This window comes from Canis aureus, chromosome 1 (genome assembly GCF_053574225.1).
Source record: "Canis aureus isolate CA01 chromosome 1, VMU_Caureus_v.1.0, whole genome shotgun sequence".
NCBI classification, from domain to species: domain Eukaryota; kingdom Metazoa; phylum Chordata; class Mammalia; order Carnivora; family Canidae; genus Canis; species Canis aureus.
The window spans coordinates 85,562,806-85,706,984 of NC_135611.1; the positions used below are offsets into that span (position 1 = coordinate 85,562,806).

At 37.4% G+C, this 144,179-nt stretch overlaps 1 protein-coding gene and 2 long non-coding RNA genes across 14 annotated transcripts; 2 read left to right on the top strand and 1 right to left on the bottom strand.

Moving 5' to 3' along the window:
• Positions 1–1,085: 1,085 nt before the first annotated feature.
• LOC144319119 (uncharacterized) lies at positions 1,086–62,317 on the bottom strand. Of its 12 annotated transcripts, none has more exons than XR_013385028.1 (7): positions 62,106–62,317; positions 61,018–61,143; positions 55,208–55,381; positions 40,952–40,997; positions 4,158–5,826; positions 3,443–3,617; positions 1,086–1,509 (listed from the first exon to the last, which is right to left on the bottom strand). It is a non-coding gene; the product is annotated as an uncharacterized LOC144319119 (long non-coding RNA). The 12 variants fall into 12 exon arrangements; XR_013385025.1 differs by having other exon boundaries at positions 40,952–41,004; XR_013385040.1 differs by lacking the exons at positions 40,952–40,997; positions 55,208–55,381 and adding an exon at positions 18,593–18,729.
• On the top strand, positions 57,118–112,482 carry ALDH1A1 (aldehyde dehydrogenase 1 family member A1). Its single transcript, XM_077906907.1, has 13 exons — positions 57,118–57,275; positions 70,495–70,599; positions 78,446–78,586; positions 80,693–80,822; positions 82,348–82,409; positions 83,782–83,910; positions 85,515–85,628; positions 89,902–90,004; positions 91,775–91,959; positions 96,788–96,952; positions 104,443–104,600; positions 107,116–107,190; positions 111,876–112,482. The coding sequence occupies exons 1-13, from the start codon at positions 57,210–57,212 to the stop codon at positions 111,946–111,948; spliced, it is 1,506 nt and encodes a 501-aa protein (XP_077763033.1). The 5' UTR covers positions 57,118–57,209; the 3' UTR covers positions 111,949–112,482.
• A 9,222-nt stretch (positions 112,483–121,704) lies between these two features.
• On the top strand, positions 121,705–129,559 carry LOC144289071 (uncharacterized). Its single transcript, XR_013357143.1, has 4 exons — positions 121,705–122,019; positions 122,537–122,760; positions 128,870–128,979; positions 129,087–129,559. It is a non-coding gene; the product is annotated as an uncharacterized LOC144289071 (long non-coding RNA).
• The last annotated feature ends 14,620 nt before the right edge of the window (positions 129,560–144,179 follow it).

The window sequence follows — 144,179 nt, forward strand, 5'->3', positions numbered from 1 at the left end:
TAGGGAGGTTTCTGGAAGTCTCTGTTCAGTACGTATTTTTGAGAAGAGAGTTGATCTTATCTTTGCTATGCAAAGTCAGTGTCTAGTCACCAGGACAATACTGAATGGAAGCAAAATTTTAGGTCATTGATTAAACTTCACCCCTGGCTAGAGGACCTGTTGTTGAATTTGAAAAAAAAAACTTTGTAAATTTCAAGTACCGCAAGCATATAAAGAATGCATATTAACATCATTATTATTTATCCTTTAATTGCATAAAATAACCCACAGATATATAGATATTAGCATGTGTGTGATTATCTGGAAGACAGGAACATTGGAAGTAAGGGTTCTGAGAGAAAAATACTTAGAAATAAAAGGATTTAAAATGAGACCTTTGGTATATATGGGATCCTAGCTTTTACACTACTTTTCATTGTTATCTGTCCCTAACAAGGTCCTTATCTCATCCCCCGCAATATTCACCATCTTTCTTGAGTTATAATGTTTTCTTTCTCTCTCTCTCTCTTTTTAGTAAATATGCTGACCCTGGATTTCACAGAAAAAAATAGAATCATCAGGGAGGATTATGCACCTCACCTACAGCATACAGGCTTGCAGCCAGAGATGTGTGCCTTCACTTGGTGAGGAGTATCTTCCAGCCATGATTAATGCCTCGATTGTGTTATGAATTCTCCATCTCCCACCCCTGTGGGGACCTTTACTTAATTTCTTTCTCTTATAGACACACACACGTGGATGTGAGCGCACACACATGCTTCAGTATTCCCTCCTGTCTATAAGTTCTTTTATTTCAACACACAACATGAGTCTTTCTTATTAAAAAGAAATGCCTCCCATGAGCCATATTTTTATTGGTTATTCTTTATTTAGGAAATAAGAAGTAAAGATATCTCATATCCCTAACAAAAAAAATTTTTTGCAAGAGTTACCTAAATGCATTACTTCTGCTTAAATGCCCATTTACTCCTCAATTCCCTAGAAATTTTAGTCTTTTCCAATTATTCCTGAAAAACTGTTTTCATCCAGATCCCTATTTATGTCTGTGTTACAAGTTGCATATAAAATTACTACAAGACTCAGCATTTTAAAACAAGAATAATTTATTATCTCATTTGGTTTCTGTTTGTCAGGAAGTTGGTTGGGGCACAATGGACACAGCGCATCTCTGCTCCATAAGTGTTCAGAATACTCAACCCTGGGGGTGAGAATCATCTGAAGCCTTGTTCATGCACATGTCTGGAGGTTTGTCATGCCTGTGAGCTGAGACTTTAGTTGGGACTCTTCACTGGAACTCTTACATGTGGCCTTTCCATGTGATCTGGGCTTCTTCACAACATGGTGGCTGGGTTCCAAAGTCAAGCACACTGAGGGAAAGCCAAGTGGAAGCTTTTATGACCTGGCTTTGGAAGTCACATAGCATCCCCGGTGCCATGGTCTATTGGTCAGACAGCCATAGATCTACTCTCAGACTCACCCACATCACATGTTTCCTGTATGTATCTCTGCCTTAAACAACATAACATGGCAATAAGAACTTCCATTAAATTCAGTCAAAGGGGAATTACAGATTTGCAACTTCAGTAAAAACAATGAAAATAAGCTTTTCAAATGAAAACAAGACTTAAATAAAAAAAAACAATAATCAAGACATTCTATATCAGAATCTATGAGATGCATCTAAGACAGCACTTAGATGAAAATTTCACTAGCCTTTAAGAAAAGATAATACCAAAGGTATTGGAGCTGTCTTGGACCATAGGAAAGGAATGAAAATTTTCAAGTTTCTTTTATGAAACAAGAATAATAATGATTTTCAAAATTTTACCTTTAATGAATAAAAGAGGCCCACTTGTATATTATTATAATTAATACATTTAGTCTGAGTTCTACCACTCTATATTATATTGCCTGTATATCTATATGCAATCTGTATTCTTTGTCCATTTTGACAGTTCTTCAGATATTTTGGAAATTTTCTATTTTTCAAATTAGTCTTCTAGTCTCAATTCAAACGCCACCTTCTCAGAAAGGACTTGTGTAATCTGACTGAGACCTTCTATGCCACTACTCTGTTTTCTACTCCTTTTTCAGTCTTTTCATATCATGATCAGTACTTGAAGTTATGTTATTGGTTTATTACTTTAGTACTTTATTATCCTTTTTGCTAGGACCTAATCTCCTTTCTGATAAGATCTCTCTCTCTCTCTCTCTCTCTCTCTCATTCTTGTTCTCTCTCCTTTTCTCTTTCTCAATAATATAATCAGAGCTCATAGAAGTATACATTGAGTAATATTATGTCAGCCAGGTACTTAAAAATTTTATGCCTGAATGCTATTAGAAGCTGTGTTTTTTTTTTTTTTCATTTTCACTTATACTCTTCCTAATAATGTCTCATTCATTTTAAGCACTCAGGAAGTTTGTTATCACTAGATTGAAACTGTAAAGTCTATAACTTTATATAAAATATAAAATATAGATGATGAAGATAATGATAGCTAGTATTCATGAAACATTTACTTTAACGTCAAGCACTATTCTAAGACCTACACATTTAACTCACTTATTTCTTACAGTAATCCTATGATAGGTACCATTGATATTTTTCCACTTTACAGATGAGAAAACTGAATCAGAGTAAATAACTTTCCCAAGGTCACAAAGTTAGCATCGACTTGTTGAAGGTTAAATTAGAATTTATAAAGTCTATAACTATATTTAAGATGGGAAATATGTGCAAAATAATGTTATCCTAAAAGTAGAAGGATTATCCTAATATTATTTTTTCACTATTATGTCTTTGTGTGATTCTTATCCCTTTATTGCATTTTAAGCTGTTTTGTAAGCAGGCATTTTAAAAGTCCCCAAAGCTCATAGAAGGATGATAAATTAATAGAGCAAAAATAGTAGCTTGTATTTAGATAGCATTTACTATATGCCAAGCACTGTTCTTACTGCTCTAAATATATTATTTCATTGAATTCTTATGACAGTAGCTGATACTGTTATTTCCATTTTATACTTGAAAAATTAAAGCACAAAGAAATTTAATAACTTTCTTAAAGCCCCTGGGTTTGCAAATGGCAAAGTCAGAGTTCGAACACAGCCAATCTGATCCACAGTCAGTGCTTATGAGCATTATGTTCTACTAATCACAAAATGCTTATGAGTGATTAAAGAATCTAATGAGATATATATTTCATTATAGGATAATATAATTTGGGGCATGATTTATCCATATGCTTATCTATCCATGTTCCAGATTTATGCTCTTAAATAAACTAAATAAGAACACATTATAGGTATTAGTGAATCATACTGGGTGAATTAAGATTTACATTTGCAGAAATACAGAATCCCCTTCTCCTGGGAAAACACTGGTCATTAACTAAGGTCAAATTATCAGTGATTTTTGAGAATCACAGCCATGTTTTGCACTTACCCAAAATGTTCTTTAAATATTGTCTTCTCTGGGGCACCTGAGTGGCTCAGTGGTTGAGTGTCTGCCTTCAGATCAGGGCGTGATCCCAGGGTCCTGGGATCGAGTCCCACATCGGGCTCCCTGAATGGAGCCTGCTTCTCCCTCTGCCTGTGTCTTTGCCTCTCTCTCTCTGTGTCTCTCATGAATAAATAAATAATATTTAAAAATAAATAAATAAATAAATATTGTCCTCTGGATACATTGTATACTGCATATTAGCAAAACAAGCCCATGATATATAGAAGCATTAAGACATTTTTGAATATTCAGATATTTAAAGTATAGTTGCCAAAATAAACTTTCTAAACAAGGAATGACTATTTTATAAAAAAAAATATGATTCCTTTTCAGACATAATCTTCTTGTAACAAATATAATTTATTTTATTTTCTGCAGAATATTAATTCCACATTTCAAAAGAGAAGAAAACAAGAGATGATTAAGTGTGGATTTCAAGGCAAAACTTGGAATTATTCTCACATTCTTGGCTACAGCTTATCATGAAACAGAGTAATATTTTCCAAAAGAAAATAAACAAATGTTAACAATAACCACAATTATAAGCCACTGTTGAACTGAGCATGTGCATAAAGCCCTAGGAACTATCCTTAGATCCCTCTTTTTAGAAGAATCCATTCACAATGAGACAAAATATAATAGTCACCAGAATACATACCACATTGTTTATGATTTCCGGAATCATCAAGCAGCCTATTAATGAGGTATTGGGATAACATGAGGACCTGAATCATTACTTCTTTAAATTAAAAAAAAAAAAAAAAAAGACTAGTTTCTTACCCAAAGAAATAAAGTTATACAGAATCTTAAATACATTTCTAGCATATAAATATGCAATAATCACACAGTATAAAAGAAAGGAGATATCAAAACTGTTACTACAGGAAAAAAAGGGCATTGTAGTATAATAGAGTTAGAAAGAGCTAAAAACTGGAAGGAAATTAACCATTGAATGATAAGGATGAAAAGATGTTTTCCTCTTAAGTGTTATGTGTCTGTATTTTCTAGAAACAACTGATACTACTTTTAAGTCTTTAAAGTGTTACAAACTTCTGCCACAAAAAAAAAATAAGGGAATAATAATTTATTTGATAGGATTAGCAATTGAAAATAGTAAACATGTTTCCTGTATGATCTGAAAACCATAACTTTTATAATCTCGAGGTTAGAAGTTAGTTTAGCAATCAATAGCAGCTGTCAGCTCAGGACCTCAGTAACATAAATAATAAATGTATGGTGCCTCCATTGAAATGTTTCTATAAAATTAAAAAATATATATCAAATTATATCTCCGATGGCACACTAAAGAATCACTAGAGGGTGATGTCATCTATAATTTGACATATCAATAACAACAAACAGTAACAGGTTATTAAAAATGCACCTAATCTATGTAAGCAGTATACACACCCCTATCTAGCATAATCCAAATAATACAACTTTTTTGCATAAACAATAACACGTATTGTAACAAAAGAAAAATCATTAAAATCAGAGGGACCAACCTTCTCAAAGACTAAAACCCAAAAGTAATTTTCACTTTAACTAAACTTACCTAAAATTTTTTGGTAGGTAACAGAGCTTCCCTAACTGGGTCCAAATTCAATCACAAATTTCCAGGAGGTCTGTCATCCTCACTCAAGAACAACTAGGAAATGTACATGCGTTCCAGAAAAAAAAAAATACTATAAATCAATGCATATATGTAAATATCATTACCCATGTCAGGCTTCTCATTCTTGCTAGAGCTTTATATCAGACAAGAGGACTTCCTTCTGGGTCATTTATCTCCATCAATCTTCCTTCTGTCAATCTCACAGGAAATCAAGGCTTACTTTTCTTTGTTTTTTTAAGTAAACATAGGTCTTCACAGGTGAGGAAAACCCCAACTAAAAACTTTGAGTCACTTCCTTAAAATTATCAGAAGTTTCACTTGACCAGACTCATATAGCAAATGACAAATGCTTATCTTCAACAAACTCCATTTCAAGACGGTTTAAAGGAAAGGAAAAGGGGAGACAGACAAAAAAAAAAAAAAAAAACAAAAAACAAAAAACAAAAAAAAAAAAAACCACACACACAAGTAGAACCAATGTTTGGGCAGGCAGGAGAGGAGATAATCTGAATTTAAATGGAACATTTCCAGGAACAAGAACACAGGCACGCTTTTTCATCTTCTTCTTGTTCTTCAGTCTGATATGGAGATCCAGCTGGAACTCCCATTTCCCAGCGAGTCGGCTCTAGCCATGGGCTTCTGTCCTTTGAATACAGATAGGGGTTCCTAGCCTCTGCATATGGAGGTGATCCTCTCACTCCATCGTGAGTACCTTCATAGGATGCAAGAGGACACGTGTTAGATCCTTGACTGTATGTGGTTTGGGGACCAGTGAGTTGAGGCATAAGGGTTTGCATTGCAAAAGAAGACAAAACTGCCTGAAGACAATTTCATTCTAATTGGGGACTTTTCTGGGCTCCCTACTAACTCCTCCAGAAATAGCTGAAGCTGATTCACTTGCTTTGGGGACACATTTATTGTGGCCAAATTTTTTATGGCACTTGATTGTGAGATCTTAGATTAGCGATGTTGCTTGGTGACACACCAGCCCCCCCACCTACACGTTTTCATTTTGACTTACCTAAATTCAAATTTTAAACTTTCAGAAAGAGCACAGATGGTTTTAAGATTTAGCATTTAATATTTGCAAGGAAAAAGATGTTCAATTCTAATTTATTCTCCTAGCACAAGAAATTCTAAGTTTTTGTGCTAAGCAATTCCATTTATATCCCTGTGAAATGTCCTTGCCATTTCCCTCAGTCTCCACCCCAACTGTTCTTATCACTACCCACACTCAAAAAATCTCTCTCTATATGTATTTGTGGTCTTGATTTCTTCTCTAGAGTGGAAGGTGCAGTAATCCAAGCAATGCCTCAGCCTAATATCATATCATGATTGGTAAAAGAGAGAGAGAGAGAGAAAGAGCCAAGGAAGGCAGGCAGGCAGGCAGGCAGGAAGGAAGTTTGCATCTGAACTGCCATTCACAAAATTGCTTTACTCTTTGTGACAAACACTACTTCCAAAGGGACTATACAGAGTAAATATTGTTAAGACTCCAGCAAAATGTAACAAGAATGAATGAACATTTCTCCAAAATTTAACATATGCACAAATATTTGTAAAGAATTTAAAAGAAAGATACTTATCAGAGTATAGCTTATTAATACAAGTTACTTAACACATTCAAAGATGAGTGAATGATTTATAATAGTATATGCAATAGAGAAATATACTCAATATCTTTGTGGACAATAACATTGATGTGGATTATTTAATGACAAAGATGTCAAGAGCACATTAGATTATTAAGTTTCAAATTTGGTTTCAAAACTAGCATGTAGAATACAACCCTATTTTTGCTAATATAAAGATGTGTATGTGTTTGTGTGTATGTATGTATGTAATAAGTGGAGGAGAGGTGCCCCATTTTTTAAATGGTATGATTATGGGTGATTTTTCTGTTTTTTTTTAAGGTTTTATTTATTATTCATGAGAGACACTGGGAGAGAGGCAGAAACATAGACAGAGGCAGAAGCAGGCTCCCTGCAGGGAGCCCCATGAGGGACTCAATCCCAGAACCCCAGTATCACACCCTGAGCCAAAGGCAGATGTTTAACCACTGAGCCACTCAGGTGTCCCTGATTTTTATTTTTCTTAATTTTTCCTCCATAAATGCATGGTTCTTTTATAAGGAAAAAAAAATTCAAGTTGTGTATACATGTTGCGCAGTGGACAAAGTTGATTATCAGTTTCATCCTGTGTTATTACCAGTGCAGACTAGTAAGCTAGGGGACATCCTCTCCAAACATGCTCTTCTCTACACAGCTTTGTGATACTGATGTTGTGAGTCTGCAAATAATCCTTCTCTTTTCTAGCTGGTTTCCTGTTGGATTTGGCCATCAGGGACACGTGACTAAAAGGCAAGAATAGGAGGAAGGGATGTGCTTTGCATTTGCTTGTTTCTGGGGATGTCATCCCAGGACCGGCCTGTCATATGATCAGCGGCAGCGATTTATTTTACTCCTCAGTTTCTTCCAGTGCTCCCAGAACACCCCCTTGGTAGTACCAGGGTAAGGTGGGCAGTGTCTTCTCAGTTACTACTGTCATTTACCAAGTCACCTCTAAACCCGTCAAGTTGGAGGGGGGACCAGGGAAAAGAAGGCTCGGCAGCAAGTGCAGGCTGGGGGTAGGCTGCTTCTCCACTTGCAGATCCCCAGCCACAGATTCTCAGATTCTAAGTGTCTGTGGTGGACAGGGCTGCCCCAGGAGTCTCAGGCAAGCCTCAGGAGGAGGATCACAGTGCAGATCCCCTCCACATATTATTTTCTTCTTTTGAAAAACAGCTCCTGGAGTGCTTTTGATTCTTGTGGAGACTGAACTACTAAGCCTGGGACATCAAAATAACCGCATGACCTGAACTGTCCCTCATTAACTGGCTATGATAAGGCCCACCAAGTCAGAAGTTTGGGCAAGTAACTAATCATCAAGTGGATATGCTTTGAAGGGATGTGCATGAGCAGGTGTTTTGACACCTTCATTTGTTCTTCAATGTTCTTCTTTGACACCAACTCCTGCTTCATTTTTCTTGACTTACCCCTGGTCACAAGAGAAATAACTATCAGAATCTGGATGTGAGCAGACATCGGACTGACCCAAATGTCCATTAACTGGATAAAACAGAATGTGATATATCCATACCATGAAATATTAGTCACCAATGAAAACAAATGAAGTATTCATACATGCTACAACATCTGAAATCATTATGTGAAAGAAGACGGACAAAAAAGACAGCCATGGTGTATAATTCCGTTTATCTGAAATGTCCCCAATAGACACATCTGTAGAGACAGAGAACAGATTAGTGGTTGCCAAGGGCTTGATGGGGCAGGGAATGGGAGTGACTACTAATGAGTATGAGGTTTCTTTTTGGAGTGTTGGAAATCTTCCAGTATCAGATGGTAGTGATGGTGGGCACGAGTGCAAATATATCCAAAACCCACTGAATCATACACTTTAAAAGAATGGGTTTTATAGTATGTAAATTTTTTCTTAAGAGAACTGTTCTTTTTATTTATTTTTTATTTTTTATTTTTTATTTTTTTAAGAGAACTGTTCTAAAAATTGCAATTAAAGCCAAAAAATGAAATATGGAGATGAATAGTATCATTAGTTTTTACTCCAGGAAAACGGTTATTTTATCTTTGTTAATCAGCCTGAAATAAATTCAGAAAATAGTTTTCTGTATTTGGGGAGTAAACCATTATTCTGTGTATGCATGTGTGTATTTTTATCCAAAATCTTTCACATGGAGAGCACTTTAATTTTCCCTGGTATTGTTGATTGATCTCTGAGATCTTGCAAAGTATTTGTGATTCTGCACTAAACAAGAGAGCAAGAGGGCATTTCACAGAACAGGAAGTATGAATATCTGATATAAACCAGATGACCAGCTTCACTAAGAACAAAGTTCATTCATAATGTAAATGTATTGAAAAATAGGCCATCACCTCTCACCCTCAGACTGACTGACCCTGGAGTGGTAACGAGTGAGGAAGAGAAGGCTCATGCATTATTGATGAGACATAAATAGTTACAGCCTTTTAGAGGAATGTTCTGGCACTATATATTAAAATTAATAATCTGCATATCCTTTCGTGCAGTAATCCCACTCTTTATATTCTAGCCCATAGAAATGAAAGTATCAGTGCATAAGCAAATAATGACAAAGATGTATCTGACCCCTTTGGAAGCAAAGTGAATGTCTACCATTTGAGGAATTTGATATATTGTGATACTTTCATATAATATTTCTCAGCCATCAAAAGGAAAGCATAGATCTCTATATGTTTCCCTGAAAATATATTCATGATACATGACCAGGGGACAAAAGCAAGATGTAGAGAAAAGTGGATAACATTTCATTTACGTAAAACAAAGTAGCAAAATGTGTTTCATATGGGTCTTTGTATGTTTGTGTATATGATTTTGTATGCATGGCAAAGGGTATATAGAAAGACATACTTCAGATAGATAATTTTTGGCTACTCAGCTAGTGAGTAGGGGATGGGGGGGGGAGAGTGGGGCAGAAGGAGATTGAATGTCAGTTCACAAAATCAAGTGACCCAGCAAGAACGATATCCCATTTATGCTGTCTTATATATAAATATACATGATTGAATAAAGATGCATAATGAATTTGGCCAAGTGCTACAAATGGACATGTAGAGGTTAGTAGGATTTCAGAGAATATTTTCACCCTTTCCCATAATTTGGTGTATTGTTTAAAGTTTTACAAAGATTATTCATCATTTATATAACCTGAAAACTTGAAAACCTATTTTCAGTGGGGAAAATAGATAATAATATAAGCAATATTTTACTATTGTTATTTTTAACTTGAAATACCTTTGTTAATTTGTGAGCTCAGAAATTATAATACTTTGGAGAATGTCTAGGATTGAAGATACCTTTGTTAGGCTGGAAATAAAAGTGACCATCTAACGAATAGTGCAAATCCCACATGAGGAAGGGCTATGTGTCACTCATATAATGGACAATGGTTTCAAAAATCTTTAAGCCCTCACCCCCTGAAAATGAAGCTGTAGAATATGAAAATGAGAAGCAGTATGTAGTCCTTGTTCTAGTATCAACGTTTTATGTTGTCTCAGTCCCTTTCTTTTTGCTGGGCCTGGAGTTTTTGATCTGTAAAGTGGCCTGGATTAGGTTAGCTATTCTCTCATGGAGATCAGTTAAAATCACCTAGGAGGAGGTCCCTACGAAACATAACAGATCAGAATTTCTGGAGCTAGAGCTTAGAAAACTATATTAAAAAAATCATTCAGGGATGCCTGGGTGGCTCAATGGCTAAGCTTCTGCCTCAGGCTCGGGTTGTGATCCCGAGGTCCTGGGATCGAATATCCCATCAGGCTCCCCTCAAGGACCCTGCTTCTCCCTCTGCCTATATCTCTGCCTCTCTCTCTCTGGCTCTCATTAATAAATAAATAAATAAATAAATAAATAAATAAATAAATAAATATCTTTTAAAAAATCCTTCAAGTCTAGAAGGCTTAAGAATCACATGGCTCTATGTCACATCTAACCATAACTATTTTAAATGCCCTTTTCTGTTGTGGCCACCACACCCTCTTAGGCTGGGAAACGAGTTTTCTCCAAAGATCTGTTGCTGCTTTGGTGACTGATGCTCATGACGGATGTACTAGTCTTGCAGTGGTTTCTCAGGATCTGGTGGGGGGAGGAGAGACAGCTTTTTTTCAGAGTTCTGTGCAGCTAAGGGTGTTGGGGCTTAGCAGGTACTGCCTGGATAGAAGAGAAACTTTTCCATTCTGTCATTGCTTTACCCTAGTGATGAATCCTGGTCTGTCTTGGAGAAGTAATGAATTGGATTTTCTGGGTATGTATTGTTTTATTAGTTGATCTGCCCTATTAATAAGAATTTTCTATGTACAAATAAAATGGAGGTAACAAAAGGAGTGAAAATTTCTACTTTGTTATATAAATTACATTCCAAAAGTTATCATAAGTCAAATTAAATCACTTTTATTAAAGATCTTCTATCACAGTGTGTGTCTCAAAAGAGAAAAATGTGTCCTCATTGCTCCATATCTTCCAAGTACTATAAAGAGATAAAAGTTCATTATATATTTCATATAGAGTGCTTTTTACTCTCCAATTTATTGTAGGATGTTCACATAAGTACCCTGCTTTGTTACTTGATAATTCTCATAAAGCTGAAAATATAATGTGATCAATTAAATATTCATTGCCAGTGATGAACCCATTAGAAAAATCTATCTTTTCCATATATTTTATGCATCCATAAGTAGTTTAAATATGTGAAAAAGAAGAGCTGTGTTATGTGTTAAAAAAAATTTAATTGCAACCATTCTGAAACCATATTGTTAAGACAAATAGTGTGGTATGTATGAAGTTTTTTTTTCCTATTAATTTTTCATCCATTAAATGTTTTAAATTAAAAACTTATTTTTCCCTAAGCATTTTGCTAGCCACTGAAAATTCAAGGATGAACAAAATATATTTCCCATTTCCCTGGATCTTGGATTCAGTTGGGGTACTGCTCATAGAAACAAAGAACTGTGGTAAAACATGATGAAGTAGCCACAATAAAAGCATATAAAAATGTTCACCTCATTTATAACTTCCCTTTTTCTACTTCTTCTTCATATGACAAAGTATAATGATCTATCAAAATGCTTTGATATGCTGATTGACTTTAGCCACCAAATAAAACATATTTTAATATTACTGTTGATCCTGTCTTTCATTTTAAGGGAGTTTATAAAAATGGTGTAAATGAAATGAATTGCCTACTAATTCCTAAATATTAGTGTTTTAAAATGGAGAATAACACATGTAGAATCACATGTATCTATTCAATTTAATAAAATGATTAAAACCAGATGTATTTCGTAATATATTTAAGAATATGATGATGATGAATGTTAAATCACATATTTTTTGGATTAGCAAAGCTGTTTTAAAACGTTCTGTGGGGTTTTTCTCTTCTTTCCCCACTTTTCCTTTATTTCTTGATTTTCCTCCATGTCAGATGCGTGCGAGGCATTCAAAGAAAAAAATTTTAAAGTAGCAATAATAACAACAATAACAAAGAGAGAAAGAAAAGAAAGTGAGGAATCCAATATTAACAAAATGCATGTTTAACCAAGTCCAGGAGATCAAGCCAGACTGTGCTTGGTAAATACTCTTTGGAGACACTAATACTCAAAGGTTGTGTTTGCTGTTGTGCTTGAAGTTTGCTTTGCGTGGGATCTAAGACACCAGATGACCAGTAATCTCACTTGCCCTTTCTTTTCTCTGCTCTCTGTGGGCCCTGCATGCACCTCGCTCCCCCCCTCACCGCCCCCTGCAGCCTTGCCTGCCCCTGGCCATCTCCCAGCCCACTTGCTCCCCTCCAGATGTCTGCGGTGGTTAGGATTCAGCAGGTCACACCTTAGCCTGTCAGGACCTGGCGCCTCCGATGCCCAGCATTTGTTCCTCGCTTCATTTCCCCTCCAAATGGCCCTGGGTGACAAGTCTGCCTTGTTAGGCACAGATCTCAGGGAGCCCAAGGCAGCCAGCAGTGTCCCGTTTGGCTACCTGTCATATTGCCTTATGTTGTGGCAGTCTGAGACACCCCCAGTTCTCAGCCTCAGGGAGGGCTGTGCCAGGGAGGGCCTACCAACTGGAGGCTGGACGAATTCATGCAAGGGCTCTTGGATGTAACCTGCAAAGCTCAGCAATGACAACTGCATGTGGGTAGGCACAACATCAGGATCGATTTCTCTTCAGTTTTTGTTTAGCTGAATTCAACTCCCCAAGCATTTATTAGAGCTATGCAGGCTAAGGGAAACCATGCAGTGCTTAAGCTCAAGAAGTTCAACGCACATGACCGGTTTTCATCTTCACAACAACCTTGAGAGTCAAATGGGTAAATGTTTGTTTCTTCCATTCCATGGCATTCCATTCATTCAACCACTTATTCATTCAACAAACTTCTTTTTAATGAATCTACTCTGTACACTACGCACTGCTCTTGGAGGAGAGCTACTCAGAGTCATAAAAATTTGTCATTTTCCATGGGCCACCTGTTTTATGGGAGAGCTGTCAAATTAGGCCGACATGACACAGAGTCAATGTGATAGACCAGCAAAGGAGAGCAAAGCCAATAAGGTGAGATAAGAGGCTAGCCACACGGCTGGGTGCTCAAAGAAGAGGATTCTCCTGTGAGACATGAAGTAAGAGTTTGCCAGGAAAACAAAACTCCCTGACATATTTTCCTCCTGTTCTAAACTCCCCTAAGGCCCTTTGAGGTTATCATTAATATTATTGCTTCTGCGGGAGTTTGTATCCAGTATTAATGCAGTTAGGAATGAGGCCATGTCGATTAGCAAATAAATGGTAAACATGGGGCAAAGCAATCTCATTCTGTCTGACTCATATTTAATGCTTTTTCTCATGAAACAATATTATTTCCTTAGGAGGAGCTAATTCTGTTTTGAAGAAAGCATTGATAGTAGAGAAGAAGTGAGTTATAAAATTGAGAAATTTAATATAATTATAAGCCAGAGAATAACAATAAGTTTGAAGATTTTGTCTGAAATGCTCAATATTCTAACTCTGACATACAAAATAAGTGGACAAAGCTGTCTATTTATATTTTCAATTAGGCTTATAATGCGGTAAATATTTTGTAATTTTTGTGAAGTATCAGTTCCATTCAAGCTTCACTAAACAAGAAGAGAGTAATTTACAGTTGAATTTCATATTGAAGAACTTTTCTTTCCTTTTCTTTGTTTTCTTTCAGGAATGATCAGGGACCTTAAAAGCATCCTCCTACCCAGCCAAAGAGGATGCTTCAAAATCATTTTATTCGATAATTAGAGGACGTAAAACCAGCAAGAGAATATCAATGCATTCCTCTTGTAGGCTTTCCTGGAAAAATAGCAGGAACTACATCACAAAAGATCACTAAGCAAAATTACTGAATGGAAAACCATTAGACTAGAAATGTCAGCTCTGCCAAAGTTTGCTGTGTGGCCCTGAATACATCACTTCATCAAGGTGAGGCCTTCTACTTCCTTTATATGACAGAGAAAGTAGTCACGATGGTGTTCCAATTTACAAGGTTTGGGTAGACAAATTAAATAATATATGCAAAATAATTTGAAATATAAAATATTATGCATAAGGTACTAAAAAGGAAGGGAACTTTCATTTATTATTTCAAATGGAATACTTTGTATATATTAATAAAAAATAATGTTTGTGTTGCCAAATATCCAAGAGAATGAGCTGAGACAGACAGATGTGTGGGAAGCCATGCATCTTCTCATGGGTGGGTTATAACAATTCTTGTTATGTTGCCTGTTTCTTTTAAATACTTCAATATAGATAGTATGATATATGAGTAGGATAAATTAACTATAATCTACATGCTAGAATGGATTATTAACTTTTGAACATTTGAATTGGGATAATTAGATAGTATTTCAAAGTGGCTAATCAGTGTTATGTTGCTTCCAGTAACAATAATGTCTTCTACTATCACCAGCTCTATTGGCAACAGAATGGTAGAGATGTCTGAAATAATTTTCCCATTGTAAAGATGATATGAGAACTTCATGAGCCAGCCCCCTAATGTTCTTCAAAACAGTGCCCTAGTCCTAGGACTCCTGTTATTTTCCATGCTCAAGGGCAATATAGAAAACTCATCTCATCCCAGCTAGATGACTAACTGATTCTCAAGATTTGTCAAATGGGCCTCCTTATAGAGAACCATTCATGCAAGGTATTAGTGAATGACTGTAGGATAGAGCTGGAGTTTCATTTAGTTTAAAGAATAGGTTATTGGAATATTTCTTACCTTGTTGGTAATAAATCTGTGTGTGCAGACTTGTATCTGACACTTGCTTTTGTTGGAATATCCCACTGGTATGTTGGAGGGGGTCTATAGCTCATCACTACTTCATTCCCTACCCCTGGAGAAGTGGGGGAAGGGGGTTGAAACCAACCAAAAAGGCCTAATAATTGAGAACGGACAAACTGTCTTAAGTGACTTTACCAAAATTATCTTTTTAGTATTTGGAATATCAATCCACATTTTTCTCATAAATGTACCGAATATCTACTATAAATATCAGACTTATGGAAGAGATTATTACTTTGTATGCCACGATATTCTTTGAAAAACTTCCAAGAATATATTTCTTGAAACTACTGTTTTTTTCTGAGGAATTAGTGTGAGTCCATAATTTTTACATAATGAGAGTCATGTAGCCTATTTTATCTCCTTTTTTTCTTTAGTTCACAGAAAACTCTAAGTTTTATATTTGATTTTATGTCCTCTGGGTTTCATTTTAGTTTTCTTCCTTGATGTGGTTTTGATTTTTTTTTAATTTTAGTCAAATTCTACTTCTTTTGTTATTACAGTGGGGTTTTATTTATTTATTTTTCAACTTTTAAAAAAGATTTTAGTGCAGCCCAGGTGGCTCAGCGGTTTAGCACTGCCTTCAGCCTAGGGTGTGATCCTGGAGACCCGGGATCAAGTCCCACGTCAGGCTCCCTGCCTGGAGCCTGCTTCTCTCTCTGCCTGTGTCTCTGCCTCTCTCTCTCTCTGTGTCTCCCATGAATAAATAAATAAAATCTTAAAAAAAAAGAAAAAATTTTATTTATTTATTCATGGGAGACACAGAGAGAGTGGCAGAGACATAGGCAGAAGGAGAAGCAGGCTCCCTGTGGGGAGCCTGATGCAGGACTCAGTACCAGGACCCTGGGATCACACTCTGAGCCGAAGGCAACACTCAACCACTGAGCCACCTAGGCGTCCCTATTTTTTTTTTCAAAAATTTTAAATGATTTATTTATTAGATAGAGAGAGAAGAAGAAGAAGAAGGAGGAGGAGGAGGAGGAGGAGGAGGAGGAGGAGGAGGAGGGAGACAGAGGGAGAGGGAGCAATAATCTTCAGCAGATTCTGCCAGAGTCAGACACCAGGCTCAGTCTCACAATTCTGAGATCAGGACCCAAGCTGAAATCAAGAGCTGGTTTAGCCACCTAACCCATTCATGTACCCCTATTTTATTTTTTACCTTAAATTTGTTACATTGATTAGAATTACAAACATACTTACAAATGAACTTATCATATAACTATCTAGCTGTGTTCCAGAGATGAGACAAACTCAAAGGCCTCCTACTCCTCTGACATCTTAACTCCTCTTCTATCATGTAATAAAGATTTCAAACATGACTGATGTAGGAGAACTTTGCAACATGAAAAGATGGCCTTTCTCTGCAAGCCTACTTTCTTTCTTTTTTTTTTTTTTTTTAAATTTCAGTTAATTAAAATACAGTGTTATATTAGTTGTACAATACAGTGATTCAAAACTTCCGTATAACATCCATATAACTTCCATATAACACCCAGTGTTCATCACAGTAAGTGCACTCTTGGGGCACCTGGGTGGCTCAGTGGTTGAGCATCTGCCTTTGGCTCAGGTTGTGATTTCAGGGTCCTGGGATCAAGTCCTGCATCAGGCTCCCCACAGAGAGCCTGCTTCTCCCCTTGCCTGTGTCTCTGCCTCTCTTTCTGTGTCTCTCATGAATAAAGAAAATCTTTAAGAAACAAAAACAAAAACAAAACAAGTGCACTCTTAATCCCCATCACCTATTTCACCCATCCGTCATTCACCTCCCCTCTGATAACCATCATTTTGTTCTCTATAGTGAAGAGTCTATTTCTTGGTTTGTCTGCCTCTCTCTCTTTTTTTCCTCTTTGCTTGTTTTTGTTTCCTAAATTCCTCATATGAGTGAAATCAGATGGTATTTGTCTTTCTCTGACTTATTTCACTTAGCATTGTACTCTTAAGCTCCATTCATGTAATTTATAAATGGTAAGAGGTCGTTCTTTTTGATGACTCAGTAATACTTAAAACTTGATTATTATAAATGTTGCTATAGACATGGGGTGCATGTAGCCCTCTGAATTAGTGTTTTTGTATTCTTTGGGGAAATACCCAGGAGTGTGACTGCTGGATCGTAGGGTAGTTCTACTTTTTAACTTTTTGAGGAAACTCCATACTGTTTTCCACAGTGGCTGTACCAGTTTGCCTTCCCATCAATAGTACAAGAGTGTTCCTTTCCCCCCTACATCCTTCCCAACACTGTTGTTTCTTGTGATTTTAGCTGTTCTGACAGGTGTGAGGTGGTATCTTATTGATGCTTTGATTTGCATTTCCCTGATAGTGAGTGATGATGAATATCTTTTAATGTGTCTGTTGGCCAACCGAATGTCTTCTGAGCTTATTTCCAGGGTAAACAATTGAGAATTCAGGGAAATTAGTGGACATTAGAAACAACAGCATGAAAGTAACATTTTTAATAAGCTGTAAACTGTCAGAAACAGAAAGTGTGCACATTTTCAATCAGGAATTTCATTAATGAACATGTATAATTAATAAATGGTTTCCTCAAACAATATTAGAATAAAAGTGCTCATTATGTGTCTTTTACAAATGTCTGTAATGTATGTTATAATACCTAGTCTTTCTAAATTTTCTATATTTTAAAAAAACTGCTGAACAAGTTTTTAAATCAATGAATTATTTTTAAATCATTAGTTTTCTATCCCCATTACTTCCATCCTTCCCATCCTTGAGCTAATGATAAATACAGAATCAAGCTCAAGAAGTGCAAGAAAAGGCTTGATGCCATTTTGAAACTCAGGTTATTCTCCTTTAGGCACTGAAATCCTTCCTAGTAGAAAGTCAGGAACTTGCATTCAAATGGGTTAAAGCCACTGCTTAGTTAGCACTAACTTCCAACATCTTTGAAGTAGTTAGTGGCCTAATTTTCCCCCTTAGCATTTATTTCCTTTGTACCCAATGTCTTTGAGGTTTAAAGTTAGGATTAATTTCCTAATCTTCACGTTGTAGTACTTATCATCTCTCTCATCAGTCTAATATGAGTTAATTAGAATCTGTAGTTAGTTCTCAATCTGTGTTATAGTAGAACAATTGAAAAGAAAGGCACAGACACAATTATGTTGTTTTATGTCTGGAGGAGACAGAAAGCCAGTGGGGCTTCCCTTATTAGGTTAATATCTACCTGACTTCAAATGTTCCAGTGATACAAATAGCAATGGAGTCAATGCTCATTCCACCCACCATCTCTCCTTGCCTTGCCCTGCTCCTTACAATCCAATTAATTCAAAGGTGATGGAAGAAGAGACATGTTTCACATGTCAAAATGACAATGTTCATTACATGATTCACAGAATGACAAATGTTGATGGCTTTGGGTAAATCCATGCTTTTACTTTTAAAATAAATTCTCTTTTTGTCATGTTTTACAAAAAATCCTCCTTCAAATCAAAAAAAGTATTTGCCCAAAGAAAGCAAGTGCCTGAATAATTTCTTTTGATGACCACAATGGCTTGATAAACATGAGAATTAAATAAATATACAACGTTGTGTATATTGTTAAATAAATATACAATGTTACCTCTAACTGATAATCCAGGAGTTGGTGGTGTGGTATTCCAAAAGGAAACTTTGCTTTTGAGTATACTTTGCAAGGCCAACTTTTGCTATAAAGGTTATACATTACACTCTTCAAAATCTATGTGGTTTAGTCCTGGTCTGAAATTTAATGAACAAATAAGCTATTCATAAAAACATCAAAAGAGAGGTACAATATTTGGTATAATTGTGTATACACAGTATTTCTTGTATTCATGTAAACTCGAAGCCTCTAATTCAATGGTTAAAAACAGTAAGAATATAATCAATCTGAATGGGTCATTAATGTTTAACAAATTGAAGTTTTTAAAACACATAGGTTTCAACAATATTCACTGTATATGTAGAAAGATCTAAAACCCACTCCTTAAGAAAATTCTAGTTGCAAATCACAAGGAGCCATTAGGACATGAATAAATGTAAAACAAATGAAAAACAGGTTTTAAGGTACCAAGATCAGGTGGTAAGGAAACAAAATAAATGTCAGCTACTTAAGAAATCTACATTGAATAAGAAACTACTAATACTCTTTCAAAAGGGATATTAAGGAATTATCTTAAAGATATTCTCCTCAGAGTCCTGTAGATTCATAAAAGTATTAGCTAAGTTGTTTTTTTCTTATCTTTATATAAAATACAGAGTATGAAAACTGTTTCTGATTAGCTAAAAGTAGATTTTAATTGACTCTGATGTCAACTTGTTTCTCAAAGGTAGTTATTTTTGTCAGAATATTTTCAAGGGAGAACTTTTTGTCATAGGCTCCTCCGTTATATAACTTGCACAAAACTGAAATTATAATAAATTAGATTGGGGGAGATACCACATTGCCATTTATTTTTGGCTTTTTAAAAACCTATAAATTAACTAACAAATATGATGAAGTATTTTTATTAGAAATCAAAGTTCTGAATGAAATTTACAACCGGGCAGCCCTGGTGGTCCAGCGGTGTAGTGTGATCCTGGGCGTGATCCTGGAGACCTGGGATCGAGTCCCAGGTCGGGCTCCCTGCATGGAGCCTGCTTCTTCCTCTACCTGTGTCTCTGCCTCTCTCTCTGTATCTCTCATGAATAAATAAATAAAATCTTTAAAAAAAAGAAATTTACAAACCAATATTATGGTTGAATTATTTCCTTTTATTACAATTTGTTCCTAGCCTATAAATGTGACATTCATTTTTAGTTCTAGTGTTTATTTCTATGGAGCTGCCTCATGAGCTACAGGAGTTTTAATTTTATTGTCAAGGGGAAAATACGGAAATTCAATTCCATTTTATTGGCTGTGAAAAGAGAACAATACATACTTTTAATCTTTACACATCTCCTTTGAGAATACTGATAAAATATATGTGAAAGTTGGGAAAATAATAAAACCTATGGCAAATATAAGATGATACCAGAATTCTTACTGCATCTCACCTGGAAATATCAGTGCATTCTTCCTGGATGATTTGAGCAGAAAACAGTGTTCTGAGAATGTATTTTACAATATTGTATGTTGCAATATTGCATCTTGATGCAAATCCACAGAGTTAGCTCATCTAGATACTGTCTTGGTGCCATTTAGAAGGGAAATCCATTTTCTAAACAAATGCAGGCACTTGCCGGGGCCATTGCTTGGTGGGTGAGTGTAGGCTGGATTTTTTACTTAAAAGACCTGGTGTTGTGAACAACATTTATAACTGTATGTGTGATCCAGCAAATGTGCTTTAATTTAAAAATTCACATTTTCACTAAAAAAGCTTAACCTTAGGAATACCCAGCTGGCTCAGTCGGTAGAGCATACAACACTTGATCTTGAGAGTAGTGAGTTCAAGTCCCATGTTAGCATAGAGTGTACTGAAAAAACAAAATAACCTTATATAGGCTTTGAACACTTACTAACAATGAAATGGTCTCACATGGAGAAACTTATTCCCCATGTGGTTAGATTAGTTGTGGCTATATGAAAGGGATATACTAAAAAAATAGATGTGTAATACTTAGTGACATATTTATTGGATATGCTCAAAATTACATGTAGTAATAATTGGCCACATATTTTATAAACTGCAAAGACTATTAAGTTTCAATTGTTATTTATAATGTAGGTCAGCACTATTCCATCAAAAACAGAATGCAAGGCATGTTTGTAATTTAAAAATTTCTAGCAGCTACATAAAAATATTAAAACTGATATTAAATAAAGTTCAGTAGTATGTTTTATTTAACATACTATATCCTAAATATTATTAACCCAACATGTAAGCAAAATAAAAATATTATTTTCCCCTTTTTTTTTCATACTGTAGTTGAAACCCAGTGTATTTTTGACACTTAAATCACAGGTCAAAGGATTTAATTTTTACCAGAAATACTTTATCTGTATCGAGATTTCATAAAATTTACAGTTGACAAAGCTGTCCCAAGCATATTTAACATTTTAAAAAAGATTTTATTTATTTATTTAATCATGAGAGACACACACAGAGAGGCAGAGACATCTGCCCCCACCCCGGTGGGGAGTCTGATACAGGACCGCATGCAAGGACCCCAGGATCACGACCTGAGCCAAAGGCAGATGCTCAACCAACTGAGTCACCCGGGTGCCCTGCATATTTAACATTTTTTTTAAAGTAAAATGAAAACACTGATTCTTCAGTCACACTAGCCATGATTCAAGTGCTCAGTAGCCATCTGTAGCCTGTAGCTACTGTTGTGGATAGGATGGTTGAATTACATAACTACAATAACAATTTTCAAGTGTATGTTTCCTAAGCATCAGATAGGCTTTTGGATATCTTAAAATCCTAAATATATAACAAACTTTTAAGAGTGAATATTGAAATAAAGATGTAAACCATCAAATTTTAAAAAGTCATATTTTAATAAAATATATAGATTTATATGAAAAATTTAGTAGAGTAATAGATGTATACTTTGCTGAAATAGTAGTTGCCAATACAATTTACTCCATGGCCATCATTTTTCCATAGAATGACTTCTGTCTGTAAGAGCCACATTCACATTTTTCGTATTTGAAAAATGAATAATGGAAATGTTTCCTCCATTTTAAGAAAAAAAAAAAGGGTACTTTTCCTACACATCTTCTAACTTAGGACTTCTTAACTTTCAAGGAAGAAAGGAGCTAATGCAGTTCTTTTTTTTTTTTTTTTCTTTTTTTTTTTGTTAGTGAAAGTAGCCTTTCCATCTAGATGAAGGATTTGGAGAAGACAGGTTTGATTCCTTATACTACTTTTATTTTTCAGTTGCAACTTGGAAAATGAAATTTTGAACAAAATTCTGAATAGCCACCCTCAACTATTCTCTTTCCTAGTCCCTGGAACAATGTAAGGATTGCAAAGATTTACCAAGTATTTAAAGAAAAATCAACGTTTACTGCGAGTTTTGGTGCACTATTTTTCTCCACTTTTATATCTATCCCATACATCTGAAGAACTTTTTAGAGATAAGATTTATTATTTTGATGGGGAAAAATTATTGAGAACGTGTTCCATTCTGTTGTTTTATACTACCTTAGTCACCATTAAGTAACAGGATGAAAATCTTGGCTATATGTTCTCTATAAGAAAACAAAATGCAAAATAATAATCTTCTCTTCTCCAAACAACTGGATAAATATCATTCAGATTCCTGATTTTTTTTTTTTTTTGCTTAATTGGTCTTAAAAATTTGCATGAATGTCATATGTAAAAGCATGTGTTAAATGTGTACACCTCATAAATATTTCAGAAATTGAATATTTTCATTTTTCATGATTTTATTCATTGAAAATATCTATACTTCAGTTTTCTTTTAAAAAAATCTCGAAATAGGGATGCCTGGGTGGCTCAGTGGTTGAGTGTCTGCCTTGGGCTCAAGTCTTGACCCTGGAGTCCTGGGACTGAGTCCCACATTGGGCTCCCTGCAGGGAGCCTACTTCTGCCTCTGCCTATGTCTCTGCCTCTCTCCCTGTGTCTCTCATGAATAAATGAATAAAATCTTAAAATAAACATCTTGAAGTAACTTTTTTAAAACACTTCAATGAGATGAAAGAGATCAAAATGTTTAAATAAAAATCATAAAAATTATTTTCCTTATAAATTGTTAGGCTGGGCAGCCCGGGTGGCTCAGTGGTTTAGTGCCACCTTCAGCCCAGGGCCTGATCCTGGAGATCTGGGATTGAGTTACATGTCAGGTTCCTTCACGGAGCCTGCTTCTCCCTCTGCCTGTGTTTCTGCCTCTCCCTCTCTCTCTCCCTCTCCCCCCACCCCCTCTCTCTCATGAATAAATAAATAAAATCTTAAAAAAAAAATGTTCGGCTGTTTTAAAAGTATATGCTTAAAATGAATAATACTATGAGCTTTTATCGTCTGGACAATATTCATTGTCTGAATTTTTATATGAATTTTGCAACCCCTGAACAGTCAGTGAGTGTCCAAAATACAGAGTCCATTAATCATTAAAGTTTCAAGTCTTTATTTTACTGAATCTTTTTTGTTTGCAAAATATATTTAGCTATACGGATAGCTTTGAGTCTGAACTTGACTTGGTGTGAATTTGAATGACTTTTATGGTAAATGACATGGACTGGCTCTAAGTTCACACATTGTTCTTTCTCCCATTGAAAATTAGTGTTCCTGTAACTCCTTTCAGAGAAAGCAGATGTCTCGTTATTTTCCTGTTCATGATGTCCTATGATTACAAGAGCATTGTAATACTTATTCCAGCAATGTAATTCATGCCACTATAAATATGCTGAACTGTCTAGTAACCCCATGAAGAGGCAATGAATTGCAGCAACAAAGGCATGTTCAATGCAGAGAATGATGTGCAAATAAGAAAAGCATGCAGCCTCATCTCTTTAAAAGAAAACAGCTTTTACAAGACAAATCTTATCGCAGGAAGTTTGTTAATACACCTGGCAATTTTGATACTAGCATTTTATCGTGTGTAGTGCTGCTTGTAATAAGTAATATATCAGTTACAGTGTTGAAAAACATTATTTTCACATATTTTTATTTTATGGCCATGGTTACAATGGGATTTGAGCTCCAGAAAATACAAAGGAAGCCCTATTTCGCTATTTGTTGCAAGTTTATGTGCTAAATAAATCTTTTTTCATATGTTGGTGTTCCTACTGGAAAATGTTTTTCATCAATGCATAATGCCGCATATAGCCATATACATGTATTTATCCATATGTATCACAAAGAGTATCTACTCCTGTTTAAATTTTTTAAAAATTATAGATAATGTATAATTTTTCATACCTACTCTTTACTTAAAAAAATTACATCCAGTCTTCCTATTCTTTTCTAACAGAAAGTTTTTGAGAGTTGTCACTTTTTAGGTAGAGAAAGATCATATCCCTACCAGCAGGATAACTTCAGGCCAGCTTTGCCTTCTTGTGTTTCTGTATAATTTCACATTTTTTCCCCTCCAGGATGCATAAGCCAGGGCAAAGATGGAGAGCTAGAGAATATACTTGGAGTTTTCTGGTACTTTCTTTACTCTTCCCCTAAACTACTCTGAGTTCTTTGCTTCCAAGGGCTAGGCCCATCTTGTTAATGAAATCTTTAAAAATGTTGGGAACTTGATCCCAAGTGTGTTTCTGCTTCCATTCTTTCCTGCCTCCATGCCCATAAAAGCACACCTCTCCCACAGTGTCATCTAAAGACCATAACACATTTTGCCACACTGCCTTCCGTTGTCATCCTTCTGCTTCCCTCCTCAGGAAAGGGGAACAGATTGAGAAATATGTGCATTGTTGTGGTCCTCAAAACCTGCCTCACAGCAGAAGCATTAGAAATACCTGGGAACTTGGTAGGAGATGCAAATTCTTGGGGGCATATTCAGCCTACTAAATTAGAACCTCTGGGGGTAGGGAGCACCAATTTGTGTTTTAACAAATTCTCCTGTTGATTCTAAATTTGAAAAACATTGGTGTAGAGAAAGGCAATGCCAAACTCCCCCCAAATCACATAGTCAGAGGTCAAAACCAGTCTGAAAATCATGTGCCCTGACTCCTAGATCAGAACAACATGCCCAAGACTCTGTGTACGTGTGAATCTCCTCCTGTTCTTCTTGCACTCCTGTTTCAGGCTTATTTGGATAATTTTGGAAACAGAACTTCTCTAGGACTTCACTTAACTTGAAGAAATTAATCAATTAGCATATTTTAATAATGTGAAAAACAAATGAGAGTATAATGCATAATGAATACTTTCCATTAAATATTTCTTGACTTTGAAGACCATATTGGAAATAATGGCTCTTTGATTAGTCTCAATCATTTGTTTCTAGGATCACAGTTCTACAAATGGGAAAGTCTGAATGTTTTAAAGCACTCAACAAAATCTTTGTGAAGTCTGCTTCAATACATCTGTTCAAGAAGTGAAAAGACTCTTGTGGGATCACACCAAGTACTCAAATACCATTCTTACCTTTCTTCAGTGTGGTATCAGAAAATTCACCTAAAATACGTCAGGGAAATGGTACTCAGTTCTTCTGGCACTTGCAGACATTCCAGTGCTTTAGTACCATGTTGTTTTATTGGTCTTAAACTTATAAATGAACTATGGGCACCCTCCTATTTTATTGTTTGCAGATAAGATTTACTCTGTACCTTTCTACTCATAAAATTAGTTCTTTCTCAATTTCCTTCCGGTAGTATCTATGAATTTTCATTTTGTATATTTTAAAACGTTAATATGGTGGCCTAGCTCACCCTTCAAAGTACTTAGGGATCTAACAAAGACCATAATTTGAGAGGAAAAATGAACCATCTAAAAAAAAAGAAAAGAAAAAAAAAGAAAAATGAACCATCTTTCCTCTCAAGGTTAATATTTCAAAAATGATCACGGTAGAAAAAAAATGATCATGGTAGGATAGTTGACACAAGTCTGAGATTTCCAAAGGGGTTTGGCACTGGAACTATATTTTTTGCAATACAGGTTTAAATACCTTGCATGGTAAAACATTTCTAGAGTCCAAGAACTGGAAAGAAGACAAGTTATCAAGGGTGATTAGGTTTAGCAGGTACAATTTCCCTATACCTCAGGTATCTCCCCACCACCCCCGGCGCTGTCTCTAGGAGCACTTTGTGATAAATAAAATGAAATTATCCTCACCTGGGGGTTTGCACTGACAGGCATAAATCCAGGTAAAACGCATTTGTACGATGCAGCCAAGTATATGACTTAGTGTGCCTACAATGGGATTCCTTTGGGCCTGTAAATTGACAGGCACAGCCAGGAGGATTATGTAAATAACCAAGGGAATGAAATGTGATATAGAGGATGTCAGTCAATCCAGTCAGGCTGTAGAGCAAGAGGCAGCATGTACCTGGCAGCACACTGGACTGAAGGGAGAGGCTAAAAATGGAAGCAGTTACTTTTTATAGTCGTGTTTCTCAAGGGGGCATATGCTACGTACTTGTGGTAGACAATACACTGTGCTACTGTGCGAGATTCTAAATCATTCCATAGTTTGCTGCTTACAGCTCTCTTGAGCAAACTTTAGGCTTCTGAATTTAGTGTGCTCTGCTTTCATAACAAATTTTTTAAATCTCTGTTAAATGTGGGACACCTGGGTGGCTCAGTGGTTGAGTGTCTGCCTTCTGCTCAGGGTATGATTGCCAGTCCTGGGATCAAGGCCCACAATTGGCTCCCCGCAGGGAGCATGCTTCTCCCTCTGTCTATGTCTCTGCCTCTCTCTCTGTCTCTCATGGATAAATAAATAAAAATCTTTCAAAAGATAAAAAATAAAACTCTGTTAAATGTGTTCATGCTTAGAGGAATGCTTTCTTGCATCATTCCCTAGCACCATGATAAGTGTTCACTGGTGTAATTAATAATTATTGATTGGTTCACCCATTGAAGCCATCCATGTACTATTCTAGTTTCTGGAGACATAATGCTAGCAAAGCTCAGTCCCATAGTGCCCCAGTGGATGTGACTGATTCACAGATACTCTAGTGTGCTAAAAGCCCCAACAATCTTAAGAGGTCTTGGAAGGTTTCCTGGAATAAAGTCCTAGTAATGCTAGGACCTGAAGTAGCAATTGACCAAATAAAGGAAAGAGGGAAGGTGGGGAGGAAAAGAAAAAAAATAAAGAAAAGAAAAAAACAGAGATAGAGAGCTTTACAAATAGAGAAAAATAGTCTAATAGTATATTCTAATATGCAAAAGGAAGAGAGCAAGTTCTGTTCAGGGAAATAATGTCATGTGATGAAGATCAGCATTTATGGGCAGTGGAGTGAGCAGTGAGCAAGGAGGTAAGACCTATACCATGAAGCAAATTTAACACTCCATGATAAGAAGCTTCAATTTAAGCACCCAAGGTACAATTGGAGAGCCACTCACCAGGTTTTAGCAGCAAGTTGACAGCCAGATTTGTGTTTCAAAAGGATTTGTCTGGCTCTGTGGAATAAGGATTAGAAGGACCAAGGTATAGGGAAGATACATCAGAGGGACCAATCTTGAGTCCGTCTTGTCTGTCTGCATTTCTTGTTCCTTTCCAGTAAGGAAATATTTTAAGTGCTCATTCAACCATTGTGAACTGCAATGGGGACTTTTTTCCCCCCCAAATAATTACCATAGAAACACAACTATCATAGAAACCACAACTTGGAAAAAAATCTCATAATTATATGGAAACAAATTGCTAAGGTCATTAGGTCTAACCCCTGCCTTCCATACAAACCAATGTCTTAAAAGTCAAGAACATTTACCCAACCATTATTTCTCTGGTATGTTGCAATTGCCCTAAATGAGCTATTCTAGCATTTTCTGGCCCTTATAAATAACTCCACAGCACAGTGCCTGCAAAATTATAGAAGTTCAATAAATATCTGATGAAGTATTATTTAAAATAATCTCTTAAGGGTGCCTGGGTGTCTCAGTCAGTTAAGCATCTGCCTTCCACTCAGGTCATGATTCTACGGTATGGGATGGAGCGCTGCATTGGGCTCTCTGCTCAGCAAGGAGTCTGCTCCTCCTTTTTCCTCTGCTGCTCCCCTTGCTTGTGCTCTTCCCACCCCCACCACTCTCAAATAAATAAAATCTTTAAAACATTAAAAATTAAATAATATCTTCTGATATTGTATAGCGTAGTACAGATGGAATCCTTTTGCTAGCCAGCTTCTGCACCTATCTCTTCCTTAAGAAAAGCTTTCCTGAAAATATTCCATTGTTGTGCCCAAGATTGCGAATCCAAGAAACCACCAAGGAGCCGACACCGATGCAAACACACGAGGGTTTATTTACAAGCTCGAGCTTGGGTCCAAGTATACCCGACACAGCGGAGCAGGGACTTGGACCCCAAGGTGGGTTACAGCTGGTTTTTTATAGGCTGGTCTAGGGGATTTTCAGAAGGGGTGGAGGAATTTCTCAAGTTCTGTTTACATTCTGTTGTGGGGCTTTCAAGGGCATTGAGCTCTGTTCTCATTCTAATATGGGACTTTCTACCAGGGGCGTGGGCTCTGTTATCTTTCTGATATGGGATCCCCTGCCGAGGACATTGAGGACATTCTGCAGTTTTTCCTGTAAAGTTAATTTTTCTCAGCCTCCACACCATCAGCTTGATAATACCCTTTCTCTAAGCACTCAGTGTAGGTGGGAATGTGTGTGATGGAGGGAGTCTTTTATTTTTATTTATTTACTTATTTAAATAAATTTATTTTTTATTGGTGTTCAATTTGCCAAAATATAAAATAACACCCAGTGCTCATCCCGTCAAGTGCCCACCTCAGTGCCGGTCACCCAGTCACCCCCACCCCCTGCCCACCTCCCCTTCCACCACCCCTAGTTCGTTTCCCAGAGTTAGGAGTCTTTCATGTTCTGTCTTCCTTTCTGATATTTCCCACTTACTTTTTCTCCTTTCCCCTTTATTCCCTTTCACTATTTTTTATATTCCCCAAATGAATGAGAGCATATAATGTTTGTCCTTCTCCAATTGACTTATTTCACTCAGCATAATGCCCTCCAGTTCCATCCATGTCGAAGCAAATGGTGGGTATTTGTTGTTTCTAACAGCTGAGTAATATTCCGTTGTATACATAGACCACAGCTTCTTTATCCATTCATCTTTCGATGGACACCGAGGCTCCTTCCACAGTTTGGCTATTGTGGACATTGCTGCTAGAAACATCGGGGTGCAGGTGTTCCGGTGTTTCACTGCATCTGTATCTTTGGGGTAAATCCCCAGCAGTGTAATTGCTAGGTCATAGGGCACATCTATTTTTAAATCTTTGAGGAACCTCCACACAGTTTTCCAGAGTGGCTGCACCAGTTCACATTCCCACCAACAGTGCAGGAGGGTTCGGAGGGAGTCTTTTAAAGAGTAACTTTTAACTGTGAACTTCGGCATCAAGCTAATTTAACTCCAATCATTCTATAATGGCAAAGCACTTTGGACGTGACCTTTCCCAGCGTCATGGAGGAGAAGGCGTTTCACCCCTAAGCAATTATTCCTGTTGTCCTCTCTCACTACATTTATGGAATCAGCCCTCCATTCTACCTGCCTCAAAATGCAGTGTCATTCATGTGTTGCCTAATTGGAAAAATCTTTATCATATTTCCTGCCCACATAATAAACATGTAAATGTCAAAGGCTGCCTGAATAGTGGCTTTGAAACCAAGATTGCTTCAGGGGAAGTTTAAAGCTGCTTAAACCCAATTGCCTTCAGCAGGACAAGCTGATTGATTGGTTAAGGACTATCTGCAAGCTGGGGAGGGGTGGAGATCTATTAGTCTACTCACATTATATTTAATGCAGAGAACTTTATCAGTTGCATAAAAATAATTTCATTTTTTAAAGTAGGGAAAGCTCATGTTAATGTTTAATTTTTCCTTGTTGCATGTCATTTGAGTCAGATTATTATCATCCATGGCAAATAAGTACCTAATGAGCAGTTTGGGAATATAAAGTTCATATGGAATCATGCATGACAAAGATTGAAAGGCAGGCCCATCTAGTCCAAAGCATTTTTTTCTCAGTTGGGGACACAGAGGTCTTGAAAGCCCAGGTGGCTCCACCTGCCCAGGCTCACATCGCTGATTTTCAGAGGGATGGAACTGGGACCCTAGACTCCTAACTGGGATCAGGGCTCTCTTCACTCCATCCTGCATTTTGATTGTTATATTGGGATTTTCTAAATTGGATTGTGAACTACTAAAGAATTAAAAAAAAAAGAAAAAAAGAACAGTCAACAGTCATTTGCAAGGAATGACTTTACATTTTGACCAATTATAACCATTGACTTCTGTGAAGGATATTTTATTTGCCTGCTTTTGACTTCCTACTGCCAATAATTAGCTAAAATTTCACAAATGCGTGTGAACTTTTGTGTATAATTTTGTCTTCCCTAGTAGCTATGTACACCCAAATTAACCCTTCTGGCTTTGAGGATAATTCTTAATATAATCATTGACTAACTTTCACAGATTGTTTGTCTAATAGGTAACTTCTATGATATATTAACCCACATGGTCTATTCACTTGATTCCCTAATTCAGAGAAGGCTATCTAACTAAGGAATGAATTCTTTTTGCTCTCAAAGCTCTTAATCCTCTCATCCTTTTAATAACAGAGCAAAAGACACCGCAATGGATCTTCTAAAGTCATATAGGATCCTGAGGAAGGGTGTTAACATAGATCCTCTATTATATCACTATGAAATGCCTAGAAGAGTTGCAAGGGCTTGTGATTTTAAACCTAGATCTTTCTAAGAAATTATAATTTTAGTGAGAATTCTCTTCATTAAACACTCTTCCCATCAGATTGTTGGATGTAATGAATCATTATCCAACCATGGCTGTTTGGAGAGACAACTGAAAAGAACAGTCTGCTGATAACAGAGCCCTGCCATTTCTCTTCAAAAGTTTGTTCTTTGGGCAACCTGGGTGGCTCAGCAGTTTAGCATTGCCTTCAGCCCAGGGCTTGACCCTGGAGACCCCGGATCCAGTCCCACTTCAGGCTCCCTGTATGAAGACTGCTTCTCCCTCTGCCTGTGTCTCTGCCTTTCTCTCTCTCTCTCTGTGTCTCTTATGAATAAATAAATAAAATCTTTTTTTTAAAAAAAGTTTGTTCTTTGAGTCATGGCTGCTTCTCTTTCACGAATCTGCTATCAGGGTACCTATCTCCACAACAGTGGCTTCTTAAAGATTATTACTTCCAGTAGCTTTATTTTTTTTCCCAGGAATTATTTATCAAGCTAACATATGATGCAATATATTATCTTTTGTATGTCATATTTAATATTGTAAATAGTATAATCTCATATGCAAGCATAAAAAATTCTTGAAATAATACTACATGCAATTCATTTGAATATATTAGTCTACTGCCTTTTTAAAATGCTGATCTCAACCCACTAAATTCATATCTTTACATTTTTAGTTTGACAATGAATTTGATTATTTGATTTGTCACTTAAAAATACTGTTTTGAGCCAAATTATTTTTTTTAAAGGCCTGGTAAAAATAATTTGTGGATCTTGTTAGTAATTTTTGGTTTTACTTTGTAAGTCACAAGAGGCTGTTGAAGAATTTTAAGAAAAAAAAAAAAGGGATGATCTTTTGGTATTTTATTTTGTACCCAATTAACATTTTAATTGAGGATAACAAACAATCATTAAGCAGCTGACATTTTAATTAATTTTCCCAACTAAAAAGAGCCTGATGGAAATAATTGTTAAGTTTGATTTAAATATTTCTCCTTAAAAATAAATAAATAAATACATAATAAATATTTCTCCTTGCACAGTGACCTCAAACTACCCGTGAACAGAAACATTCCCCACTTTTTTCCAGCTTTATTGTATTGCCATACAATTTTTCTTAAGATGTACAATGTATTGGTTTTTTGCACATATATATTGCAAAACAGTTACCACCATTAGTGTCAGCTAACAACTTCATCACATCACATAATATTATTTCTCTTCTGTGGTGAGAACATTTAAGATCTACTCTCTTAGCAACTTTCAAGTATATGGTACAGTACTGTAAACTATCGTCACTATACTATATATTAAATCCCCAAACTTATTCATCTTATGACTGGAAGTCTGTACTCTTTGACCAACATTTTCCCCATTCCCCCAACCCTTAGGCCCTGAAACCACCATTCTAGTCCTGTTTCCCTTTTGGTATTTTATTTATTTATTTATTTTTTATTTTTTATTTTTTTTCCCTTTTGGTATTTTAAAAGACAATTCTGGCTGTGCCATGGAGCATGGCTTGGAGGAGATGGAGACATCCCAGGTGTCCACCATCTGTACAAGAGTTTGGAGCCTCACTGAACATCGGGGGCGGGGGGGGAGGGGGAATCTGCTTCTTCTTATCATGACTTAGCTCCAGGTGCCCAGGAATCAATTAGAAGGCCAGGGTTTTAGGATGGTGATTTTCATGTGAGCGAAGGTCAGATCAAGGAAACAAGGAAGTATGGCAAGGAGGTTATGAATTAGTCTAGTCTTTTTGAGCTGGAGCTCCAAAATATATATACAATCTAATGTTATCTTAGCCCTGTGTATTTTATTATCCAAATTACTTTGGTATTTTACTCACTCAAGTATTTGTTCATTTAAGTGTATCAAACAATTAATATGTGTTAAGATTGTGCTAAGAGTCAGGGTTTAAGAGAAATGAGGCAAATTTCTGGTCCTGAAAAAATTCACATATCTTATATTTCAGTATTTATTTCCTTTTCTGTGCTTCTTATGTACTTAGTAAAACTAAAAAAAATCTAGCCTGGCTTTGTTTTAGTGACAGGAACCTCTACCATTAAAAAAAAAGGAAAGAAAGAAGAAAGAAAAAGAAGAGAGAGAGAAAGAAAGAAAGAAAGAAAGAAAGAAAGAAAGAAAGAAAGAGAAAAAACACTCAGCACCTTGGAAACGAGGGAACAAATCTGGAGCCACTTGGTTCCAAGTGTACCTCCCTATGGAGACAGTGCCTCTAGTAATAAAAATCTTTTGAGGTTCTGTATTTTGTTTAAGAGAGTTGGCATTCCCTTAATCCTACATCATAATCTTAACAAATATCTTTTCAAAACATGTTGGGTTAACTACTAAGAAAATCATTTGTTTGTCATCAAGAACCAAAAGATGAATGAAAGACACTTTCCATTATTCATAAACGCATCTCTCTAAATGTATTTAAGCCACCAGCGAGTAATGCTGGCAACAGCTGAAACAGGTTTACAAAATACTAAAGGACATGTGATAAAGATCTGAGCAGTAACATAGAACAGAAATAAGGGTTATTCAAAGCACACTTTCCCCCAAACTCCAGCACACACAATAACTCCCTCTGTGGAAGGCTCCGGTGGAAGATCAAAGAACTAACACTTGAGACTCTATCAAGAAATCTGGTCGTTAAAGAGCCAAAAATGTAGATCAGAATCTTCTTTCAGATTAACTCAGCATATGAAGCAGAAGAAAAATGGGCAAAATAACTTTCCAGTGAAGTAAAGAAGAAAACAAGTTAAAATAAAAGAAAGCCATACTCTATAGTTAGTTCAAAGTGAACCTTTAAAATATGAGTGCTTCAATATTTCATCTGTTAACCTGCAGACTGTCTTGTCTCCTACTAAATTGTTGATTATTTGACCCACATTCTTGAAAATTATAAAACTACTATATAAGTTTAAAGTGCTAAATGAGAAACAAGGAAGTTCTGGAAAGTCTTCAATAATCCTGGTAATATCACTGCAGGGGAACTGGATTAAATAAATGGCAAACCATTCTTGGGTATTCAGTATTTCTATATGTGCTTTGTCATGCCTAACAAATACTTCTTTCTTCTTAAACTTGCAAAATAAAATAATAAAATGAAATTATCTCTAAGGCACCTTTCAACCTTAAGATCTTGTATATTCAAGCCTTTTGAAGGAATTGCCACTTGGTTAGAATATATATTATTTTTCTATAATATATATTATTATATTGTTATAATATAATAATACACATAATAGCATAAGAAATATATATATATATATATATTATATGCATAAGAGAAAAAATTTGTCACTAAAGAATATGCCTAAACTGTTAACATTTCTAATAGAGGCATCATGAGATGGGTCTCGAAGAGCTCTGAATGCTACCATCTTGATGGATAATTTGGATAATTAAAACGTTACATAAAAGCCCCAAATGGGCATTTGACTTCACACAGCATCTGTTGACAAAGACCATGTCTTTAACCTGAGGAAAATGCAGTCTTCCCTGGAATTTAATCTGTGTGTTAGGGCCTGACCTTTCATTTCTTGCACAGTGAGTCAGCATTATTTGGTAAAGCTTTACCAGCATTATTTGCTGGTAAAGAACATAAACGAATTCTCACACTAGTTGTTATGTAACCCATAAAAATAAAATCTATACCCCTCTTTTTTCCCCATGGCATTCTCGCAATGCTGCACCTCATTCCAAACCCAAAGACAATTATGTATGCTCTTTCAAAATAGTGCATACACCTTGTGTATACAAACACCTGGAGTCATGTTTCTATTTGGTTGCTGTGGTGGTACCCACAATAGCATTTTTGTGGTAGGTGTGCTGTTTGCACCAAAACTCAAATTCAAGCTTGACTTATAGATATGAGAACCTACGAAACACAAACAAACTCCATGTGACTACATTGTTTTGTATGTGAATAGTACTTCCTAGAAATCTGTGGAGATAATTAGCTCTTTGGTAGAAACCTGAGAGGTCCAGTGGGGGGCCTTGCTCTGAGAAAGAGACTACATAATAAAAAAATTTTTTTTAAATTGGACGTTCTCTATCATAACAGTTCCAGTCTTGCTAAAATGGTTGCTTTTTAACAATCATTTTGTGGCTCTTCATGAGAGGGAGCCATTGTGGAAGAGATTAGAACATTATATCAAGCATATTAGCTCCTTTTTTTTTTTTGCATATTAGTTTCTGAACATACAATACCTTAGTTTAAAAAAAATAAAATAAAATAAAATAAAATGTGTGAGTCTTGAAGCAACCATTAGGTATTAGTAGGTAGAAATAGGGCAGCTCCGGTGGCGCAGCGGTTTAGTGCCGCCTGCAGCCCAGGGCCTGATCCTGGAGACCCAGGATCAAGTCCCACCTTAGGCTCCCTGCATGGAGCCTGCTTCTCCCTCTGCCTCTTTCTTTCTCTCTCTCTCTCTTTCGCTCTCGCTCTCGCTCTGTATCTCTCATGAGTAAATAAAATAAAGTCTTTAAAAAATAATAATAAAAAAATAATAATAGGTAGAAATATAGATTATTGGATGGTGGCCAGTAGATCCAAGTCCCAGAAGGAGATACTTTTAATGTACTGCATTATTCAGGTCTATAATCTCTTGGATTGTTATATAACATTTCACTTCACTATTTGAAAATGCTTCCAAACCACAGAATGTCTTCTGCATTGCAAATAAGTTACTGTGCCAACATACTTCTGCCACCCTGTTGAGCCACATTAGTGGATGAGTTCTCTCAGCACAAAGTATTTTTTGAGGGACTAGATTCACTTGGTTCACAAAAATCTGGGGTTTTATTATTCATGCATTCATTCAGTCGATCGACATGTGTCTGCTCTGGCTTTTGCTAAGAGCTATAGGGCAGAGGGTAGTGAGGAAAGTAAAGACAATTAAGAAACAGTTCCCATCTTCAAGCTGCTCAGAGTCAAGGATAGAAAACAGACACATAATCATAATTATAACACAATGTGATTAAGATTATAAGCCAGACCAGTGCAAAGTGTTGTAACAATAGAGGGGTTAGAAATTAACAGGTGGAGCCTAAAAAAACTTTAAAAGGTAGAACTGAACCTAGGGACTGAAAGTTACATTTAAGCTGTTCAGAGAGGAGGGATTAAGGCTTGCATGATAGAGAGTGCAATACTGTAAGTTATAGAATCTTAAAAGATTAAAGTATATTAGGAACGTTAAGGCAATAGTGATTTCTTTGGGTGATGATGCTTTACAACCTAAAATGTGTTAGGGAGTCTATGGGAGATGACAGGGAAGATAGAATGAGTTCTCAACCTGTGTACCTATGAGCCAGGCAAGAGGACTGTGCTCATCCATAAAAAACTGGAAGGCTTTGAAGGTTTTTTTGAGCTGGAAAATTAGAGACATGATTATCATTTTATTTGATAGTGATAACTTTGGAAGTCATATTTAGTAAATATCTATTCATTTTTAGCCTGACCTACCAGCTTTTGTTTTGAATATTGCCCCTTCTTCCCTGCTCCTTGTGATTCTGGTAGGGCTGGTAAACTCAACAAGTCTTCACCTCTTTCCACGATGAGGTCAGGCATGTGGCACAAACTTGCTATTCAAAGTGGCCCAGGAGAGAGCCTGACCCAAGAGAGCTTGATGTAGGCCTTTGGGGCAAGGAGGGTGGATGGCATTCATGCTTTGGGACATTATGCTGCTGTCTCTGGAATTTCTAGCTAAGAGACTCATGTAAGCCCCTGCTCCTGGACCATCTTTATTATTCTGTGGCCGCAACTTCTTCTTAGGAGGCCAATGTTGAAGAAAATTGAGTTGAAGGATAGAGAGAGAGAATTCTGATGGCATCATTTGAACCCCTGTATTAGCTAAGTTTCAAATCAACTCTATTCTTCAATTTTTTTATTCAATACATTATTTTTGTTGTTACTGTTGATTTCACAAACATAGTTTGATTTTGATTCCTGTGTTTATAATTGAAAATGTTCTCACTAAGGCAGAGAGTAAAAGTCAGGTAAGATTGGAAGCAGAGAGATGTACTGAGCGGAATTAAAGTAATCTAGAAGAGTGAAGATAAAAGCCTGTACTGAGACAATGGAGCTAAAGAGGAGAGGATATATCCAAATGTCTGAATCCCGAATGAACAAGATTCAGTGAGTTATTAGATGTGAGAGAAAATGAAGAGTGACAGATGTTATCTATAAAACACGCTCTGCCATAACATCGAGGCAAGTGAAAGGGTGCATTCTTAACTAAAATGAATGAATGAAAAAGCAGGATATGCTTTCGTTCTCCTTGGGGCTCAGTCCAAGGAAATCCATATGGTATATTGAACCCTGGTAAATAGCCAATATGAAGAAACAGAGGCCGTGTGTTCAATGTTTTCCCTGGTACTATGGGAGTCAAGTTCCAAGCCCAGTGTAATTATTTGACATAGCACTTGATGTTCCTTCATCTGAAAGCTGGGCACTGTCAGATGTGACATGCCAGCTAAGCTGAGTGCCCACAAAAGGATGAGGATGACTCACTGCGCTCTGCTTCTATGTTTGCCACTGCTCTGAATGGGATAGAAACTTAAACCCTCATCTTTGAAGCCGATCTTTGTGGGTAACTCCAAGCAGAGCAGTAATTCAATCTCCAGTTCCCAGAGGTATAAGTGATAGTGATTTCAGAGAGATGATGCCACATCTGTGCCAAGATACAACTGGAGAAGAACTCCTTTGCCTTGATTCGAGAGCTCTAGATTAATCTTGTGTGATTAGTCCAATATGATGGAATGAAAAAAGGCAGACTAAGCAGGGGCTTAAAATAGAGGTTAGCTCTTAGAAAAAAAAAAAGAAGAAGTCAAGTTATACAGTATGTGTTACAAGTCTGTAAACTGTAAAGAGCCCATTCAAATTTTCATGTAAAGCACCAAACTTCAGTGCAAAGAGAATGAGCAGGAGGCCCACTTGTGAAGGGACATGCACAATAATGACTCAAAGTACTTTGTTTAGCCTCATGGGCAATCAAATAAATATTTATTAAAACTAAGACAAAAAGTACCATTTAATTAATAACTTGAAGGCAGGAAATTAAAATGTTTAAGTGAAATCATCACTTTGGAATTAAGTGTGACAATATTTAATTAATGATATTTAAAACCATGTAATAGCATTACCCTTAGTTGATATGCCTATTCCTGTGATTATGTCTTCAGGATATGATTCAGCATAAGAAAAAGGTATATGCATAAAATGTCTACTATAGTACTCTCTATAATATCAAAAAATATTAGAAAAAGTTTGACAAACAAAAAATAGGGAATTAATACGTAAAAATATCCCAAAAATGTGAATAGGCACAAATATTATAATTGTAAAGCAGTTGGAAATATGGAAAGTAAGATAACCTGTGAAAAAGAGAAACAGTATACAAAGTCATGTATGTACCACACAGACAAAAAGTATACATTTAGAAAGACTAAGTTGACTCAAATAAACTAAACAGAAACAAATATACACGTATTGAAACAATATATGACTGAAATTAAAAGAAGGACAAAGAGGAACAACTACTCAATAAATAGTGCTGGATAACACAAAGGCAAAATCAATTCCAGATCAGTAAAAAAAAAAAAAAAAACCTTTAACATGAAATGCAAAATTCAACATTTTTCTGGCTTCAGGGCAAGGAAAAATTTCTTAAATCAGATCGTAAAAACTTTTACCATAGAAGAAAATTAACACTTAATTAACCTCATGAAAATCAAAACCTTCTGTTCATCCAAAGACACCCTGAAAGGGGTAAAAATACATGCCACAAATTGAGAGGAGATATTTGTAATGTATAGCTAACAAGGACTAGTATACAGAATACAGCAAGAATTGAAAACTGGGTAGAAGCCATGAATGCATGCTTCATAAATAAGGAAATATAAGTAGCCATTAAACAAGTGAAAAGATTCTTGAACTCATTAATAATAAAATAGTTATAAATTAAAAACACACTGAGCTATTTCATACCAAGTTTGCTATATACAGTTGCATGGATCTTGCACTGCTCAACTCTGGGGAGCATCATTCCCATGCACTCAAATGTGAATGTCACCCCTCTCAAACTGTGAAATGCATTGGCCCTGTTTCACAACCACAAAACTGGCAGATATTCAAAAGTCTGCAATATTGGCAAGGATGTGAAACAATAAGAATCTCAGTCACTGCTTACTGAAGTGTAAATTGGTTCAACCACTTTGAAGAACAGTTTGTCATTATCCAGGATGATTAATGGCAAGTTTAGAAGAGGAATGGGAAAGAATACTGAGTAATGATGAACACACAATTGAGCAGATATTCAAAATAAAAATGTGAAATAGTACCAATCAGCATAAAATTTTCCAGATGTACTTAGAAGCCTGGCAACAAAAGTGAGGAAAGCAGATCGAGATAGGAATAAACAAAACAAAACAAAACAAAAACCTGTCATATGTTACACTGTGTGTTAACTAATTGGAATTTGGATTAAAACTTTAAAAAAAAGATTTAAAAAGAAATGGGATCCCTGAGTGGCTCAGTGGTTGAGCATCTGCCTTCAGCTCAGATCGTGATCCCAGGGTCCTGGGATCGAGTCCCACATTGGGCTCCCTGCAGGGAGTCTGCTTCTACCTCTGCCTATGCTTCTGCTTCTCTCTCTGTGTCTCTAGTGCATAAATAAATAATATCTTTAAAATAAAATAAAATGTTACTGGAATAGAGTCACATCCGTTCATTTATGTAGACTCTGTGGCCACTTTAGCTCTACAATAGTGAAGATGAGTCCTTGTAATAGCGATGGTATGGCCTGCTAAGGCCTGAAATATTTACTATCTCACACATAGCAACAGTTTGCTAACCCCTAGACAAAACATTAGGCAAACTAAAAAAGAAAAAAACAAATAGAATGCTTGATGAAATTAAAAAATATGTATTTTAGTGAAACAACGAGAAGATTCTTATTATCATGGAGAGGAATTTCAGGATTCATTTTTTTTTAATTTTTATTTATTTATGATAGTCACACAGAGAGAGAGAGAGAGAGAGAGAGAGAGGCAGAGACACAGGCAGAGGGAGAAGCAGGCTCCATGCACCGGGAGCCCGACGTGGGATTCGATCCCGGGTCTCCAGGATAGCACCCTGGGCCAAAGGCAGGCGCTAAACCGCTGCACCACCCAGGGATCCTCCAGGATTCAATTCATGTATGCTAAGTTGGAGTTAAACTGGAAGATAACAGGGTCCAGAGTGTATTCCTGCCAAACTTTTATCAGTTTGTGACTAAATGTAGCAGATTTTGTGATATCTAGTAAGCACAGTGGAAAATCTGGAACAGAAGGCCAAATATTTCTCAGGAATTGAAAAAGTCTTACCTCAGTGTTCTCATCTGTTAAATGGGAAAAAAATAGTTATATTTTTTATCTGGATTTATAAAAACAATTAGCAGAATTGGGTTCATAATGATACATAACTCTCAGTTGTCATCATTTTTGTCTTTGTTTTAGCTAATATAATTCTTTGAGATTTTTATTTTGAATAATGAACAAAATTCCAGTAGCTACAATTTTTGAAGTGTATAAGTTCAGGCCAATGGAATGGGATCATCAGCTACTGGATACTTCATTGGTATGAATCCAGGATGCAACAGGGTTTAGTATGGATTTACTAAGTGAGATGCCTTTCTAAGCCACATGCCTAAAAGGAGCTCCTTTTTTTGTGTCCTTGGTTCTATATTTACAAAGAGTGATTTTACTTACTCAGTTTTTATGAATTCCCTGTTTTACACTTTTTAGGGAGAAGTCCACCAGCCTCTTTCTATATGTTGACTGAGGTAAAAGAATTTGTCCCTGCGCACATCAACGACAGCCCTGATAGGGAGGCATGTAAAAAAGTTCCCCTATAGGGTCAGTCCCCACTCAAATGGTAGTTGAAAGAAAAATAGTTATGCAAGGCCAATTTCAATATCCTGGAATGGTATACTTGGGTAAGGAATGAATAGCTTACAATTCTATGCAACAGAGTGGAACCTCTGTACCCAGGTGCTTCTTAAGATCCAAAGAAACAATTATTTTTTTGGCATTAGTTGTGTATTTCTTGAAATTTTGCAGTTTGAAAAACCTAAATTAATGTTTGGGGGAAATTTTTTTCATGGAAAATCAACTAGTTAATGCACATTGAACTTCCCAGAGCTCTTCTAGGACCTCATACTGTTGAAGTTTATTTTCTTGGAGGAACAGTTTGGATTACCTACAGATACTATTAGGAGATTATATGTGTCTATGATGTTCATGATGCACTTATTTAAGAAAGTCATTCTTTATATAGGAGCATAAGGCAGAGAAATGTGCCATTGCTTTTATGTCTAGGAAAGTTGTATCCTAGAGAACCACCTCCCAGTGGTATAGAAGGAGGCTTTGAAATCTGGGTGCAGGACAAATCATGATGCTATCACCTGAAGAAAGTCATTTCCTATGTTTACACATCATTTGTTTTTAAAATGCTTAAACTCCACATTCTAAATTGCCGTTTTGTGCTTTAATGCTATACGAGTCTGACTTCAGAGAGAAAGACATTCCCGATTCTCAGGACATTGTACACTTTCCAAAACTAATCACGATGACTTACAAAGGTTTTGGATTAATACCTACCTTTGTTTCCTTCTTTGAGGGAGGGAGAAATGTGAGAGAAATCGTCCTTTATCCTCCAAAAAATGATCAGAAACAACAAGAAAAATATACAAAAGTTACCCTTTTAGAATATTCTTGAAGTGTTATCCAATATATGCTAATCATTATTTATGTTGTCACAATATCTAAGAATTGAGACTGAAACAATAGGACATGGAAGCAAAATATTTTAAGTGGCATGAAACCCAAATTTCCCCAGGGCAACCATTCCTGGATCAGTTTGAAAGTAGTTAAAACTCTGTTTCTCAGGGTTTTTATATCCATGTTGTTGTAAGGTCCAGAGCCCCATCAAAAAACTTCCATTATTTGGAGTCGTTCTTGGGTTGTCACCTATGGTCAAGAATAAGCTTCTATCTTCTTCCCCTTTATATTTTTTTAAAAAGGTGAAATTTTCATAACATAAAATTAACCATTTGAAAGTGAACAGTTCAGTGGCATTTAATCCTCACAATACGGTTCACTCACAATTCTTATCTAGTTCCAAAATATTTCTATCACTCTAAAGTAAAACTCCTTACCCATTAATCAGTTTCTCCCCAGACCCTGGCAACCACCAATCATCATTATCGCTCATTTGCTTCTTCTTTTGTGATCCATTCTTTTTAGTAATGCCTCTTACAAGCTTTTTGCTGCCCATAGAATCATCTGAGAGTATCTTGTTGCTGCCTTTTACAGCTGAAGAAAGCTGATTCTAGAGCCAAAGGCACATTCCCTCTCTTAGTGGTCACTAAGCTGCCAATTCCAAGTCTCTGCTGCCTGAACACTACCCTGTCTCCCTGGCTATTCTATCTCCTGGGCACTGCTCTGAGCTCTGTAACTTTGCTGCCACAGCTGATATAGTGGTATCTTCAAAAATGGCAGGTGATCGTTTATTTTCTGGGTTCATTAATGCCGCTAAGCTAATGTCTAAAGCTGTCTCTTTGTCATGTGGGTAACAGAAATAGATTGAGGACCTCTGGAATTTCTTCATGTATCTGGAAGCTTGACTTTGCATTAACCAGTAACTTTTTCATTAATTAATTTTAGCCTATTCTGTCCTTATCATTATGATGAGAGACCATGTTTGGGAAAAGGGTGCTGGGGTAGCCCGGGGGCGGGGCTCAAGGGTTTAGCGCCGCCTTCGGCCCAGGGTGTGATCCTGGAGACCCAGGATCGAGTCCCACATCAGGTTCCAGCATGGGGCCTGCTTCTCCCTCTGCCTGTGTCTCTGCGCCTCTGTGTGTGTGTGTGTGTGTGTGTGTGTGTGTCTCATGAATAAATAAATAATATCTTTAAAAAAAAAGAGAGAGAGAAAGGGGTGCTGGGTAAAGAGAAATCTCAATAGGAAATAGCAAGTTTCAGATTCAACACTCATCTCTAACAACCAAAGCATTGTACAGACCCAGATTTATTTGTCTGATACTACCTTCACTTAGAGAATTACTCCCAGGAAGATCTTAGTTCCTGCTTTTAAAAATCTTCTTAATGAATTAATATGATCAGTTCTCCAGACAATTCCAAAAATATTTGAATACTAGTGGACTTTGAGTTTAAACTCATTCTGGAACTCTACAAACTTAACAATGTTGGAGCAATAATAAACTGATACGACTTTGTAACTTCAGCATAAATTGACCAAGAATTGCTATAAAAGTAAAAAACCTGAAATCTGCGTTACAGCCCCAAATTAAAAAAGATGTTTCTCTACAGATAAGCCTTTATGCATATAAGTAATAATTAAGCAACAAAAACTATAAGAGAAAAAAAAACATTTTCTGTTATTGACTGACATCTATGAGAAATAGCTTCCCCAAAATATGTACAAACTAAAAGTAAATAAGACATAAACCCAGCAGTTTAATGAAATAACTAGTTTTGCTTTTTTCTTTTTTTAAATGACTGTCTTCTTTTGGAAAAAATAATTTCCATGTCACTCATTATAGCAGACTATATCATGTGGAAATTCTCCTTAAAAAACACAGTTAAGAATGCAAGATAAAAATATAACAAATAGCTATCAAAAGCATACTTGGCTCAAAAAGAAAGCAAGAAACATCCCCAGAAGCCAAAAATCAGAGGAAACTAAGAATCAAGAGGTAAACAAACTGTTCTTGCCCTTGAGAATTTGTTGTCTTGATAGCCAAAGGGTTTGATAGCCAAGTAAAGAGAGTAGTCAAGGTTGTATGAAGAGGAGCTAGAAACTGAGACTCCATTTCCTGGAATGATTTACACTCACTAAATAAAGGAATAGAAAAATATGCCCTCTGAATCACTAGATGAATAGGCAGCAACATGGCCAGAGCTCCTTAGCCTAGGCTGTGGTGTAAAAGATTCATTTTTTCTTTGAGATTTTATAAACACAGGCTTATACTCTTTGTCTGTGTTCTATCACTTAAACATGAAGCTACCCTCCCAAATGCTAATAAGAGAAATATCGGAAAGATAACAATAAAATGTCCCTTCTGGGCAGCCCAGGTGGCTCAGCGGTTTAGCGCTGCCTTCGGCTCAGGGCCTGATCCTGGAGGCCTGGGATCGAGTCCTATGTCAGGATCCTTGCATGGAGCCTGCTTCTCCCTCTACCGGTGTCTCTTCCTCTCTCTCTCTCTCTCTCTCTCTCTCTCTCGAATAAATAAATAAAATCTTTTAAAAATAATAAATAAAATAAAATGTCCCTTCTTCCTCTTACAGTACAGAGGAGCAGATATAATTTCATGTCTTAAATTTAGTTCTGATTAAGTGGTGAATTAAGAACGCTCACAAAAACATCTCAGTATGATTCTCCTTTACAGTATGAAGATTTGTATAAAAATGAACAATCCTGCTCTATTTCATAACACAGTCTTGGAAGTGTCATTTATACAAATGAGCCTTTAATGACATTGAGACTTTGGAGATTGTTGCATGTTTCATGAACTATAACCTTGATGAGCTTTTATGTGTTTTGCCCAAATAAAACTATTTGAGTTGACAAAATATTCTGAGGTTTCACTATTAGTCCAGAAGTACTTTAGACTTTCATTTTTTTTTTTTTTTTACCATTTAGATGTGAAAATATAACACATATGTGATTCTGTTGAATTCTTTGGTTAAATGATGATTTAAGATTATTCATCTTACTTAAATCAACACAATATAACACCAAAAAGAACATGATGATTTTTAAAAGAATCAAATAAAGCTCTAGAAAGAACAAAAACATAGTCACTGAAAATAAAAGCTTAATGGATACTCTAATCAGCAGACTAAAAATAGCTAAATAGAGATTAAACTAGAGTACAGATTCGAGGAAATTATTTAGTATGCAACATGGAGAAATTAAGATGTGGGAAATAGGAACAGAAACTCAAGAATACAGAGATAAAATCAGGAGATCCAGCATATGTTTAATAGAAATGAAGGCTGAGACATCTACAAAACTAACGAAATATATAAACGAAAGTTATAAAACTCAGATTTAGGTATCAGAATACATCCCAAAAGGATAAAAAATGAAATATACATTTAGACATATCATAGTAAAAATGAGATTACCGTGAAAAAAGCAGATAGGAGAGTACATATAAATGGCTGACAGAAAGAAAAAGAGCTGCTGATGTAGAATTATCACTTAACATAAATTTTCAGTCAAGAACTTTTCATTGAAAAATTGAGAAAGTTTTCTCAAGAACTGATTCTGATAATGGCAGAACAAATAATGTAGACTGGATCTTCTACTGAAGAACAACAAGAATATCTGGACAAATATTTATTTAAACAAATCTCTTACAGATAAAAATTGCTAACCAGATGGTGAAAGTCTCAGGCCCGATTCTCAGGCAGGATGGAAGTCCTCGGAAGGAAGCCCACTGTTTGGGCTTTACATTGGGGAGCATTTCCTGGTTGCAGATAGCTAAGTATCTGAGAGGGTGTACTGCCCATTTGACAATCTGGTGGTTCTTAGCTCAGAGCATGTGGAGACAGGAAGGGTAGCCTTGATGAAACCCTTCTACTTTGATCCTAGAATACCAGGGCCGAGATCTGTTTGGGGAAACCTAGGGATACTAGGAATCTAGCAGTAGCAAATGCACATATTCTTTGGAAGAAGATAATGTCACTGCTGTCATTTCTACAAGCACATTTTTCAATCCAATGCCTAGCGCCAAATAGCTAGCAAAGCCAGAAGAGGGCAAGACAACATGAACAAAAGCCAGAAAGAACAAAAGAAAAAATGTATTTCTCAGTGTAGAGATTTAGGCTTTGCACATCATCAGACATAGACTTTAAAAGATCTATATTTAAAATACAAAATTGGAAAGTTCACAAGACCTGGAAACTAACAAAAGGGTAATAAAGAAATAAATCTTGAACTAAAAATGGCCATTTTCAAAAGCTAACTGGGTGAATTATCTATTAAGAATTGGACGCAGATAAAGGAAGAATTAGTAAATTCATTAGGATAGGAGTTTTCTGTAATGAAGCCCAGACAGACAAAACAATGAAAAATGGAGGAGAGGGTACTAAAGGATACAGTGACGCGATCTATAAACATGGCTGGAGTCCCAGGAGAAGAGAGAAGATTCAATGCAATCCCAATTGAAATCCCAGAAGGCTTTTTGTGGAAATTGACAAACTGATTCTAAAATTTATGTAGCAACAAACAGGATCTAGCCAAAACAACTTTGAAAAAGAACAATGTTTAAGGGACAGCACTGTCTGACTTTAAAGACTCATTATAAAACAACAGTTGGTACAACAGTGTGGTGCTGGTCTAATGACTGACAAAGAGATTAACAGACCAGAATAGAGCCCAGGAATACGCCTACATATAGGCAGGCAGTTGATTTTCTATAGAGCTACAAAGGTAATTCCACAGAAAAGAAAAGGAATAGTCTCTTCAACAATGCCTTGCACCATTGGATAAATTCATGTGTAGTTGTTGGTAATGTTTTCTTCTTTAAAAAAAAAAAATGCATTACTGCAAGCATGTCCTGTTTTAATCAAAATATCTTTGTACCTTTTTTTTCTCTTTTCTTGCTCAGTATTACAAAGGACCTCACCTTCTTATTTTGTCAAAAAAGTCAACCTTGGGCTTTGTTGACTTTCTCCATTTTTTCTCCATATAATTCATGCCTCTTTGCTTCTATTATTACCTCCTCCTTCCACTTCCTTTAGATCCATACTGCTCTGGATTTCTTAGCCACTTAAAGTGAACAACTCATTCCATTTTAAAAATTTTCTTTGACATAATTTTCAGGAACAAAAACTTCCTTTTGAAGTATGTTTTTTCTCTTTCTTTCTTTTTCTTTTTTTTTTTTTTTTTTTTTGGATGGGCCTCACAGATTTCAATACATGGTACTTTTATTATTGTACCTTTCTAGATATACTGATATTTTCGTTCCTAATGTAAGTCATCAAATGGAAATCCAATTTAGCTTTATCTTCTGCATCTAAGGATTTTTTAATATTAGAAAAACCCATAAATGTAACTGACAATATACAGAGTTAAGAAGAAAAATTATATAAAAAGCTAACGTGATACAAAAGAAAATAATTTTACAGCATTCAATGTACTCATAATAAAATAAAAGCTCTAAGAATGAATCAGAAGAGCCTTCTTTAATAATGAGTTTCTAAATGTAAACAAACTAAACCCATTATAAAGACCAATCTAAATGAGAAAACACCAGCACATACTGGAGAATATGGATCCATAGGGTTCTTTTCCACTGAAGGTAGAAGTATAAATTGATAGAACCAATTTGGCATTGTATCCCGAGGCTTAACATTCATATTCCTTAAGAACTTGCTAATTTGATTTCAGATATATAATCAAGAGAAATATACACAGGAATGTTTATAGAAGCACTATTCACAATGACAAATACCCAAAACCCATTATCAAAAGACTGGTTGAATAAACTACGATCAGAAAGGTATAATACACAACAGTCAAAATAAAGAAACCACAGTGACATGCAGTGATATTGTTGATTCCTATCAATGTAGTATTTCAGAAAAAAAGAAGTTCATTTTTATCAAGTTAGAAATAAATTTATACACACATGTACATACATGTCACTCTTGGAATACATAGAGACACAAAGGAAGTCCATCAAGAGAATAATGAACACAGGTTGCATAATTTCCTCATTTGGGTGGAAAAAGGGGGACAGAATAATCAGATAAAGGACCACAAGTATACATGTAGGTTATTTCCCAAGTATTTTGTTTTGTGTAATGACTTGCTAATGCTTATTGTTATTTTACTGAACTAACTATGGAACTTCCTCTTCCCCCCAAAAAAGATGCACCTAAAGTTCTAAAGGAATCACTTCAGGGTCACAACAAGAAACCATAGGCACGCCTGGCTAGAGTTTTGAGGGATGATTGAAGGAAAAAATTCTTCACAGAAGTGTGAACAGTCTACAAGTCTACAAGGGGTACTGAAGACTCCAGAGCTGGACCTAACCACTCCTGAAAGCCTAAAGATGCAAAAGGTGAGAATGGTGTTATGAGAGCCCAGGGAATAATGGAGCTGTAGAAGCTGATACTCCATAGTGACAGACACTCAGCAGAGCCTGTCATTGCAGGAGGAAGACACAGCCCTGTCAGATCCTGCCCGAGTGCCACTCAGGCATAAAAGAAGCAAAGGAGGAAGGGGGGAAGCATCCTGGCTTTCTCTACACCTACACGTCAGCATTCCCTGCCCCCCACACACACCACACACACTCCTTTCCTATTGGTTGAACTAAATCAGAAACCAGAGGACAGGAGAGCTAGGTCTTGAGGCAAAGAGATGAAATGGATCTGGGGTGGAAAACAGAATATCCAGTAACAGCAACATGCACACAAACATTTAAATAAACATCTTGCGAAGATTGCATGGACATTGGGAGGGATATAAATGAGTTTAAAGTGTCCCAAGTATTTGGATTAGCCAAGAAAAAAAGTAAAAGCACCAATTGATTATACTTTGATAAGTAACAAAAGAAAAACCTTACTATTCCTCAAATAACCATTCAAATAACAGTAAAGACAATACATAATTCCCAACCTGATTGAATAAAGAATTAATTTTTAAATGAATTAAAATGAATGTACTTTAAGTGTAAAGTTAAAATTTAGTTTGGTTTAGTTTGAATACTAACATCTTAAGTGACTTTAAAATAACTTTTTTTTTTTAAAAAAAAAGGTCAAAAAGGAGAGAAAAAGAACACAGAGTAGGTAAGAACGAAGTATTTAGTTAGATGGTAGAATTTTTATTGGTTTTTCAGTGTTTGTTTCTAGTAAGATGGTAGGATTTTTGAACATAAATTCATCAGTACATTATGTTACATGTCAATAAAGGAAATGATCCAATTTAAAGAGAATGTTTGTAAGACTGCATAAGTACATAACTACGGGCCATTTAAAGAACTGTCTGCATGATGGGTGCCTGGGTGGCTCAGTCTGTGAAGCATCTGCCTTTGGCTCAGGTCATGATCTCAGGGTCTTAGGATCAAGCAGAGTGGGGCTCCCTGTTCAGGGGAGAATCTACTCCCCCCGCTCTCTCTGTCCTTCCTGACCCCCTGCTCATGATCATATAAATAAATAAAATCTTTAAAATAAAGAACTGTGTGCAATAAAATGCAGATTATAAGTAAGAAGATAGAGGGGGATATATTTTGCAAACCCCACCCAGAGGAATAAAGCTACTGTAGGGCTAATTTATCAAAAGAAATTCCAAGGCAAAAAGCATCAAGGGGACCAAGGAGAGCTTATAATGATAAAAAGTCTGATTCTCTAGGAAGACATAGCAATGCTAAGTTTATAAGCAAATAAAAATATAGCTATACTAACACATGCTACAATGATTTGGGAGTTATCTATTGCCAGCCAAGAGAGGAACTAAGAAATGCACTTCAAAATAAATCATAAATCAGGAAAGAAATCACAATGGAAATCTGGAAGTATCTTTCATTGAACATAAATGAAAATACTATATCCAAACTTGTAGGTGTTGCTAAAGACATGCAGAGAGCTTTGAAGGGACAAAGGCTGGAAACCAAATGATCTAAGGATCTGGAGGTTAGCAAAGGGACAATAAAACAAACCTCAAGGAGAGAGAATGAAAGGAACAGTGTAGGTTATGAACAGAAATTAGGAAATGAATAAACAAACATACAATAGAGAAGATCAACAGAGCCAAAAGTTCTTTGAAACACTAACGACATTGACAGTCTTCTGATGAGATAAAAATGTGAGCCTCTAACAGACCCTCAAAGAAAATTATCACAGAAGAAAAGGTTGAGGTAAAAGAACAAATAGACTGGCCATGAAATTTTAATTTTTAAATGTTTTTTTTTAAGATTTTATTTATTTATTCATGAGAGACAGAGAGATAGAGAGAGAGAGAGGCAGAGACACAGGCAGAGGGAGAAGCAGGTTCCACTCAGGGATCCCGACGCAGGACTCGATCCAGGGTCCCCAGGATCACACCCTGGGCTGAAGGCAGGTGCCAAACTGCCGAGCCACCAGGGCTGCCCTTTAAATGTTTTTTAAAGATTTAATAATTTATGTTTAGAGAGAGAAACGAGCACAGAGGAAAGGACAGAGGGGAGGGAGAGAGTCTCAAGCAGACTCCGTGCTGAGCATGGAGACCTGCAAGGCTCGATCTCACAACCCTGATATCATGACCTGAGGTGAACACAAGACTTTAACGCTTAACTGGCTGAGCCACCCAGGTGCCCTGGAAGCCTTGGCCAAAGAAATTTTTAGATAAATAGGTAAACTAAAATAGCAATTGATTTATTACAGTAATAATTGTGTGATTACGATTCTTTTGGGACGGCAGAACAAAAATTTATAACAGATAAAGCATGTAGAACAGGAATAGAAAATCAAGAGATAAAATGTTCAGAGTCCATAAATTCTGTGTGAGATGGGGATTAAATTTACAGATACTTACAGGTATGTGAAAAGGTTAACCAATACAAAAAAAGTATTTCTTCTGAACAAGGAAAAAGGTAAAAATAGGGAAACAGAAACTGTAATCAATGAAAGAGAAGATTGGTAAGAAGAAAAAGAGTATGCAGTACGTCTACAATAGTCCCCCCCTCCTTAATAACACAATTACTTGTTTTGATCATGAGACTGGCTGCCCAGAAAAAGCTTACAATCTTTAGTTCTCCTTATATCAAATTGTGGACTCATGACTAAGCTCTGGTAACAGAACTCTAAACTTCAGGGAAACTTTCTGAAAGTGCAGTTGACCCTAGTTTTTGGTCACTTTTCTTCCCGTTTCTCCATGCTAATTACCGGAATGTGAATGCAATGGTTAGCATTCCAGCAGCCTTCTCTTATCAGGAGGTCGTCATACTTCTGGGATGCAGGAACAGTGTGAGCCAAAACGACTCTTTGTGTCTTTTGATTCTGCCACTGGGCCTGCCCTGGCTAACAATTTACAATCTCATTTATGTGTAAGAGAAATCCATTTTCATATTGAGTATTTATTTTGGGTTTTTCACGATAAAGCAACCAAACCTGATCCTAACTGATATAAGCATGAGCAGAAAGCACAAAATACATCAGTAATCAGAATAGGTAGAAATATACAGAAATGGGCCAAACATACATATTAAAGGCAGAAATTCTCAGATTGGGTTAAAAATATTCCTTCTATGTGCTCTTTAAAACCCAGACCTAAAATGTCTTGATGCTGGAAAGTCCAAAGTCGTAATTATTTCAATAAATAAAATTAACACTTTCCTAGAAGAAAAGCAAGGAATCACAGATGTGTGAAGTTTGGTGGTATTGTTTTTGCATAATTAGAGACAGGACATTCAAGAAAGAGATTACATTTTGGGAAGTGATAATGGGTTCAAGCAGGGGTCTTAAAAGGTAAACTTAAAGGACAAGGTAGTTAGCTCAAATTGAGTGTAAAGAGCCTCTTTATAATAGGGATAGTTTGGGCCCATGTCATAGTGCAGAGACTCTCAAGCTGGAGCTTGACTCAGAATAACCTGGAAAGATCATGAAAATACAGACTGCTGGGTCCTACCTCCAAAGATTCTGATTCAAGAGGTCTGAGATGAGGTCTGAGGATTTGCACTTGTAAAGGTTTTCCATGCATTGTGGATGTTGCTCCAACCTTGAGCACCAGGAGAAAATGGAGCCAGAGCTACTTCAGTGGTTCTGAGAGCTGGACCACACATTAGAACAACCTGAGGGGCTTTACCTGGCATACTAATAACTGGGCTCAAATCCTTTCTATTGAATCAGAATCTCTTTTGTTTTGTTTTGAATTCCCTAGGTGATTTCAATGGGCCAGCAGGCTAATACCTCTCTTTGGCTCTTCTGATGTTTAAGAAGTTAAAATCTGGATTTTAATGTAAATGTTTCTAGTTTTTTTTGTTATTCACTGCGAGGGTCCACAGGAAACAAATATGTAGGCTCTTGAGTTTGGAAACCTAGTAATATAACTATATGACATATAGCGCAAGTACCCAACAGGCAGCTGACATGTCAAGCCAGGGCTTGCAAAATGAGTTTGGATTGTGGTTATAGGTCTGGGTACATATGTGCAGCTTTAAAATGTGGGAACACATCCAAGCAAGGAAATGCAAGGGAAGTTTGCCATTGCCCAAAGAAAATGATTATTTTAAAAAAAGTAATAGTTTTCACTCGTCGTTATCTATAGCGTTTTACTTTTGCAATGGAATAAATACCCACCTACACTACAACTGAAATGAAGATGTCCATCACCTGAGAAGTCTCTACTCCAAGGTACAGATGGGAGGCTTTCCTTTATTTGAACAGGAATAGTCAGACATTAACAATAAACCAGAACAATGTGCAGAGTCATGATTAATAAATGTATGTACTTTTTTGGCAGCTCTGCACTTGAGCTCTCATTGATTTGTGTATTTGATTGCCAAGGTTGCTCTAACAAGTTACCACAAATTTGGTTTAAAGCAGCACATATGCATTCTCTCTGATTGTAGAGTTCAGAAGTCTGAAATCTGTTTCACTGGCTGGTATCAAAGGGCCTGTTTCTCCCAGAAGCTCTAAAGGAAGGACCCTCTTTGCATTTTTCAGCTTCTAGAGATGTGTTTCTTGTGTTCCTTGGCTTCTGGCCCCTTCCTCCATCATCAAAGCTGGCGGTTTCAGTGATCACATTGCCTTCTGCTTGTATGGTCAAGTTTCCTTTGTCCTCTGCTTCACGGACTACATTTAGCACCTGCCCTAATAATTCAGGATAATTTCTCATCTCAAAATCCTTAACTCAATCACATCTGGAAACTTTCCTTGGTCATACAAAGTAAAATTCACAGATTCCAAGGATACTTTTCCAAGCCACTATTCAGCCTGGGAAAACTATATAAACTATAACCAAGGGAATCATATGATCATGCATAATTTCAGGATACCAGGAATGACGCTGAAATTGAAATTCAGTTATCTAGCTTTCCAAGCCCTGAGACCAAGATCAAAGGGAAATTGCAGATTTTGGCCAAATCCTGAGGGTAAAGTACAATTTCTTAGCACCTCTACACATCACACAGGTTTATAACCTACTTTTTAAAAATTAAATTACAATATATTTCAAAAGTTCAGCAGGTCCTTCCTTAATTATTTATTTCCTTATTTATATATGTGTTTTGCTAAACCATAGACTACCTAACCATTTGGTATTTTTCTATTTTATAAATAATATACTAAAGATACTTGCTCATACATATAACTTATGTATATTTAATTGTTTCCTTAAAAATGGATTTCTAGAAGTAGAATAACTAGATCAAGGGTTTGAACATTTTCAGTATTTTAATATAAGTTGTAATTGCTACTGAGTTACTGAGCTCTGACAAAACTGTGTGAAAAGGGCCATTTCTCTGCACTTTTACAGGTACTGATTGGGATGAAAAAAAAGCCCCTCTTTTCATAAAAATGCCAACCTATTGCAGTATAGATCACATATGAATTATGTTTATTGAGGTATATTTGGGCGGGAGTAACTCTCTGAGAAACTTGCTTTACCTACAACCACAGTTTAACTTACCTGCCAGATTCATTTGCACCTCCAGATTTCCTTTAAAATTATTCTGACTGTATGGTTTGCTTGCATCAAGTTCAAAATCGGGGGGAAAAAACAAGGTATGGCATTAGAAGCCAGGATACTAGTGATATCCTAATTTAGGGTGAGGAAAAAGGAGATCAAGGTGGAGAGGAGGCACAAAGTGGGCTTCGGGGTACAGATATTTTTCATTCCCTGACCTAGTAGTGGTGATTTTGTTTTGTTCCTTTTATGACTGTTTATTGAGATGTAGACTTGTGATTTTTGCAGTTTCTTTTACTTGGCACATTTGACTTGAAAATGTTTTTTAAAAATGTTTAAAAAGTAAAAAGTGTGAACACAGCACTGACACTCCTGCCTGCAATCACTCAGTTTAGGACACAGCTTCCTCTGCTTACCGATCGTCAAATCTCTGCTCCAAAACCTGATCACCCTCATGAACCTAGTATTTCAATTATATGATGGGATTAAATGTTATCTAAATTGTATATTTAACAGGAGGAGGAGTTTATTTATTTATTTATTTTGAGGAAATGTTTAGGATCTGTGAAATCTATGTATAAAACTGAGCGCTGGGCAAACTCCCTACCTTGTCAAGTGGTTAAACCCATTCCTGTATAATCTGTGCCTAAAACAATTGTGAAACAATATCGGAAGTGTTATAAAAATCTCAAAGTCATCTACATTCAGATTCCTTCAAAAGTGCCATTTGTATCCTTAATTTCTCTGTCCACTTGGAAGAAACAAGTACACTGTGAATGCTGTGGAAGGTTATTTCAAACTCTGACAGCCGACCCGGTGCTAAAAATTGTCTTTGGCCCATAAAGTTTAACAAAGGCCTATTTAAACTAAAATAATTACCTTAGAGTGGTTTAGTGTACTGTGTCTTTTAGTGACTTTGCTAACTGACCGGGTGTCCTGACTGTATCGGATCAGAGGGGCACCTGCTATAACATTAGTAAGGCAAAACAAAGAGAAAACAGTGATAGGGTATGTGAAGAGCAGGAGAACTCAGAGGTGAGGAAATATTGCTTACTGGAGAAGGATGGTAGATGAATAGAAATTAGCCCATATACACATCCATTCGTGTATTCAAATGCCACCTTTCACCTCTACTATTAACACCAGCATACCAACTAAGGACAAATCCCATCACCACAGCCAAGACCCAGTCTTTCTAAATTATTAAGGCCCAAATAGGCCTAAGAACAATGTGGTGTCTGCAAAAATTGCAGTGATCAAAAGCCAAGGGATATATCCATTTCTGGATTAACCAACCGGCAGACTCACCCAACCATGCTTAAGGCAACACTGAAGAGACAACACTGAGCATAAGAAATTTCACTCCAACAAATGGATCCTGGATTTTTGAGATCAGGAAATGTAAAAAAAAAAAGCTATTTTTATTTCACTGTATGGTTACGTTTGCCTAACACATTTGACTGGTTTCTATTTCAATTACTCATGTGGGTGGGAGAAGGTTAAGTTAGGCTCCATTATCTTTTCAGTCACCAAGGCATGCAGGGAGCTCTGGAGAGATTCCTTATAAAATGAGAGTAGTTTCAGCAACGGCTGAAATCATGGTTTGTGTGTTCCTTGGTATAATGTACCTTTCACAAAGGGGTGGAAGAAGTTCAATTGGAGAGAAGAGACGAATAAACTCTGCTTCTCTACCTCTCCCACCTCTCAGCTCCAATTGTGTGTGTGTGTGTGTGTGTGTGTGTGTGTGTGCATGTGTAATTTAGCTTGGCCATAAGGAGGACAGGATGATTAAACATCTTTGGTCTATGATTCCCAAAATCAAGTCCCATACATATAAAAATACAATAAAAATATGGAACCCTAGGGTGTGTCTTGAAGTGAGCTTCTTTTGTTCTGTGCTTTCACCTAAGCCCCATGCGGTGTGTGAGCAAGAGAAGTGATCTGATAAAGCCTTCTTTCCATCCATGCCACCATTCCTGGGAACACCCTATTCCATAGGGAGGGGATGACGCTGACTTCAGAAATAAAGATCTCAGGCTCTGTGGTTTCTGGGCAGAAATTAAAAAAAAAAAAAAATCTGCCCTTCAAGTAAGATTAATGCTGGAGAATTCCTGATATTCTAATCATAGTGCTTTACCCATTAAAAGATACTTGGTAAATATTTGTTGAAATGAAATGGACAGGTATGGTAACATGTTTCCAAAGCCATACCTTTTACCTACCTTCAGTAATGTCTGTGATAAAGGGAGGTCTCCTTAGGTAATTATTCAATGAAATAAAATCAAGGGCCAGCATCCAAGTAGTGAGGCGGCACACCAAGTATGTCATGGGGCTCTGTGCTTTCACTATCTGGACACCAAAAAAACCGATGTTTGGATCTCTGCACAACTGTGAGGCTGAAAGAGGCAGACAGCAGCAAAACACAGATGTCCAGGCAGGGCCAGAGCCCTGCTCTGCAAGTTATATAACAGCTGTTGTATAATTGTGCATTTAACTCAAAACACATTTTTAAAAGACAAAACAATTAGATTTTTCCAAAAAGAAAGAAATTGAGAGCAAGAGCAAGAGAGGAGGGACAGAGAAAGAGAGGAATGTTGACATAACCCAGAAGTTTCTATCTGGCCTTCAAGCAGGAGATGCAGGGGAGGCATGGTCCTTGGAGCTGGTTGTCTTGGAAATCAAGGGACCGACCCATGAGCCTGATCTGGCCAGCCTCCTGTTTTTGTAAATAACATTTTTTTTTTTTTTTTTTGGAAAACACCTATACCCATTCACGCATCCACTGTCTATGGTTTCTTTCATGTAGATTTGAATAAGTTATGACAGAAACCATCTGGCCTAGAAAGCGGAAAAGATTTTCTGTTTCTCTAACAGAAAAACGTTTCTGGCCCTCGTCTTAGATGAATAAAAGACCTAATAACCGTTAAGTGTCCATGAGGGTGACCCTTCACTTAAGAAACCCAATGGGAAATGAAACTCTGGTTTTGCACTTGTTAGGTCTGTGATCTTAAGCAACTGGCTTGTTCTCACTATACCCGTAAAACGGGGTAATCAAGAATGGAAAGAGAGAGGAAGGCTCCCCTGCCAGATTTGGAGCAACTAATCAATAAACCTGCATTCTCCTACCTAGATCCCACATTTGAGGGAGTTGGCAATTTTCCCTGGGGGAAAAATTTTATTCTAACTCTCCATAATCAGTATTAAGAGTATCCACAGTTTTCTATCGTGTTCCTATTGTAATTTTTGCGAGAGCTTCAATACAATAAAGTTTTGTGCTTAAAATGGGAGTTCAGTTAAAAATTCTTTTTAAATGTTCCCAGCTTGAAACACTCATTTTTGACATTGAATTACGTAGGGTCCTGTTTAAATCTACTTTTTGTATAACTGTCTGTATCAATCATTGATAAATAGAGCCAACTTCCAAAACCAGAGGTTAGTTTCAGTTTAGATGGTTGTAACAGAAGAGATTGCCATTCGCTGTTGTGGTGACTGTGTGTGACAGTGTGGTCTGAGATCCGTGAAAATCCTGCTGACTCTTCTATTCCCATATGTAACATAATGATAAGTTAGAGCTTGAGAAATCACAGTAGGGCTGCTTACCCAGCACTGAAAATACACTCAATTGGTAGGATCTTGTAAAGCTGATTTGGGGTTGGGTCTATCTAGAGGGACACTCTTCCCACTCTGCTTTTCGGGGACCTGGGCTGATTCAGTGACAGCACTGTCCTGAAGACACCTGGCCAGGGACCTCTCCTCACCAGCTTCTACTAAAAACAAGTGCCCTTTGAGACTCTTTCAATCCTCAAATTCTCTGATTCCAAGGCTGTCAGAGGAGGAAAAGTTTCACAGTAGCATAAAAAGCATGAAAAGCCAAAAAATAATAACTGGCCTTAGTGGCCAGAGCAGCTGCACTGCATATCCTTATCACAGGTTTCGGCTTTGTAAATTAATTCGTCTGCAAATAGTGCTCTGTCTCCAGATGCAGTTTCAACGCTGGAGCGCTGGTTTCTTAAGGATTTAAGTTTAAAGTCAAGGGCTTCCGGCCCTAGGTGTTACAAATAAGTAGTGTCGTTTTCTTTTTGCTCCGAGTTTGTTCATCCAATCATATTCCAGTATGCAAATAAACCTTAGCCCGTGCAGATAAAAAGGAACAAATAAAGCCAAGTGCTCTATCAGAACCAAATCGCTGAGCCTGTCACCTGTGTTCCAGAAGCCGAACCAGAAATGTCGTCCTCAGCCATGCCAGACTTACCTGTCCCACTCACCAATTTGACATATAAATATACTAAGGTTAGTACAATTTATATTTGCTGCTTTGCCTCTGGTTTATAAAAACTACATGTGTGGAAAGCATAAAAGGTCAATGTAAGTAAACTTGTGCAAAGAGCCCTTTGCAAATACAAAGATAAAAAAGGCTTGCAAAATGCAGGTTTGGGTTTAGTGTCTTGATCCAATTGATGATTTCTAGATCGGAGCGGGCAACTTTTCATAAATTTAGTTCTTAAACTATTTCTAAGTGAAAAGAATTCTCTTCTGTGTGAAAGGTTCTTGCAACCAGGGTTCAGTAGACTTTACTAAGCAGTTCTATTACTTCAGCATAGCTCAACCTGTATGATAAGAGAGGCAAATACTTACTAGAGAAATTTACTGGAAAGAGCCAAACAAATAGGAAATGATTTTTTTTTTAAGGAAAAACTGTATGCTGAAGTAACTTTTTTTTTTTAATGTTTCATGAGTGTCAGACCTAGTTTTGATAATTTGATGAAAGCTGCTGTTTCAAAAACTCCAAATGGGCTTTGGATTATTTGGCATATTTGAGGGGAAAGAAGGCATTTTTCTTTCTTTCTTCAGCCAAGTTTGTTGCCATTGGAGCAGATGCGTAATTGTTAACTGATAAATATGTAGAGAAACAAGATCAGGAGCCAGATCCAGACTTAAAATCCCACAAGCTAGGGAGAACGAGGAAATGGATCCTGTCTGATGCACAAAAGTACCTCTGAACTTTGCCTGTTTCACACTATTATATGCCTGCTTTCCTGACAGAGTCTAGAACTCCCAAAACAAGCAAAAACCAAACAAAAAACCCAAATCTGAACAAAATCACTTAAAATTGGCTTTAGGGTACACTGAACAAACAAGGTAAGAAAGGAACCATTCCAATTCAGTGAGAGCCATTTTGCTTTCCAAATTAGTCAATGAAAAATCAAGGGCAATATAATTTCATGATAAAGTAAAGCCCCACTAGTATTTATTTATTCCCTTGCTTGTAACCATGGATACTTTTGAAATCCTAAGGTCTGTTATATTTTCATTCTTGTAAGTGCAACAAATGAGGAAGTTGCTCAGCTGACTGGTCTTTTTCCTTAGGAAAGTATTTGCAGAGATCAGATTGTGCCTTTAACATGGTTGATCAGCAGCTATAAAGTGTATTAAGGTATTATTTTTTTTATGTGGTTTTATTAAAAGGGAAAACATTTCTTTTTCATGTAATCTTATTCCAAATGAGAATATGGAAAATGTGGTGAGTTCATACCCTCCAACCATTTGCACTTGGCAAAGGTGTGCCCAAAAGATGACAAGACTCCAGTCTTCCCAACTTTTCTTACTCCAAACTGGTCATTCACAATAAATTTCAATCCGAAGCAGGCACATTGAAGAATGCATTTCATAAACATCAAAATCCTTGGCAATGACTGAGAATTATCTCATTACTGTTACTACAGAGTCTTTTTTTTTTTTTTTTCCTATGATCCTACTTGGGAAGATATTTTGGTAGTCTGAATGTCACATTTTTAAAAATTTGGCTTTGCAGAAGTTGGTGGTCTTCTTTGTATGTGTATCTTGAGGAAGCTCTCAAGTGAAATATTCTTTCTATTGAATTATGCTTCATTTGGTAGCTATTAATTGAGCATGTCAGAAATCGTAATGGACAAATGAGATGGTCCTTAAAATCTAGCATACAAATGCAGATCTGGTGATCCTTCAACATGGAAAGATGTTTTTAAGATTGGAATCTCCTGTTCACTTCAAAGCCATTAGATGAGAACACCCCTCTAAAGAAAATGACCGACCACAGTGTTCAAAATAGGCACAATTCAGAGAGTAGCCATTTGCTTTTGCGTTTAAGAACTTTTCTGGGTAGAAACACACAATGCAAGTGAATGAATTTTGATAGCTCACACATCTTCTCTATAAATCTGTTCTGCTCAGATAGCATTTTATTGTCTGATTTATTGGTTACAGCATTTTCACACTTGGGAGGACACCAGTTATGTATGTAATTAAATCTAAATGGGTGAGCTTTTTCAAATGCCTTTGCATTTGCTTTTTACTGTGCCCCACTGAAGAATTATATTGGATTTGCACTTGCAAGGGGGGTGCATAGAAAAATGACGGTTATTCACTAAGTTTCCTGGTTGCAAACCAAGTAAGCAGGGATTTTATAGTGTCTGTGGAATTACCTTCTATGGCCAGCCCCTAAACTCTGTATTATTTTTTTACTATGTTAATGCCCTTTTTTATTATCACTAGAAATATAGCAGCCGCTGGGGCCAGGTGGAGGGAAGAGACAAGCAGGGTTGAGCAACACAAAATTATTACAGCCAAGGTAGCCCTCAAATTTGAGTCTGCTTTCACCCAAACAAAAGAAGTCATTGTTGCATATCTTTTGGGAGTTATTCTCTAGTTCAGTCTGGTTATGTTTTTATTGTTGGTGGGGTGGATAAAACAGAGATCGGAGTTAAGAAATAATTCCTAAAATGATACAAACATTTTTAGGATTTAAAACCTCAAGAACATCATTATAAATCCGCATAAACTTGGATTCCATTTCTAGCCTCATTTTTCCCCTTTCTAGTTCTAAGTGAGTCGCACATCTGCCAGTCCAACCGTTTTATTGAGCCTTTAAATGAAGAGCTTCTTCAAAACTTATGCGATCATTGGGCAAACTATATTACCTTTCTCTGCCTCGATTTCCTTATGTGTAAAATGGGAATAATAAAGGTCCCAATTTCCTAAGGTGGATGAAACCATTAAATGAGTTTAATTTGTATAAAGCATTTGAAATAGTGGCTGGCACATGGGAAGTGACTGATTAATGTTGACTACCTCAGTCCTATTTATTTTTCTGAATTCTTTCCAATTTTCCAGAATCTTCTTTTATTCAGCCTTCCCAAGACCTATTTCCTCTCATGAGTGCTCCTCTCATCTCATTCTTTTCTCTTAGTTTTCCTGCCACTCTTGCATAGTCACACCCCATCTGACAAGGATCTCATTGGTGCAAAGTTCTAAGTGTTTAGCCAGGACTTCAAGGATCAAAAATCTTCTCTTACAGAATTCAGTAACTTCATTTTCCATGCTGCCTTCACAACATCTTTTTTTTTTTTTTACCTTAAATTTTTTTTAAAAGACAAATACAAAATTCAAGAAGACAAGCTTTCTCAGGATTCAAACCCCAAAATGTTTAACTTAATGCTACACTTAACTCATTGAACAATAAGGTGTTCCTACCAGAAAAGATTTTCATCTGCTAATGACATTTCTTTAAAAAAGAAAAAAAAATATTTTATTTATTTAGAGAGAGAGCCTGCACAAGCAAGGGGAAGAGGCAGAGAGAAAGGGAGAAGCAAACTCCCTCCTGAGCAGGGAGCCAGATCTGGGGCTCCACCCCAGGACCCCAGGATCATGACCTGACCCAATGGCAGGCATTTAACTGACTGAGCCACTTAGGTGTCTTGCTAATGACATTTCAAACACTGACAGACACAGGCACACACACACAGAAAATGACAATAGGTAAAATTGTGTTTACTCTTGTACCAATGACTAAGTTATTTGCAATGATTCTATTTACTTCTAGCGGTAACCCTGAGAGGAGGCTCCTCCTCCTGTTTTGTAGATGAGGAGACTGAGGACCAGAGTGGCTAAGTAACTTACCTTAAATCATACAGCTAAAAAGTGACAAAACTAGACTTCCAATGGGGGCAGTCTGGGCTCTCACACCCAGTGACTTGTCTAAGATCAATACTGTTACCTGGGGATGTGGACTTGATGGAATCTTATTTGGTCCTCCTTTATTCTCTCATTCGTCCATTCCTGATTCCTGGAGGGGACATGACCGTGTGGCTTTCCAGCAGCTCCTCAGCTGTTCCCAGGCCAACTTTAGGGGAAAAAAAAAAAAAAAAAAAAAAAAAGGAGAACAATAAGGAAGACCGGAAGCAAATAGGCATTCTGCTTTGATTGAAAAGGTGGGGTTTGGGGGTGGGAGAGGCTGCGACCTAGAGGATTTGGAAATAGGTGTGCCATTTCTATGGGAACTTCATTTCTTCAACTCCGCAGAGTAACTTTTGGTCGGAGTAAGAGTTGTTTTCTCTTGTAATGGTTGCTGAACCCATTGTGGTCAAAGATATCTTTTTGATAAGGAAGAGTTATGAGTCATTGCATACTATGTGCTATGCGTCATTACCACTTTTTTTTTTTTTAAGATTTTATTTATTAATTCGTGAGACACACACACACACACACACACACACACGGGGGGGGTGGGGGGGGAGCAGAGACCCAGGCAGAGGGAGAAGCAGGCTCCATGCAGGGAGCCCCACATGGGACTCGATCTCGGGTCTCCAGAACCAGGCCCTGGGCTGAGCCACCCGGGCTGCCCTCATCAGCACGTGTTAAAATTCTCACGGCAGGGACGCCTGGGTGGCTCCGTGGTTGAGCGTCTGCCTCCATCCAGCTCAGGTCGTGATCCTGGAGTCCTGGGATCGAGTCCCGCATCCAGCCTGCTTCTCTCTCTCTCTCTCATGAATAAACAGATAAAATATTTTTAAAAATCCTTATGGCAAACAAATTCAGGCCACGTGCATTCCCCACTCACTACCCGGTTCTCTTGGCTCCCAGCTCTCTTGTTTCTCCTTCCACGTGGTTAACCAGTCACTACACAATAGCTCTGTGCTCGGTCTTACAGTAAGTAGAAGGAGGCTAATAGGGTTTAAGGAGCTTATGTTCCTGGAGGGTGTGGGGATGAAAACAAGCATCTATGTGAATACTTTATGATCACACATCAGGAGAAATGCTAAAGAGAGGACAGCTGGAAAGCTGAGAAACAAGGGGAGTGCTTACTTTCCATGAACTTCTAGGGAAGGTCTCTTTAAGAAAGGGGCATTTTAGGTGAAGCCTGAGGGATGCAGAGCACAAAGTGGCCTCGGAGACGGGGAAAGAACAAGGAGGCAACGGCTCTCGGCTCGGCTCGTTCAAAGACGTGCACGTGGGCAAGAGCCTGCTGCGTTCGCACAACTCTTGGAGGGGCTAATGCGGCTGTGGCTGTCGCGGCTGTGGCTGTCGCAAAGGCAGCATGGCCGCCGTAAAGCGACAGGGTGTCGTAAAGCGAGGGAGGCCGAGAACAAACCGTGTGGGATGGAGAGAGCGGCTGTGGCCACGCTGCCTGGCGGATCCGGCCGGAGGGGAACCACCCACGGGGCGCTTCCAACAGGACAGGACTTGCACTCAAGACCAAGCTGATCGTGCTGAGGCGCTGCTTTCATTTGGGAAATGTTTTTAACCGTCTTCTGACTGAAGCAATATTTTGTTTGCTTTTGGCTTGGAAGCCGTTGAGCAAATAGCTGGATGGTTGCGAGGGACGGTGACTTGACAGGATAAACCCGGCTTCGAGCTCCCGCTCTTCTGCCCGTTGAGTGCTGTGACCTTCGCCAAGCTTCTAATCCCCTTGAGTTTCGGTTCCCCTGTCTGTAAATTGGGAATGATAGTGACAACCTTGGGAAAGTGGCCCTGAGAATTAAGTGAAGTCATTTTTGTGGAAAATGGTCCAGGCTCCTCTTTTAACCCTCTCCTGCCCACGCTGACTCCCACAGTTCTCAAATTACTCCCCTCCCAATGTATGTGGAATGAATACTTGCAATGCTTGCCATAGCTTAAAACTGCTTTCATCTCTTGATCTCCTCTGAGGCTCATAATCAGCCACGGGAAGAGAGTTAGAACATGTCGCCCGTGTCCCATTTTCCAGCTGAGGAACCTGAGTTCAGAGATCTTCGGTGATTTTGCTCCGGGTCTCACAGCCCTTAGGATGCGCAAACAGAATGAACTGGATTTTGAATCTTCTCATTTCAGGTCTAATACTTTTCCACATGATACCATTTCCCCCTCCACACTAAACATGGTGGTACCTGAATCCTATTGGATTGTTGGTCACAAGTGATTTCATACCTATGGCTTCATTTGTAGCATTCGTCCTTTACTCTGATTGAGAGAGTGGAAATCTGGATGATGAGGAGAGGTATGATTTGGGCACTAGATCCCCAGACAGATGGTCCAACGAGAGAGTACTCTAGAGTAGCATTTCTCCAATTAAATAGGCACATGAATCAGGGAGGGTTCTTGTTGAAATGCAATTTCCGATTCTTTCAGCCTGAGGTGAGGTAGGAGATCCTACATTTCTAACAGGCTTCCAGGTTTTGCTGTCGTTCCAAGTGTGGTCTGTTGGCCAGCGGCAATGGTCTAGTGGTTTGGGATCAACCTCATATTTTTACTTGCAATGGCCACCATCTAGTTACTTAGAGACCTGACTTCCTCTTTCTCTCAGAAACCCACTCACAGCCAGCCAGGTCAGAATCACTTACCTTCCCCTTCAGAAAGTGCCTGAGTCCAACAGGAACCCAATGGTAGCCACAAATAAATGGTGGAACCGACCATTAATTTTGTTCCGGGCTGGTAACCATTCACTACCAACTGCAATGTTTTACCTCATCTCCGAGGACTGATGTTTTGGCAAATCATTTTGTTCTTTGGCACCTGCTTCAAGAAACCTAATCAATAGCAATCCTAAAGTAAATAATACATGCTCTAAGAGACAGTATTAGTTCAATTTTGTAAGGAGTCTAACTACTGCAAGTGTTCACATGATTTCTTTAAATTGAACTTCACCTACTGAATCAGTCATTAACTGCTTGCCAGAATGAAAGGGCTGGGTGAGAAAACGCTTAAGGATTATGGGAAACCTCTCCTTTGAAGAGGAACCCAAAGTTCAGGTAATGCCTCTGAAATGGCATCGATAATCTGTGGGATGGTGTAGTAGAGATCCGCATTAGAGAAATCTCATGGGAATACAGGCATTGATAAAATGGTGATATGCTTGTCTCAAAGTAGCAGTTACCTGGCTTGGGGTGGTGGTGGTGGGTCCCAGTGATTTGAGTTTCCCTGATGCTAGCATAATTGTGGCCAAATGCCTTATAACATTTACCAGGTTTAAGTAACAACATAGAGCCGTGTTCAAAAGAACAGGAGCAATAGTTCATTAATAGTTAAAACCATTACTAAAAAACAAAGCAGAGAAGTAGAAATTTGTGTGAACCCAGATTCCAGAACACTGATATATTTTGAGTACCTGTGTGTATCAAAATCTTGCACAAACATTGTTCGCAAGGGATGTAAAGTCTTAATATTTGATCTTCTGATTATATATCATTATATCTCTACCTGATGACTTTATGGTAATGTTGAAATTGTTAATGGGAATTTGTTTCCTAGGAATCTGGACAAACATCACAGATCGCAAAACTTTACCTGAACACCTACCTCCTCTTGCCCCCCAGGTTCATCATGTGTCTATTTCCAGTGCTCTCCTGATGCTTAATAAGAAACCAAAAGAATACAAAAAATAAATAACTGAATTACGCTATTTGGCACTTTCTTTAGAAGGAAAAAGGCTTAATATGCAAGCCATTGTACTGTTGAACCTTGATATGGTGAAATTTAAAGAACATACAGAACTTTCTGGTGCTTCCACATCTTACCTCTTTGATACAGGGTATGCATGACAAAGACCACTGACAAGTATTTTTGTCATCTATGGGACATAGTAAAGATGTCACTCAAAACAGACATGCTTTAGCATCTTTTCTTTGCCCAAGTTGAAAAAGTTGAGGGGTTTTTCAAACAACAACAGAGAGTATATATTCATGTCACTAAAGCCAGACTATAATATAAAACAGAAATGAAAGGAAAATTTTATTTCTCCCACTTTTGTTTTGGTCACTCTCCTTTTGTTTTCATTCCTTTGACTGGAGTTAAACAGTTTCCTCCTGTCTATTTCCTCCTTAATTTCCTTTTAGAATTTTATTTTTTTATTTTTTTAAAATTTTTATTATTATTATTATTTTTTTACTTTCGGTCTCAACATTTTATGTTGCTGCCTCGGGGTTTGGAATGAAAATAGTTGCCAGAGGTCTAGCTCTGATTCTTTTAAATGTTTAACACCTCTACCTGATTTTTGTTCAGTGTCTCTTAGTCATCCCCCATCTTGTTATTTATCTCCCCTCCCTCCAAGTCTTTGGTTTTCTTTAAGTACCCAATGCTGAGAAAAGGTTTACGCATTTACAGCATGCACTCCTTCTTGTACATTTGCAACAACACCCATCACTCCACATGCTGTGGCCCAGGCTCTCAGATTTGAAAATTCACACAGGAGACATAATATGGGGAATTTCATCACCTTCCTAGCCTTTGGCAGATCTTAAAAGAAATCCTCTGTGCACTGAAAATGTGATCTGTTAAAAATCTCTCTTCCATCAAGAAATCACTGGCTTCCCTTATAAAGGATCTAAAGCCACTGGCCCTGTTGCAGCCCCGAATTGATGATGTGAATTTAAGGCACCCTGAAGATCTATTGGAGGGAGTCAGGGGCTCTCTCTCCCTTGTAAGCCAACAGGTTCCAAAATCCTCTATCAACAAGCATAACTAGTAAGTTTTATTTTGCTTGTTAATTAAAATCAGCTTGATCCAGGTCAGAACTATTTTGAGGAAAGGGCTTATTTATTTAGAATCATAGCTTTATATCAATCACATAAAAACATATTCATTTGTACTCTGGAAAGGCCTCCGTCCCCAATTTATGACTTATTCTTAAACATTAAACTGCATTCCGGAAACGGCAAGTTTTTTATTATTTTTTTTTTTAAATCAGAGGTCATGATACATCCTTAAAGGCTGGCATATCTAAAATTTAAAGAGTAAAAATCAATTTTTAAGTGTTCTCAACATTCTCATTGATTGTTTCCCCAAATAAGCATGTGATATCTAAGAGCATGCATAGGAATCTATAATTCCCAATCAATATTATGAACTTTAAGCTAAGGTCTAGTGTACATATATTATTCAAAAGTATCCTGAGTCCAAAACTCTTAAGTAGAATATAGTTCCTGTAGTAATTAAATGGGACCCAAGATTTTTTTTTACTTTTATAGGATGATCCCTTTCCCCCTAAACTTGCTAAAGGCAAGCAGCAAATGGAAAATGAGGTTGTCACCACGAAAGATAATTTCAACAGGCCTAAAATAGATTTCATAATGATTATAACAAATATCCGTTAGCCTCCACTTCCCCACGTAACCATTTTATATAACAGGAAGGATAATTATTCACAAACATTTGGTCACACAGTTAGCTGGAAGGCAAATGTCAAATGTAAAGCCCACAAAATTAAAACAGAAGAAAAGATCATTATGGTAGTTCTTACCAAAAAACTTCTCCATAGCTAAGGGGAAGAAAAATAAGGTGCAATAGTTGGCTTTCACAGCTACCTTGGTCATCTCACTATCTATGCTGGGTTCTGTTTTTTTTTTTTTTTAATTTTTTTTTTTTATTTATTTATGATAGGCACGCTGTGAGAGAGAGAGAGAGGCAGAGACACAGGCAGAGAGAGAGAGGCAGGCTCCATGCACCTGGAGCCCGACGTGGGACTCGATCCCGGGTCTCCAGGATCGCGCCCTGGGCCAAAGGCAGGCGCCAAACCGCTGTGCCACCCAGGGATCCCCTGGGTTCTGTTTTTATGCTGAAAGGCTACTGTTTAGGGGAGAATGCATATATTTCGTAATTTGCATTTGCTCTCTCACAGTAATTTGTACTGCTCTCTCATTCCATCTACTCTCAAGCCTTATGAACACATGCCTGGAATGTGAAAATTGTCTCCCAGCTAATCTAGGACTCTGGTTGCTCTACTTCAAATCCATTTTGGGTACATTAACATCAACATTCCTAAACCATCTGTTTGATCCTGCCATGCCCTTGTTGCATCCAGAATAAAGTCCCACTGTCTCACTATGCAGATCAAGATTCACCACAAACTGACTTCTTTTTCTTTATTGAAACTTATCTATGACTTGTTTCTACAAACTACTTGGGGCTCATCTCTTCTCTGTGTTATATGTATCCCATCTCTTCTCTGTGTTATATGTATCCCAAGAGTGTTTCCTTCCTTTGCTCGTTTGCTCTTTCCATCAATACAATCCCATCCTTCAAGGATGCAGTCTTCTGGCCCATTGGTTAGCCTTTCCTGGGTTCCATTCTGCAATTTACTAACTAAAGCACTGTGTTGGTCTTTACCCTACATACAACCTTCAGTTCTTTATTCCCTGATCTTGATGAGAATACACTCTCTTCTTCAGTTACAAGCCCCTTGAGGGCAGGGGCTCACTCTCTCACACTTCCCCACAATATCTGCCAGATATGTCAGGTATTTATCACTATTTGGCAGAACATAATAAGTAATTTAATAGCAGGATATGAAAGGCTACGTCAGAATAGAGGGGAAAAAAGAGGTAAAATTCAATTGGTCCAACAATGAAATCTTCATGAGGAGGTAACACTTGAAGTAAGACTTGAAGTATGAATAGAAAAAAATAGTGAAACTCTAGTCTGAGGAACAGCATGAATAAAAGTGTGGAGCAGAAAGGTATGATGTTGGAGACAGTAGAATGAGGCCAAAGTAGAGGGTTGGAAAATAAAACAAAAGGTTGGAAAAGCATAATGAGGTCACATATGCTTAGGAGAAACACCTAAGTGTTTTAAGGAGCTGCCACAGTATGAATTGGGTTGGTTTAGGAAGATTATGATAATGGGGGTGGAGGGGTGGAGGACCAAGTTTCAATTAAGCAGAAGCAGGAGGCAGGGAGGACCGGGAGTTTTGTTTTTTGTTTTTTTTTTTATGATAATATAGAACAACATGATACCAAAGGATGACTAGGGATTATGTGTGTCATTAACTGGAAAGGAAAAGTGTGTGTGTGTGTGTGTGTGATTGTGTGTGTGTGAGAGAGAAAGAAAGGAGGAGAGAATATACAAACTGTAAAGTTTAGTCTGAGGTAAAAAGTAGCATAAAGCTAGGGATGACAGTGAGCTGCATTTGGGACATGTTGATTGAGATGATTCCCAGCCAATCCTTGGGAAAAAAAGCACAAAAAAAGGAAAGGCTAGAGATGTATAAAGGAAAATATCCTTTAAAGATAATTACAATATTCTGCAAAATGTGTTCCTGAGAGCTGGGATGCTGATTCAGTCTAAGAGATAGTGGCCAAATCAGTATTTTAATCTGAATTTATCTTTCTTCAAGTTGACTCAGATGCCAACACATTTTTCTTGAAGACAATAAGAATGTATGGCTTTCATCTGCATCCCATTATCCTTGCCCACACCCCCATGTATGTGTCCTTGGACATCTAGTCTCTTCATCTGAGCTGCTATGCACTCACTCCCCTTTATTTACTCATGCTCACATCTTTTTCCTGTCAATTCCAGGGTAGCACTACATTTTTTAATTCCTTTAAATACCTGGTTGATGCTGTTTTGACACACAAATAACTGCATCGGGGTGAATAGACAAAATAAGAAGGCTTATCCTTCCCTTTGTTTTTTTCAGCAAATCACAAATACCAGTCTGCCCATATGCAGAATATTATAGGTCTTACTCAGGTATAGTTCTTTGATTCAATTTTAAGTTATTTATGCAAGAATTCTTGACAGAGCTTAAAATCTCTTGAGGCCTGAGATTATACTGGACACTGAGGGTAAACAAGAAAATGAGACAAACAGAGTCCTTGACCTTATTTTACCAAGCTTACAGCCCAGGAGAGAGGGCAGGTGTTTAAAAATGACTTTTTAAAAAAGTGGCAAGTGTTATGATGGAGACCAGGGAAATATTTTGAGAATAGGCTGTCTGTGTAAATAATGTTGTAAGTCACAGGATATAGAATTAATTATACTTAAGCATTTAGGGATATATGGTAATATACATCTTATTAATGTGATTGAATATTAAACTATGTTATGGATACTACTTGATGGAATAGCTAAGTTAGTATAAACTTACAGGCTAATTTAAAGACTGCTGTTGTTTCAGATATACATAATATAAGTAATTAAACTAAAAATGCATAATCGTGATAGCCGCCACTGGGGAATTTTTAATAGCTAACTGATTTGTATTTAATATACAACAAATTTAAACCTTGGTGAGGAGAGAGGGCAGTGTTTCAATACTTTCTCCCTCAAGATTGCACTATGAATAACTTATCTTTAAATATCAAGTAAGGGGGGTATCTGGATTTAGGTATATGTTAAAAATCCAGTGCATATGTCGCCCTTCATTTAAAACTGAGCGCATCAACTACATGTGATTCGCAGTTAAGTAAACTAATTCACGTTGTAATAATAAATCTAACAGAAAGTTGTAATACATAGTGTACTTAAGATGATTTTTATATTTCAAAAATAAATAAGAAAAAGGAGAACAGACAAGAAATAATGAAATGAGAGGAAGGATAATAAATTCTAGTTTTTGCCAGAAACAAAACAGTGCTTCTTAATTGGGCTTTGTAAAACATTTTTATTCTAATAAAAGGTGAATGACATATTAAAGCCCTAGTAGGCTCTGAAATGAAGCAGAAGTTCAGGGCAGCAAAAGTTGAAATTCAGACTTTTTAAGCAGCATATGAACACTTTTAAGTATTTCTATTCTTTTATTCACAGAACAAAATTCCATGTGTCTGGACTGGACCTTTCTGTCTCTTTAGATGCATGTCTCTTAGATATCACTAAGAAATCTAGTGGCTAATTTTATCTGAGGACAAATAAATGATTAGATAACCTCTTTAAAAGAATAACACACTTATACCTTGAAAAAAGTCAGTAAAAACATATCACTGGCCAATTTTTTTTCTAAGCAAACTTCTTTTAAAACCGTCCTCCAAGCTGCCTTTAATATGGTAACAAAAAGGATCAGAAAACAGTCATTTATGATACCAAATCACCAGCAGCCCAACAGGAGGACGTTCAGAATCTGAGAAAAATCAAGATTAAGAAAGATGAAAGCCACCAAAACCTCTACTCTTGCCTCAAACTCAGATAAAAGCACTTTTTCTAGATTGTTTTCTCTAGTCTGTATTTTCCAGGGTTGAAATGACCTCATACTTCAGTGTAATTTCAAAGTATTACTTTATTTTAATATGTGTGTGTCTCATGCACTCATGTGTGTATGTGTGCATAAAACGTCTTAAACAGCCAAAAATATACCTTCTGGGGTGGGAGGAGGAGTGTGAATGAGATGAAGTTTTAACATTGGCCTCACTCAGGCATTTTGTAATGCTTTAACTTTATAAAAGAATTTCTCAAACTTGCTGCATATTTAAATGTTTGATTACCTCCTTTGTCTCCCTTTCTATAGATTTTCATAAACAATGAATGGCATAACTCAGTGAGTGGCAAGAAATTTCCTGTCTTTAATCCTGCAACGGAGGAGAAGATCTGTGAAGTAGAAGAAGGAGATAAGGTGGGTTTCCCAGGACTTACGCCAGCTTTCTTTGTTCCCACCATGCTGAGCTCCCAAACCCACCACAACTTCAATTAAACAGATCATGAAAATACCATTTCTGGGGCCATCTGGGAAAATTTCCTTGTACATAAAGGGCACCCAGTAGCCATTTGATGCCGATGAGCTTATGCTTCTGGATGTTGTGGTGATTTTTTTTTGTGTGTGTGTGTTATTTCTCCTTACTTGTTCTTCAATTTAAATAATATTTGCATTTATTGTATAAACAGACTACATATGATTAGTCATAGATTTACAAAGCAGAGAAATCGTTTATTCATATAAATTTGTTCTTTGTTAGGTTGCAGAATGAAACTAAAGGAAACAATATAGGATGTTTGAAACAGTATATTGCCAGATTATTTCCTTAAAAATCATTGAACGAACATTAACTGGTACCTTGAAAAATTGAATTTTAAAATCACAAAAATTGAACCGTGAATTAAAGATAGTGTTGCTTTCTAGTTAATCATACCATCACCAACAAAAATCAATTTATATCATTACTTTTTAAAAATTCTAAATGTTAATTTAATCATCAAGCATCCTGGTGCATAAGCTACTCTGTAACTGTCTTCACAAATGATAATGAAATAGCAGAATTTACTTTAGGGGATATTGCTGATCAATAATTAATTTTTTTAAAAAATTTTAAACTAATAATAATAATAATAATAGTGAAATTGGTATTCAAATGCTGCCCTTCTGACCCCAGAGTCTGACTGGCAGGGCTGTCTTACCTTGTAATTATTATGGGCACATAATATCTGAGCACATACCTTAAACCGTGAATGTGTTTCTCAGTCTTTAAATGTCCACATGTTATCAAGCTTGAAATCTCCATCCTGTAAGGTATTAAAAGGTAAATTATCTTGCTATGTAAAAAGACAATTGAAAGATGAAATCCATGGGCCCCCTGGGTGGCTTACTAGGTTGAGTGTCTGCGTTTGACTCAGGTCGTGATCCCAGGATCCTGGGATTGAGTCCCACATTGGGCTCCCTGCTTGGTGGGAACCTGTTTCTCTCTCTACATGCTTGTTCTCTTCCCTCCCTCTCTCTTTATCTGTCAAATAAATAAGTAAAATATATATATTTTAAGATTTTACTTATTTATTCATGAGAGACACACACAGAGAGGCAGAGGCATAGGCAGAGGGAGAAGCAAGCTCCCTTCAGGGAGCCTGATGTGGGACTCAATCCCTGAGCCACCCAAGTGCCCCATAAATAAAATCTTAAAAAAGAAAGAAAAAAAGATGAAGTCCGGATAGCGCCCCAAGGATAATACCATTGGTGACATGATGTTCAGTTCTCCAGGGCAGTTCCACGTTCCTATTCTTTCATTACCTTCTTCTCACTTGATGAGATCACTAATTGAATGTGTTAAGCCTTGCAGATCGATTCGAAGGTAGCCATAGATCTGAGTGGCTCATTTGCATTGGTAGAAGCCCCTGGATTCAAGGCAGTAGTATCAGTAGACATATGATCTATGCCTTGAGGGACGAGAGTGCAGAGTTTAGCCAGAGGGGTCGACAGCTTGAGAAGTAGATGCAGGATAGAATGGAGACCCATGTCACCTGCTTTCAGATTTCACTTTCTATATGGATCAGGGTTCATCCGTACATAAATTCTTCATGGGCTTCTCTCTAGTGTCCAGGAAAAACCAAAACCCAGAAAAAATCCTCTTGTGTTTGGCCCTTTCTCAGGCTGCCCCATCAACGTAGAAGTTCCATCTTCACTATGCCAGGAATCACGGGCCAAATACTGCATGCTGCTCACTGCCATGACTGCCAGGGTCAAGTTCAAATCATTAGCTATAGAAAGAACACAGATGTTCCACATTTTATTTACCTTCTTTGAGCTTTGGTTCCTTTTTTGTGTGTAAAATGGGGAGACAGGAAAAACTTGGGGGAGGTTAAATAAAAAAAGATGTAAATTATTTCAACAGTGCCAAGCACCCAACAAAGCCTCAATCATTAGAGGATTCTATACATCTTTAAAGGCCCCCAAACTTCCCAGGTAGAATTGCTCTCTTCTGTGTCATTATAGAACATCATGTTTACCTATATTATACCCCTTGTGTTCTATAGGTATTGGTTAATTTGTTTGAGACAGCATGCTTTATAAAAGCTCAACACTACATCTCACCTTTATACTCGCAGTGCCTCACACACTAATAGATAAATGAGATTATACAATTAGTATGTAAACCGCCTCCGTCATGTTCTGAGTTTCCATATACCTCACCTGCCTCATCTTAGGAATCTAATGCTAAATTAACAATTGACCAAGGAAGTCTTGCTCACAATTTGCATGCAACTGAATTCCCTGGAAGGCTTGTTGAAACATAGATCACTGGGCCCGCCCACCCCTAACATTTGTTTCAATAGTTCTGGAATGGGGCCTGAGAATTTGCATTTCTGCCAAATTCTCGGGTGATGCTATGTTTCTGGTTGGAGTATAGATGGGGGAATATACTTTCAGAACCACTGAGTTAAGGTATTAAATCATAAGTTGTATCTCCTCTCTTAGCATTGTATAGGTGGTGTGGACTTTTATAAGTAAGCAAGTTGGAGTTGGAATCCACACTGTGATAATATCCTGCACCCCTGTGAAATGTTACAAGGCCATACTTGAGCAGAGAAACACTGGTGATCTCTGGCAACATGTTTTAGGAGACCCAGAAGCTTGTGTCCTTTGGGCCATTCCTAGAAATAAGAGAAAAATGTATTCTTCATGTTCAACAGAGAAATTACTTTTTATCAGAGACTTCTGGAGATCTACCCAACACTACATTACAGGACCACATTACATCAAATGTCCTTCTAGTTGCTTGAGTAGTTCTGGTATCCCTGGGGAGGTGGGGAAAACAGTAAAGGGCAAAATAAGGTATGTTTGAGCCCCTGACTCTTTCTCCCCAGAGTAAAACTGGTTGCAGTTGTCAGTTAACAAAAGAACAAGTATTCTTGATGCTTTGGCTCTGGTGCTTTGGATCTCTCTCTCTGCTACTGGCTTTCAATTTTAGCTGTATCAGTAAAACACATTTGTGCCTGGAGTTTCAGTTGAAATCTTGTCAGGCTGTCTGAGAACTTTTCTTGGCATCGTTGGTGGGATTTACCTTCTTCCTAAAGTGTAGTGAGGGGGAGGTGATGATCATACCTGAAGCTTTAGAAATATCTGTCATTTATTTGCTGTGTTTATTGGCAGTTACTCCTGCTCATAGCAGAGCAGCATTGTCTGTGCAAATGTAGATCAGAAACACACTCATTAACCTCCAGCAAAGCTTCAAATCAGGTCACAATGCTAATCGAGTTGCTGGATACTTGATCACTTGAGTTCATATGTTTAGATATAAACTCTTCAGCGTAAGCAACTGTTTGCTTCACAATTCAGTGTTCTTGTCATCCTATTCTCTTTTGGAGTAATCTACTGATGTTTGTTTTTAAATAATTATTTCTGTTCTCACAATTTGGCCAACAAATGTGCATGAACTAACACTACTCAGTGAAAGGTACAAATCTAGTAATTACATTGTCACCGTAAACCTAATATTCTGGAACTGACTCTTTAGATAATGAGCCAAGAGGTTTTAGGGATTTAATTGATGAGTAGAATGGAGCTAACAATGGCTATATACTGCCTTTCAATAGTGTTATAAAGAAAGAAGGAGGAGCGAGAATGAATGGAGGTTACAAAGCAAAGCACAAATGTGGGTGGGAACTGTTTTCTTTTCACTTCAATGGTTCTTTTAGTCTATATTGACTAATCCTGAAAGCTGCTTTTAATACTAAGCATGACCTAACAAATAATTGGTGGGGATAAAAATAAATGTCCATTAAAGTAAGTGCTTGTGACGGGTGTAAAAGTAAAACTGGTCTGATAACTATTTTCTCCAAATTGGAATGGATATCATATGGAAATGCACAGCCTGGGAGTGATAGAAAAGTTTGTCCTTCCTTAGCTATGTTTAAGAGGTCTTTGGTATTTCATCATCTGGTCTTCAAAAAAGGAATATTTAAATACTCTAAGGCAAAAGTGTTATTGATGGTAGCAACTCTGAGTTAATATAGCAAATTGTTTGCTAGTGGGTTAAAAAAATTATGTCCTTGGTGATGCTAGTCCTGGTGTAAAAATCCAAGAAATACTAGTTATAGAATTTAAACAACAACAAACTTTATGCCTAATCTGGTTAATGTAAAAACTTTGCTATATGTACAAATGGAATCAATTAAAATATGACTTATGATGCAAATGTCAATATAAGCAAATTATTTATATCAGGAGTTCTCTTCTATAAAATCAATGTAACATGATGAGTTTAAAAGATAGGTAATTAAATTATTAAATATTTATTAACTGCCTATTGCAGGCCCAGAATAGTAAGGAGTATAATTGGTTTTAATATAGATAGAAATAAATATTCATTGCAAATATTCATTACAAAGGATAGTCTTGCAGAGATATAAAACCAGATTTGGGAGCCAGATGTGGGATCAAATTTTGGTTCATAGATATTATGCTGGATTTCATGTCCTGTAGGACAAGGTCCATGGTGCTTAACTGTTGTAATAACTGTGGCGTTATATAGAAGGTTTCACTTAGTGTCTGGAGCTTAGTAAACTCTTCACTAGTAGCTAAAATTAAGCTGGATTAGGCTGGCAAGAATTTGGGTAGGTTGTGCTATTTGGTCTTAAAGAATATGTAGGATTTTGAAAGTTGAGGGCTGTGCTGGTAGAAAATTCTAGGCAAGGAGAATTACAGGAGCAAAGGTGAGAAGGAATTGGCCGGACAGTCGAAAAAATGTAAACAAGTTTGGCTAGGTGAGGTGGAGCCCAAAAATGTTGGGTCTTGAAAATCAGAAAGAAGTCTGGCCTTAGGGACTGTAGGCAAGGGAGTTGCAAACATTTGAAAGGGAAAATTATCACATAAAATTGTTTGAGGAAGATTAGCCGGATAGTAATAGGCAAGACAGTTTATGGAGAGAAGAGAATGGCTTGAGAGGGCTAGCGCCAATGAGATGATAGCAGCCTAAAATAAAACAGCATGGTGAAAATGGAAAGGAAAGATTAAAATATACTAGGACTGCTTAAAGTTATTTCAAGGTGGCTTTACCTGTTTTGCAGCAACCACGATAGCTCTAGCTATCACTTCATGAACACTCAAAGTCACGTCTGTCACATAGGAAATGCGTTTCCAGTGTCACCTTATTTAATTTTCAAAAGGACAGTCTTCTGTCTTCACAATTTGATCATTAGCAGCTTGATGCCAAGACTGTTTCAGTATAGTGTTTAGCAAATTTTTGAACGGATGGATGGGTGGGTGGACGGATGGATATCTCAAAACACAGAGCTCATAAATGAGGAACCAGAATTCAAATCTGGGTAGTTTTGTTCCAAATCTATGTATTAACTACCATTACTCTATTTCTGTGCCTGGAAGATAAAATATAGGATTATAAGAAAAGGAGGACTATGGCCCAAAGAACACAACCACAAGAAGGTCTTTATCTCAAGGATATAGTTTCCATATGGCAGAGTTAGATGTCTTGAAACAATTTTTTTTTTCCATAACCTTTGAGAGGCCAGGATGCCAATGATAAACCATATTTGGCTAAGGCCAATGGCAGGACACTGAGCAGAAGGATCCAAATGAAACCTGTGTCACCCAGATCTGTTTAAACACAGAGCAGCGTATATTTTATAAGCTGTGATATCCATACATCATGCTGGAAATTTCAAATTCTTGTGGGTTTTTTTTCCAAATAGTACTGTTGTAATATAACTTGGAAAAATTTGGAACCTATGGCATAAAACAATATCCAAATAGAAATAATCAATGTGATTAACTGAATATCCCAAATACGACTATATACATATTTCTCAGGAAGGGCAAGTAAAAATGCACATATATTATTGCATATATTCATCGTTCTCTCAAAAATTAGTGAAATAAACAAGTGTATGATGTATTGTAGTGAAAGAATATTTGCTTGTGCTCTGTGAATGTTATCACTTAATCAGAGCACTTAATCACTTCTAAAATATCTCCCTGGCCCCAGATCCTCTTAGTGTGGCAATATCTACTGTAAAAATAGTTTATTGGTCTGTGTTTTAATTTGCAGACTTCTAAGTTTGGGCTTTCTAATGGAATATACTATAAGGTGGGAGATATTAACTTGAGGTTCATGATTCTCACTGGGGGAGAGGTCATTCATGAATGGGGTTCAGCTAAACCATAGGCAACTTTAAGAAAATTTTATGACAATTTTCTCCTCAGATGCTCAAAAGAAATTACGTATTCTGCACGAAGTTCCAACCTACTGGCCTAGGATGTGTCCATGACTTATAGAATTTATGTAGCTCTGGATTGTGGCCAGTCCCACATACCAAAGAATGTTGGAGCAATCTATGCCTTTAAGGTGCTTGCAACTGGGGAGCTTGGGGTGCTCAGTCAGCTAAGCGTCCAGCTCTTGATGTTGACTCAGCTCATTGACAATTTCAGGGTTGTGAGATCAAGCCTCTTCTGGGGCTCTATGCTAGGCATGGGAACCCGCTGATGATTCTCTCCCTCTCCCTCAGCCAGGTGCTTCCCTGCCCCAGCTACAAATGTGTATTCATGCTCTCTCCCTCTTTCTCAAAAGAATAAATATTTGCAAAAGATTTGAAGGAGGGAAAAAACATATAAAGCGGTAATGGAAGAGGTGGTGGTTTTCGTAGTAGATACATTCTGTATTAGCTCCAAAAAGATCTGAACAGGGATCTGAGGAATGGAGTAGCCAGGCAAAAGAATGCAACTAAGGTTGGCTAGGAAAGAACAGGAGGAGTCGACTTGGCTTAGAGGAAATGGTATGAGTAAAGGTAACATGAGTTAAGGCAAGAAGGCTAGACTGAGTGTGGAGATACTTGATTATTTGGCTCTGCTTGATTATTTGAATTAATGTAATTTTAAATAGCATGTTAGTAATAGGAAATTAACTTCTTTACTTAGTTAGGAACTGAAAAGATCTCTTTCCAGTTGGAAATGGGTAGTAATAAAGAGGTTGTAATATCCAGACAGATCCTTCTATATATCAGTTCCACTACTCTATGCCTTTTTCTCTCTGCATAAGAGCGATGAACACACACTTACCCATCAACAGCAAAACCCAGTTCTTATTCAACTGCAGGAGGTTCTAGACGAGAGTGCACAGGCTGTAGAGGCACCAGCCATCCAGAAGATATTCTGGATATGACTCAAATGGTGAATATCCAGAAGATATTCACCATTTGAGTACATACTGAGTTTTCCCTGGAACTCTTGGTCAGTCACCAAAAGCTATATGTAGTGGTGAACAGCCAAGGCTCTATGGTCAGAGGTGCTCCATTTAAAAACATTGTGCCACTTTTGGCTATTGACCTTAGGCAAAATGACCTCTGTCTCTTTGCTTCAGTTTCTTCATCTGTAAAATGGGGAACATATTTGTGTCATAAGATTATGAAGATTTAAATGAGTTAAAGTGTGTAAAGTAATTTGAACATGACTTGATATATGTATGGTAAGCACTCCAATGATAGCAGTATTCAAACATCACAGTATTTCTATTCTAGGAAATCAAGCCTGAGCTGTGTGTGTGGAATTGATCATTCTAAAGATGAGGCATCAGGTTTATAACTCCAATATCTGATAGTTGAATTTGTACAATGTGCTAGACTTTGGGCTGATGAAGATACAGCATCTGCTTATGAAGACCTTTAGTCTGTTTTATAGGGTAACTGTTATTGGATTTGCTAACATGTTTAGGCTGCTGAAATGAATTATCTTTGACTTGCAGGAGGACATTGACAAAGCAGTGAAGGCCGCAAGACAGGCTTTTCAGATTGGCTCTCCATGGCGCACTATGAATGCTTCAGAGAGGGGGCGGCTAATATACAAGTTGGCTGACTTAATTGAAAGAGATCGTCTTCTCCTGGCGGTGAGTATGAACCAAACTGGGCAGATAGCGAGATCTCTAGAAAGCATTCATTGTTTGGATTGGCAAGTTGCTTTGGTTTTAGTGATCACTTCATGCTCTCTACAAACAAAACTAAAAGATTTATACCAGTTCCCATATAGAAATTTTACCATTGATTTTATTCTCAAGTAGTAATTTGCATGCTGGTCTGGATAATGTTGATTTCTATTCCTATATTAGATTCTTCTACAGGCTAATAAACCTTGGCAAACCTCAAGTTAAACCAACTTAGATGAATTTCTTTTCTTTATTCTAGAATTCCTTAGAGTCTTTAACAAGGTCACATGCAGTGAATATCCTAGAATAATATACTGGGTTTCTCCAACTTAACTGCCCACCGAACTCTTTTTTTTTTTTTTTTGTAGAAAATCACATAGAATTTGTCAAAGGTGCCTAAAATATTTCTAAAAAATAAACTTATTTCTCTTCAATCTAGCCCACTAAGAAACTTAATGAATGGCTGCTTTCCCCTCCTGAAATGTATGTGCTCATAGTGGTCTGGATTAATTTTTTTTTAGATTATTTATTTATTTATTCATGAGAGACACAGAGAGAGAGAGAGGCAGAGACACAGGCTGAGGGAGAAGCAGGTTCCATGCAAGGAGCCCAATATGGGACTCGATCCCAGAGTCCAGGATCACGCCCTGGGCCGAAGGCAGGTGCTAAACCCCTGAGCCACCCAGGGATCCCTAGTGGTCTGGATTAAATGAGGTTTTTTTTTTACAGGTGAAAAAGGTGAAAAATAAAGAAAAAAATCCAATTATTTGTGTGTTCATAAAAACTGTATTTTTATGCATATTGCTTTAAAAAAAAAACATTTTGGCAGTTAGATGAGTCAGCAAGTAAAGTGAGTGGGGTGTTTCCTTGTTTTCTTTTCCATTAAGTATTATAGTGAAGCCAATTGAAAACAAACCAATACCAAGATCAAGTTTCAGAGCAAATTTTTATTACCTTTAGAATCTTATACTGGCAGTAACAAAGAAGCCTATATAAATATTTTTAATTCAATATTAGCAATTATAGTTAATCAAAAAACTATTTATTATCCAAAAGTTCAGCATGATTCAAAGTATGCAAAAATATGGAGTTAGAAGTTATACACAATAAAATTACATTAACCAAAATGTCCTGTAGGAAGAAAGCAGAATTTGCTAAAACTTGGCTTCTCTTATTTAGCTACTCTGTGGATTATAGAGTGCTCACTGCCTCTGTCAGCGTAAGGTCCTAAGATGGAAAAAAGAACAGGCACACAAAAATCATGTTCGATTAAATTTTGAGATGGCATGCAGTGTAATGCAGAGACAGAAAATTGTATAACAAAGGAGGAATAGTTTTAGCAGGACAGGAGGTCCCAAAGGGCTCTTAGAGTTCCTGCTGAAGGAAAGGAGGAAAATAAACAAGATCATCTGATAGATGGTTAGAACACTAGACCAGAAAATGTTGCACTTTACAACCTGATCATTCGAACAACAATTATGGGAAGAGTGGCAAAACTGTGAGTTGCACAGTGACAAGCTCTACTGAAGAAAACTCATGAACAAAAGATGCAGAGGTCACTGAAGTTTGTGTAAGTTGATGGTTGTATCCAGGTGGAATGTAAAAATTAAAAATGATCATTGAGGCACCATTAATAGCAAACACTAAATTTATACAATAAGTGAAATTTTGTTGGAGCTCTGATCTGACTAAGGAAACTGGGTGCCACTTACCCGCACCAACCATGTATCTATCAAATTGGGACCAGTTCCTAGAAAGCTGTCCAGCTGGGGGACATTCAGAATGAGATATAAGGAATGCTATGGTTTAGAAACCAGAATCTTATGGCCTTTTATGTCCGGATCTTGTTATGTGACCTTAAGCAAGCCTAAGCGAGTCATTTTAACTCCTTTTTTAATTTTTATTTTTTTACCTCCTTTGTAGAAAGAAAAGATTAGACAAGATGGCTTACAGGATTTCTTCTATTTCCAAAGTTCTCTAGCACATGATTATTCAAAATATTAAAACTCCCTATGTTTTAATCTAAAATGTTTATGAAAGTTTACATTGGAGGTTTGATTTCCTTTTCAGACAATGGAGTCAATAAATGGTGGAAAACTCTTCTCCAATTCGTATACATTGGATCTGGGAGGCTGCGTAGCAACATTACGCTACTGTGCGGGGTGGGCTGACAAGATACATGGCCGCACAATACCCGTTGGTGAGCAGCTTTGAGAAACCACAAGGGGGGAGGGTAGGCATCAAGAAGATCACTGTAGAGCTGAATTATTCCAAACTCTCCCGTTTAAAGAAGTCACCCAAAAAGGCAGACTGATTCTTCTCCTTGACTTTGAGACAATGCAGCTCCGAACCTGGAAGTTCTGCTATGATTTATCAAATGGTTTCTTAAAAATTGTTTCGGCACAATCATGCTGAAGATACCTAGAAAATATAAAAGGAAGAATATTCTTCTGCCCACAGTTACTGAATCAGGGCAATCGTCTCTCTGACCGCCCACACTTTTCAAAGTGGGCCACAAACTATTTCCTTTGTATTCCAGTAGTGAAATTTATACCCTTTCTATAATGTAATTATTTAAATGTCTTTGTGTGTTCCAGTGTGAGTTAGATATGGTTGTCTGTGCCTGGTCTAACTCAGTAGAGTTACAGTAGATGAATTAAACAAACCAAATTCACACTAATTTATTTCAAATAGCTTCAAAGCAAGAGGAGACTGTGTTTACAGCCCAATTTAAGAATTTGTCTGACGAAATTGTGTGTGTGTGTGTCTTAGTAGAGGATGCATATGACGGGAGAGGAATATAAAAAATTCATCAATTTAGAAAACATTATGGGTAGAATTTAATTCATATAAACTTCCTGGCTAAGGGACTGTAACACCCTCCAGTACTGGCCTTGATGGGCATTTTCAATCTACTGAGAATATCCAGCAGGTTAGCAATAGCCAGGAATTAAAAGGGGGGAGTGAGGACATGGTAATAAGAAACATGGCTATTTTAGAAATTCTTGCTTTACCCTTTAACAGAATGGAAGAAACTATTTTAAGTACAAATAGACCTGATAAAAAGCTTTATTGCTATCATAGCCAAGAAGCTTTTGTGGGAAATAGAACAGAATAAAAAGCACAGTGTAACCTCAGGATGACCACATCAAACTTTGAGGCGTATGAATCAATCAAACCCAGATTGCAAAGCAATGTCTTTTACTTCTGGCATTTTGTTGCTGTTGTTGTTAAGGTATTTGCTTTTATTGGTCAGTAGGCTTGTAGGGAGATATTTTTTAATTCTATTCTTTTCTAATTTTGTTATATTTTTACTTCAATAAAAATTCTACAATTACTAATAGAACTTAGAACTGTCAGAAATAGGACTCTAACAGTTATTGCCTTAGGCACACACTTTGTACCTTTTTCCTTAAGAAAGTAAACTTTGAGAATGAAGATGATTTAGAAAGTGGCTCTTATACATTAAGAATTAAATATCTTGTAGATACATTCTGGTGTTGCATCTTTGCCTTGATCTACATCAATTTTATGGTTCCTCTCATTTCAAATTACTATTTTAGGACTCAATTTTTCATTTTGTAAGTGGCTGGAGATATTTTTTTAATTTCTTTATTTTTTGTTTTTAGTTATTGTCTACACCTTCCTCTAACATCAACCCAAATGACCATTCCATGAACATCAAGCATATTTGTCCACAAATGATTGTGTGTTTTATTTTCCAGATGGAAACTTTTTTGGTTATACAAGACATGAGCCTATTGGAGTATGTGGCCAAATCATTCCTGTAAGTTGGTCTTCTATATCATTTTTGGTCTTAAGAAAGAAAGAAAGAATGAATTACAATTCTATTTCATTTGCTAAAGAAGTTTTCTCTGACACAATTGGATTCTTAGATATTGGCTAAATGTACAGAAAATGTAGTAACTGATGAGCTGAGGTCTTGTGACTGAACTTTTTGAATATATATACATATATATATATATATATATATATATATATATATATATGACTACCTCATATCTATATTGTGGCATATCACTTGAGTGTGTTTTGATATTATAGCATTGACCTATCTTAACCTTTTTTTTCTATGGTTTGTTTTTTAAAAAGCTGTGTTTTATATTCCTTTTAAGACCCATGCTTCACATGTATATAGCATAACAGTCATCACTGGCTCCTCTGCTTCAGGACACTATTTGAGTGAAGCAGTATGTCCTACTATTCCCCAACCCTTTTCATCTCCTCATTGAGAAGAAGAGTATCAACCAGAGTGTTCAAATCCTAAATGCATTTTTAAAACTAAAATGGAAGAAAATGTTGGAGCACTGTATGGAATATATCCTACATTTAGTAGTATTTTTAAGCAGAATCATGAAGGTTTTCTTTTAAACCCAACAAGTAGGAGACAAAATGATTCACCAACATATTCAAAGACACCAAATAAAAAGACGGGAAAGTGTTCTGAAGCTTTTGGATAAGAAAGTGGCAATGACTTATCTTTTGCTCCAGGGCGATTGGAATGCATCCCTATCCACATTGTGAATGAAACTCTTCATTAGTTTAAAAAAATCTCAATAAAATTAATAAAAACTACACAATCCTGAGGACTAATAGTAGTTAATATTTATTGCATGCCTATGGTAAACCCGTCACTCTGTTAAGCCTTTGGCCCACTTTCTTGAAGAATCCTCAAGATAACCTTTTGAAGTAGAGAGGATTTTTATCAGCACTTACAGATGATGAAATCATGCACAGAAAGCACGTTACTTATCTGACCTCACTGGGCCGGTCAGTGATTGAGCTGAGATTTGAACCAAGTTCTTAGCCACCAGACCCTAGACTTTTTGTGTTTTAATAAGGCTTGATTTTTTAAAGCATGTGGTGATTTTTTTTCCTCCAGTAGATGAAGAACTCAAAATAACACCTGATAAAATTCTGTGGCTCCTCCACTCCTGTCCTATATCTAATTTATTTGGAGCTTTTTAGCATTTATGAGTTGCTTTTAGCAATGAACTTAATTTGAATGTACCAGTTGATTACACAAAACTACCACAATTATTATTTCACATCTCCAGGTAGTGTAAAATGTAGAAGTTAGATTAGCAAATGTGGCTTTCAGCAACACAAAGAATCTATTGTTTTATATTGCTTTCTAGTGGAATTTCCCGTTGTTCATGTTCATTTGGAAGATAGGGCCTGCCCTTTGCTGTGGAAATACGGTGGTGGTCAAACCTGCAGAGCAAACTCCTCTCACTGCTCTTCATGTGGCATCTTTAATACAAGAGGTAAGTTTCCCAAATCAAAATATGCACAAGAACCCAGGAGTCCTCCTTTACAATATGAAGACCTCACTTGGTGCTACTGTGAACGACCTGCCAATGGCTCCTGTCCAGATGAGGACACATTTAATATGGGTGCCGGCTGAGATTTCTGGCAGTCAGCCCAAATGAACCTCTGCCCAACCGGAGACAGGAAGCCAGACTCAAAGGCTTCATGGCAAACAGTCACCTTGTGATCACTTTTATTTTGTTTCTTTAGTTTAACTCATGAATGCAAATGCATGTTGAAATTGATGCATCTTTCTTTCAAATGTGGAAATGAAAGTTGGTTTATAACTGGCACTAATGAAACAATTTTTTTAAATGACTCCATCCAAAGATTGGAATCTTCTGTGCCAACATGCTTATGCGTCACATGGGGCCACATAGTTTTTAAACATATATATATCCACAAGGGGACATGTTTATATTCTGTTTTCTATTAATTTCTATTATGGTTGCCTCTGCATTTACCTTCTTACTAAAAAAAAAAAAAAAAAAAGCGCATGAAATTTATTTTCATCAACTATCCAGATACTGTTAATACCTTTTTCTCACAATTTATCACCCTTTGTCCTTTATATCTTTCCAGCACTTAAAAACCAAGCTTTAGTTACTAGAAACTTAAATTAAAGAAATCTGAACCTAACTCTTAAAACTATTCTTCACTTCAAATTTTATTTTTTTATTTTATTTTATTTTATTTTATTTTATTTTATTTTATTTTATTTTAAGATTTTATTTATTTGTTCATGAGAGACCCAGAGAGAGAGAGGCAGAGACACAGGCCAAGGGAGAAGCAGGCTCCATGCAGGGAGCCTGACATGGGACTCGATCCCGGGTCTCCAGGATCACACCCTGGGCTGAAGGCAGCTGCTAAACTGCCGAGCCACCCGGGGTGCCCTTAACTTCAAATTTTAAAAAAAGTCCAAAGAGATGTTAAAATGGGGGCATTTTGATGCCAATAACCTGAAATGTGAATGTACCCATCTCAAGTACACACTGTTTTCTTCCTAATCATTCCTAATCATTCTTTAACCAGGAATGAAATCAATCAGTGAAGATTAATCACACAGAAGAGGACAGTTCTTATCTGATGTTTTACTGATTAAATATTGCCAGTAGGAATTTGCAACCTAGTTGGTATGCCCAAAGAAGCAATAGGTAGAAACTAAAAATGCAAGATCCTTTTAGCTTCCTGGTTTTGCTGGTAGGGTACTAAATGCATTGCTTTCCTTCTATGTGAGTAACTGACCTAGCTTTTCTACCTACACTATATTTTTGAGTCACTATTATGAAATTTGAGGCAGCCATCACTGGAGCAACAATCCGTAAAAGTCAAACATGGACTTACCCCGAGGAGAGACTCTTCCCCAGTAATGTAACTCTGGAGGTTATTTTAAGTGGCCTAAGAAATGAAATAAGAATAATAATAGCACTTACATGAATCTTTCTTGGTAGAGAAACTCATAAGCTTAGCATAGAGAGGCGGCTTTGAATTTAGACTCTCCTCTTTTTATCATAGAATTAATCCTCAGTTCTGTCCTAATGATTTTACTTTTTATCCTTAGGCAGGTTTCCCTCCCGGAGTAGTGAACATCGTCCCTGGGTATGGGCCTACTGCTGGGGCTGCCATTTCTTCCCACATGGATATAGACAAAGTGGCCTTCACCGGATCTACAGAGGTAACATCAGTTATTCAGGCTTGGCGTGAAGAATGTTTGCATCTCCAGGTGTCAGAAGCATGTTCTATGTCACTGTTTTTAGGCCAACATTTCTTTAAAACAAAAATTCTTTTTAATGATTTATTCCTTAATCAAGTCTTTGTGCATGTTTACAGAACAGAAGCAGACACAGTGGAGATGAAGCGGAGTACCTGTCACAAACTTGGCCTGCACAAAACTGTTTTTAGTGTGTTCATTGCTTTACCTGACAAGAAATATAGCCGACTAGACCCTGTCGTCTGATTAGTACAGTTTATGATAGAAAATCTACATCAGGCCCCAGTGATTTGTATGAATGAATGTAATTTTAGACTGTAGATTATAGAAATTAAATAGCAGAGCATCACCTTTAGTTCCTTATTTGGGATTCTGTCTTTCCTGATTATTCTGAAAGAGAGCCAACAACTCAGCTAGCTTCCTGAGTGTTATTGCTGGCTTAACCTAACTTTTATGCCTCTCTGGCTCCAGCTTGACTTTCCAGAGGGTTAAAGAACAGGGTCTCAGCCATGAGCACTGCAAGAAGAGGCAAGAGGGGGAGATAGAGTAAGCTGCCTGGAAAGTGGAGTTTGGGAGAATGGGTTCCCATCTGTTGAGATGATTTTCAACTGCAAGCAAAAGAAAGTGGTAAAATCATACTATATTAAGGAAAAAACAATTCAAGTCATTCTATTGGATTATGTGACATTGTGAGATATGCAGTGAAACCTCTTACTGGTATACAGTGTAAAGGATGAAGAATGAGAAGAGCCCCTTCTTATAAAGCTGCTGTTACAAATAAGACAAGATAGGAAGTGATAAGATACTAAGATCTGTACAAACTGCTGTAAGGGCCTTCACAGGAAGGGATGATTATGTCTACATGAGTGCTAGAACTTGCTCTGAATTTTGAAGAGTGGTTACTTTTTTAACTCCTCAGAGATTGAGAAGAACATTCTAGATAATGAGAAGATGCTAATTTGATTATTCCATACTCCTGATTAGCCACTCCAATATAAAGAAACATTTATATAGAGAACTAAAATGGTAGAAAATCAAATTTTAGTTTTCTTAATCTTTTTAAAACTAGATAAATACAAAAAATGCTTTTTTATGTTTCATAAACACAGAAGAGAAAAAGTTTACATTATATAAACCCTTAATTGAAGTAGGAGAAAGTGAATCCTGCATTCAGGATCCTGTGGACAAAACAACTGGAAATGAGACATGGCAATAATTTAAAAAATGGTGAAGTCATAGATCAGAATCATTGCAGAGGAGGTAAAGACACAAATTCCACAGCCTAGCATTCTAGACCTTCTCCAGTAGGGACTCCGTGCACATTTCCTAATCTAGATCCCATACCCACTCATTCTCCAGCTCATATGGGCCAGGAGCTACCGTCCCCGATCCCGTCTCTAGAATCACTGGCTATTTGTCATGGCCCATCCCTGGGTCCCTACAGTGCTTTGGGGTACTTTACCTGCTAAAAATAGGAAAACTCTGAGATTAAAAGATTAGGAAACATCTGGGTTCAAATTTTGACTCTACCCTTTTAAGCAATGTGTCTTCTAAAAGTTAAGTATCATTGCTACATTTGCATTTCTCACTTATAAATGGGAATAATAATATCTGCCTTATTGTACAGAATAAAATTGAGTAAGCTAAAAAAAAAAATGAGTGAGCTAATGAATAGTAAAATATTGAGCACCCAATAGGATACTCAAATGTATCTTTTCATTCCTCCAGGCTTTTGCTTACTCATGGCCACACCTACTATAATATGGCTTCCACCACGTGTTACCTCTATGGCTTTCTCTGCAGTTCCAGGATCATCCTGAATTTTAAAACCCTCTCTGAGTCCCCAGTTATCCATGATATAGAATTATGATAGCACATGCCCATTGCTTTGTCATGTATCTCATCTTTGCTGACTATCCTCAAAGACTATCTTATTCATTGTTATCTGCAGAAACCAGTACAGTAACTACTACAGTAACTACTTCTGAATAGGTATTAAACAATTACATCTTTCTGGACTCTCTTTTAGCTTCAGGTTTGTTGGTTGGCAGGTAGTAGGAAACTTGCCAGATGCCATGAAAGAGGCAAACAATAGATTATATCTTTTGTGGTCATAATAGAAATGACCCTCTTCCTAAAAATACTTCTGGCAAGGTAAGAACTTTTTTTAAGGTAAGAATTTTAATGTCCCATTAGATTCATTTAAAATAGAAGAAAACAAAACAAAAACCAGAATCTAGTTCACGTTGTGCACGAGGTGATTAGGTTAGACCATTTTCATGAGGACTTTCTACTTCTGCCCCACATGGCAATGCCACAACATCATGGAACATATTGCTTACCATAGTCTTGAATGTTCTTCTCTTTCTTCATTGCAGACTTCTTTAAGAAAAATTATGAACCTTTATTTTTTTCCAAGTAAGGGAACAAAATCATGGGACAAAATCGATGTTTCCTTGTTTTGACTTCAACTAGACCTTTGGGAAAACTCAGATCAACCTTTTATTTGCCATGGAAACTTGTGCTAAGCAAAAGTGTAACCTTCCTCCCTTACTCATACTTCTGGCCATTCTTCATTCAAGTTCTTTTGATATCTGTAGCATTTAGAAAAATATCTCTGATCTTATTCCCTTCCCTGAGACAAAAATTATCTACTTTAATAAAGTTTTTCCAGTAAGTATTTCTAAGTTAAGAAAAAAAATCTGCTGAAAGAACTTGGAGAATTCAAAGGGGGAAAATAAAAGAATATTATGTAGGAAATAAAAAAATTCTTAATCATCTTAAGTGAAAATTTAATAAGAAGTGGAAGGAAAATGATATGTGAGAAAAATTTCAGACAGGATATCCCCACAGCAAGTCTACTTTTAGTTTCTTTTTATTAACCTATATTACAGGATTTTATTTAGCATGTGACATCTTAAAGATAAAAAGATTGGCAGATTAATTATTACACTGCCCTATAAGGCACAGCAATAGTCAATTCAATAAACCACATACAATTCAAACAGATGCGCAGCAAGCATCTACTTTTCTTTTGTTCAGTTGGGATAGAAGGTTTTTTATTAAAATCTGATGTGTCAAGTAGGGGAAAAAAACAGAAGCAAGATAAAATGAATCCTCTTTCAAAAAGAAAAGCACAGATCATTTAATACATTAGGACTTCAATAAAAATAGTAAAGAGGAAATAGTTATAAAGCAGGCCAGATTTTAGAGATGGAAAAATAAAACAACTACAGAAGATAATCTTGATGGGACGTGAGCCACAAAGAAAAAAATGAAAACAATGTCTTTCTCTGAAGAGAGGCAAGTAGCATTAAAGGAGAAACCAGAACCGTAGGATTCCAGCTAACTGAAGTAGCAGCACAGAGCACAGATCCAATTTCTTTTTTCTAGTTCCATGGTTCAAAGTTGTGGAGGGAGAGAGGAAGGGAGGAAGGGAGGAGGGAGGTAGGGAGAAAGAGAGAGAAAGAGAGAGAGACCTGTCAGTCAATCTGTTGTTAACAAACCCTACTGTGACAGGCAATGCTAACTTTGCAATGATAGGACTTTATGACCACCACCAAGGAGGTGATATCTGTTTGGGAAATTGATGTGTATACACATAATACAATCTGAGGGAGACTCTGAAACAATCTCCTTGAGTGTTCTTGGGAGATCATAAAAGGGAAAAAGGCCCATGTCTGCCTAGAGTCAACAGAGTGGGCTTTAAAGAAGAGTTCACATATGAGCTGGACCCCAAGGATGGGTGGGACCTGGTCACCCAGCCAGGTCAGGGTGAGCATATAATGAGAAAGAGAGTTGAGATTTAAGGAGTGAAAATGCCAGTTTGGATAGAGTTCTCTGGATTTCAGTAGAGGGATGAAAAGTCAAGTAGACAAGTTATGTGGTTGGATCATGATATGTCCAGTTTATCAGCAGAAGGATGAAGTTCTTTTTTTTTTTGAAAGATGAAGTTCCGATTAAAATGAAAAATACCTCCTGTCCAGTCATGTACATCAAGATCAGCTGTCATCTTCTATGTATCTGTTCTCATGAATGTTTTTCTGATTCATCATGTTTGTGCTCGGATGAAGGAGTCTTTGATATTTGAAGGCACCAAATCTTGAAAAATGCTATTTAATGTTTCTCCCTAATGAAACTTAATTATGGCACAAACCTCATATAAATTTAAAATGCTAAATAAACCCGCCTTCATGAGAACAGATTAAGCCTCTTCCTTTGTAATGCTCCATTACAGGTTGGCAAAATGATCAAAGAAGCTGCCGGGAAAAGCAATCTGAAGAGGGTGACCCTGGAGCTTGGTGGAAAGAGCCCCTTCATTGTGTTTGCTGACTCCGACTGTGAGTGAAAGCCACTCTTAACTTTTCACCCCTCATCTTAGTGTCTGGTAATGCCTGATGGACGGTAACCTTGAAGTTTATAAAAGGGTTTGCTTCTAACATCAAATCAGAACCTAGAATTACTCTTGAAAATCTCTCGAACTGTCCTAAAGTGTAACACCTAGATAAGTCTAACACTAGACACTCTTTCTTCCTGGTTTGGAATACATTACTATTTTCACAGCTGAACTTTAAGCAGCTGTTTTGTACTTAGGAGCCATGATGTATTTTTTTTAATTCCATGCCTTTACATGTTAACATTGGATTAGGCATGGTGACATACCCTCAGTTATGTTGGACCAGGACCAACTAGAGAGATGGCTAATTTCACATTTTGTCATTTCCCTTCGTTCTGGGTCATGCACACATTAAATGAAATGACCAGAAGAGAGTGACACTTAGCATTTAAGGAATTTCTCTCTCTTCTTTTTTTTTTCCTAGCAAGTGTGGTCAAATTTACATATATTCCATCTATAGTTATCATGTGACTCCACTATACGATATCCCAGGTTCATTCTGATTATATTATTGAATAGAATCCCACAATTATTTTCTAAATGGGAGTCAGTGAGCAGAAATAGATTGTCAAGCATTCATCTAGCTCTTTGACAGCTGCAGTATGAGGCAATAAACAGAAATGGCTGAATGTGATCTTAGCTGAAGCTTTTCAGAACACACTGGCTTATTATATAGTCTACAAATATGATAAGAGTCCTGATTTTTTACCAAATCTTTCTAGAAACTGTTTCCACTACAACTTAAGTAGATGTAGTTAATTCACAAAGTAAATATAACAATACTCGAGTGCTATGATGTTGAATTAATTCTTCAACATTTAAAAAATTAAAATGCAGAGAAACCTTTCTTTAGGTTGTTTAGGATTTAGTAATGACACAACCTGTTTCTTCCTTTCAAGCCCCATTCTACCATCTCAAATGCACAGATAAGAAGAGTTTATAGGCATCTATGAAATAATATGGTATATTTTAAATAAAGTTGGAAAATGTTTTTCCTGGAACAGGGCTGTTAAGGTGGGTGAGTGATTTTAAATATTAATTTTTTTCAGAAATACCACATTTCCTGTTAATTAGGGTGTCTGAAATTGTTTTTAAATTATTCAATGCACTAGATAGTTCATATTTTCTTTGTCGTTTTGTTAAAATCTAAGGCCTGACATATTCATAGTCATCTAATTATGAACAGAGATATTTATATCTCTCAGAGATATTTATAAAAATCATTTGCAGGGATATCTGGGTGGCTCAGTCAGTTAAGCATCTGACTCTTGGTTTCACCTGAGGGCATGATCTCAGGGTCCTGGGATCGAGCTCCACATTGGGCTCCATGCTCGGAAGGAGCCTGCTTGAGATTCTCTCTCTCTGCCCCTCGCCCCCATGTTTGCATGTTGTCTCTCTCTCTCTCTCTTTTGCTCAAATAAGTAAATAAATCTAAAAAAAATAATTTGCAGTAGGCTAGGATCTTATGACACTCTCTATATTCTTGGTTGTGTATATTAATTTTTTCAGAGTCCATATTCGTGGTTATCATTTCCATATCAAAGGATAAGAATGGTTAATCACCTGACTGATAAGAAGTGGGATGTATTGAATCTATGTCTGACTATGCAGCTCATAATTTTCTTATGCCATCATATTGCCTCTGAGAGATACGTATAAAAATATATAATCTTTAGAAAATATCTCTTCCTCAATGTGAATACCTTCTTTGCAGTGGACAGTGCTGTTGAAGTTGCACACCAGGCGTTATTCTATCACCAAGGCCAGTGCTGTATAGCTGCATCCAGGCTTTTTGTGGAAGAATCAATTTACGATGAGTTTGTTCGGAGGAGTGTTGAACGGGCTAAAAAGTATGTTCTTGGAAACCCTCTGACCCCAGGAGTCAGTCAAGGCCCTCAAGTGAGTATATAATAGAAGGAATAGCATTCACAGGGCACAAGAATAAGGTTCCTCTCTAAGTTTACTTTTTTATTGAATAAGTTTATTTCCTTACCACAGATCTTCCTTGGTGACAATACTGTGTCAGTTTGGTACTTAAAAAAAAAAAAATGTATCTAACTCCCAGTGTTAAAGAAAGCATCCTGATTTTGTGTTGCCCGCTCTTTATGTCCTGAAACAGTTTCAGAGAGGTACCTGGTGGCTCAGTGGTTGAGCGTCTGCCTTTGGCTCAGGTCTTGATCCCGGGGACCTGGGATTGAGCTGTCTCTGCCTCTCTTTCTGTGTCTCTCATGAATAAATAAACAAAATCTTAAATAAAGAAACAGTTTAAGAAGCATGTTGGCAATTAAAGATGTGATGAGAAACAACAAACACTGTAAATTTCTTGTTTCCTTAAGCTATATACCTCTTAATTCCTGTATGTGGTTTCTATCCACTTGGAAGTTCAGATAGAATCCTATCATTTATTTTTCCCTCAAGATCAGTCCTTTGTCTTAGCTTCCAGCCACAGATGGGAGCAGCTAGCATAGCTCTACATTCTCTCTGGTCTTCAGGCACTCTGATGGGCTTTCTAATGGTGGCCCGAGTGTCCTAGAAGGTCATGAGTTCCTGCCTTTGTGGCAAACTTCTCATTTTAGGTGGGAAAGGCCAGTTATTCCCTAAGGTTTTCATTTTCTTCTGTCCTCTTAGAACCAGTATCAATAAGAGTGTCCTTCTCTTGTCCAAAGTCTACCTTTGCATCTTCCTTCCTTCATTGTCTGTTATGCAAGCTCCTCAATCTTTGGTTCTGAGATTACTCCAGGCCTCCGGGATCCTGATCTAGAGCAGTGGTTCTCAACTGGAACAGTTTCGCCCCTCACCAAGGAAACATTTGACATTTTTAGTTGTCTCAACTAGGGTAGTTGAGAGGGGGTGGTTTTACTGGCATCTAATGGAGGGCAGAGGCCAGAGATGCTATTAAACATCTTACAATGCATAGCAGAGCTCCACAACTAAGAGTTATTGGCCACAAAATGCCAATAAGGCCGCTGTTGGGAAATCCTTTCCTAGAGTGTAGACGTTAAGCTTAGAGACTTTATTCTTTCACACTAAAATTTATACACTGTTCCATGCTGTTGATTTGAAGCAAACCCTATTCTTAACATAGTCACTAAGCCAAAAATACATTTTATCAACCAAAATGTATTCAACACTACTATGAGCTAAACCCTGGGATAAGAACCTGGCAATGCCAAAAGGAACAAGGAGGATATGCTACTGACCTCATGGAGTTTACTGCCTGGAAGTGTTAAAAGGCTGTCCTGGGATTTTCTGCTCATGCCAAGAGAGCCATGTAAGAAAATCTTAGGATTAAAGCCTAAAAACCGTAAAATAACTCAGCTGACAAATGAAGTAATACATTGTTTTATCTTAATCACACTATATTTTGTTTTTATCCTTGAATTAATGAGTACATAGAAGTAGTTGCTAATTTTGCTCCTATTGAGTAGCTTTTCAAATGGATGCCAAGACATATTATACATTTGATTTTGACATGGTCTCCAGTTTTAAAAAAGGATGGAACTCTAAGATTTTCAGCTGTGATTATTTCTTTCTTTAAATAACTGCCTATTTATGTAAAAGTAAAGCATTTTCCCCATTTGATGTATCTATAGATAAATTGATAGGTAAATAGATAGATAGATAGATAGATAGATAGATAGATAGATAGATGATAGATAAATCTGAAGAGGATCAAGGAGGAGAAGAAGAAGTGAAGGGAATAGAATATCCAAGATACTTAATATTAAACATTGTTGGGTGATACTTTCTCCACTAGAGGATCTGTACCATTCAGCTAGAGAGACTCAAGAATTGACCTAGAATACCTCATTATTCATGAGAGAAGGGAGTTAAAATAGACTTTAAGAAAATTTCTATTCATAGAATTCTTAAGTAAACAGTGATCTAACTGCTTAATTTAAGACTTTAATCTGTATAACTGAATAGATTTTCATCACACATTGTACTGAGTAAGTACAATAAGTAGATATTTGAGAAGTAAGACTGAAAGGCCCTTGGGGCCTCTTTACCCTTAAAAATATCTGTTGTTATATGATGAGCTTAATGGAAAGAGGCATTTATGCACTAAGCATATTTTATATGTATATAAATAAATGTTAATACATGTTTCATATATATTATATATAATTTATATAGAATGTATTTAAATTTCTTCATTGGTAAAGTGATTTTCCAATTGGATTCCATAGACCAAAGTATGCATTCTTAAAAACCTGGAAAAAATCAGTATTTTCATTTGAAAAAGAAATAATTAGACCCACATCAAATGTTACAACATTATCAGCAGAAGTTGCATCTTGTCTCAATGCAGAGAGATGGACTTTCAAAATAGAAGTTGGATTTAAAATCTAATCTCCCTGAGGCTCTGTGTTCTCATTTGTAAACCAGAACTAGTGACACCAATTTTGCAGGATCACTGTGCAGTGAAAGGCAATAATCTATCTGAGTGCTTGGTTCATAGTACATGCATAAATGTCTGTTAAATAAATGAAAATTACATACTGCCATTGATACCTATGGTGACAATTATTATCACAGATCAAGAACTCCATATATCTGCTCTCATTGCTTTTGTTGATCTATGGTTTCCAAATAATCTGAAGGATGTATCAGTGTCACTTCTCAAACTGTCTTCTTTCTCAACTCATCAGTCCTAAGGAATAAAGAATTAAAGAATTTGCACATTCCAACACTTCAAAATGTATACTTTGAGACTATTACAATGCCATGCCCTATTACGTTTCATGGACTAGCCCATGAATTAATGGCCCATCACATAGTAAAGAGCCCCTGCTACATCCTAGCATTATTGAGAAGTTCCTGAGGGCCAAAAGGAAAGCCAAATTCAGATATGGCCAATCTGATACCTTCTGAGGAAGACTTGTATTTATGGTGAAGCAAAATTAGCCAGACTGCACAGAGCATGTCCCTTAGTATAACTGAAAACACTAGGCCTAAACTGTAGTATAATGTCCTCAATATTTCCTGTGCATTTGAATCATCTGAGAATCTCATTAGAAAAGGAAATTCTGATGCAGTAGGCCTAGGGTGAGACCTAAGAGATGCATTTTACCTCCACATAATGCTAGAGTTGCTGGTTAAAGAACCACGTTGTTGGTAGCCAAATGCTAAAATATGAATTCCTGTATTCTTCAAAGTTACTGACAATTGAAGTATTCCAACAAACAAATCCTTTCAGTCTTTTCCTCCCAGTTAATGAGCAAGGCTAGGACTGTCACCAAATATCCACTCTGGTCACAGGTAGAGAAAAGTTAGGACTTAGGGAATACATCTCAAAATGAAACCCCCCCAAAATCATGATGTTTTTGAGGCCAGAGTGAAATTATTTTGGTATAATCCAGAGAAGTTTTGCATGGAGGATATGTGGATCCTTGGCTATTGTCTGGCAAACAAGAATATTTCAACTAGGTAAGACTAACACCACGACTTAGTCTGACTGTAGTAAACACTCTGCAGCAATCTAAATATCAAGCCAACAGTTCCTAAATCAACATTGCAATTCCCTTAATCTGCTGGAAATGAAGGAACATTTTCTTTTTGGAATATTCAATTAACTATTATGCACTGATGAGGATTGAGCAACATTGTACCAAATGTTATGCCAAATTGTAGAAAATGGTTTCTGGTTTTCAAATTGCACTTAATCCAATTGGGTATGGGAGCTGGGTTGTGTGCACTTGGAATTTGGAAAATGGAGGAGATTTCAGTATCAGACAAGAAGATAAAAAGCAACACTTTTTAAGTAATGAGAAGAGAGAAACTGGACCGACCAGAGACAGAGACCCTCCACCTTAATTCTTGTAACTTGTCTTTTTCCTTTAAAACTTAACCCTGGCCACACCTGAGACAGGGCAGTCTTCACCACTGATTCAGAGTCCCAGGATCACTCAATCTTTTAGCCTCCCAAAATAGGAATTGAGATAGTACAGAGCCCCAATTCCACTGCATGGTGGGAAGATGTATGCTCCTGGTATCCCAGCCACAAGTCTGGACTTAAGTGGGTTCTTTTTTTCCTTATAAAAAATATTGTTCAACAAACCATGAAGGCTCTGTTATTCTTGTCATATACTTAGATATGGCCTATGTAATGAAGCAGGATGGTAACAATCAAGACAGACTAGAAGTTGGGACTGGACCCACTGAGACTGCCCCAGGGGGACCCGGACTGAGGAGGGTGATCCGGCTGCGGTCAGCATGGATCTGGCCAGAGGAGGCTGTCAGAAATGAGAAGAACCAAACAGAGGTCTAAGGGTCTTCAAAGTCTTACAGCATCTGCTCTCCAACTGCCATATTTGATTAAACCCAGTATCAAAGTTCTCTTCTCCTTTTTGCTCCTTATTTCAGTTAGGACTAGTCTTCAGTACGTATGTTTGACTATTAATAGGTATTTTTTTCCCATGTAAATGAATGACAGTTGTGGGGAAAAGATTTACATTTGTTTGCAGTGGCGATATGCTTTCCTTACGTGACTGTAAAACAAATGCTAAATACAAATTTTTATCTCTAAATATTCTTTCTAGAAAAGTCAAGAGAATAAACAGAATGAATCTGAGCCTTTGTAAGCTGTTTTGGTGGAGTATTTCATTTCATAACAATATTCTAGCATTTTGAGGCTCTCATTAACAGGCTGCACCATGTATTACGTTTGTAAACTTAATTAATTTATTCATTTATTTTCTTTTCCATATGATGCTTTTCCTATTAGATTGATAAGAAACAATATGAAAAAATCCTTGACCTCATTGAGAGTGGAAAGAAAGAAGGAGCCAAACTGGAGTGTGGTGGAGGCCCATGGGGGAATAAAGGCTTCTTCATCCAGCCCACCGTTTTCTCAAATGTGACGGACGAGATGCGCATCGCCAAAGAGGAGGTAAATACTTTCATTCTACACTGTTCCCTTACTTGCCATATTTTTTCTATGGCTGTATACAGAGTGTCCCTTTAAAATTCTCAGTTCTTGGGGACCCTGGGTGGCTCTGTTGGTGGAGTGTCCAACTCTTAGTTTTGGCTCAGGTCCTGATCTCAGAGTGGTGAGAGGGAACCCCAGAGAGCTGGCCCTCTCCCTCCCCCCAGCTCACACACACAGTGTCTCTCTTTCTCTTAAATAAATAGATAAATCTTTAAAAAATAAATTAAAATTCTCAGTTCTTTTAACATCTTTCTTGGTAAATGTTACCTTTCACCTCTGTTACCTGTAAACGTTTATTTGTAATCAAGACTAAAAATAGGAAGGAAGTTGTGATGCCAGACAAGAATTTCCAGCCAAAGACAGGTCAGGATGCTTAATAATTTCTAGGTGCTTCTTCCACAGCTTTAAAGTAATGGAAAACAAAACCTCCTCTTCATTGGTGCTTTTTCTCTGGAAATAATATAGTTGAAGATCATTGGAAAACAATTACATGACACACACACAGGATATTTTTTTAAAAAATTAAGCTTCTTATTTTGTGATCATTGTAGATTCCAGTGTTGTTATGAGAAATAATGCAGGCAGATCCCAGGTGCTTTTTACCCAATTTCCTTCAAATGGCAACACCTCACAAAACTATAGCATAATATCTCAGCAAGAATGTTGGCATTGAAACAGGAAAAACATGGAACATTTCATCACCACATAATTCCCTCATGGTTCTTTAATAGCCAATCCATGTCCCTCCTCTACCACCCTATCCTTAACTCCAGGCTTTTCCTTAACCACTAATCTGTTTTCCATCTCCATGATTTTGTCATTTCAAGAATTTTACATGAGTGGATTCATACTCCAGCCTTTCAGGTTTGGCTTTTTTTTTTTTCCACTCAGCTTAATTTTCTATAGATTCATCTAGATTGTTGCATGTAAGGAGAGCTTGTTCCTTTTTATTGCAAAGCAGTACTACACAGATTGGATGCACCACTGTTAACCATTCACCTACCAAAGAACATATGGATTGTTTCCAGTTTGGGGTTACTAGGAATAATGCTGCTATAAACACTGGTGTAGGGCAGCCCGGATGGCTCAGCGGTTTAGTGCCGCCTTCAGCCCAGGGCGTGATCCTGGAGACCCGGATTGAGTCCCATGTCAGGCTTCCTGCATGGAGCCTGCTTCTCCCTCCGCCTGTGTCTCTGCCTCTCTCTCTGTGTCTCTCATGAATAAATAAATAAAATCTTGAAAAAAAAATAAACACTGGTGTACAGGTTTTTATATGAACAGAATTCTTCATTTCTCTGGGATAGATATCCAGGAGTACTATTACTGGGTCATATGGTAGATGTAATTTTTTTAAAGAATATGGCAAACTGGTTTCCAGAGTGGCTGAACACTTTCACATTCCCATTAGCAATGTATGAGTGATCCAGTTTCTCTGCTACCTTACTCACATTTGGATTATTTTAAATTTTAGCTCTTCTGATAGGCATGACTGCTCATTGTGAATTAAATTTGCATTTCTCTAATAGCTAATGATATTGTTCATCTTTTCATTGGCTTATTTGCCATCTGATATCTTCTGTAATGAAATACTTCTTTATATCTTTTGCCCGTGTTCTTATTGGATAGTTTGCCTTTCACTGTTGAGTTTTGAGATTTCTTTATGTATTTTGGATACTAGTCTTTTGTTGGTTATGTGATTAGCAAATTTTTTTTTCCAGTCCATAGCTTGTCTTCTCGTCTTGTTAACAGGGTCTTTCTCAATTTTTCATTTTGGTTGGTTGTTTTTATTAATAATAACCATTTTCCCCTTGTATGGACAGTGTTTGGTATCAAACATACGAACCCTTCATTTACTCCTAAATCTAAAAGATTTTTATTATTTTAATTTTTTTCCCAGAAGTTTTATAATGGGGATGCCTGGGTGGCTCAGCGGTTAAGAGTCTGCCTTTGGCTCAGGGCGTGATCCTGAAGTCCTGGAATTGAGTCCCACATCGGGCTCCCTGCATGCCTGCTTCTCCCTCTGCCTATGTCTCTGCCTCTCTCTCTCTCTGTGTGTCTCTTTCATGAATAAATAAAATCTTAAAAAAAAAGTTTTATAATATATTTCACACTTAAGTCTATGATCCATTTTAGGTTAATTTTTATGTAAGGGGTGAGACCTAATTCCAGGTTGTTGGGTTTTGTTTTGTTTAATTGCTTCAGCATCATTTGTTGAAAGGTGGCTTCTTCCATTTCTGTCACTTTTGCAACTTTGTCAAAATTCAGTTGTCCTTATCTGTATATAAATTTCTAGTTTTCCTTATCTGTTCCACTGATAATTTCAAGTGGAACAGATATCTGTCCCACAGATCTATGTGTCTCTTGGTTATGGTAGCTATATAATACATCTTAGAATTGGGAAGACTGAATCCCCTCTATTTATTCTTTTTCAAAATTGTTTTAGCTAACCTAGTTTTTCCTTTTCCATATAAATTTTAGAATAACCTTGTCCACATATCTTTTTAAAATCTTGCTGGACTTTTGAGAGGAATTGTGTTAAACATATCTATCAATTTGGTAAGAATTAACATCTTTATTGTATGGAATCTTTCAGTCATTGAACACGGTCTGTATATACCTTTTTTGATTTCTTTCATTAGGACTTTGTAGTTTTCAATCCAATACATGTTTTATTGAATTTATGCCTAGGTATGTTTTTGAGCTATTATAAGTCTAATCTTTAACTTTGGCATGCATATGCTTATTGCTATATAAATAGATATAATTTATTTTGTATATTTTCTTGATGTCATTGAACTGGGTATTTCTAGGAGGTTTTTGGAGACTCCTTGGAAATTTGTATGTAGACAATTGTGTCATCTACAAATAGGAATAACTGTATTCTTTCCCTTCTCATCTGTATGCTTTTTATTCCTTTTTCTTGCCTTTTTCATTTGCTAGAATTCTAGCACTATGTTGAATAAGAGTAGCAAGAGTGGGCATCTTTGCTTTGTTCTCTATCATGGGGAAAAAGCATTCAGTCTTTGCACTGAATATGATAATCACTATGAGATTTTCATAAATGCCCTCAATCAGATTTTGGAAGTGCCTTTCTATTCTGAATTTTTTGAGAGGAAAAGGAGGATGTTTTTTGTCAAATGCTTTTTCTGCATCAACTAAGATTATGTGGTATTTTAAAAATCATTTTATCAATGTCATGTCTTGTATTAATTGATTTTTGAATATTGAATCATCCTTAAATCTCACTTGGTCATGGTATATAATTGGTTGTAGGCATTGCTGAATACTATTTGCTAATACTTTTTAAGAATATTTGCTGTAGCTGATACTGGTCTATAGTTTGATATTGGCTTATAGTTTTGTTTGATGGTTTTTATTAATAAGAAGGACCATATAGGGGTGCTGGGTGGTTCAGTCCATTAACCATCTGTTTTTGGCTCAGGTCATGATCTTAGGGTCCTGGGATTGACCCCCACATCAGGCTCCCTGCTCATGCTCAGTGGGGAGCTTGCTTCTCTCTCTCCCCACTGCTCGCGCTCTTTCTAGCTGTCTCTCTCCCTAATAAGTAAATAAAATCTTTAGGGAAAAAAAAAAGAACCATTTAGTGATTGTTCACTATGTGCCAGATAGAGAGCTAAGAGCCTTATAGTCAGTATAAAATATAAATATAGTCCTATGAAATATAATAAATATAAATGATTTATTTATATAATATATACAGATATATATTTCTGACATTTGTATTTATTTTTAGAAAGTTGAATGTAGGGATCCCTGGGTGGCGCAGCGGTTTGGCGCCTGCCTTTGGCCCAGGGCGCGATCCTGGAGATCCGGGATCGAATCCCACGTCAGGCTCCCGGTACATGGAGCCTGCTTCTCCCTCTGCCTGTGTCTCTGCCTCTCTCTCTCTCTCTCTGTGACTATCATAAATAAATAAAAACGTAAAAAAAAAAAAAAAATTTAAAAAAAAAAAAAAAAAAAAAAAAAAAAAAAAAGAAAGTTGAATGTATATTATATATAAAAATATATTTATATAAAGAAATATAAAATATTTACATAAACATGAAATATTCTCATTTAGTTCTCATTACAACCTCTTGAGAGAAGTATCATGATATTTTTTCTTTTCATTGTATCACTCCAATACTAGAAGAAAGCCTGTAGTCTTTTCTTCCCAGAGACAAATACTATCTTTCATTATTTTCACCTATTTAGACTGGCATTATTTTTCTAATAAAAATCTCAGAACATTTATAAGGTGTATAATTCCTATATTGCATTTTAACGATTGGCAACTAAATAAAATTAAATGTGGTATTCTGATCCAAGAATTTTCCTAAATAATGACATGGTAGTTGTTTTCAGTTCCTATATGTTATATTTATTTTATTACCCTTGTGAACATAACATGTCAAACTCTTTTGAACTGTTTTGTATCTTTAAGCCTTTTGTATTTTGAGTTCTTCTTTGAGTCACAGAGTCAACTGATTTATGATTCTTGTTATCATCCTAAATAGTAGATGAAAAATGTAAGGTCCAGAGTAGAAAGGGGGGTAGGTCACATGGACAGATAAAGGCAACTTGGAAGTATAGCCTAATTCTCATGACCACCATTCCCCACTCTTTCTATGTGACCTACTGTTGCTCATATTAACTTTATTATCCACCCAACCCCAACTAACCTAACACTGTAGACATGGAGCTCATAGGAACCATTCTGCTTAAAGGTGATAAGACTGTTAATATTAGAAGGAAGATTATGGATAATTTAGGTCAAAAGTCAAATTTATAGATCCAAAAGATCTATAACTGAGATCCAAAGAGCTTGGGTGACTTGTTACTGTTACAAAATTATAGATAGCATCATAAAGCTAGAAGGATCTCTTAAGCCCACCTCTCCAATCCTACTATGTCCATTGGTTTGCTCCAGGCCAATGGCCAGCCAGTGTGTCTTTAAACAGCATCAACGGGTAAACTCATTATTTCTTAGGCTTTTCCATGTTTGGACAATGCTAAGCATTAGAAATTTCTACCTCTGGCCTCATGTAAGTCCCTTCTCTTATGTTCTACTCGTTAGCCCCATACATGCAGTATGCCTTTTTCCACATAAAAGCCATCCATATATTTGAAAATAACATTTATCCCCTACATGACTCCTCACCCTCCATATGTTCTTGGCCCTGTTTTCAGCTCTTGAACTTCCTAATTTTCCTAGACAAATATATTGTTATTAAATATTTGGTGAGCACAAACTGATTAACATTAAGAAGATGTTATCCAGAAATGTGATATATAACTACATAAATAGGAAAGGCTAGCTTGCATTTGGGAATTATAAATAACCTCCTTCATGGACAGAGGGGTTTTATTTTTTAAAGATTTTATTTATTTATTTATTTATTTATTTATTTATTTATTTATTTACTTGCTTACTCATTTCGGAGACAGAGAGAGAGAGAGAGAGAGAGAGAGAGAGAATGAGCAGGGGGAGGGATGGGGAGAGGGAGAGCATCTCAGACAGCATCAGCATCTCCTCACTGAGTGTGGAGCTCAACAAGGGGCTCTATCTCATGACCCCGAGATCATGACCTGAACTGAAATCTCGAGTCAGATGCTTAACTGACTGAACCACCCAGGTGCCCTGGACAGAGGGGTTTTAATAAATACAGAGATAGATTCATTGACTTTGGGCTATGAAGGTGTTCCATAATACACTATAACAAGAAGTCACTGGCAACTCAAATATACTGAATCATAATCTTTCATCTAATGAACTTGTATTTCATGTTTATAATGTGATGGAGAATCTGAGAGGGTTATTTTCTTTACCTCCCAAAATGCCATCAAGCAAGGGGAAAGTGCAGAATCAGATTTGCAAACAGTAAATAAATAGGAAAAACAAAACAGACGCATTTGGATAATCAAACATAGTTTCTCCACTCCAATGCAACCCTCAACTGATTTTTTGAATGTAAGTTTTGCACAAATCAACAAATATTTGTCTTATTAGAGCTGCTGTTCTCCCATACCATGGGAAAGGACAAAGGAAAACAAAGATTCAATAAAGGAAACATTTATTGTGTTCCAATAATATACATGGTGGAGTAGCTTGTTTACTACTGCAAAGAAGTCTTGAACCATGTGCTTTGTTCAACTAAAATTGTATAAGATATTAACACATTTGTTACAATATCTGCTGTATATCTGGTTCCCAGTTACAATATTATAATTCGATTTACAGTCTTAGAATTTGCACTCAGCCTCTATGGAATGGTAGCCCCCTACTCTCAATACTTAGATCAGTGTTGAACACCAGAAAACTACTTATCTTTTCTGATTTTGCCTCCCCTAACTTACATTTCCCAAAAAATTCTAGTAACCCTCAGAAAGGCCCCTCTTTGGGATCCCTGGGTGGCGCAGTGGTTTAGCGCCTGCCTTTGGCCCAGGGCGCGATCCTGGAGGCCCAGGATCGAATCCCACGTTGGGCTCCCGGTGCATGGAGCCTGCTTCTCCCTCTGCCTATGTCTCTGCCTCTCTCTCTCAATCTCTGTGTGTGACTATCATAAATAAATAAAAATTAAAAAAAAAGAAACACCCCTCTTTGTTTAAATTTAATGTATGTTTTATAGAAACATAATACAGGAGCTTAGTTTTTAAGAGAAAATCCAATTGTTTTTCTCTCATCTGGGGATGAGATACAGAATAAGGCTGGCTTTGGGCTGAGCTAACTAGGAGAATCTAGCAAAAATGAAAGAGCAATTAATTTAGGCTTGAATGAGCAAATTGTGATTTTGGCTTCCAATCCTGTGATTATAGTCATTGTTAATGAACCCATGCTTTGGTTAGTGGTTGAGGATTTAAGCTCACACATTAATGGATCATTTTGCTTGGTACATGGGTATTGCTTGAGATTTGGCTAAAGGGTAGAATCTGAACAAAAATTCACATTGTTTCACTTAATTTGGCTGGTTATAAAAAGATCTATATCCAGTAAAATAGGTGATACCTCAGTTGATGATACACTAAAACAAAATAGTTAGTATCAATTATTGCTTACTCATTTATCCGGTAGAAGAAGTGTTGGTTTCTTGTGTTTGCTTTTATGTAGTGACTTGATGTGGAAAACTATAATATTCCTAAATGCAAAAGAAGCTTTAAAGTTAATGACTTTATGCACAATGGTAAGTTCTTAGAAGTCTAATTCCAACAACAAGAAATGAATATTGCCTTATTTATTTGTACCTCATTTTGTTTCAAAGGGAATTTAACACATGACCATTGCCTATCTTAACCTCCCATTCCAGCAGCTACCATTTTGATTCTTACACTTTGAAATATGAAATAAAATCTTAATTTAGGATTGTTTGTAGGGGAATAAAACTACAATACCATTTAAAATATTTAGTTTTAACCTGTTACTTTGATTTATTTCATTCATTTTTATGGTATAGATATTTGGACCAGTGCAGCAAATTATGAAGTTTAAATCTTTAGATGATGTGATCAAGAGAGCAAACAATACCCACTATGGCTTAGCAGCAGGAATCTTTACCAAAGATATTGATAAAGCCATAACAGTCTCCTCCGCTCTGCAGGCTGGGACAGTGTGGTAAGTCAAATCTACATAATATCACCTTTTCAATGTTAACCACATTAACATGTTACTCTGAACTTTGCTATTTACTTAACTATTTATTTTTGAGGTATCGACATTATATTAGTTTTAGGTGTACAACACAATAATATGATATTTGTATACACTACAATGTGATCACTACAATAAGTCTAGTTCTCATCAGTCACTCTGCAGAATTAATTTTTTTTTCTTGTGATGAGAACTTTTGAGATTTACTATCTTGGCAACTATCAAATATGCAGTATAAAATCATGTACTGTAATTGACATGCTGTCCATTATATCCCCATTACTTATTTATCTTATACCTGAAGTTTGTACCTCTTGATCCCATTCACTTGTATCTTCCACTCCCAATCCCACCCCTCTTGGCAACCACCAGTCTGTTATTTGTATCTATAGGTTTTTGTTTTGTTTGTTTTATTTTTTAGATTCCACATGCAAGTGAAATCCTACAGTATTTGTTTTTCTATGATTTATTTTAAAGGACTGTCCATGTTGTCACCAATGGCAAGGATTTCCTTCTTTTTTATGGCTAAGTAGTATTCCATTGTATGCATACACCACATCTTTATCCATTCATCCTTTGATGGACACTTAGCTTGTTTCCGTATCTTGGCTATTGCAATAAATGTTGCAATGAATATAGGGTGCATATATCTTTTTAAACTGATATTTTTATTTACTTTGGATAAATGCCCAGAAGTAGAATTGCTGGATCATATGATAATTCTATTTTTAATCTTTTGAGGAACTTCCATACTGTTTTCCATAAGGCTGCACCAATTTCCATTCTAAAAAACAACAAACAAACAAACATGCAAAACCCACACATCTATGCATCACCTTACTTACACATTGAAATAATCTGGCTAAATATTATCAGTTCCATTGTACAGAAGAGAAAACATATGCTTAGAGAGGCCAGATACCTTTCTCAGTATTGCCTAGCTACTAAGAGGACAAAGCCAGGGCTTGTAGGCCTAGAACCCCTCCTTCTTTATAAAAAGAAAGGACTGTGGAAGAATCAGTTGGCAAGTCTGATCACTTTTCTCTAACTGAATATTTATTTCTTAACTCTCGTATACTTAAAATAGTTTCATTTTCAGTATAAGGTCAAAAAAGCAAACTCATTTTCTACATCTTTCAACAAAGACAAGGTTCAAGTTTTTTACTTGGAATGTTATATACCTGCTGGATTGGGGAGCATATGACATCATTCTGCCCAGTGGCGTGGAAATTCCCAGTCAAGAATTCCTCTGTTATTAAAACAGAGGCATGTTCTTACTGCTATTTATTCTAGAACATAATTCTAATTTTGGCATTGTCCCAGACATAGTTTCCACTTGGTGTTTTCAGGATAACTATTGAATCCCAGGGTTGCTGGGGTTTCACCAATCTAATTTCAGAGTAGGGATCTGATTTTGTAGTTTGAAGAACAATTAAAGCTGAGACAAGTTGTCCTTTGAAAGCACACATTTATTTAAGAACTATGCTCCAGAAGGTGAGACTTGGATAAGAAACTGTGGTCCAATGAGAACATGGAGCTCTAGGAACTTGGATAGTAAATGCTTTAACTGAGGAAATGTCTGAATATTGTCTCAAGATCAACTTCATAATCAAACTTCCATGCCTAATGCAATGTATCTAGGAGTCACATTGTTGTTCTCCTATTATAATAACATCAAGGGAGAGGAAAATTTTAAAAGAACATTGTTTCTCCTTTAAGTAATATTTTTTTCTTCTTATGTATAATGAGAATCATATAGGTAATTAAATGTTGCTGTTCACTTTGGCCACCAGGCGATTGAAAGCTAAACAAATTGTTCATGCCCTGCAAAAATGCATTCTAACTTTTCCTCCTTGTCCTGACCTTCTCTCATAATTTTTCCTTTAATTCTAGTTATTCATGTTTTTGTAATTATACATGTTCATAGAACATCCTTAAACATTTTATAAAGTATGGCAAGGGATAAACAAATTAATAGTGAAATCCAACTCCTGCCAAGGACTGTTTAAGTAATTTATTAAACCAATTAATGGAAAAAGTGAACTGAGTAATGTGATACATATTACAATTGCAGAAGATAATTGATTCTAGCCTGTTATATACAAATCCTCAAGAGAATTATAACGCTTATGAATATAGGCAGTAAAGAACACAACACAACAAATTGCAGTCTCTGGCAAACCATATTCTTTCTCCTATGGCATGTTGGCTATACTAACTTTCATAATTCAAACTACAACTTCTCTGGGATGTACTACTGAAATGACTACCGAGCTGTACCATTCTATGTCTTTCTAGGCAGTATACATATATATCTTCACATTCTAATTTATAGTACTGCTTTTTTTAAAAAATAACAATGAGTATATTATATATGTCATATTGAAATTAACAGGTTGTTAAGGAGCTTTGAAATTCCAAATTCAGAAGTTATTTTGTAGGTTAAGTATAATCTATAATATACTTCTTTTTTTCTCAGGGTGAATTGCTATAGTGTGGTATCTCCCCAGTGTCCTTTTGGTGGATTCAAGATGTCTGGAAATGGAAGAGAACTGTAAGAATAACTTTCTATTAAGATAAATACTTACCTTGACCAAATGATTATCACTCGGAGAAATTAATCCATAGTTGCTACTTGAATTAAAACCTGCCTCTGTTCTTTCCTGGAGATTCGTACTGTCAGATAGCTTTTAAATGCTGGATTTAGCCCATAAGTGCAACAGATTGATGGCAGAAAGGAAATACAACATATTAATCTTCTACTATTCATAAGGGACCACTTTGCATTGGTTATTGAAATATTGTCTACCTTTTTTTAGAATTTCTTGCTGTATATAAGAATGTAATCTATCTGGGAAATATTTCCAAAAAGGAGTCAGAAACTGTAAATTGGTGACTGTAAGAAATGTGAAAATATGAGAACACTCTATACTTCTTAAATAAGTAAATTAGTGTCTTTATCACAAAAGCTTCTAAGTACTTCTAAGTAATGAGTGATTCTCATTTATTGAAATATTTTGATATGGATTCTAAAAATGTAAATTACCTGAATTAGTTATTTTTGCACTAAAATATAAACTGAAAGAGAAATTTGTCTAAGGAAAACATGTTTTATAATCATGACTAGCTTGAAAAAATATACATATATATATATATATTCATGTACAAGCCTTCAAGTTGCTTTTGAGACCTGTGTATATAGACTCTTTAAAAATGTGCATATGCATATGTATACACAGAACATGGTGGCAATATACTTGGTTAATTTTGTTCAAACAATTTTAACCATTTTATTTCTTAAAATGTTCTTGTATTTCTCAATACCTTTAAAAAGTCCTGAGGAATAAAGATACATCATATACAAACCTTATGCACTCAAACATAGTAAAGCTGCTCGTTCTGTAAATAGCAAGTAAAAATGAGTCTCAGTTTCTAAAGGTCATGAATCCATTAAATAGCCATCTACTTTGTCATTTAAATAAATCAGCAAAATTAACAATGAAGCAATCATCATTGGGGAGCCAGTAGAAAGGAAGAATGATAAAGTGGTCCATCCTCATTCTCAGTACACATTCGTTAGGTCTTTGCTCTGTAAAATAGGGCCGATGAGCCCCAGATATCTGATACCATATCCCACCCTTCATATAACTGCGGGGGGCAGGAGGAATGTGTAAAAAGATAAGTCATGCAAAATAACCTACACACTATGAAGTAAATAGTCATAGACTGGGAGTTTATAAGCAGAAAAGTAAATTAAAAGGCAGAGAGAGCACAATGCTGAAGGACAGGAAATGTGGGCACCACCAGAATATAAGGTTTGTGGCATTGCCCTATCTCTCACTGTTTTCATCTGTCCGAAAAGATCAGCAATTGTAGAGAAGGGTAGGAGTGGGAAAATAAAGCAGAGAGTCCATGAGCTCCTTTCTGTACTTAAGATCCTATGGTTTTAATCCTAAAGGGAATTCAATGGATAAGAACTTCCTGGCAGTTGACAGAGTAAGAGATGATCTCACAGAAAATACAGGACTTGATCTAGGGCATGAAACAGATATAGGATGTCAGTAAGCAGAGAAGGGAGCATTTTTGAACAGGATGTTGTATGTGGCATGTTGAGGGGTTCGTGAATTTGGCTGGCTCATGGGGATTTATGGGAGTGGAGAGTTATGATTTCAGAGATAAATAGGATACAGATTAAGAAGTCTTGTATTCAAGAAAATTGGCTTACATTTTGTTAGTGGAGTGGTGAAAAGCCATGGATACCTTAGAAAGTTTTTGAGGAAAGAGAGTGGTAAAAGCTGGACTCATAAAAAGAACGTGGTGTAGTAGAGGAAGCATGATTGGACACTAGCCCACCAGCACTTGAATCTCCACTCCACTTCATGCAGCTTGTTTCAAGTTGTCCAATTTTTGAGCCTCTCTCTGCTCCTATTTGAAATGGAGATGTTGACAAGTCTTTTAAGATGGCTGTTTGAGAGTGAAGTGACACACTGTGTGCCCATCCTTGAGCATTCTGTTACCAGGTGGGACTCAGCAAATGGTTCCTTCCTTTTTTTCCTGGTTCCTTTTCTTTATAATATCCATTATTAGAGAGTCCCTTTGCAGAACTAACTACTGTACAAAAAGAGGTAACAAATGTTAGGTTATTCTGAAGAACTGTTTGTTGCTGGCCCAGTTATCTAACACATTTCCCTACGAAAATGAAGATAAACAATCAAAAGAGACAAAATGACTAAAGAAGACCAAATAGGTCAATTTTATTGAATGCAGTTTGGTCCAACAATTGAGACATAGGGAAATAAAGTAAGAGAACGGAGTGGAAAATATGAATCGAACATCAGTAATTCCTCAAAGTTCTAGAATGTGAATATAGATAATTTCCTTCTATATCTATGTAAATGCAAAGGAGAGTGATGCTGTAATTTTTTTTTTTTTTACTTCAAAAATTCTGGCTAAGAATGCTGTTACTGTCTACCTGAAACCAAATTCGGTGAACTTCATGGACAACTCATTTGCTACAAGATGCTTAAAGAAAATTACTGAAGCAATAACCTTACATGATTCCCAAGAGTTCAATTACAATTTATCTTCAAAAACAGAAAGGTATAATTGATCAGTTGGGAACAGAGTACTCAAAGAACCAAAAATAGTGGTAGTATGCAAACCTCGATGTGGTAGTAATACTAAGGGCCCGAAACTGGGATTGGATCTCAGATCATGGTGCTGGCACTGGAATGAGTCAAATAGTAGAAGTTCCTTCCTTTGTGTCATTGTGCTAATTTTCACTTCAGTTAACATAAGTCACTTGAGACTTTACCAGTATACCATTGCAAACTTAATTGGTTCTTGGCACCGCACAGGATATTTATTTTCTCCTGTCCCTTGCAGAACAGGGGAACATGAAAGTGTTACAAACTACTAGACTTATAGAGAAAGCTCACAGGAATATTTTTTGTTTGGTTATATTTGCCAAGTCAGTCCAGCAAACATTATCCCTGTGCCTACTTAAGTAGCGCCAGGCTCAGTTCTGGGTACAGAGTGAAAAACATATGTAACTTGTTTACTAGGACTCTGTTACTACAGGGTAGATAGACCCAGGTGAGAAGCAAAGGTAGCATGTGGAAGTTTGTTGGAAATACAGACTCTCAGGCCTCTCCCCAGACCTACTGAAACAGAATCCGCATTCTAATAAGGTCCCACGTGATTGGTACCTTGAGGATTTTAGAAGCACAGAACCAGTAACTCACAGACCATCAAGATAAAGAGAAATACAAACAAATGTTTTTGTGTTATATCATAGACACAGGAAAGTATGATCAAAATACTTGGGAACAGGACTTACTTCAGCCTGAGAATGACAATAATCACACTTCGTACTCTCCTGAGAGTTTCAAGTGTCCATGTCAACCAAAATACAATGAAAAGCCCATTGGCAAAAATCTTGAGTTAATTTATCTAACTTTGTGAGATAAAATACTTACTAAAATATTATCCTTTAATGGGTTTCAGATAACTGAGGCTGAGCCCTTTAATTACTTTGAAGAACATGTTCATTGAAGCTTTTAGAAGGTATTTTCAGAAGCTTAATTGCCCAAGAAAATAATCAGTGTAAGAGGATTAGGTTACCCAGGAGAAAAAGATGTCTTCTACATACCTGTCTACATCACCAGAAGGGAGGGGTACAAAAGGATCAAGATCATTTTGCTCTGTAAGCCTGCATGTGCCTGAGTGTTATAATTTGAAGAGTGCTCCTATGAACATGCAATTTAATCCTCTCATCGAAACAATATAGAGAATAACAAACTCAATGCTTTTAGTCATTTCTTCAAAAGAGGGTAAATAGCAGTTTCCAAAACTGGTAGGAGCTCTTGATAAACCCATAATGGGATACCAGGATCCTAAGTGACTGACTCAGGTTAATTCTTGATTGTTTGGGTTGGATTTAAGAGTTATATAAGCAAATGGCAGTGGTTGTATGAATAGAAAAATCCCCAAACTGCAAAAAGCCCAAAGGCCTGAATTTAAACTAATGAACCATCTCGTTCCTCTCTCAAAACAAAGCAAACAAACAAAAAAGAACAAAAACAAACTCTAACAATAAAGGTCAGGGTTTTCTTTTGTTTTGTTTTATTTTCCCAAAAATCAAGAGATACTATTAAAACTACAGCTAGAAAATATTTTGTTTCAAACCATATTAGGCAGAATAGAACAAAAATGCTCCCTCATCACTTCTGGGCCAATCACACACCAGTAAAAATGCTAAGCTAAACTCTACTTGGAATTTATAGTTTTACTCCACTATTCAAGTGATTTGTATGTATTCAAGTGATTCAAGTCATTAGTATGACTTTTTGTCTTGTACTATATCTGCCTTATTTATTCAAACCTAAAGTAGAAATGGTAAAATTCTTCTTAGACTGAATTATCTCCCTGTTTGAGGTAAGTTTTTTTTGTAGCAAAATAGGACAATGTCAAAATTGGACAATTAATGTGAAAATCAGCAGAATGTACATAGTCATTTAAAATGAAAACAAAAAAGGTCAAAAGGTTCCCCACAAGGGGATTTATGTGAGACCAGATATCTTATGGTTGGCTGGCTATTATTTGAAATGCTTCTGTATGCAGAAAATATTTTCCATTGTCTCTAACTAGATAGGCAAGAACAAATTTGTACTAAGTCATGGACGATGCTACATTTGTCCTGCTGTGCTAAATTCCATGGGTTTCTCCTTCTCTTTCTAGGGGAGAATATGGTCTCCAAGAATACACAGAGGTCAAGATGGTCACAATGAAAATTTCTCAGAAGAATTCATAAAAACCACAAGAATGAAGCAAAGAATCTTCAATGACTAAGCATCTCCTACAGTTGCTAATATATTGCAGTGGGTTTTGAATACAAAATTGTGCTTTTCTTGATTTTTTTAAACATAAGCGAATCACATTAGCATTAAAACTACAGATAGAAAACTTGACATGTAGCTTATTCTGAAAGAATCCTTTATCTTCTAGTATGTGTCCCCAAGTCATATCTGTAAAAAAAGGATGGATCTAATGTAAGACTTCTCCAAACTCTGTAATAGTTATGTGCTTCTTCTTGTAACTACTTTTCCAGGATAATCATGTTATAGAAGAGGACCAGTTGTCATGTAGCTTATTTCTCTAACATCCTCTTAAAGTCCTTAACATACCTTTGAACTGGGGAGATGTGCTCTGTTCCTAATAGTTGTGAAATCAGTGGAGTTTGTTGAAATGTTACTTAGACTATCATGTCTGCTTGTCAAATGTAGTAATGCCTGTAATACCTAGCTGTAATCTATATATAAAGCTTAATAAAAACAACCTTGCATGATTTTTGTTAAGTTTAAATTTTTAAAAAGATTTTATTCATTTATTTATTTGAGAGCGATAGAGAGGAAAGCATGAGTGGGGGAAGAGCAGAGGGAGAGAGACAAGCAGACTCCACACTGAGCATGGAGCCCAACTCAGGGCTTGATCCCACGACCCTGAATTCCATGACCTGAGCCGAAATCAAGAATTGAGTGCTCAACTGGCTGAGCCACCCAGGTGCTTTGAATTTTTTAAGCAGAAGTTTTGGTTATGGTGATTTACTCTCCTGGTCATTCAAAATCAGTGTTAAATTCGGCATAAAGATGTATTTAAGAAGAAAAGTCAAATCCACTCATTCTCAAGGAGGTAAAGAAACATATTTTCTTTTCCAGAGGAAGTCTTAAAATCAATAGCAAACATTTGAGGTACGTGACTTCAGTCTTTCAGGAAACATTTATTGAGTTTCTAGAAAGTTCTGGGTCCTATGTTAGATTTTATTAAAAAACAAACAAATAGTGGATATTTCATTATCTCAAGATGCTTTGATTTAGTAGAGAACAAAGACACCATACCAAAAAAAAATTTTTTTTTAATGATGGGCATGTAAAGGGAATGAGAATTCAAAGAAACCGAAGAGTGTGATAATAAGGTACCCAAGGAGTAAGGATGAGCTTTTATGAGGGAATTGCAAAGAGCCTCATAAGGGAAATTTGACTGGATTTGAACCTTAATAATGAGCAGATTTGCAATGAATAAAGAGGAAAGAGTTTCCATAACATACTCTCAGGACATGTTCCTTTGGAAAAAAAAATTGGAAAAAATCAATATCGTATTCCTCTCTGGGAGTTTCGAATTGCACAGTAGTGGATTTTAGCTTCTGAGAAGTCCTGCAACTTATATGATTTTGTTTAATACAGATTTTCTTCTAAATTTATTTAACTATAGACTTTCCCTTTCTCCTACCCTCATATAATACTGATTAGCACTAAGGAATCCACATTGGAGGATGCTGTTCTACACCACAAATTAGCAGTGAGTATCCTGAGGAGAGGTGGGGATCAAGGAGGAAGAGCTGGAACAGTGACCTCTGTGTAAACTACCTAACTTACATGTTTATGCCCTCATACAAAAAACTTTCCATCTGGGTGCCCATGGAGAAAGTAAAAATACGTGAACATTCTGTGTGTATACATGTTCTAAAATGTTCCTAGTTCAGCCACCTAACATATAAGTTGAATAATGTTTAGGATAACTTTTTTTTCATATTCATATATTATAAATATCATTGCTTATCATTTTACATCAGTAGATACCTCAGTAACATTATTTATTGTCAGGACATATAACAGCTGCCACAGTTAGTGCCACAACATGCAAACAAATGGAATTCTTTCAAAATAATTCAACCCCAATTGCAAAAGTTTCTCAGAATTGTGTGGGCCTAAAAGATTGGCAATCTGGATGATTTTTTAAGATTTGGGATGTAATTATCACTTTGAAAACTGGAGGATTTGAAGACGTGGGAAGAACTGAAAAATGTTTGGACATTGAGAAGAAAAAAATAGCCAAATGCAGAGAAGGGTTGTGTTTTCCAAAAACCAGACAGTGTCTACATTTTTCAAAGATGTGTTTAAAACCATGCATAAATAAATTAATAGGTAGACAAGTTAATATTGTAATAGCAATCCACCAGAACATTTTAAAATGTAAAACAAAGAGGGCTGAACCCAGAACAAGACAAAAGCCAGAAGCAAGTTTAAATATTTGAAAATTAAGTCTTAGTTATATAAATAAGACATTACAGGATTAAACAGAAAATATCTGTTTCATATTGGCTCATCCTGAGCCTCTAGACATTATTTGTCTTTCTTTTCCTCCGATTTATAAAGCCATGCTGGCCGTAATTCCTTTTTTAAAAGATTTTATTTATTCATGAGAGACCCAGAGAGAGGCAGAGACATAGGCAGAGGGAGAAGCAGGCTCCCCATGCGGAGCCTGATACGGAACTTGATCCCAGGACCCCCAGATCAAAACCTGAGCCAAAGGCGAATGCTCAACCACTGAGCCACCCAGGTGCCCCTAATAATTCTTAAAACCTTGAAAAGCTAAAGGGTATTTTATTAGCCAATGTGCTACAGAAAATATAATAAGGAATTTTATCATGAAGAATTCAGTTCTGAAATCATCAATGGAATATCATAGTCCTTAATATCCACGTGGTAAAGTTATTTTGTGCTCCAGGAATACCAGAAGAAGTCACAGAAGTTGGAACTAACTGTTCAGGCAGAGGCAATGTCAGGGATCACATGTAGATTCTCCAGTGTCCTAGTATCTTCCCACCTCCTTTCTCACCTCATTTTCAGAATACCTGCTTCTGCATTATATTATAGTAGCCTAGGAGAAACAGGGGTGGGGGGAGATATTTTTCTTAAAATTTTTTGTGGCCAATTGAAAACAGAGTTAACTCAAAGTATGGGATTTTAGCCATTTCTTTAGATACTTGGAAGGAATGATGAACCAACCTAGAAGAACCCTTTGCCTGGGTCATGCATGATTTTTTTGAGTCTCATTTCTCTTGAACCTTTCAAAGTGCACATATACAATCTATAGAAAGTTTTTATCTTTGGGGTTTTTCGAGTATATCAAATAACCAGGTTATGTTTTCACGCGAGGCACAAGTTTCCACTTAGAATTTTACTTGCTAATTTATCTTGGGATTTTTTTTTTCTTTTATATTCTCTGGAGATGCATCTGAGCCTTCCCATTTTTGATGGTAAAAAAAATACACTGGAAAGAGAATTGGAGATGATGGCTAGACTCCCTGAATACCAAAATTCAGTGACTATGAGGAGGGCACGAAAACTTATAGCATGCTGGGACTGTGGTATTCTGGAAGATACCATCCTGAGTCAGGACACAAAGGAGAGAGAAAGAGCTCAATTATCACCCTGATGTTCTGTGGAAGAGTAGGGATGCCACAAACTTTTTGGTGGAAGCTTAAAAATGCCCTACATCATGTCTCTAAATCGTGTCTCTCTAGCACATGGCCCTTGGATTCTGAATGGTGGGATTATCCTAGGGAAAAATAGTAATATTCATAAACACAGGATAATTCCAAAATCCCTAGAAAGTCAAATTTCCTGCCAAATGAAATATCTACGGGAAAGATATAGCAATGCTTCTTACATGTTTGATTTGGTGCCATGTGCTCACTAGTTTCACAAGTGTTTCGTTTTATTTAAAAAATGGACATCTCTGAGTTTTATAAAAATGTTTCTAGGTGGTTGACATGGTGCTATCCTGCAGTGGATTTAACCAGATTTTAAGATTTTATTTTGTTTACTTTTTGTCAAGTAACCTATTTAAAGATCCATCAAGCCTGGAAAAAGGTATCAAATATGAAAGCACAAAACTGCTTTTTTCTTTACTTTTTATCTTAAAATAATGCCAAGCTTTTGGAGGAGTTGCTATAGCAGTGCAAAGAACTCCCATATATCTTTTATTCACTAATTTCTAACCTTTTCTGTCATTCATTTACCATCCTATTCTCTGTATAGATTCACTTTTTTTTCTTGAGACAAACTTTTGAGAATAACTCTTGGACATCATGTCCCTCTGCCCCCAAATTCAATGTAATTCACAAAAAACACAAAGCAGCTATCTAATTCAGGAAATTTAACATTGACAAATTCTAGTATCCAATGTACAACCCACATACTATTTTTTCAAACTGTCCCAGTACTGTCCTTGATGGCATTTTCCCCCTGTGATCCGAAACTTAATCCAAGATCATGAATTACATTCGGTTTTTATGATTTTCTTTTATCATTCCTTAATAAATAGCTTGTAAGCATAGCTAATTTTCGGCCAGGTTGTTTAATAATGTTTTGATCTGGAGAGAAACCTAAAGAACACACAAAACTCACAGAGTAACTAAATTAACAAGATTCGGAAAATGGGATTCAATAGCTTTAAAGAATAAATACTTCATTTCAAGATTGATTACGAATTACCATCCTTCATCAGAAACTGACAAGGATTTTATATACATAGGCTGAAAAATATATCTTTTCCCTTGGACAATTTTGAAGAAAAGCTATGTGTTACCTTGAGGACATTAGCACCTATTTTTTGTGTGCATTGTTGCAATATTGCCCTTTTACATTTCACTCCCTAGCCTATTTATTTGAATATTTTCCCAGAATAGCAGGTTGCCTACATTCTGACGATATCTAGGGAGGCACCTTAATGGTAACTGGTTATAAATCCCTTAGTCACTTAGAAACATTTTAAATGACTTTACTTTCAAAGTATAATTATGGTAGGGAAGATCTTGACCTTTGGAGTCAAAGAGATGCTAAATTCTGATTCTACCACTCACTAGTGGTATTTTCTTAGGTCAAATACTAGACCTTTCTCATTTTACAATCATTCCACGGGTCATGGTAGCCTAGATATTTGGGAAGCAACATGTTCTACATAATCACATGGGCCCTGGGAGCCCAGCAGTCTGGTGGCAAATCCCTGGTCAGCACTCGCTGGATTTGGGATTTAGGACAAAATAACCCACCTTTCTAAATTCCAGTTTGTTTTTATCTATACGAAGGAATTAATACTGGTACTTATATACCAGGGTATTAACCACTATTCTAGTAAGTGAAATAATGTTTATAAAATGCAAAGATTTCTAGTATATAACAAGTACTCAATATATGTCACTGATCTATTGATGAAGGTTCTGGAATGATTTATAACAATATCGACAAAGATAATAATGTTTCTTTAAACACTAGAGAAAATATCTTTCTCTTGACTTTGACCTTGTATCTTCTACATATTCTTTCTCTGTCTTCCAGTGTCCCAACTACCTGAGTTAGGGCCCTGTAATTATGATATGCCCATCCCTCCTATCCATTTTTAAAAAATCATTCCTTCAAACACAGGTGAAAATCCTTTTTCAAAGTAAGAGGAGGGTGGAGAACAATGTGAGCAAAAAACTTGGCTGAGAATTGAAGCTAGAAGTTTAAATACATCTAATGCCAAAGTGGGGTTAGTTCTAATTAAATGAACTCCACTGCCTTTCACCCTGAGTTGCCAGTCATCATGATTAATCCCTAAACTAATAGGCAGAGACAGCAGGACTAAGACAACAGCAAAGTGAAGAGGCTGGTTTCAAATGCAGCGCGGGAACCCACAATGACATTGGCCACCAAGTGATTGATTCAGAGGTTCAGCCCACATGAATTCAGTGGGGATTAGTGGATTTAAAAGCACATGGCTTAGCATTTGTATTCAGTGCTCAGTCATCTCGCATTCATGCAACCACAAAATGTCAGAGCTAATGTCTTTTCTAGAAAAGAACGTAGTGTTCTTCTAGCCCAATAACTTCATTTCACAGACGCATGGAGAAATTGAGTGACGCTTGAAATATCACTAAATTGTCAGTGGCAGGGTTTGGCTAAGACCCTCTGTATTTTAACTCCTCGTTCTGTGCTACTGCTGGGGCCCCATGCGGCATTGCAGATGTTTAAATCGATACTTGGTTAAAGATGTTAACGCCCGGTGTTGTATTTTATTTATTATAGTTCATTCCTTTTATCTAAAAGAAGTTATGTAACAGCCACTGTGATATATTGTTTGCATGTATTTTGTCTATTGGAACTTACTCCTTTTGTCTAAAAAAAGAAAAAACTCCAGTGGTAGTATTTTTTTTTTTTAAAGCCTTCAGGTAATGCAAATCAGCTTCAATCACATATAAAGCAGAGTGTCTTGATACAGTTACAAAAATAAAAATTAAAATCTATTATCTGTCTTTACTTGACAGGTATCAGAAATCTATTGTGTACAAAGTACTGTGCATTGCAAAATGATGAGCATTTTGTTTTTTGCTTTGTTTTGTTTTTTTTTATGATGAGCATTTTGATGATAAGCATTAACCCCCTGTCCTCTGCAAACACAATTCTAGCTGCTTTAGAGAGGCTATTTACCTCACATAAAAATGAAAGGTACTGCTCTTACAATGCTTAAGCTTAGTAGAGGAGACAAGAAATATACACAAAATCATGGAAATGAAAGATCAAATGTACAAAGTATGGTAAGATGGATGGAATTCCAAGTTAAGCCATAAATATTTAACAAAGATGAATCTTAAAGTGAACAGTGAATTCATTGAGGTTGGATTTAAACACAATTAAACTCTTAATTATTTAATAACTGTAGATTAAATTAAACTTTTAATTAATAATTATAGATTCATGTATCATTGTAAGAAATAAGAAGAGATGTGCCCTTTATCCAGTTTCCCCCCAGTGGTAACATCTTGCAAAACTGTAGTACAGTGTCAGAACCAGAACACTGATGTCATTGCAGACAAGATAGAGAACCTTTCCACCTTCACATGGATCCCTCATGTTGCTTTTATTTCCATACCTGTGTCTCTGCCACCTTCACTCCTGCTCTAATCACTGACAATCTGTCCTCCATTTCTTTAATTTTGTCATTTCATGAACCATACAGTATGTGACCTTTGGGGATTTTTTTTTCCTCAGCATAATTCCATGGAGATCCATCTAATTTATTGTGCATAGTAAATTATAATACATGTAATATATATAGCTTCATTTTACCACTAGTAATGGAGTTGTCTTGACAGGTCCTCATAGATATCTTTAGAGAAAAGTTCACTATTTTTTCTTTAATAACTTCAGAATAGGATTGAAATGTCTTATCATGCTCCAGCAAAGTATGGGTTTCGGATAGCAATGAAAGGATGGGTAAGTAGGAGAGGATCTGTTGGTAGAAACCAGGAATGCTCAATTTCCTTACTTCTGGAAGTGTAACTGAATCTCCTCTGAAGTTCTGAGTTAAATTTAAGAAAACAGAAGAAACAATTTTTTCAGCATCCATGGTAGACAGTCAACAAAGCCTTGAAGGGTATAGTGCAGGGCACCATGGGAGAAAGGGTGTCTCATATTCTTAGACAAATACAAATAGGGTGGCAGATTTCCAACACCATGTGTCTTTTTCATCCACTGCCTTTCCTGAGTACTTTCTAGAAAACCCAAGATAGAAAGCATGTAGCTTCTCCATCAGGACCTTTGACATACTGGTCCTCACCCTGCCACACAGATTGGTTTCCTCCAGTTTCTCCCTCATCCAGAACTTAGGCTGTCCTCACATGAACTTGGCTTTTTCTCCACTCCTCCAGCTGCTGAATCAGACTAAGACCCATGTGGCATAATCAGTACTGCTGACCCACCCTGCAGAGTGGAAGGTGCAGCCACCACAGAATACCACGAAATATACCCACCCCCTGGTCTATGCCCTACACAGAACACCAGCAACAGAGAACACTACACGGACGGGCAGCAGTCCTCGCCCACCACTCAATCGACTCCAGGCCCTAATGTAGGCACACTCAATGAACTATCTCATTGCCTTTTCTCAACAACTACAGTAGATGGGAACTACTTTCCTCAACTTGTAGGTGAAGAAACTGAGGCTCATGAAATTTAATTTACATGGCCAGTAAGTAGCAACATCAAAATATGAAGCCAGGCAGTCTCTCCACTCTCATTCTTAACTAACAAACTATAACTGGGCATCAAACCCAGTCAAGCAATCACAAACTAGGCAATATTAGTAGCAAAATTTAATCTTTTCTTGTGTGTTAATGTTACATGCAAAGTCATTGAGATGTTTCAGATTTCAAACATATTTTATTTTTCTTCCCCTTTCTAATGTTGAAGTCCAGACCTGTCAGACCTCTCTGTTATATTCTTACTGACCTCTACTGGCAAAGAGATCCAGAACTGGGGGATCCTGGCAGATAGAGCTGCTAGAGAAGACCTCTCATGTCTCTTTTATGCTCATCTTTACAAAGGAGCACACAAGGAGGCTGTCATCTCTGTCATTCGTTGAAATATTATCCTGTTCAGTGTTGTTCAAAACAAGGGTGTCTATAACTCTGGTGTCCAAGGTCTTCTCCAGCCAAGGGAATTGATAATAATACTTCCAAAATGTTTCAAAACTTTTAAGCTACTCTCAGCTGATTTTCAAAGATATAAGAATTTTTATTAGGGCTTATTCCCTCCAAAAACAAAGAAGTACCAGTTTTTAGTCAAATCAAGTCTTAAGGAAAAAGGTGGAAGAGAATATATTTAGATTTACGAATCTTTTTTAGAATTAAATGATGGCTAAGGGAAAAATCAGGGTAAGATTTGCAGAAATAAGGAAAGAAAGCACAAGGGAATTGTAGGCACAGATGCTGAGGCAAGAGGAAGAATTATATTTTTTCATAATGTTGACCTTGGTGATGCTTCTTCATGACTTAAGTCAATGATCGCCTTAACCCAGAACCTCCCTACCGCCCACTTGTCTACCACTCTTCTGGTTAGCTGGCTTCACTGTGTAACCCCTAGTATGCTCAGCTGACCTCTCACCTAGAAGTTATTGCTCCCAACTGTTGCCCTCTGTTTACTTGCTTGCTTCACACACCAGATGGGGAAGTCACAACCTGAGATTGGATGCTTAATTTTATTTTATTTTACATTTCTATTTCCAGTACAGTACTTAACACTTATTAGAAGTTCAAACTCCTGGGCAGCCCTGGTGGCACAGCAGTTTAGCGCCGCCTGCAGCCTGGGGTGTGATCCTGGAGACCCGGGATCAAGTCCAACATCGGGCTCCCTGCATGGAGCCTGCTTCTCCCTCTGCCTGTGTCTCTGCCTCTCTCTTCGCTCTCTCTGAATGAATAAATAAATAAATCTTAAAAAAAAAAAAAAGAAGTTCAAACTTCTAATAGAACTTTCAGAATCTGAATTTGTACTCTGACACTCTGGTCTTTTGCAAGCTCTACTTACATTTCTAGAAAAACGTCTGCTGTGTAAATCGTATATGTTGCATTTGCCACAACTCTGGTTTTGGCCATCTGCCCTTTCCTGTCCCCTATGCCGGGGTGCCCACTGTATGGATACCAGTGATGAGGGAATAGAGCCTATGAGAGAAACAGAGCTGCTCAGCACTGCAGGGCTGCAGGTGGAGAAGAATAATCTAAGCAGATCAGAAACATGCCTTTTTTAACCCAAGCAGGCACACTGATCCTTACAAGAAATCCTACAGAGATTTTGCCCAAGAGAGGTATATTTAGCTTCCCACAGACTCGCTTCAAAGAGCCAGCTTCTGCCTCTGATGTGAATAATTAAGGTACTTTGGGTTAGAATAACCATTTTCGGTTTCACTTTCTTCATCTCCTTGGTGTAATGGGAATAAAACAGGGAAAACTTTGGAGGGTTGTGAGAATCCATGTAAGCAACTCAGTCTGATTTTTGGCTCACAGTCTCTGAGTCCTAAAAGTTGGCTGGGAAAACATTAACTATGAAATTATTCATGACAGCTAACATTTCTGCTGCATTTTGTATGGCATTTTCACCACACTGTATTGTATTTGATTCTTGTAACATCTCGTGAAGTGAGCTGGGAAGGTACTGATACCCCACTGGATAGATCCGAAATCCTAACTTCTAAGAGATTTACTGACTTGTTGTTCAAGTTCACACAGGTAAGGTGTAATGGCACAAAGATTATGCTGAAATCTGATTTTATTACTCCAGGCTCCTAGACAGCACCCTTAAAGCAGTAGTTGTTCTTTCTCTGCATACTTTGAAAGTCAGAGCCTGCTGGAGAAGCAACCATGCGCGGGGCATGAGCTCAGTACTGCGGAAGGAGTAGAAAGGAGGAAGGAAGGTGGTACTCATGCACAGAGGCAGTGTGACATCTCTCCTTCGCATTGCCCATAAATGTCAAAGGAGAGCTGCATGGGGTTAGCTCTGCATGGGGAAGAGATGCACATAAGGGATGCCCAGCGCTCAATGTTACTGGAATGATGACCCTATAACATCACTCCCTCAGGGATGCTCTGTTGCCCTTCAAAACTCTGACCTCCTAACTCTTTTTATTATTATTATTATTTTTTAACCATTTCTTAATAGTAAGTAGATCCTGGAGCAGGAAGGGTGGGGACAGTGTGAGAATAAAAGGAGCAGATTGAAAAAGCTGTCTGTGCATTTATCCCACAGAGATCCCTCTCCATTTGGGGCTTGAGAAGCTGATCTACAAATCCCTTCATATGCAAAAGATGGACAAATGCTCCAAAAGAAGGTCTGAATGGTAATGGAGGTAGAACAAAAATGGAAATTTCTGGATCTGTCATCCAAATAAATATTAGAAGCAAAATGGCCATTATTAAAGAGCCGAAAAAACCTCCCCCAAACAGGATTGACAACAGCAAGCATTCTGAAAGGTAAAAGCCCTGAACCCTGCCACTCCAGGACTTTTGCATAAGTGAAACTAAGAAGTCTGTCACAGACTCCCCTCCAACGGAAAGGGCTGAGGGTAGATGAAAATGTTTAGCTCCAACCTGCCCTTGGGATAATTGCATGTTCTGAACGACATCAAACAAAAAGGCAGTCTCGACTTTATTGGCATGAAGTGCTATTAGGTTGTCAAGAATCCTGTGATCTCAAACTGCAAGAATAGGCAGAAAATGACTCTGCAGAGGATATTAAGGGATTGCAGGATATTCTCTCCATTGTTGCATTAACGTGTTTTTTTTCTCCAATCATTCTGAGTCACATTCTGGAGGGGAAAAGCCAGGTAGGATTTTCCCATAAGGCAGATGGTGCAAATGAAAGAAAAAGAGTGGTTTTGCTGGGCTTATAAATGTCCCATCTGATCTTTTCCTGGTCTATAAGCTTTTTTAGAGTCAAACAAATGTAGGCAGCTATGACATGATTATACCCAGCAGGTAAAAGAGGAGCACCGAAATTATGTTTCTGTAAGTCATCCACATTGCAATTAACTTTGCAGGGCTTTTTTGGTTGTGACAGATTGTTTGCTGCAGATTTGAGGAGGTAGTCAGGATAAAATGACTGTGAAGTCAAAATCCTCCCTCTAGAAACAGACAAAATCGTTCTATACCTGCCATAGTGCTGTAAGTGGGAAGGAATCAAGTATAACTTTAGGCCAGATCTATGATTCCCTAGATGAAGATACTGAAGGTCCTAGAGGTAAAGTGAAACTATCACACAGCTAGTTAGTGGCAGCATCACAACTAGAATTGGGGATTGCTGATTTGTACGCTGGGATTTTTCCTAGTATCATACAACCTACACCTTTTCTAAACATAAAATATTTGCACCTTGAGTGTGGAAGTGACTTGAGATTTTCTACTATAAACTTTGTTGGTGGTTGTTTGGTTGTGCCAACTTAGTATGGGTTTGGGAAACAAGCTCACTCCATTCTCATTTCATAGGGTTTGGCAAAGTTGGAATCCATGCATTTCTCTAATTTGTGGGGTGGGCATTAATCACAATCTGGCCAACTCTGATTGAATTCCTATCTTCCTGGGCTTGTGGATTGGTGTAAAGTTAGGCACCTGGTCCCTGCTAAGCCAATCAGACCACTACTGGGAGTATTGCTAGAACTGTGAAGAATGATTAGCATACAGAATAAATGAGATCTATGGCATATAATGCGTATACAATTTTATTTTGATCTCCCTCTGTCCCCTGAAAATGTATTTTATGGGAGAAGTTCTGATCCTGCATGAAACTCTAATAGATATGCAACTTTTTTCACCCTTAAGGAATAAGAAGTTCTTTACATTTTTAAGATGTAATTCAACACGTAGAATGTCAAATCCTCTTCGTTAGTTAAAGGTAAGGCTACTCATCCACCCCTAACTAGAGCTTGTGACAGGCAAAAGTATATGGACTGAAAAAAGGGAAGAAAATGATCTTTTATTTATCTCTTGTCCCCAATTACACATTTATTTCCTCCTTCCCCAACTTGCTAAGCAGATTTCTTACCCTGTAGGATCCAATCTGAGTTGGAATCCAGTGAAATGAAAGGGAAGGTGGGAAGTCTGGTGGGCGGAAAGTCCTCACTTGACTGGTACTGTTGAGTTCAGGCTTTGTCTTCTCTGCTTCTGACTTTCTCTCATAGGTGTTTTCATGTGTTGTTTGGAACCCTCATGCTGGGGTTCTCGTGTCATCTGTGCCCTCAACCAGATGAATACTTCTTCATCATACCTGCAACCTTATTCTTACCACAGCCATAAAATGTCTACGATTCACTTTTTCTTTTTTGATCAGATCTAAGACCGCTCCCCTGACAGCTCTCTCATATGTATTGGCCACACATGCTCTATTAGGAGCTGATTTGTACCTCCCCAGCTCCATTTATATGTTGAGGACCTAACTCCGTGTACCTCAGAATATGACTGTATTTGGAGAAACAAACACCTCTAAGAGGTGACTAAGTTAAAATGAGGTGAGTAGAGTGGGCCAATATGACCAATGTCCCTATAATAAGGTATTAGGATGTAGACACACACATAGGAAAGACCATGCAAAGACACATCACGAAGGTCTGCAAGCCAAGAAAAGAGGCCTCAGGAGAAACCAAACCATTTGTCATCTTGATCATGGATTTCGGCCTCCAGATATGTGAAAAAACGAATTTTTGTTGCTGAAGCCACCCACTGTATGGTATTTTGTTATGGCAGCCCTAGCAAAGCAATACATGGTCCAGGGGAAACACTCATGCATCATTCTTGCTGTCGGGCTTTAGAAGTACAAACCTGACATAGCAATTCTCCTTTATTGTGCTTCTAGAGAAGCAAGGCAACTTTTCTCTCACCCTCCATATTTCTCGGGAGAGGGTCAGAGAGTAATCAGTTGCAGGGAAAGCTGTATTATATATGTAATGTCAAGCTCTCTTAGTGATTTCCCCACTCACACCTTCTCAGAGTTTTCTCCAAACAATTCTTTCCCCTAACTCCTTTATATCACCCAAGCCAACCTTTTTGATAACAGTGAGAGATTTCCATCACCATATCATTTATTTTTGACTAGCTCTGCACCATCTCCCCCTATGACTTAGTACCTCCTTTGTAGTGCAATAGGTACTGAACCTCGGTGATTCAGATGAAACTTTTGTTTAACAAGATATAAAATTATATCTTCCATGACAAAAGCCTAGGTAGAAATGAAATTGACTCATAAAGAAAAGTAAAACTGGAAGATGGAAAAAAACTAGAGTCTTGATAATGTCATTTGCAGTCTTGAATTTGGCTCTACCTGAGTAGGTTCCAGTGTTTGGAACCTCACTTAACATTTTGGTTAAGTGAGTTGGCCCTTAGAGCCCACATTCTTATTGTTTGCTTCCTCATTTTCAAAGTGTCAGTTGAAATAAAACAAATCTCACAAGGTGATTATTTTCAAGTGTTCTGTTATTGGTTGGTTCAGGTCTCTCATCCAGTTATAAAACTGGCAGTTGTGGTCACAGCAGCTGGGAGCTTGGGTGCTCTTGGGTGAGCCCAGAGTCTGCCTCTCTCAGAGGGATGAGTAGAAATACTCTTTGGAGTGCAGGAGCCTCTCTGGGTATGGAGGTTTGACTAAGGAGGGATAGAGACACAAGTAGTGTCTGAAGTGAGGCAAATGACCAGAGTCAAAAGTCTGTGAGCTTTGACTGTTGTAGATCCTCAGATTAATTCTTTTTCTGAATCCTTGAAATTCCCAATATTCTAATAACTCTTCATATCTTGCCAATACTTTCACTGCAATATCTTTCATATCCAAACTTGATTTTCCATTCTATGATCTGTTTTGCCAATGGATACTCTCACTAAAACTCTCACTTGGAATTCACTATATTTAGACAAATGCATGTTTATTTATGCAGTTTTTCATATAATTTTGTAGGGTTTACCTACTCTCTGAAATCCATTTGAGGCCTTATAACTTAAGAACTTCTCTTTTATAGTTGGGCCTAGACTGGCTTTTACAATATTGACATCCTGAAGAAAGCAAGATAAGTTCTTGTATTCTTTTATTTTTAAAATATCTATATTATGAGGCATTTTACTAAGTACTTATTATGTGCAGGCAGGAACTATGCAACACACTAGGATTTTGCATGAATTGCCTCATTTATTCTTACTGCAACCTTCTTATTTTTAAGATTGTATTTATTTGTTAGAGAGAGAGACAAAAGGAGGAGGGGCAGAGGGAGAAGGAGAGAATCTTGAGCAGACTTTGTGCTGAGCATGGAGCCCAGTGTGGGGATCCACATTGGCTGAGATCATGATCTGAACTGAAGTCAAGAAACAGACAACTAAACAACTGAGCCACCCAGGCGCTCCTTACCACAACCTTCTGAAGTACATATTATTTTTATTCCCACTTTACGGAAAACAAATTTAGTGGTGTTATGTAAAGCCATAGACTGTGGCTGACCCTGAACTCAAACTCAATTCAGTTTCTGAAGGATAGCTGTATACTGCCTTTCTTTTTGTACCCAGTTTTCTTCTCCTGTGGCTTTGTCCCATAGGTATTTCCTGAATCCCCCAAATTAATGAGGTGGGCCATATAATGCTTCAATAACAGAAAAACCTCCAGATCTCAGTGTCTTTGAACAGCAAGGGCTAATTACCCTTAAACAATCTTGGGTGAGTACCGCAGTCTCCAGGCCTCCTGTGCTCAGAACATGCAACCATCAAGGTCACCATTTTATGAGAGGAGGTAGATGGAAAAGGCGCACTAGCTTAATGGCCTCAGCCCAGAAGTGATATATAGCATATAAAATCTGGTTTGCAGGACCTAACGAAATTTTATTAGCTTTGTAACCCTTGCTACCATCACAGGGAAATGCACTGTATTTCAAAGCCAGCTCAAAGAAGTACATTTTCCTAAATGTTAAATAAGCTCAGCCATTTTTTTCCATGAATATTTCCCTATTCTTCCATCACTGTAATGCACACACACAGCATTCAGGTATAATTATTATAAATTATTATAAATTTATTTATAAAAATTTATTATACATTATTTAATTTATTATAAATTATTATAAAAAGGGCTAGTAGAGAAAAGGCATTTGGTGATTCTAATTTGAAATTTATCAGTGTCCATTTCTTCTTCTTGTGGGTACCTGGTTTCTTGTGATGTATGGCACCTGCGATCAACCCCAGAGACATCTGTGTGCTTTTACCACTTTGCTGCAAAATATAACACCTAATTCTGTGAAAAACCACTCCCACGCCCAGCATCTACACATTAAAATAACAAGATTCTATAAATCCTACAATGCAATTTAGGAAAAAGTGAAGTGTCCAACTGGACACTAATCAAAACAAGATACTGTACAAAGGCCAAGAGTAGAATAAATATAGAAGCTATCAAATGGCCTTACTCTTCAGTAGAAAACACAGAATGTTAGCAAACTGCTTTCCTAGAATATAAGTGGAAGAGAAAAGCAAGCTCTGAACGTCATCTGCCCGTATTAACCCTATTAATCAGGGGCCCCTAGGTGGCACAGACAGGTAAGCATCTGACTCTTGGTTTCAGCTCAGATCATGATCTCAGGGTGGTGAGATGGAGCTCCACATCAGGCTCTGTGCTCAGCGGGAGTCTGCTTGAAATTCTTTCTCTTCCACTGCCCCTCCCTTGCTTTAATAAATGAATAAATAAATGAATAAATCTCTAATAAACATCCTGCTAATCACAATTCCGTTGGGACATATATCCCCTCCACCAACCATATTTTGTTTCAGCTCTATCTTTGCCTTCTCGAACACAGTGATTGACAGGTATGCTTATTGAGCTATGTGGTATGTGTTGAGCACTAGGTGGTATGTGTGTGTATGTGTGTGTATCCTATACAATTTTTCATCATCCTGGTAATGTCACGTGGAAATGGCGAATATTATATAGGGAAAGAAATGGAAGTCCAAAGAGGTTAAGTTATTTCTTCAAGGTCACAAGCCTAGTGAGTTGTGAAGCTGGCATTCAAACTCTGAATTGGAATCACTTCAGAGTCCCCCTCAGCAGGTTGCAAAAGGGCTCCCAGAGCTCTTGGAGTATTCCACATAGACATGCCTGACTCAGTTCCATCTACCTCAGTCAAAATGTGGTAAGAATGAGCAAAAAGAGTGGAGGAACTCACAGAACCTGATGTAGAATGGTCTGGACCTGGAGGGTGGGAGAGATGAGGAGATATTATTGGTCAAAGGGTACAATCTTCCACTTATAAGATGAATAAATTCTGGAGATCTAGTGTTGAGCATGGTGACTATTGCTAATATAGCATTGTGTACCTGAAATGTGCTGAGAGAGCAGATCTTTGCTTTTCTCACTACACCAAAAAGAGGAGAGGGGAAAAGAACTATGTGAGGTGTTGGATATCTTAACTAACTTGTGGCATCACTTAAAAAAATATATATATATATCAAATCATCACATTATGCATCTTAAATATATACAATTTTTATTTTTCAATGATATCTTAATGATGCTGAATAAAAAATAATGAGGGCACAAAAGTCTTGAGGCTTTCTCTTCTCTCATCAGGGTCCTGAATAAGAACGTGGCCGGCTTACTAAGGATGAAGCAGTGTGCTCCCTCTGCCCTTACCTGATTTCACACCACCAATGAATGAATATTCATTTCTTCATTTGTAGGTTTGTTTGTTCATTAGTTGACTCAACTTTTTTTTTCCTCTTATTGTTTGCCCTCTTTCTGAATGCTCTTCTGTTAACCTCCTTTTTTGTCATAACTCCTCACCTAGACAGACTCAAGCTCTGAAGAACCTCCCTGCCCAGCCCCCTGGACAATAAGAAATCCAGACTCACAGCACTGTACCTGGCTCCCCAGCCACTGTGACCACTGCTAGTTTTATGCAAAGACAGAGGCGCAAAGCCAACTGACAATAAAATGCTTGCTGTGAAAGAATTCTGTGTAAAGAATTTCTTCATCAAGAGAGTGATTTTAATTTGACCAAAACTTTGCAGATGACAAAATGGGACTGAAAATCTGTAGGCTTTGAAGCAGGAAGCCCAGAGTTCGAATCCTGATTTCATAACTCCCAAAATTGTGAAATCTTGACCAAGTTTAGAGTTGTTTCCTGCAACATAGGGATAAGGATAGAGCCCAACCCATTGGCTGAGAAGTCAAATTAAGAAGTAAAACACTTAGAGCACATGGCAGGACACATGCCAGTCACTGTTCTGAGTGGTGAGGACACAACAAAGAATTCGGAGGAAGTCTGTGCTCTCACTCGGCACATTCTCTAAGGAGGGAGGCAGAGATAATACAGAAACAGACAGACAAAGATAGTATTTTACCTGGTTATAAGCATTCAGAAGACACATAAAGCCAGAGAAAGATCTCGCAGTGGCGTGGGCAATAGGGTCACTCTTGATGAGACATGGCATGAGGAACATGAGGTGATTGCTGACACACCTGCTCCCAGTGAGAGCCTCTCCAGACAGGTCTCACCAGCTGGCCCCCAAAACTGATGGTCCTATTGGGGAGGAGAGGAAAGAAATGTATAATCTCACAAAATAAAGTCAAAGTTTATATCAATTCTTCTTTGCTTTCTTTCTTCCTATAAGAAGAAGATTCACCAAAATCCCTGAATATGTCTGACGGGCAACCTCATTTAATTGATGGCTTATCAAACTCACTCCTCTAAATTTGTGAGCTTGCCAAACCAGAACATTTCCAGGAGGGAAGGGGCTGGAGGCCCGGCAAGCTTCATAGCCTCACACTTTATTTCCATTCAAGAAGTCAAGAGACTCCGTGTGGAAACAAATCTGAGTGAGCTACCACATTTGTGGGCTCATCTTTTTGGGTCAACAGAGAAGACAGTAGCTTCTAATATTCCTAAATCTGCCATCTGGGGTCAAGAAAGCCAACTTGGGCTGCTGTCCTTAAGTGACCTGCTCTTGGTGGTGAGGTAAGAAGCCCTCAAAACATGTGTCGAGGGTAGAAGGGTATCTGGCAGCAGTTCCTGTGGCTTTCTCATTCCTCACCCACCCTGACTGAGGCGTCCTCACACAGAGACAAAGCCTCTTAATCTTTTCCCTCACTTCCTTCTTCTGTCTGGGGCATCCTGTCAGGTGTGTTTAGGCTTCAAGGTCCCTTTAGCAAGTCCTGAGTCTCCAGGAACCACCAACACTTCCCCACATTGCCTGGGGTTCTTACGGGGCCACTGCCATTATGAGCCAGCCTGGACCTATACCATTACTTACTGTCTGTGCCAGCCCTCCCCCTCTTTGGCTGTGGTCCCACACCAATAACCTGTTTAATTCAATTCACATCCCATTGAAAGTGACAGCTCACCCCAGGCAGAGTTAGCATTGCCCTCTTAGTATATTTGCTCTTGCCATTCAATTATGATGTGTGGGCTCCTATGAAATTATCATTCTGAGGCTCAACAGGACAGAGGCTTGCTTTAAAGTGACAGCCCTGGGACACCTGGGTGGTTCAGTGGCTGAGCATCTGCCTTCAGCCCAGGGTGTGATCCCAGGTCCTGAGATCAAGTCCCACATCTGGCTCCCTGCATAGAGCCTGCTTCTTCCTCTGTTTCTCTGCCTCTCTCTCTGTGTGTCTCTCATGAATAAATAAATGAAATCTTAAAAAAAAAATAAAGTAACAGCCCTGTTCCTAGTGCATTGATTGGTTCTGTTTTTTGTAAACTGTCTTGTGCAGCCCTCCTGAAATGGAGCAGGGCAGGGGTGTTCGTGTGGCAAGGCAGGGGGTGAGTGGCCCACTTTGGGAAGTCCTGCCTCCTCCCTACCTCCAGCTCCAACCACAACATCTCCTGTATTATTCACATACTGTTGCTTCAATGGCAGGTTCTTAATTGACAATGGGTTACATACAGGAAAGGTTGAACACTTCTGGCCTGTACTGACTCCCCTCTCCTCCATGAAACAGGCCTGAAAGTTTCAGGTAGTGTGATTCGGTGCCCTACAGGATCCTGTGCGAAACAACCCTGTATCTCTAGATGGAGCCTGACTTTGGCTTTCCCGCATTTTCCTTCATTCAACAGATACTTAGAACATATTCTGCACAGGTGGAAGGTGAGCTGGACAAGACACTGTCTCCCAATGAGACAGACTCATAGATCTGCTCCCTTTTTTCTGTGAACATCTTAATGCTAATTTTCCAAGTACCAGATTCTAGGCATCCCCCCACCCCCCACCACCTCCCATCCGCCGGCCAAGAGCCCTTGCTAGGTATGTCCCAGGGGACTTTATGGCTGTCATGCCTGCCACGGGGATCTCTGAGGCATACTCCACACGCTGGACTCTCAAAGACTCTCAAAATCACCAAAAGCAACTTGTGGCATCATTTAGTAAGCGTAACACCAAGCCAATGTTTCTCACATCCGCCAGGGGATTATGATGTTTTAGAATTTCCCATTTCTTGCACAGAAGGATAGATCCCACAGGAGAGGCAACAAACAGTCTCAGACCACACCAAAATTAGAAGAAAGAAAAAAAGAAAGGGGAAGATTAGGAAATAAATGCTTCGGGGGAGCTCTTCCAGGGGAACCAGTAAACTCCATTCTCCTGCTGGCAGGAAAACAATATCCCATCCCTCTGCCTCAAGGTGTCCCCAGGTTACAACTTAAAACCCAATCCAGCCCAAATGGAGTCCATCCTAAGGCCAAGAAAATTTCCTTTTACTGTAGAGTTGTAGCTCTGCCCTTGAGAACAAAGTCAAGCCTAACTAATTCTCATGCTGTCTCTTATTCTCTCTGGGTCGCTTCTCCTTCCCCACCCCCCCATATTCATAATCCAATAAGAGATATTTCTATGTTACATACATACTATTTCCTCTCTCCTGCACTGCCACCATACATGTGCTAAAAACCACTTTTCAATGTCTGGGCAGCTTCGTTCCTGCCTAAACCAAGAGCCGGAGCAGAAGATGACAGCAATCATCACAATTTTCTTTTTATTGTCACATGTCCTGGAAAAGAAACGCATCCTCCTGGGATAATTCAGTACTTTGAAGAATGGCCCAGAAACACAAGTAAAAGGCCTCAGCGCCTCTCCAGTCCATGTGGCTACAAGAACTGGGGTGTCCAACTCTTCTTTGGAAGCGAGCCCTACGTGCATCTCACTATTTTGGAATACGTGCAAAATGACCTTAAAATGTGTCTCTCCGGAGTCCTTGTTCTGTTTTGTTTCCTTCCTGTTGCTCTCAGGGAGCAGGAATAAAGGAAACGGCGTAAGGGGAAAGGACAAGACAAAACTATTTCTTTTCTTGAAGAGTTTTTTTGGTTTTGGGTTTTTTTTTTTTTTTTTTTTTTGCCGCTGAAATGAAAATACAACAGTCAGAATAGTTATTGTCATTAAATTCTGCTAAGCACATCCTGTTTCCATTTAAGCCTTGAGGTTCCTGCACAGAGGTTATTGGCTCTACTTTACTGACAAAGGCTGTGGCTGGGGAGGTGGGGGTGGGAATTGGCCCGAAGTCATAGGCTGTCCTAGCACTAGGAAACAAGTGTCCTGACCCCGGCGGTTCACACTATCTTGTGAGGTCTTCACAGCACCCTGAGAATACGTGCATGATTATCACCAGTCTTGTAACTTGTCAAAGTGACAGGTGAAGTGGTGAATTCAGAGCAGAATTAAAACCTCGGTCTTTAACTCCAAAGCAATTTTGCTCTGACTGCACCACGAGCATTCTCAGACTTTGTACAAACAAATGTCCTGAGTTTTAGTTCAGAGTACACAATTGCCATGCATAACCCAGAGTAACAGATTTACTTTTTTTTTAATATTTTATTTATTTATTTATGAGAGACACAGAGAGAGATAGAGGCAGAGACAAGGCAAAGGGAGAAGCAGGCTCCCTGCAGGAAGCGGGATGTGGGACTCGATACCAGGACCCCAGGACCCCGGGATCACGATCCAACCCAAGGGCAGATGCTCAACCACTGAGCCACCCAGGTGCCCAACAGATTTACTTTTTATGGGCTTTTTGAAAAGTGCTTTTTGGAAATATCCTTCAATGTTTGCTAAGGTGTCTGGGGCAGGCCTTGGGCTGGAAATGCAAGCATGGCCATGATAGAGGTGCTCCAACTTGCCCCCAAGGAGTTCACAATCTACCAGGGTGGGGAGTGGGAGGAGCGGCAAGGCAGGGAGAAGAGGAAGCAGAGAGTAAATTAGAGAACAAAACACAAAGACACACCCTTATACAACACACACTCAGTAGAACAGAGGCGCACTAAACCCCAAAGCAGAGTTCCCATTCATGGCACTATTGACATTTGGGGATGGATAAGTCTTTGTGGTTGGGATTGTCCTGTGACTTGTGGAATGTTTAACAGTACTTCTGAATTCTCCCCACTAAATACCAGTATAATGCACTCCTTCCCCAGATGGGATAGTCAAAAATGTCTCCAGATATTGCTAAATGCCCCCTGGTGATAGGAGATGGGTAACACCTAGTTCAGAATCCTGGCCCTAGAGGTACACTGTGGCCAAGATAAGCCATGAGGCAAAATTAGAGGTCGTTAATAATGCTGTCTGGTTTTTAAATGAGGGCTTATTCCATGCCAAGTACTTTAGAAACCTGATATCTTTCGGTCCTCATGACATAACAATTTTCCGATGTGTACACATTGTACTGATGACCATTTTATAGGCTAGGACCAAGGCACAGTAAAATTGACCCTACCAGCTGTGCAGTAGTGGCTGGTAGACCTAGGATTCGAATCCTGGCCTGTCATCTTAATCCATGCACTGAGATATGAACGACATTTTTTAAGTCTTCTTGGCTCACTCATTTTCTTTACGCATCCATAGACTAAATATATAACTACCAACATAAGAGCATGAATATTTCTAAGTTTACATGGCAGTGTAATCCTTTTGTGGGTATTCTCTTTTATCCATCCCAGGCCTAATTAATCTAGTTTATTTTGGGTGACTCAGTTACAAGAGTCATGCCCATCTATCTAGGAAAAACACTTTTTTTAATTATGAAGAATAGAATGTTTCATATCTTGGTTTATCTTTTAGCCATCCAACCACTAACTGTGTGGAGGCCAAAAAAATCCCTAAAGATTATAAAATACTATTAGCTGACACTACATGCTTTCAGTTACTTTGATTGAAATGAGTTAACAACAGGCAAACAAACAAACAAACAAACCCGGACATCTCTTCCTTAAATATATACCTACAAAGGATCTCCAGAATCCCTAGATAGTTTTCACTTAAATTGCCAACTTTCCCAACAATACAAATAAATTTACATTAGTTATATTTCCTCAGTATTTCTCGGAAAATCCTAAGTGAAAGATATCCTTTATGGGCAGGGTGTTTAAATCGTCCGTTGGCTAGGCTTGGATACCTAGGAGAGAATAGTGATCATTTTATATTCATCCATTTACTCCAGTAGACTGCTAGGATCCGCTTCTTGTTTTTCAGTTTTTTGTGTAGGTATCTCTGGTCTATTAATACGTTATCCCGAATCCGGTAAGTCAAAGAACATTGACATAGAAATCAGAATGGTCAATGGAGCTTTATTAAATCAATGCATTTAATTGTGGATTGTTGTCTGTGAAAACAGGACCTGAGAGGAATAAAGCCACCAGGAGTCATATTCTGACGCAAGGTGGCTAACTCACTAATTCACAATTAGCCTGCTGCAGACTAGAGGCCAGGGAGAATGAGGACTGTATGTCAGACCTCTGACAGCCAAGTCTACACCCTGGACATGGTGAGACCAGATGCATGTCAGGTGGTACTTGGGAATTTTGCTTCGACATGGATGGAACTGGAGGGTATTATGCTGAGTGAAATAAGCCAATCGGAGAAGGACAAACATACGGTCTCACTCATTTGAGGAATATAAAAAATAGTGAAAGGGAATAAAGGGGGAAAGGAGATAAAATGAGTGGGAAATATCAGTGAGGGAAACAGACCATGAGAGACTCTTAACTCTGGGAAACAAACAGGGGTGGTGGAAAGGGAGGTGGACGGGGGTTGGGGTGACTGGGTGACGGGCACTGAGGGGGGCACTTGATGGGATGAGCACTGGGTGATATACTTATGTTGGCAAATTGAACTCCAATAAAAAATAAAAAATAAAACAAAAATAATAAATAAATTTTTTAAATGACCTGATTTAAAAGACAAATCATCTGTAGGTGGGACACCGTTTCTATGTCTGGCTTAAATTTGTCTTTGTGCCATTTTGGTGGAGAGAAAGAGAACCAGATCTGCTAGTCCATGTAATAAATCTCCCCCAAGAGACAGGGAGTTTGGCCAACTTAAAATGCAAGGAAAGTTATTTTCATGCCCTTTAAAATTACATTAGGAACAAGTGTTGGAAAACACTGTGCTGATCATAAATTGATGATTTCCATCTTCACTGACTACATAAAGCAAATGTAAAATAAAGAATCAATCCGAATGAAAGAGCCTATGTGTATTTCATGGGTTTTCACTAAGGTTTTTCACTAATTCTGATAGGATTTCCTCCATACCATAAATATGTATACTCCATATTAAAATAATAAGCTATTTAATAATAAGCCTGGTGCTTATGTATATACATAGCAAATAATTAGATTCTTTCTCGTTCAAGCACTTTGTAACTGAGCAAACTTGCTTCTTCACTCTAATTGGGCTGATTTGTAGTAGTCTTTTTAGGTCTATACTTAAATGCCACTTAAAAATTAACCTCCTAACTGCAATTACGTCCCCATGTGACACTCTCTTCAAAGCTGCACATTTTATGCAGAGCATTTATAGTGATTCATAATTTTATATGTGTGTTTATTTGTCCCTTCCCTATAAATGCCTTATCTACCCCTGTATCTCAAGTCCCCAGCACCACGGCAGAGACTTGGTTCATATTCATGAATGAATAATGAATAAATGAGAAAAAGACATGAGAGTGACTACGTGTTCCCTACAAGAAGCAGAAAGCAGCCCCTGGTAAGCCTTTGCTGTATTTTTTTTTCTCTTCCAAAAATGTCTGTGATATTTCTTCTTGTATATTTATAATAAGATTCTCTTTTCTTGAGCCAGCTGGAATGAATCTCTGTTCCTCCCAGCAGAAATGTCCTAAGTTACAGCCAGAGAGTGGGGCACATTGACACAACAGTCAAAGCCAATATAATAATAATAAGGTAACATTCTAGCAGGAAACATCAGTGGAAAGAAGTAGTACCCCTGGTACTGTTTATCTTTGCTTCCTCCAGCCTGAAACTGAAACTCAACCACATGTACTTTCTAAATTTAACCCTTTAAAACTGGCCTCTGACTCCACCTGGTGGAGATACAGAAACCTGGGGAAATAAACCAATCCGATGAGGATCAATGACAAAAGAGATAGAAAAGATACATCCTCAAAAAGTCAACTAGGTGACCTTCTGGAATGTGTTGACTCACTCAGAGTCCCCGACAGCAAATAGACTTGAACAATCATTTGCCTGTTGTTCTGGGCTCAGTTCTGAGAGCCCAGAGACATGCATATTCCACTTTCCCAGTCACTTGCCCAGGCTTCTGGTTAGTTTGTGCCACTGGGAAGTACAGGCAGGAGTGGGGAGAAAGGGTTGGCACCCCGGTCCGGATTCTGTTGGCACTTCCCAGCAGCAGGAGACAGCCAGCACTCCAGCATCATCTGAGAGCCCTTCTGGCGTTGGCAACGGTGAGCGTGATCAGATGCCGACTAGCAGCCCCTTGGCAGCCGCAGCACCTGCTCAGGTTCAGCAGCGGCCCCGGCAGACCGGTTCTCCAGGATCCTGGGCTCTGGTGGCCCGTGGCCTCCGTGTATTCCTGTGGTCAGACGGATTGTTGCAGGTCCCAGCAGCTACTTAACACTGTTACCTGAGTTTAACCAGTTTCCTGTATTTGATTCTTCTGTTTGACAACCTAATATGACTTTTGACTCACTTCTGTCTTAAGGCCTGAATGTCCTGATTCAGAGAAGTTTCAGAAAATGAATGAAAATGACCTGATATATTAAAAGTTAGTCTCTTTTAAACCACAGAAGGAGGGCACCTGGGTGGCTCAGAGGTTGAGCATCTGCCTTTGGCTCAAGTTGTGATCCCGGGGTCCTGGGATGGAGTCCTACATCGGGCTGCCCCCCACAGGGAGCCTGCTTCTCCCTCTGCCTATGTCTCTTCCTCTCTCTCTCTCTCTCTCTCTTTCTCTCTCTGTCTCTCATGAATAAATAAATAAAATCTTTAAAAACAAAAAACAAACGACAGAAGGAAACAGAAGAAACTCAGAGTGATATTTTTTCTAACTTCAGATGTTACAAATCAAATTACAGTAAAAGACCGGCATGTTTGAGCACATAGACATTTAACTCTTTTAAAATGTTCGATTCAGAGAAAAAAAATACATAAATGAAAAAGAAAATCTCAGATTGAAAAGATGCTTGCAGTCACTACCTTAGTTCAAGTTTTTATCAATTGCATTATGGCAGGATCCTCTAAAGTATTCTCTTTGCTTTGAGTCTCTCCTCTGTCCAAACCATTCAGCACATTGTTATCAAGATCATATTTCTAAAGAACAAATTAAATGCTATCACTGCATTTAATTTGTTCTTTAGAAATATTATCACTCTTTCTTTACATACTAGTCAACAAAGCTTTAAAAAAAAAACAGTTACTTCTGGGGTGCCTGGGTGGCTCAGTCTGTTAAGCATCTGACTCGATTTTTGGCTCAGGTCAAAATCTCAGAGAGAGTGCATGGGGGTAGGGGAAGGGGCCGAGAGAGAGAGAGAGAGAGAGAGAGAAAGATAGAGAGAGAGAGAATCCCAAACAAACTCTACACAGGCTACATGCTGGGTGCAGAGTCTGCTTGAGATTCTCTCTCTCTCTCTCTCTTGGCCCCTTCCCCTGCCCCCTCCCCCCAAGCACTCTCAAAAAAAATTTTAAAAAGTGGGTGTACACCTGAGTGGCTCAGTGGTTGAGCATCTGCCTTTGGCTCAGGTCGATATCCTGGGGTCCTGGGATGGAGTCCCGCATTGGGCTCCTTGTGGGGAGCCTGCTTCTCTCTCTGCCTGTGTTTCTGCCTCTCTCTGTGTGTGTCTCATGAATAAATAAATACAATCTTTAAAAAAAGTAGTTACTTCAGGATTAATTAAACAACTTAATATCAAAACAGTAGTAGATATCTGCTAACCTTTCCCAACAATCCCGATTATTCAATTGTAGCAATTTTTAAAACAATAGGCTAGATAAACAAAATAGAGAATAGAAAAGCAACAGAGAAAATCAACGAAACCAAGAGTCTGGTCTTTGAAATAAAAAAAAGAAGTATTGACAAACCTTTGGCTAGATTGGTAAAGAAAAAAAGAGACTCAAACAACCAAAGTCAGAAAAGAAAAAGGGGACATTACCACAAGTTTATAGAAATAAAAAGGATTATTAAGCATACTATGAACAACTGTATACAAATTGGATAACCTAAATGGAACTGGTAAATTCTGGAAACAACTATCTACTAACACTATTTCATGAAGAAATAAAAAAATATATAAATAGACCGTAACAAATAAGGACATTGGATCAGTAATCATAAACCTCCCAACAAATAAAAACCCAGAACCAGACAGTTTCACAGGTGAGTTCTACCAACATTAAAAAAAGAATTAACATTAATCTTGCTATACCACACTAACAGAATAAGGACAAAAGCCACAGATCATCTCAATTCAGAAAAAGCATTTAACAAAATTCAACACCTTTCATGATAAAAACTGCTTAAATTAGGCTTAGAAAAAAAAACCACTTTGGCATCAAGCCCATAGATGAAAAACTCGCAGCCAACATCCTATTCACTGATTGGTGGAGCTGGAAAACTTTCCTCTAGGATCAGGAAAAAGACAAAGATGCCCACTGTCACCATTTCTATTCAACACTGTGCTAGAAGACCTAGTCAGAACAATTAAGCAAGAAAAAGAAATAAAAGACGTTGGAAAGGAAGAAGTGAAATTATCTCTGTTCATAGGCAACTCGACTTCTAAAACTCATATAACTTTATATAACTTTAGTTAGCAGTAAAAAACTAATGACTCCAGAGACACACACACATCCACACAACTGTTAAAAGTAATAAATGAATTTAGTAAAAGTAGCAAGATACAAAATCAACACACAAAAATGAGTTAAATTTCTCTGCATTAACAATGAACAATCCACACAGAAAATTGAGAAAGCGATTCCATTTACATGGTAGCATCAAAAGTGAAAAATAGTTAAGGAGGTTAAGTTAACGTGCTTCTCTACCCCCATCACTGAGCTGTAAACCAGCATCTGATTTTTGATCTTTAATACCATTGCAGACTCAACGGGCACAGTGTCCCTTGGAGGAAAGCTCTTTCCCAGCCATAGAAAAAGAAGTCAAAAGTCTATGTGAATCTGGATTATACTGTTTTTGCCAAAAATCTACTCCTTACAATGAATTTGGAGTTTTAAAAAAAGTGTTTCTCACCATTTGTAAACTTAAAGTTTTGTTCCCTCCATACCGTTTCATTTGTTTCTTTCTAGAAGTTGATGATCTACCAATAATCACAAAACACTTATAAACATATATGTAAATTTCCAGTGATGCCCCCCAAAAAGTAAAAACAAAACAGAACAAAACTCACAATGAGAGGACTTTCAATTAGTATTGTTGGCCATCTTAAAGTATACATTAGGGATGCCTGGGTGGCTCAGGTGGTTGAGCATCTATCTGCCTTCGGCTCAGGTCATGATCCCAGAGTCCTGGGATTGAGCCCCATGTCTGGCTGTCTGCTCAGTGGGAAGCCTGCTTCTCCTTCTCTATCTGTTTCTCTCCCGGCTTGTGCTTTCTTGCTGTAGCTCTCTCTCTCTCTCTCTCTCTCTCTCTCTCTCCCTCTCTCAAATAAATAAAATCTTTAGATAAATAAATTTACATTATTCCTGGAAAAGCATCAAGTTTCAAAAACATAAAATTTCATAAAAAATATATGCTCTTAAGGTCTCATGACCTAACAAGGGAGATTCATCAGTGGAAAGGACTCTTCCTAGAGGGTGGCTCAGTTTTGCATTACTTTGAATGACTTGAGTCCTACAACTCAATTGAGAATCAACTGCTCATGAGCAAAGTCAGAGTATTCTTTTGCTTTAGGACTTGAAAATATTATTTCCACCTTCTGGTAAAATTACTATAGCCTTAGAAGGGTAAAAACATAAGAGCAAAAATAAGAATATAAGTATGAAATGAAATCACTAATTAATTCAGGTAAATGTTCTCATCGTTGCCTTTACAGCTATAGTTGATCCTTGTGCCAAGGCAAAGTTTAGGGGCTTCTTATCCTCCCCTCCACCCTTACAGCATAGTCAAAAATTCTTGTACAACATTGACTCTCCAAAAGCTTAACTGCTAATAGTCTAGCTGTTGACCAGAAGCCTTACGGTTACACACACAGCTGATTAACGTATTTTGCATGTTATATGTATTATTTGCTGTATTCTTACAATTAAGTAAGCTAGAGGGGGAAAATGTTACTAAGAAAATCATAAGGAAGAGAAAATGCACTTTCACTGTGTTGTATTCTTACAGTGTATTGTAAGAAATCCACATATAAGTTTAAACCCATGTTGTTCAAGGGTCAACTGTATTTTAATTGCAGCATAATATATGTAATTGGTGTGATATTGTGCATGTGTTTTATCTGCTCCTTAAGTGCTAAAAGCATTGAAGAGAATTGTGTATCTTATGTTTTACTTTGAATTAAATATTTAGAAGAATAAAATTAAATAAGCTCATAATTGTTTAAATATTTGAGATATTCTCACTTTAATTTTATAAGTTTTGATGGATTCACTTTACAAGTAGTATAGAAATATTTAGAAAGACTGTGGTCGCTCAATGTTTGAGTGTTAATAACTGGAAGGTTTGAAGTTTTGTGAATTAAGTGTTAAACAAAGTAAGAAAGCATGCATTTTCCATTGTGGAGTTAAAGAATCCATCAACGCAGTTGACTCTGTAAATTGCCACACACTGATGGAAGCTATGCATTATTCATTGGGGTTAAGGGAGGGATCTATCAACATGTTAGTCTTTCCCTGCTCCACGCCATAGATACCAGAAACCAGGAGCCCAGTAGGCTTGTAACTTCAGCTTTATTTGGTTTTTAACATAGACATGCCATTTAAACTTAATTTCTGTCCTTTACCCATGGTTGTTGTATAACTGAAGCAGATTGCAGTCATGATGATCTAAGGCTATCTCAACCGGGAATATCCCTTAATGGACTTTTAAAATTGAACTAAAAATATGTTTCTAAGATATCTATATTTCCTACTTAGCCACAAGACTTCTTTAGGCTTTAACGTCTTTGTATCTGTAGGCTCTGACACATAGTAAAATGTTCAATAAACACATTTGAAGAAATTTCGAAGACGGTCAGATTTTGTGAATACTAGAAACGCTGGAGAGGACAAATAATATTGCTCATATATTATTGATGAGCCGGTAAATTGGCCCAGCTCCTTGGAACTGATGTCAGCCATATCTTACAAACATGTTCATAAGCTTTGACCACACTTAAAGGAATCTGGCCTTAGGTAATGATACTAATAATAAAAGGCAAAACAAAACTAAACAAAAAATAACTGGAAACCAACTGCATGTCCGCCATGGGGAATTGGTTAAATGAATTACAGTGAACCACTGGGTGGAAAATTAACTCTCCATTAAAAATATGTCTTGAGTATCATATAGAAAGATGAGAGATTATTTGTGGCATAAGCTTATTTTAAAGGCAGCATTTAAAACAATTATGACATTATGAAACGCATGGATTAAAAACTGGCAGAAAATAACATCAAAATTGTAACAGTGTTAATTCCAGCCCTCTTCCATTTCTCAAATTATATAAAACATGGTTTTGCAAATTGCCTTGCCTTCTGTCCTTAAATTTGCATCAGAATTAGATGCAGTTTTAAAATTGCGACTTCCTGCAACTACATATTTAGTTGGAGGAATCCAACAGAACACACATTTTGGAAAATGTGATGTTTAATCTAGGAACAAATTCCACTTTCGACTTTTAGCTCAAGAGTTAGCATGAATCTCAGGGACCCTATTGCTTTTGGTATATCATATTTCTCTAAGTTTTGTATACACGGTTAACATAAGTAAATACTCCAACAGCTTTTTGGAAAATGAGGAGGAAGGGAAAAGAAACACGGAGTTGGAATTGAAATGAAATGAAATAAGGCTCAGCCTGACTTAAAAATGTTAGTAAGCCTCCCAGCCCACGACCACCACCCACAGGAGGGTGAGGCTGCTTGGCTTTTCCAGCCCAGCTTAGCCTCCAATCTTTCAAACCATCACTACCTTTGAAATCATTCATGCATTGGTTTTCTGCCTGGAGGAGAGTACTTGTAGTATACCAGAGGGTTAAATGTTCTTTTTATGAACTTGATGGAGATTATTTGGTGTAGCCTCAACAGTACTGGCAACTCTTAGCACAAACTTTGCAATCCAGAAAATTTCACACCTGCTCTAACTCCATCTCTCCTTGCGTTGGGGGCAGTGGAGAACACATTTTTTCCAGAGACCTAATTTCACCCAGGATCCCTGTTAGTCTAAATAGGCAGAGGTAATTGAATGTTTCTGCACATAAATACATCTAGGGAGTTTGTTAAAAAATATGAATTTTAGGGCCTGCTCAGCAGAGATTAAGATTGAAAAGATTAAAAACATGGAGATTAGAAATTTGTATATTTAACAAGTATTTTTTAAGATTATTTATTTATTTATTTATTTATTTATTTATTTATTTATTTGAGAGAGAGAGAGAGAGACTGCATGCGCATGGTGGGAGGGCCAGAGGGAGAGAATCTTTAAGCAGACTCCTTGCTGAATGCAGAGCTTGCACCAGGCTTGATCTCACTACCCTGAGATCGTGACCTGAGATGAAATAAAGAATTAGTTGCTCAACCGACTAATTCGGTACCCCTAAACAAGTATTTTTAAACATTTTTTTAAATTTTTTTTCTTTATTCATGGGAGGCATGGAGAGAGAGGCAGAGACATAGGCAGAGGGAGAAGCAGGCTCCCTGTGGGGAACCCAATGTGGGACTTGATTTCAGGACCCCAGAGTCATGACTTGAGCCAAAGATAGATGCTCAACCAATGAGCCACCCAAGTGTTCCCTAAGAAGCATTTTTAATAACCATTCCCATCCTTGCTAGTGAATCTGTTGAAAGTGATATGTACATCCTATTTTTTGATAAATTGTGCCTTCAACATTTCTCAGAATAGTCTCATGCTATACATTGGTCATAAAAATGTTTTCAATTCAGAGGCCTTCCCTGAACTCATTCAGAAATGGTCAGACTGGATTGGATTTCCTCAGACTTCTCTGACTTTCAGTGGCATCTTATTGACTCCTTCATTAAAGCTTTGGGAATTTGTACTGGCTCTGTCATTGTCTTTGTGAAAAACTTTAGTTCCTCATTTTAAGAAGTTTGTGATAATCTATTTGCTTGCCAATACACCAGACATAGCTCCAAATCCACACTATTGTAGTGATGAGTCATGGCTCAGGATAAACTTGACCTCTCAGCTTAAGAGTGGATTCATCTTAATCTCAGGCTTCATTTCTGAGCTGATGCCTTGTTGGCTTAAAAGTAGAAAAGATGGCAGTCTAGATATGTCATCATTGTTTTTGCTTCTTTTTCTTTTTTTAAACCATGTTACCACTGAGTGCTAAATCAATGCTCATCCACCTCAAATAAATCTGACCACCTGTAATGAGGGTGGGTATCCTGTACTATTGTTTCAGACTCTCAAAAGTTCTTTTTCCTCACCACCTACTTTTCTGGCTCTTATTCACCTATGTCATTGGATGATTCCTG

Excerpts from the sequence above, each read along its gene's own strand:
- ALDH1A1 (XM_077906907.1), top strand. The coding sequence starts at position 57,210 with ATGTCGTCCTCAGCCATGCCAGACTTACCTGTCCCACTCACCAATTTG. Across the intron at positions 90,005-91,774 it reads TGTGTTTGCTGACTCCGACT|TGGACAGTGCTGTTGAAGTT; the intron begins GTGAGTGAAAGC and ends CCTTCTTTGCAG. Across the intron at positions 96,953-104,442 it reads TGCGCATCGCCAAAGAGGAG|ATATTTGGACCAGTGCAGCA; the intron begins GTAAATACTTTC and ends TTTATGGTATAG.